This window comes from Rutilus rutilus (assembly GCF_951802725.1).
Source record: "Rutilus rutilus genome assembly, chromosome: 23".
Lineage (NCBI taxonomy): Eukaryota > Metazoa > Chordata > Actinopteri > Cypriniformes > Leuciscidae > Rutilus > Rutilus rutilus.
The window spans coordinates 8,083,823-8,223,952 of record NC_140233.1 but is presented as its reverse complement, the minus strand read 5'-3'; the positions used below and the strand labels follow the sequence as shown (position 1 = coordinate 8,223,952).

General features: G+C 37.8%; 10 protein-coding genes and 1 pseudogene across 23 annotated transcripts; 6 read left to right on the top strand and 5 right to left on the bottom strand.

The window, feature by feature from the left end:
• On the bottom strand, window positions 1-31,475 carry LOC311283222 (diacylglycerol kinase zeta-like). 2 transcript variants are annotated; one of them, XM_084397532.1, is made up of 33 exons: window positions 30,703-31,475; window positions 16,522-16,627; window positions 16,257-16,352; window positions 15,980-16,057; window positions 15,836-15,892; window positions 15,692-15,760; window positions 15,540-15,611; window positions 14,915-15,031; window positions 14,032-14,103; window positions 12,632-12,727; window positions 12,469-12,551; window positions 12,325-12,385; window positions 11,716-11,829; window positions 10,543-10,683; window positions 10,329-10,407; window positions 10,161-10,216; window positions 9,996-10,058; window positions 9,764-9,837; window positions 9,339-9,450; window positions 9,071-9,270; window positions 8,888-8,988; window positions 8,676-8,755; window positions 7,926-7,995; window positions 7,726-7,766; window positions 7,446-7,636; window positions 5,291-5,395; window positions 4,845-4,913; window positions 4,715-4,746; window positions 3,937-3,986; window positions 3,723-3,843; window positions 3,608-3,644; window positions 3,394-3,493; window positions 1-700 (listed from the first exon to the last, which is right to left on the bottom strand). In XM_084397532.1, exons 1-33 carry the CDS (start codon window positions 30,900-30,902, stop codon window positions 584-586), a joined length of 3,060 nt encoding a protein of 1,019 aa, XP_084253658.1. In that variant the 5' UTR covers window positions 30,903-31,475; the 3' UTR covers window positions 1-583. The 2 variants fall into 2 exon arrangements, with proteins under 2 accessions (XP_084253658.1, XP_084253659.1); XM_084397533.1 differs by lacking the exons at window positions 4,845-4,913; window positions 5,291-5,395.
• LOC311283223 (uncharacterized protein) lies at window positions 17,946-21,843 on the bottom strand. 2 transcript variants are annotated; one of them, XM_084397534.1, is made up of 2 exons: window positions 21,536-21,843; window positions 17,946-19,917 (listed from the first exon to the last, which is right to left on the bottom strand). In XM_084397534.1, the coding sequence occupies exon 2, from the start codon at window positions 19,850-19,852 to the stop codon at window positions 18,842-18,844; it is 1,011 nt and encodes a 336-aa protein (XP_084253660.1). In that variant the 5' UTR covers window positions 19,853-19,917; window positions 21,536-21,843; the 3' UTR covers window positions 17,946-18,841. The 2 variants fall into 2 exon arrangements, with proteins under 2 accessions (XP_084253660.1, XP_084253661.1); XM_084397535.1 differs by having other exon boundaries at window positions 17,946-19,897; window positions 21,536-21,606.
• An 8,308-nt stretch (window positions 31,476-39,783) lies between the features above and the next one.
• On the top strand, window positions 39,784-61,875 carry phf21ab (PHD finger protein 21Ab). Of its 7 annotated transcripts, none has more exons than XM_084396953.1 (18): window positions 39,784-40,035; window positions 44,244-44,286; window positions 44,875-44,977; window positions 46,510-46,542; window positions 46,794-46,859; window positions 51,417-51,584; window positions 53,370-53,621; window positions 53,961-54,053; window positions 56,471-56,758; window positions 56,904-57,014; window positions 57,092-57,143; window positions 57,251-57,330; window positions 57,438-57,498; window positions 58,717-58,904; window positions 59,517-59,672; window positions 60,101-60,176; window positions 60,323-60,426; window positions 61,009-61,875. In XM_084396953.1, exons 3-18 carry the CDS (start codon window positions 44,921-44,923, stop codon window positions 61,705-61,707), a joined length of 2,484 nt encoding a protein of 827 aa, XP_084253079.1. In that variant the 5' UTR covers window positions 39,784-40,035; window positions 44,244-44,286; window positions 44,875-44,920; the 3' UTR covers window positions 61,708-61,875. The 7 variants fall into 7 exon arrangements, with proteins under 7 accessions (XP_084253079.1, XP_084253076.1, XP_084253080.1 ...); XM_084396950.1 differs by having other exon boundaries at window positions 53,367-53,621; XM_084396951.1 differs by lacking the exon at window positions 39,784-40,035 and adding an exon at window positions 40,109-40,153 and having other exon boundaries at window positions 53,367-53,621.
• A 6,122-nt stretch (window positions 61,876-67,997) lies between these two features.
• On the top strand, window positions 67,998-76,707 carry prdm11 (PR domain containing 11). Of its 3 annotated transcripts, none has more exons than XM_084396945.1 (8): window positions 67,998-68,222; window positions 68,911-69,028; window positions 69,136-69,212; window positions 71,058-71,317; window positions 71,424-71,491; window positions 71,645-71,832; window positions 72,520-73,053; window positions 73,621-75,906. In XM_084396945.1, the coding sequence occupies exons 2-8, from the start codon at window positions 68,964-68,966 to the stop codon at window positions 75,774-75,776; spliced, it is 3,348 nt and encodes a 1,115-aa protein (XP_084253071.1). In that variant the 5' UTR covers window positions 67,998-68,222; window positions 68,911-68,963; the 3' UTR covers window positions 75,777-75,906. The 3 variants fall into 3 exon arrangements, with proteins under 3 accessions (XP_084253071.1, XP_084253070.1, XP_084253072.1); XM_084396944.1 differs by having other exon boundaries at window positions 67,999-68,222; window positions 68,906-69,028; window positions 73,621-76,707; XM_084396946.1 differs by lacking the exon at window positions 72,520-73,053 and having other exon boundaries at window positions 68,008-68,222; window positions 68,906-69,028.
• A 3,249-nt stretch (window positions 76,708-79,956) lies between these two features.
• cd59b (CD59 molecule (CD59 blood group) b) lies at window positions 79,957-83,707 on the top strand. Of its 3 annotated transcripts, XM_084396949.1 has the most exons (5): window positions 79,957-80,112; window positions 80,248-80,668; window positions 80,794-80,884; window positions 81,005-81,109; window positions 83,236-83,707. In XM_084396949.1, exons 3-5 carry the CDS (start codon window positions 80,830-80,832, stop codon window positions 83,439-83,441), a joined length of 366 nt encoding a protein of 121 aa, XP_084253075.1. In that variant the 5' UTR covers window positions 79,957-80,112; window positions 80,248-80,668; window positions 80,794-80,829; the 3' UTR covers window positions 83,442-83,707. The 3 variants fall into 3 exon arrangements, with proteins under 3 accessions (XP_084253075.1, XP_084253073.1, XP_084253074.1); XM_084396947.1 differs by lacking the exon at window positions 79,957-80,112 and having other exon boundaries at window positions 80,553-80,668; window positions 80,969-81,109; window positions 83,236-83,706; XM_084396948.1 differs by lacking the exon at window positions 79,957-80,112 and having other exon boundaries at window positions 80,582-80,668; window positions 80,772-80,884; window positions 80,969-81,109; window positions 83,236-83,580.
• A 553-nt stretch (window positions 83,708-84,260) lies between these two features.
• kcnj11l (potassium inwardly rectifying channel subfamily J member 11, like) lies at window positions 84,261-89,487 on the bottom strand. The gene is made up of 6 exons (XM_084396541.1): window positions 89,343-89,487; window positions 87,855-88,045; window positions 87,534-87,770; window positions 87,149-87,418; window positions 86,713-86,920; window positions 84,261-85,845 (listed from the first exon to the last, which is right to left on the bottom strand). Exons 2-6 carry the CDS (start codon window positions 88,011-88,013, stop codon window positions 85,418-85,420), a joined length of 1,302 nt encoding a protein of 433 aa, XP_084252667.1. The 5' UTR covers window positions 88,014-88,045; window positions 89,343-89,487; the 3' UTR covers window positions 84,261-85,417.
• On the top strand, window positions 89,449-90,898 carry bet1l (Bet1 golgi vesicular membrane trafficking protein-like). Its single transcript, XM_084396542.1, has 4 exons — window positions 89,449-89,763; window positions 90,005-90,090; window positions 90,179-90,235; window positions 90,324-90,898. The coding sequence occupies exons 1-4, from the start codon at window positions 89,742-89,744 to the stop codon at window positions 90,489-90,491; spliced, it is 333 nt and encodes a 110-aa protein (XP_084252668.1). The 5' UTR covers window positions 89,449-89,741; the 3' UTR covers window positions 90,492-90,898.
• Window positions 90,899-92,329: 1,431 nt separating this feature from the next.
• On the top strand, window positions 92,330-94,890 carry arpp19b (cAMP-regulated phosphoprotein 19b). Its single transcript, XM_084396288.1, has 3 exons — window positions 92,330-92,536; window positions 92,955-93,077; window positions 94,070-94,890. The coding sequence occupies exons 1-3, from the start codon at window positions 92,498-92,500 to the stop codon at window positions 94,238-94,240; spliced, it is 333 nt and encodes a 110-aa protein (XP_084252414.1). The 5' UTR covers window positions 92,330-92,497; the 3' UTR covers window positions 94,241-94,890.
• Window positions 94,891-96,239: 1,349 nt separating this feature from the next.
• myo5ab (myosin VAb) lies at window positions 96,240-116,804 on the top strand. Its single transcript, XM_084398057.1, has 40 exons — window positions 96,240-96,425; window positions 96,941-97,051; window positions 99,345-99,516; window positions 100,002-100,146; window positions 100,243-100,399; window positions 100,515-100,658; window positions 101,612-101,693; window positions 101,891-101,998; window positions 102,344-102,450; window positions 102,598-102,863; window positions 102,940-103,021; window positions 103,120-103,260; window positions 103,362-103,487; window positions 103,578-103,661; window positions 104,358-104,492; window positions 105,654-105,751; window positions 105,829-105,915; window positions 106,524-106,632; window positions 106,904-107,115; window positions 107,264-107,420; window positions 107,964-108,203; window positions 108,299-108,493; window positions 109,614-109,707; window positions 109,953-110,101; window positions 110,222-110,335; window positions 110,423-110,560; window positions 110,659-110,715; window positions 110,809-111,033; window positions 111,229-111,266; window positions 111,372-111,452; window positions 111,734-111,932; window positions 112,036-112,129; window positions 112,384-112,530; window positions 112,717-112,871; window positions 113,022-113,108; window positions 113,931-114,081; window positions 114,166-114,448; window positions 115,418-115,592; window positions 115,685-115,765; window positions 115,854-116,804. Exons 1-40 carry the CDS (start codon window positions 96,399-96,401, stop codon window positions 116,004-116,006), a joined length of 5,406 nt encoding a protein of 1,801 aa, XP_084254183.1. The 5' UTR covers window positions 96,240-96,398; the 3' UTR covers window positions 116,007-116,804.
• Window positions 116,805-119,532: 2,728 nt separating this feature from the next.
• LOC311282794 (uncharacterized protein) lies at window positions 119,533-134,826 on the bottom strand (the record flags this gene model as incomplete). The annotated part of the gene is made up of 9 exons (XM_084396802.1): window positions 134,728-134,826; window positions 132,522-133,226; window positions 130,661-131,365; window positions 128,786-129,490; window positions 126,952-127,656; window positions 125,075-125,779; window positions 123,207-123,911; window positions 121,370-122,074; window positions 119,533-120,194 (listed from the first exon to the last, which is right to left on the bottom strand). The coding sequence occupies exons 1-9, from the start codon at window positions 134,735-134,737 to the stop codon at window positions 119,533-119,535; spliced, it is 5,607 nt and encodes a 1,868-aa protein (XP_084252928.1). The 5' UTR covers window positions 134,738-134,826.
• A 1,580-nt stretch (window positions 134,827-136,406) lies between these two features.
• LOC311282793 (L-fucose kinase-like) lies at window positions 136,407-139,698 on the bottom strand (annotated as a pseudogene). Its single transcript, XR_014630347.1, has 8 exons — window positions 139,641-139,698; window positions 139,047-139,333; window positions 138,809-138,959; window positions 137,863-137,982; window positions 137,619-137,736; window positions 137,425-137,524; window positions 137,134-137,357; window positions 136,407-136,876 (listed from the first exon to the last, which is right to left on the bottom strand). The product of XR_014630347.1 is annotated as an L-fucose kinase-like (transcript).
• Between the last annotated feature and the right edge of the window lie 432 nt (window positions 139,699-140,130).

Here is a 140,130-nt window from a genome sequence, read left to right as displayed (position 1 = left end):
TTTTAGGAAATTCAAGCATTTACCACAAAGAGAGAAACTGTCCGTAAGCAACAGCTGAGGAAGCATTCTTAAACACAGGAGGTTATGAAAACAACGTCTATCTCCGATCAGAACAAACACGTGAAGTGGAAGCCAAGCTAAAGGAAGTTTCCAGTGGAAAATAAACTCTGTAAAACTATTAGATATGCGATTCAAATGTAAATGTAATCAGAAGCAGCAAAAAACCTCTGCAGTTAATCTCACATGAGGTTCATCTGGTTTTCTTTATAGTAGTTCAGTGAAAGCCACTTTTATACATGGTACTTCAGCCCTGAAATTCCCCAAATGTTGCACATTGTGTCTTAAGGAGCAGAACGGTGCAGCTTTGCACGGCCTGAAAGCTGGACGCGACGTAGCAAACTCATGCATTCTGAAACATGACACGAAACACTGTCTTTTTGGCATTACAATCAATACAGAGAGCGAACAAACTAATTTCCGCACACATGCTGCCCCATAGCTTCGCTGACATGTGGCCGTCCCGGATAAACCGGCCACGGGAGAGACGGGGATACGCCTCTGTTTGGTGGCGGTCGGAAGTCGGTCACACAGCCGTCTCATGGTCATCCCTCTGGATCATCTGGTGGTGCTGTCGGTTTTCCAGGTACTCGGCCAACTCGAGGTCTTGAGCTCTCTCCGCGTACATCTTTGGAGTGTCACCCTGCAGGATGAAGGAAAGACAGTTTTTAAAATGCAAATAATTTTTTTGCCAGTTTTTGTTTATTAAAATTCTTGCTGGGATGGATGGATTGATATAGATACATGGATGGATGGATGGATGGATGGGCAGATGAATATAGATACATGGATGGATGCCCAGATGGATATAAATAAATGAATGGATGGATGGATATATAGATAAATGGATGGATGGATGAATGAATATAGATACACGGATGATGGACGAATGGATATAGATACATGGATGGATGGATGGATATAGATAAATGGATGGATGGATATAGATAAATTGACGGATGGATGGATGGATAGATAGATAAATGGATGGATGGATGAATGGATGGATGGATGGATAAATAGATGGATGAATGGATGGATATAGATAAATGAATGGATGGATATTTAGATGGATGAATGGATGGATACATAGATAAATGGATGGATGGATATATAGATGATGGATGGATATAGATAAATGGATGGATGGATATATAGATGATGGATGGATATAGATAAATGGATGGATGGATGGATATATAGATAAATGGATGGATGGATATATAGATGGATGGATGGATGGATATAGATAAATGGATGGATGGATATTTAGATGGATGGATGGATGGATATATAGATAAATGGATGGATGGATATATAGATGATGGATGGATATAGATAAATGGATGGATGGATAGATGTAGATAAATAGATATATGGATGGATGGATGGATGGATGGATGGATATAGATAAATGGATGGATGGATATATAGATGATGGATGTATATATAGATAAATGGATGGATGGATATTTAGATGGATGGATGGATGGATATATAGATAAATGGATGGATGGATATATAGATGATGGATGGATATAGATAAATGGATGGATGGATAGATGTAGATAAATAGATATATGGATGGATGGATGGATGGATGGATGGATATATAGATAAATAAATAGATGGATGGATATATACAGGGCGTGCAGAATTATTAGGCACGTTGATTTTCTGATCATATTCTATTTCCAGGAATATTTTGCCAATTCCAAACCATATTAATCTTAATAACTACTATTAATTTTGTATTTAATCATTTATAAGTGATATATAATTGTTCATGAAGGCTGGAAATGAAAAATGTCTTATTTTCAGGTGTGCAGAATTATTAGGCAAGTTTTCTATTACAGATAAAATAAGCCAACAAAGAGATTTCACTCAGACTGAAAAGTCAAAAATGATTAAATGCCCATGAGAAGAATGCAATACTAATGCAATATTAGAAATTGCAGTTAAGGCATGACCATTGGACAGTGAAATGCTCATTGGGTCAGCAGGGTCAGACAAAAACAGGTGGAGAAGAAAAGACACATGTTAACTGCAAAACAATGAAGAATTAAGTGTGAAACCATCAGGAACCCTTTAAGCCCCTTTCACACAGAGATTCCGGAAAATACACGGATAAAGTGACCCGGGATTTGACCCGGGTTCGTTTGATTTTGGTTCATTCACACTGCCAGTGATTTTCCGGAATCAGAGAGCGCGTTCACACACAACCCGTGTATGTCCCGGAAAGACACGTGACATCGATGTGACTTGTAAATGTCTCAGCAGCGTCTTCAGTTTGCTTATGAGCTGCGATTTCTCTCTCGAGAAACCACGCTTGTGCATTTATTTCTCTGATTCGATCATAAACTTGCGCATTACGTACCGCTTCACAGCTGGCGAACGATCCCGCGCTTCAGCGTCATCACTGCGACACGGCATTATTACGGCTTTTGTTCACACAGCGCGCGTTCCGGGACTGAACACGGCAAAGTTACTAGGTCCCCAACCCGGCATCGATGCCGGCATCAATCCCGGGTCGTGTTTGCGTTCACACAGAAGGCGTTCCGGCAATTTGCCGGCAATTTCCCGGGTTCAATGCGCTGTGTGAAAGGGGCTATAGTCTCCAGCGCCACCATTTTCCAGAACTGCAACCTACCTGGAGTTTCCAGAAGTGCAAGGTGTCAGGATCTCAGAGACTTAGGTTAGGTAAAGAATACTAAAAAATGACCCCCACTTAATAAGAATCACAAGCTGAAGTGTAGTAAAATACATGAAGACTTTTATAGGCTTTATAGACAGACAGATTGAGAGTGACTCTTGAAGGACCAGCACCACATCCTCTTCTACCACTATTTGAAGAATTCATCTTCTAGAATACGTTTTAATACGTTTTGGGAGTTTATTTTTAGTCCATCTCCTACCCTGAAGTCCGTTTTGCAGAGATGGACTAAAAATGAACTCCCAAAACGTATTATTAAGATTAATATGGTTTGGAATTGGCAAAATGTTCCTGGAAATAAAATATGATCAGAAAATCAACGTGCTAATTCTGCACGCACTGTAGATGAATGGATATATGGATGGATGGATAGATGTAGATAAATAGATATATGGATGGATGGATGGATGGATGAATGGATGGATATAGATAAATGCATGGATGGATATAGATAAATGAATGGATCATAATGAAAATTTTGCAATTATAGATAAATAAAACAAATACAATAATATTTGTACTGTTTTGCAGTGGAGAATGGCCTCCCCCTCTGGAGTATCTGGAGAATTTAAAAAGGATCCAAGGAAATGAAATGAAATATAGTGAGGTATGCGTGTGGTCACCTGTAGATCCGTCTTCATGAGGGACGCTCCGGCCTCCACTAGATAACAGCAGATCGTCCTCTGACACAGAGCAGCAGCCTTGTGTAGAGCCGTCTCTCCTCTGAGGACAGCACACACACACACACACACACAGCTCGTGACCTTTGGCTGTTTCAAATCCAAACCACAAATGAAATGGAGTAAAAGAAGCCTAAGATGCTCCAGCACTACTTACGTTGATTTCTCTGTCACATCCAGGATGCAGGCAGGAGCTGTTCCCCAAAAACAGTCAGAGACAATTAGAAACGTGACCAGAGTCAAAGTCAAAGAATGAAGTCCAACCAACTCACCATTATCAGTGAGATACTTCACAATGTCTTTGCTGCCGGAGACGACGGCGTGATGGAGGAGGGTGCAGCCGAAACGGTCCTGGACCAAGAGACTGACGCCTTCTTCATGCATCTGGACCAGCTGAGAACATCATGAGCAGAGAGACAGTCCATCAGCTCTGGCAACGCACAGCACTAATGTATCATAATGCTTGAATACCTTATTTATGAATACCTTGTCAATGTTGTCACACTTCACGGCATCAAAGAGCAAATTTATTGATTCTGAAAAAAATGGGGGAAAAACATAAGCACTTTTATTGTACTAAATTAATTATAGAAAATGTGTGAATATATATATATTAAGATATATATTTTTATAACAATTTTATTTTTAACATTTTACTGTATTAATAATAAAAAATGTCCCATAAATAAATACAATTATAGTATATCTATAGAACATGTAATTATAGAAAATGTACGAATATGTGTATGTAATAATATATTATTAAATATATTTATTATGTATAGAATTATACTTTATAATATATTTTATATTTTTATAGTAAAATTATATTTGAATATTAGTGAAAGTTTATTAATATAAAAGACATTCTAATAAATAGATAAAATTCTATATATATTATATATATATATATATTTTTTTTTTTTGATATATTTTTTTATAACAATTATATTTTTAACATTTTACTGTATTAATAATAATATTTTTCCAATAAATAAATACAATTATAGTATATCTATAGAACATGTAATTATAGAAAATGTATGAATATGTGTATGTAATAATAATTATATTATTAAATTAAATATATTTATTATATATAGAATTATACTTTATAATATATTTTATATTTTTATAGTAAAATTATATTTGAATATTAGTGAAAGTTTATTGTAGTAGAATAAAGACATTCTAATAAATAGATACAATTCTATATATATATATATATATATATATATATATGTGTGTGTGTGTATGTATGTACCTTGATCACTGTCATTCCAGGCAGAATCTAACCTGTGAAATTAAAATTGAATATAAATACCCCGATTCATGAACAAAAACGACTACATTTGTGTGTCTCACCAGCGATAATGCTGAAATATTGTATGTACCTTGGCACATTCACTGAGTCCTCATCAAGTGTGTTTGAACGACTCATATTCATCATTTTTGCTCCTCTCCTTCAAGATGAAAGACATTGGGCAAAGACAAGCTTATGTAAGATATTCATTTAAAAATGGATATCTTATGCCCTCTCGCTAACAAAAAAATGACACTATTATGGTGCAATGCAGACATATGAATATGGTAGTCATTCAGTACCATAGTATATATCAAAGTACCATGGTATCATTGTACCGCCACAGTACTTTTCTGTAAGGGCTGGTGCAGATGGGCATTAGAGAGTCTCAACGAATCACATAGATCACATGGTTATCTTAGTAATGATGTTTGCTATAAAAACACCATGGTGTAATATATTACATATAGTGTCTATGGTTCTCATGGAAACAATCTAAACTGAATTAAAGCCCAAAGCCCGGGGTTTGAGCTGTACCTGCACAGGCCTTGCTTTGAGGGGTTCTCTGCATCGCTCTGCATGTGTTGGTCACTATCCGGGTTCACACTTTCCACTTGGCCTTCAGCATGCGTCTGATGAACCCTGCGAGAGCATGATGGGATGGACAGACAACAGTGAGGTCGATGTGTTTACAATGCTGTCCTCCCGCGTGGGGGGCGGGGAAACTCATTGTTTGTGAGATGTGTATAATTCACTGTAACAGAACAAGTGCTACAATGAGGTCTGACAGATGGGGTGTGTTTTCTCTGCAATCTGCTGTGTGTCAGGCAGGGGGAGGGGGAATGTAAACACGGATAAATGAGTGTTTAATAGCAGGGGCCTTTATGAGGGGCTGTCCTGTCCTGGATGGACTCACATTTTTGTAACACACTTTGGCACAAAAACGTCACCGTCTCTCACTCTCTCGGTCTCGCCATCAGATGCGCACGCAAATACACAGACTAAAAGACTTCCCCTGAGGGAATAGACTCGAGCTGAAGAGCAACTGTCATTTTTCATTTTCAAACAGGAAGGAACGCGTTCGGTTCAGTCTAGTGTTACACATTCACTGCAAACACTCAAGCTTCTCTATATATGCATGTATAGGTAAAACCTATTAAATAGTAAAACATTCTGAAATTCATGCCAGTTGAACATATTACTCAAATTGTTATACTAATGTTATTTTATACAGCTAAAAATAAAATAAAATAGATATAATAAAATATATTTAAATTTTTTAATAATTTATTATAATTATACATGTTTTAATATTAATAGTAGTAATAATATGAACATAGGTTTTCATATAAATAAATGAATATATATATATATATATATATATATATATATATGAAAAAAGTAATATTAATACAATAAACTAATACAAATATAATTATCATAAACATAATTATCAAATATATTCCATCATATAATGTCAGTTCAACTGTTTACTTAAATTGTTATACTCATATTATTTTATATATAAAATATATAATATAAAACAATATAATAAAATATATGTTAGTTTAAATAATTTAAAATAATGTATTATATTATTTTATATTTATAATAGTTTACAGTGTTAATATTAACATGATTTCATATATATATATATATATATATATATATACACACACAATAAACTATTACAAATATAAACATATAATTCAAATATATTCTGTAATATGTTTCATAAGGTCTCCTAAAATTGTTATGCTAAAAATATTTTACATACAAAATAGATCAAATAAAATATATTTTCATATGTAAAGAAATAAAAAATAAATTATTATATTTGTACATATTTTGTACAATAGTTTACTGTATTTATATAAACTTTTTTTTCTAATATAAATATGTATATAATAAATTTTATTATAATTATTAACATTTATATTTATCATTGCTTATTGTATTAATATTAAACATTTTCTAGTAAATAAATATTTAATTATAATTAAAATGTATTACATTAAAAATGTATGAAATTAAAAAAGAATGCCAAATTAATGATTATTTTTCTATTGGTCTCAGATATTTAGAACCTACTATAACCTACTATACATGTTATATTACTGTATATTATTATTGTCAAGGACTTCCTACACTTACAAGAAAGTATTATGATAGAACCACAGTGATGTAATATCATGGTAATGTAAAATCAGCATATTCATATACCATGCTTTTCCATTTCCATGGTCCAAAAACATAATAATAATACCATCATATTTTCTGGTACTTTTTTGTAAGTGCATTCACATCTGTTATTCATAATATAAGAAAATTATAACATAATATAAGATATTTATATACAATCATGCTAAATCTACAACACTTTTTGGCAAAATTAAAAAGAAATTCATAGCAAGACAGTTCTTTTTAGTTCCTTAATGAAGATTTGCCTTCACAAGGTGGTTTAGTGAGCCTTTGCTGTTCTTCTGGGGACATTTTTCAGAAATTTCATGCCCACAGGCGAAGCAAAACCTGCCCACGCATGTACTGTGCTAGACTACAGTGTTAAAATGATCTGTCAAAGTAAAAAGCAACATAAAACTGCATCTTGAGACAGTACAAAAGCTGTTTGCAACACGAATCGATCAAGTTTAACCACACATTTTGTCATCCGAAGTGTCTCGTTCCAATCTACCTGCACAGAGGAGAAGGCCCGGGAGAGCAGGCAGGGAAAGCAAACTGGTCTGAGCTGTTGGAACATCCCCCAACAGTTTCCATCGCCCCCGGCATTCCGGGCGACGTGCCCACCGTCTCCTTGGTGACCAGCTCCGGGTCCAGGATGAAAAGCTCATCCTGGGAGATCTCCGTCACATAGTTTAGATGCTCCTGCAGAGATATGCAATGCTGTAGGGTAAAAAGGAACAGTGTGACATGTAACACAGATGTAAAACGTCAAAGTTTTCTTTCGTAGGTACCTGACCGCGGTCTATTCTGTAGAAACGGTCTGCAGTCGTACCTGTAATCAAACCAGAGGGGAAAATCACACTTAAAAGTTTCGGAAAACGTCAAGATCAATGATTCTCACAAATATGATTTAACATATAAAGCCTAAGTTATATATCATCATCACACTAGACGAATTCTATATTCGTAAAGCTTGAAATGCACTACTTACAGTCAAGGAAGCACCATTTTGGTGAAAGTTTTGGCATGTGGAGTGTGTCTGGATTTATACCATCCCCCTCCTAAAGAGACAGAGAGAGGAAAAACAGAAAGTGCAAGTGAAAAATGGCTCCCGTCCAAACCGGCCTCACTGTGTGAGTTCAATTAGTCACAATGTGTTTTTCTGACTGTAATTGAACAGGAAGTCAACGTGCAATGGGTTTCACATGCACAATATCACATGGCCTGAATGGCTGTAATTAAAATGGAAACACATAATTTGTGTTTCAGAGACGTGTCAATGTCACCACAGGAAACAGCTTTCAAGCTAAATTTAATAAAAATTCATTTTCTTTCCAAGGAGTGGCACCAGCACAGAAGTGTTCTTATTTAGCCGAGTATGACTATGTTGAAGTTGCCATTGCAACTCATTTTACCAGAGTTGTTGAGTTATTACACTTCTAAATGAAGAAGTATTTTCAAGAACAAAAAAAACGGGAGGACAGGATTTGAATTGTGAAAGAAAAAAAGGCTGCTGAATGCCAAACGGGAGTTATAAAGTGGAACAGAACAGTCATTTTAGAGGTGGAGCAAGTTATCATATCTGAAAGCGAACGGACTCCGTTTTGATTTCATCTTGACTTGAAGCCAAACTTTGAGAGTTCCGATCCTCCCCTTTACTTTTGCAAACAAGGAAGGAGGTTGTTGCCAAATCTGCCTGTTGGCACATTTTCTAACCAGCATTCATCAAGCTGAAAAGCACCTCGTGTAGCTTCTCGATATGCAGCCGACATGTCTCCAAATCGCTGTTCCCGGGAACTGTAATTATCCCCATAGGAATCGCTGACAAGGTGAAAGAAAAGAGGAAAGATAAGTTAGGATTGATTTAAATTAAGTCGTGTTTTGAAAGCAGAAGCTTTTTCAGGAGTGCATGAGCTGTGAAAAAGAGAGAGGACAACAAGAAGAGATACTCACAGGCCTCCCTGAGCTGCTCCTTATCATAATGAAGAGCTTCATAATCACACATGCTGATGCGGTTCACCTGGATCTGCACTTTCTCTGGCATGGGCTGCTGACTATGAGGAGAAAAAACGGTCAGATTTCCTCTAGGATTGAACGCAGTTTAGATAGATAGATACGTGGTTGGGTTGTACTGACTCATACAGCTGTGGTAGAGAGATTCTTCTCTTGGTCTTCTGCAGCATGTTGGCCTGGTTCCTGAGAGTGATGTGTATGACGGACGGAGCCAGTCTACAGGGTTCTCCATCCACCTGCACAGGAATGGGTTTAAAGGTGGTCAGGATCACCTCCTGACACTGGTGAAGCCTCTCGCCGTGTCCTCCAACCTGCAGGGTCGCCTACAGAAAGAGCAGCAACATTTAGACGGATTCGTGGATTCATGCAGGACGAATGCAGTGACACTCACCAGAGAGGTCATGGTGAAGCCGATGACCTCGATGAGCCCGTCGTCGTGTCTCTGTGGCCCAAAGTCATTGTGCTCACTTGGGTTCCCCCATGGCATCGTCCCAGCACAATATCTACCGAACATAATGGCGAGCTCAGTCAGGATAATCTCATTTTAACGAACTCTGGTCTAGTTTCTCATGTCTAGATTATATTTTATCCTGGAATAAACATAATTTGGAACTTGGAATCTCTTTTATAATGAGGTTTCCTGTAATGGTTCAACGGTATGAAATTTGACGTCACTAGGATTTAAATTTCAAGACCAAACATGAACAAAATAAAGAGGATCTATATCAAATAGCACATGAATTAATACCAGGATGTTCATACGTTCTCTTATAGTTACATAATGTATTTGCACAGGTCCGTTTCAGGTCAGTTTACCTGGGGATGTTGAGGAACAGGAGGCACTGCAGTTTCATATCCTGCACTTTATTGGTTAGGTCAGTACCATCACACTGGACAGAAAATGAAAAACAAATCACCTTTGTATATTTTGAGTATTTTGACAAATGGTCTTGGTACCTAACACATTTAAATTAGACTCAACTGAGTCAGTTTCAAGCACTTGGGTCATATTACCCAAAAAGTGTGTATATAAATAAAGTCAACTCACCACGACCCTGATGTGTTTGGACAGATCTTTAGAGCTGCCCATTAGGAAGTCTGAGAAGGCTGTCTGCAGAGGAGCGTATGTATTTGAACAAATGCGTCACATTTTGCATATTACACAAAGAATAAAATTGAAATATCTACATGACTTTAATGGACAGACACTCACCCCTGCATAAAACATTTTATTGCGAAGTCGACTGTTGAATCGTTCTGGTTTAGCCTCTGAGAAAAACAAAACAATGTCTGTTTGAATCCTTTCACAAACCACTGATTTTATATATGCAAACTTTCGTTTTATAAACCATAGTCAAATTACACGAGTGAGTGGACACACCTCGGGATTCGTGAAACTCCAATGTCACGTGTGCATCAAATCCGAGGCTGAAATAATTGTTGAAGACGTCAATGGGAAGCTGAAACAGACACGGAGTAGTCATTAGCTCTACCTTACCATTCATTTGAACACAAAAACTGGATTTGTTGTGGAGAAGCTGGAAGGATGGTGTTCTTCTGCTGAAGCCTAGCGCCCTCTACTGGTGTCAGCTGACCTTGTCGGTCTGGTGTTCATCCCTCTCCTCCTCACTGGCCTCTAAATTGGGCTCCACGCTCAGGTTCCATCGGTCCAGCTGGACGATGTTGCCGTCTTCTACATGGGACAAGATCTTGGTCACCGGTTCATCTGTGTAGCCCTTGAAGTCAACAAATACACACATTTTCAGAAAACAATGAGAAAATTAATGGATAGTGGGGTCATTTTCTATTGTTCTACCACTTTAATCTGTCAGTATTTCCAGGTTTATGAGTTTAACCCTCCTGTTGTGTTATCCCTATTGGTTTCCATGCAATTTGCCTAAAGATTGACAGTATGAAAAACAGAAAAACTCTATTGAAGCTTGAGAGACCAGAGACTAAAAAACTATAAAATATGTGAGAAATGTCAAAATTCCCATCTATTTCTATTGTATATTTCTATTGTTTTAAAGGTCAACCTAACCCACATTTTTTTTTTTTTCAAAATTAGCTGCACAGAATTTTACTTGGATGATTCAGATTCGAGTCTTAAAATTCACAAATCCTCATGTATTTGATTGATTTTAGTGTTTGACGAGCTATAATCAATGTTTTGTGTTTTTACCTGACTCTACTGTTTTTCAAAGTGTTGATTTTTGGCAGATTGCATGGAAACCAATGTGATCCCAACACAAAATTTGTAACAGTATTTGATCAGCCTTTCCGAAACAAATCTGTGTTGAAACTTTGCATTCGCATTCATGAATCTAAATGAGAAATATTCTCACAATTTTAAAATGAAATAAATCGTTTAACCAGAGTTTCAAGCACATGCGAAACGAATAGGTGTCAAATTGACACCAACACAACAGGAGGATTAAACCACAAATCCTGCTTTTACATAGAAAAAGTGACCTTGTGTTGAAAACGTTTGTGTTGAAAAACGTTATATATAGGCACCTCCCACGCCCACAAAGAGGTGGGCGAGTAGGACCTGAGGGCTTACACTTGCCTCTCTGAAATTGCATATCATTACCTATAAAGTGTATAGGAGGACTTTCTAATATACATTTAAAGAGAGTGAAAACCTAAAATTGCATCTTGTATTTAAATTTTCAATCCTCAAAAAAAAAAAAAACAAAGAGGAAAAGTCCTAACTAACGCCAATACATTTAAGAGAACATTACAACCAAGAGGATTCAGGTTCATACCCCGCCCCAGTTAAGAGTCCTGGCCAGGTCGTTTCCCGTCCCGAGGGGCAGAACGGCCACGGCGGGTTGAGGGTTCAACTGGAGTTCATCCAGCACTGAGAGAATCCAGCCAACCTGTCCAAACAGAGCATATAGAGAACACAACACGTGATGGACCCCATGAGCTTCCTGACCAGGGTCAAGTCAATTCAACAGATGTGTCAGTCTGGGCAAAAATTGAAGGATTGGCTTGGATAAAGTGCAGGCAAAGTTAAATGACTTGATTTCTGCTTTGTTGAAAGGCAATATTCAAAAAAAGGATAATAGAGGCACTATTCATGAATTATGGCTGATAGTACGTCTGCTTCATTAGTCACACTGGGCATTGAAGGTACTTTTTAGTGCACTGCATTGTGGGAAATTTTGAATATTTTGACTTTGAGTCGAGTCAAGGCAGCATTTTATTGATATGTAAAAGCTGTAACGTTCTGAAATTTGAAGGCCATGTCGATAACACTGCAGTGTTAGAAAATTTGCATACTGTGCACACACTGTATAAACAGTATGAGCAGCAATAATATTATCCACAATCCAGTTTCACTTAGATAAGAGCACAGATATTTGACTGACCGTTCCATCTCCGCCACAAACAAGGATTCGCAGGTTGGGCACTTTGCTGTACATTTCTAACCTTAAAAAGAAGAAGAGAAACTGTAAGACGACAAGCTCAGAGCGAAGAAAGAATGAAAGAAAGTATGATGTATCATCTCTTACCCCTCTCTCGGACCTCCCTGAGTCAGGTCAAACACCTGCCGTGGGTTCAGGTACCACATGAAAGAGCGGATGATTTTGGTTCCCTACATAGAAAAGATAAAGTGCTGTTATGTGGCTGTAAAGTAACATTTCTAGGCAATACAAACTCTGTGTCGGTTCTGACCTGGTTTCCGCCACTCTTCGGATTGACAAACACCAGCAGAGGCTTCATGAGCTGAGAAGGAATCGGTCTCACGACAAAGTGCTTCCATTTGCCATCCTGCTCAGAGATAAATATTAAAATATCATCATATACTATATGACATATACACTCACCTAAAGGATTATTAGGAACACCATACTAATACTGTGTTTGACCCCCTTTCGCCTTCAGAACTGCCTTAATTCTACGTGGCATTGATTCAACAAGGTGCTGAAAGCATTCTTTAGAAATGTTGGCCCATATTGATAGGATAGCATCTTGCAGTTGATGGAGATTTGTGGGATGCACATCCAGGGCACGACGCTCCCGTTCCACCACATCCCAAAGATGCTCTATTGGGTTGAGATCTGGTGACTGTGGGGGCCATTTTAGTACAGTGAACTCATTGTCATGTTCAAGAAACCAATTTGAAATGATTCGAGCTTTGTGACATGGTGCATTATCCTGCTGGAAGTAGCCATCAGAGGATGGGTACATGGTGGTCATAAAGGGATGGACATGGTCAGAAACAATGCTCAGGTAGGCCGTGGCACTTAACAGTGCCCAATTGGCACTAAGGGGCCTAAAGTGTGCCAAGAAAACATCCCCCACACCATTACACCACCACCACCAGCCTGCACAGTGGTAACAAGCCATGATGGATTCATGTGTTCATTCTGTTTACGCCAAATTCTGACTCTACCATCTGAATGTCTCAACAGAAATCGAGACTCATCAGACCCGGCAAAATTTTTCCAGTCTTCAACTGTCCAATTTTGGTGAGCTAGTGCAAATTGTAGCCTCTTTTTCCTATTTGTAGTGGAGATGAGTGGTACCCGGTGGGGTCTTCTGCTGTTGTAGCCCATCCGCCTCAAGGTTGTGCGTGTTGTGGCTTCACAAATGCTTTGCTGCATACCTCGGTTGTAACGAGTGGTTATTTCAGTCAAAGTTGCTCTTCTATCAGCTTGAATCAGTCGGCCCATTCTCCTCTGACCTCTAGCATCAACAAGGCATTTTCGCCCACAGGACTGCCGCATACTGGATGTTTTTCCCTTTTCACACCATTCTTTGTAAACCCTAGAAATGGTTGTGCGTGAAAATCCCAGTAACTGAGCAGATTGTGAAATACTCAGACCGGCCCGTCTGGCACCAACAACCATGCCACGCTCGAAATTGCTTAAATCACCTTTCTTTCCCATTCTGACATTCATTTTGGAGTTCAGGAGATTGTCTTGACCAGGGCCACACCCCTAAATGCACTGAAGCAACTGCCATGTGATTGGTTGATTAGATAATTGCATTAATGAGAAATTGAACAGGTGTTCCTAATAATCGAGTGTACGTGTCACTTTTCTTCAAAGTAGTTCAATGGTGTTTGCTACCTCTGTGGCTTTCCTGCTGGGTTTGGCCTTCAGAGAGGTTTTCTTCTTTCTTTTACTGTTCTTTAATGACGCCTGTAAACAGGATGATGGAGACAGATTATACAGGTTTATAGGTACATATTCATTTTATGTGTTTACATTTGAGATGCAGATGACCTCTTTTTCACCTTGTTAAAAACACTGTCTGAAAGACTTTGTCAGTCGATGCATCATAATCACTATTAGTACTTTGGATCTTTATTTGAAGGATATATAATATATACCGTTAAAAAGTTTGAGGTTGGTACGATTTTTTACCGTTTTTTAAAAGTATTACTGTATCAAAAATACAGTAAAAACAGTAATACTGTGGAATATTATTATAAATTTAGAATATCTGTTTTCTATTTGAATAAGTTTTAAAATGTAATTTATTCCTGTGATAGAAGCTGAATTTTCAGCATCATTAATCCGATCTTCAGTGTCACATGATCCTTCAGAAATCATTCTAATATGATGATTTGACATTTCTTATGATTATCTATGTTGAGTCATGCTGCTTAGTATTTTTGTGAAAACTGTGATAATATTTTTCAGGATTCTTTGATGAATGGAAAGTTTAATGGAACAGCATTTCTTTAGTGTCACTTCTGACCAATTTAATGTAACCTTGCTGAAAAAAACCCTTTGAATTCAAACTAAACTTTTTGAATGGTAGTTTACGTGTACTTTTTATTGCTTCTGACAAATAACAGACAAATGATGTTAACATATCAGCAAACCAATTGGAACAATAAACTCAATATTGAAAATATTGAAAAAAGTAGACACTTCCAAACAAAATGGAGTCATGTGTCTTATGAACAGGTCAAATAAAGCCAGCTCTCTTCAGGTCAGATGGTACCTGCTGTCTGCGGACTCTGATGATCCAGGTTGGAGGGATGATGACAGCCGCGTGAGCGCCGAGGGAACACGTCTCATCGATTTTCTGCAGCATGAAGCAGGTCACCTTGTTGTGATACTGTAAGACACATATCAAAGTGCATTGATATATATTTTATTATACACTACCATTCAAACGTTTGAGTTGTAAGATTTTTTAATGGGTTTGGAAAAAGTTGATCATTTATTCAATCAAAAATATAGTGAAAAAGTAATATTGTGATTGTGAAATATTATTACAATTTAAAATAACTGTTTTCTATTTGAATATATTTTTAAATGTAATTTATTCCTGTGTTGCAAAGCTGAATTTTCCACAACTCCAGTCTTCAGTGTCACATGGTCCATCAAAAATTATTCTAATATGCTGATTTTGGTGCTCAAGAAACATTTTCTTATTATTATCATCAATGTTGAAAACAGTTGATTTTAACTGTCACGTTTGATCAATTTAATGCATCCTTGCTGAATTACACTATTCATTTATTTAAAAAAAAATTACTGACACCAAACTATTGAGTGGTAGTATACTTGTATATTGCAACCATTGTAGAAAACTGATTTCAGATCAGATGTGCAACACTTACCGCCTGCTTACACCATGAGCAGCTGATGGCCACAATATCTTTATTGTGGAAGGAGAATTTCTGCTGGAAACCCTGAGGAAGGAGAGTGAAATTAGGCCATAAATGCTTTCTGGATGATTACACGTTTCATATTTTATGAGTGTTGCACTGACCTTTCCGCATTGCCGGCATTTTCCTTCTTGCCGTCTCCTATGGACCCAGTGATGTCTCATGTTTGGAGTCTGAAACACAAATAATCACAGTTTTATAACAAAATTATACGATAATGCTTGTTTTTAAGGGACAAAAAGTCTTACCTCTCTGACATTTTTCATCCCTGGATCTTTAAATGATGCCTTACACCTGAAGTTAATCTGTTAAAAAGAATTTCATTTGTTGAGATAAAAAGTTGAATGCATCCTAATTTCTATTCAGTTTTCAGTTTAACCTAAATGTCTAACCTTCTCCAGCTGATCCATGCAAACAGTGTGAACAGCTATTTTGCAGGATGCACATTTGTGGCGAGGAAGAGATTTTTGCTGAGAAAAGAAAATTAAACTATTGGCATCTGTTTACACAACCAGATTGAAACAGGCGTTAGTCATGCATCTGAATATGTGCATACAACATCTGACCAGTAGAGAGAGCTCTTGTGCAAGATTTTTAATAAATAGAGGCACACTACTACAAACTACTCCTTATGCTGTATGTTTAAGAATAAAAAGATGGGTCATCTACCAGGGACTTTGCAAAACAATACGTCTCCCCCACGTAACAGAAATCTCCAGATGGACTGTGGTCAAACCACACATGTTGGCCAAACTGGGCGTTTTCCTGTGGAAGACAATTAACCGGTAAGAAGTTACAAAAGATTATTGAAAGATTACTGTGATATGAGTTAGAGATGGGAGTTTACTGCCAGCTGCCACACAGATGAATGAGAATGCTAAAGGATTGCCTTCTACAGGACCTTGTGTTGTTAAAATACAGATGTGTAACTCACAGTCCAATCCACGGTGTTGCAGATTTCTTTGCTGGGTTCACATTTGGCAGGTATGGAGCCGGATTGGGCAGCGTTATCCTGAACACCAGCCTTGGCAATGGCTTTCCTGAGAAAAACACCATGACAGTGACATTAAAGACTAAACACACTGCCTGTGCCCATCACATCTTCACCAAGTTAAGCACTGATCAAAAACAATCAAATTAGAAGCATTTACCCTGAAAAGCTGGCATCTTATTTTATGCAGCGTTCCACCCATAAAGCCTTGGGGGTCTCTTTAAATTGCATCTGTTTAACTCTGTATCAATCAATAAGACTATTTTCACCAGCCACCCACAAAGAGCATTATGGAGCATGGCTTGGAAAGCTATAGGTTTTTTTTTGCCTCCAATCTGTTTTCTATATGACCACATTACACTGTGGATAGATCATTCTCAGCCTATATTATTTAGCTCACCAAATTTGCAAGATGCAGCACGCATATTTATACTAATAAACTCAATGTAACTGTTTTATACACATCTATATAGAATCTGAGCATGCTATCAATGCATCAACTTTATGCTAAATGCTAACAAGATAAGAGCAGAAACATCAACGTTCATGCTAAATGATAACACAATAGACAAGAGCAGAACAGATGTTGCCTCTCCTTGTACAGGAACTCTGATGCAAGTAGTATGGCTAAACAAGAAGGTTTTCAAGAACGTTTATGCAAAGGAAACAGGAAATGCATTTATGAAGGCAAATATCCAACTTTAGCTTTAGGTGGGGCATTTCCAAGGTTTTTTGTAATCCTTTTGTAATCAAAACCTTGCCTGCCCTGACCTTTGTGTCCTAATCCCTACAGAGCGATTCGGTGAAGCTTAGCAACCTGTTGATTAGAAGCCCACTGGGTGATCAGTAGTGATGATGAGTCACATTACCTCGCTATGGTAGTAGCTGTGCTAATGAGCGAGCACCATGGAGCTCGTATCCACGGGATGGAGAATGAGAAGGTCAATGCATTGAAAAGCTGCATTGGAACTACCTGCTCTTGCATGCATTCAATCTAAATGTTTGAATGCTTGAAAAATTACTAAAGATATTGCCTTGAAAGTAAGTGGAGATTCAGATGCATCTAATCAACAAGCCTGTACATTGTGTTACATTTACTTGGTCTTCTCTCATTTACTAGGTGCATTCACACTGACAGCAATTTGCAGTGGCAAACTGGCTTGATGTCATTCATCTCTAATATTAGTGCAAAAAGAAAGTCGGGCAGAGTTCAACTTCATGCATTTGTGCAATGGCATGATGCAGCAACTGTCGAGCAACTTCTTGACCTTCAGCGATATAGTCACAGTCATTGTGAATGCACCTTTAATGTTAGCCTAAAGAAACCAACCAACAAGTATTTAGAACTTTCCTTTTCTTTTGAGTTCACAAAACTTACGCATTTTAAGTAATCTGAAATGATTGTTTTGAGTTTTACGAACTTGTTTCTTTTCATTTAGACAAACTTAAATTGAACTGAAACTGGGATTTCTATTTCCCTGCATGCTTTGCCATGACACTTGAAAGGGAGAGTAAATGCTAAAAAATTTAGTTTTTTGTGCAAGATTAATGTTAAGTGGGAGATTTTGTAGTGTTTAATGTTTTGCTATGCTAATTTAGAAGAGTTTCTGTTATGTTGGGTTTTTTGGGGGGTTACCATCATGGTGATAAGTGGAAGTGGAGCATGAATTTGGTTTGAGAACAGATATATGTTAATTGTTCTGTATTGCTTTATTTATTCAGCAATACTATGCTAATGCTATCAAAGCATTGTGTTACCAACCAGCCAAATTTCCACTACTAAAAATGTTTAAGTTGAGATTACATGGTAATTGTAAGTTAAATGTATGAATTAGCTTTCTCAAATAGTTCAGGTTAAGGGCAATTCATATGTATGAGTAAAAAAGAAAAATCTGTTCCAGTTGTGCTAATTTAAACTTTGAATCTCTAACTTTGAATTTGATGTAACTGATCACCTACATTTTTTTGAGTTTTGCCAAATTATTCCGTAATGTAGTGTAGTGAGAAATTTGTATTTTGGTAATTCAAAATTCACTTAGTTCAGCCACTCTATATTTTGTTGTAGAGCACTAGACCATTATGCTGGAGCCCGTCCGAAATCAATTTCGTGAAGTACCTTTGAATGCAAACGCTGCCTGCAAAGTCATTTGACAGATAGGGCGGCAAGGCAACAAGTCAGCTGCCTTCTTTTTAGGATACAGCCTTTGTGTTTTATGGATGTTTTTTGTTCTTGTAAGAACATTTTATGAAATCCTACGAAATCCTATGAATTGTAAGCACAACATGATATAATATAAATGACAATTAGACCCAACAACAGAAAATAATTTACATACGACAAGAATCCAGTCCAAGACTCCAGACTGGGATCGTAATAAGCACCCAGGAGAGGATTGAGAGTCGCCTGAGCCCTGTTGCAGGTGGAGCTTCTTCGGTTAGGTAGCGGCAGGCCTCTTCCTGGCCAGGGGCTTCCTGCTTTCGAGATGGTGGAGACCCGACGACGGCGCCTCCTCTGGTTGCCGCGGCAGAAGCGAACATGCGTGCCCATCTCCGCGTGGCCATAATGGGACGAGTTCCTCCTGAGGCAGCGGGGAACTCTGATCAACGGGTGGGCCTGGACACGCTCTGCCACCACAGCCAGAGGAAGGCAGTCCTGCTGGCATAAGACAGAGGACTCTTTGATTTCCCAGTCTGACACACTGGCCTCCTCCAGGTGCCCCTTGCGCAGCCCTGAGTGGCGACTCTCATCCGAGTGCCCGCTGGACTCATCGCTGTCACTCTCGCCCTCTAAAAACAGCACATCCGTGTGACTCCTGAACTTCGGGCAGCTTCCCTTAAGTTCCACCTGCCCTGGCAATGGACTACGGCTCTCCTCGTCCTCTTCCTCCTCTTCGGTCATCTGAATGAGGCTGGCCAGCAGCATGGAAGGGCCCAGGAGGTGTGTGTCTATATTGCGGAGCTTGCCTACCTTCTTCCGGCGTACGGCAAAGCGAGGATTGGCTTTCGGGGTGGTGGTGCTGGACCGCCGTCTTCCACTGCTTCTCTGTACCGGTTGACTGGTAGTGATTCGGGGTAATGCCTGGAGTTGGACACTGGATCGGCGTCGCTGGGCCAATGCAGTGGACGGAAGGCCAACGCTGGAGCGCCGACGGGCACGGCTGGTTGGCACCGCAATGCTCGGCCTCCTGTGTCGACAGGGTTCAGGCACATGGCCGTCGTGCACGGCTTCTCCTGCCTCCTTCCTCTTAAAATGTCGTCTGAAAAAAGTGTCCATGGTGGCTGGAAGGATACAGTTCCCTTTCTAATGTTCCCCCTGAGGCTGTTGATTGAAAATGTAGCCTGTCAACATAGATTTAGCATTTTAGCACTACGTTCAGAATCTACTGAAAGCTTGTCACACTGACCTCCATTGAGCAAGATTTAAAGCTAATCCTTGAAATCGAGATAATCTAGATCGTCCCAATACAAGCCAATGCTTCCCGACATCATCAAACTTAGGAAATTATTTTACGAAAACACCTCGTCAACAACAGACTAGCATGAATAGCAGCGAGTGAATCTGGTCTACCAAGAATGTCTTTTGGGTTAGCTTAGTTAAAAACCCTGATGGCGACTCCAGCATCCACAAAACAACATACAGTACGCTGGTACTTTCAGAAGGAAAGACTAGACATGAGAGTTCATACTGGTCATTAACATTGTTATGAAAGCAAACTCCGCCTGTCCTAGCACAGATTTTCCAGGGGTTTACGACGGGACAATTTGCCTTCCAAATCGTGTTAATACTAGCAAAGCCAGTTGCCTACAAAGGCGCATTGTGAATCCACAGGTGATGACATCATGCCATCATGACGTGAAAGGCACTCAAGGAAATGAAGCTCTGCTTCAGCGTCCTGATTATCACACGGGGATGTCCGGGGCAGATTATAAGGGCTTTCTGTAGTGACTGCCTGGACTAATTATAGTAACGTAACTAGTCTCATCTCATTAAGAGATGATATGACCTAGACAAAACTCTCAGGGTAAGGAATGATACTTATTGATGATTTTGTCAAGTATTGTATAGGCAATCTGTTACTAAACATGGTATTGCACTACAGTAGGAGTGACAGTACATTACATTGAAAAATCACTGAAAATTGTCCTAAAAAGAATGTGTGTCCGCACCAAACACTTTTCCATCTTGCACATCACGCAGGGTATGGAAATGAGACTCAATCAAGACTAATTACTGTCAGGGTCATATCTAGTGTAATTAATGAAGAGGGTTTTCTTTGGTACCAAAAGATGCACTTAAACCCAAAGTCTGAGTTTGGAGTGATTAGCTCCATCTAAATCTTTTAAAAAAAGTGGGACAGTAAAATCACGATTGTTTGTCACTGATTACATAATGATTAGTGGTTCTGTTTGTTTACATCGTGACAGATTTAATTCAAAGCACAGCCTTCGACTATTTTAAATATTTAATATTTAAATTACTTTAAAATGTCCTAACTTAAAATGTTAAAATGTCTTAAAATGTATATATATATTGTAAGGTCATTATACATAATTATATAATTTACATATAAAAATAATTCATTTTTAAATATAATATTCTTTTCAATATAAAAAAAAAAATTATTATTATATTTCAATTGCTTCTTCTTAATAGCATTCATAATTATATTTGTAAAATGAAAATAATATTTCTCAATATAATTAAGAATTTGCACTACTAAGCTGTCCATATCATTTGTTATTATACCTGCTACATTTATATTGATTTTATAATACACAAAGCCTATGTAAAAAAAAAAGTACTCAATATAAAAATAACTGGTCCAAACTCACTGCTAAATGTCCACATAGAGTACAAACCTCTCTAAACACTAAGTTCTAAAGCTTAACTCTGCATTTCTCTCCAGAAATTAGTCAACATACAACAACAAAAACAACAAAAAAGATATTATACGACCTGAGAGTTTAGCTCCTGTCTCCTTCCCTGACCGTCTCCTCACAGTGAACTGACAGAGAAAGTCCAAGAGATGAACAGGTGAGACAGCCTCCCCCAACACGCACACACACACACACACACACACACACACACACACACACCAACAACAACAACAACACAGCACACAGACAGAGATGAACAACACAACTCAAGCCTACAGGAAGAGAAACAACCACCCACAAACAACACGGCTCACTGGGAAGCAGCAGCACACATCACATAGGAAAGAGCCATCGACTAGGCAGGAGGTAGCCGGTAGGAGGGAATGCAGGGTGCATCGAAACCTCCGGTTTAAAATAATGACCAATTATCAGCTTAACCCTGGGAGTTTGTGCAAGACGTACACGAGCACAAACCGTCGCTATCACTTTCTAGACTCCTAGATCACGTTATGCAGTCTTCCTGGCACATATGTGTGGCAGACACCAAGTGCATTACAGGAAAACAATGAATGGTTTTATGATAATTATCCCCCTCATGAGCATTTTGCAAAGCTGCTTCCGCTTTTAAACAGACCTTTATGCATATTGCTTAAGAAAAAGAGGACATAGCACCAATTCTGGCACAAAATAACCCGCGACATGCAACACCCACAGCTGTGAAGATGATCTATGAGGTTTAACCCACGAGAGCGCTATCAGGTTTAAACAGCGTGTCGTTTTTTTAACCATTGTAAAGCTAATCGTAAAGATGATGGCTTTAGTGAGGACACCTTGTGTCTATTCAGGTCCTCTAATAGGACGACACGGCGATGCCACTCCACCCCAAAAGCACAATGACTGTCATTTCCATTTCAAGGCCCTTGTGCTGTTGCATTATGGATCAGCGCAAGAGAACACCGGTGAGTGGTGAATGCGCTTGAATATCAATTCGACAACGTATAACAAACATCGCAGTTTTGTTACGCAGGGGGTTCGTTTACTATCGGTCTTACTTTAGACACTGAGTGTCAATACGAGCCACTTGATTGTGTTCCTTGTTGTTGGGTGCACTTCTGTGCGTGACGGATGCTCACAGAGCTGGCGAATCGGTGTGGAAGTAATTACTGTCTTTTAAGTGATGGAGGCGAGAGATCTGCTGGCTGTTACCATGGAGTGGGACATCATGGCAACCAAAACCTGCTTAGCTGTCCCTTAGTCACTGTGAACTTCACTTGATATAGAAGCCCACCCCATTGACATTTTATTACAAAACAAATTATAGGGAACACCCTGTGGTTAAAGTCAACATGATATCAAAGTTAAACCCATTTACAACACTTTCTTACTGCGTGTTAATGGTCTTAAATAATCAGTGCGCATCAATGACAATGACATCAAGTTTGTCCTCGTAATCTTTTATTCTAGGCCACAATGTCCTCTAGTATACCATTTAAATGTTTGGGGTCAGTCATTTTTTGAAAGACAAAAATAAATTAACACTTTCATTCAGCAAGGATGCATTAAATTGATCAAAAGTGACAGTTAAGACATTTTATTGTCATAAAACATTTAAATTTCAAATAAATTATGTTCTTTTGAACTTTCTATTCATCAAATAATAATAAGACATGTTTCCTGAGCAGCAAATCAGCATGTTATAATGATTTCTGAAGGATCATGTGACACTGAAGATGGAGTAATGATGCTGAAAATTCAGCTTTGATCACAGGAATAAATTACATTTTAAATTATATTCAAATAGAAAACACTTATTTTACATTGTACACTTCTAAAAAAATATGATTAATAAGTTATGACAACGTGTTTTTATATTGCTTTCACTCATCAAAATAAGTTAAGCAATTTTCAACTTTTTTATGTTGTACAAGATTCAACAATTTTTTTTTAAATCAGTCAAATGTAATTTAAGTTGAGGTGACTTAAAGGGATACTCCACTTTTTTCGGAAATAAGCTCATTTTACAACTCCCCCAGAGTTAAACAGTTGAGTTTTACCGTTTTAGAATCCATTCAGCCGAACTCCGGGTCTGACGGTACCACTTTTAGCATAGCTTAGCATAGATCATTGATTCTGATGAGTCCAGTAGCATTTCTTTCAAAATGACCAAAGAGTTTCAATATTTTTCCTATTTAAAACTTGACTCTTCTGTAGTTAAACCGTGTACTAAGATCGACGGAAAATGAAAAGTTGCGATTTTCTAAGCCTATATGGCTAGGAACTACTCTCATTCCGGCGTAATAATCAAGGAACTGTGCGGCTGTACCATGAGTGCAGCAGGCGTAATGATATGACGCAGCGCCTGAAAATAGGTCTAATAGGTTAGACAAACTTAGTCCCGGTCACGTTGGAAGTTACAGAGCTGGGGACTATTTTCAGGCGCTGCGTCATATCACTACGCCTGCTGCACCCATGGTACAGCCGCACAGTTCCTTGATTATTACGCTGGAATGAGAGTAGTTCCTAGCCATATAGGCTTAGAAAATCGCAACTTTTCATTTTCCGTCGATCTTAGTACACGGTTTAACTACAGAAGAGTCAAGTTTTAAATAGGAAAAATATTGAAACTCTTTGGTCATTTTGAAAGAAATGCTACTGGACTCATCAGAATCAATGATCTATGCTAAGCTATGCTAAAAGTGGTACCGTCAGACCCGGAGTTCGGCTGAATGGATTCTAAAACGGTAAAACTCAACTGTTTAACTCTGGGGGAGTTGTAAAATGAGCTTATTTCCGAAAAAAGTGGAGTATCCCAAACATCCAAGTTGATTGTACTTACAAATTTAAAGCTACACTGTGTAATATTTTAAGTTGATTTTTAGCAAAAAACACGTTATTTCAAAATGATACGGTCTCGTTAATGTGTAATCACTTCAACCAACTAATTAAGTATTCTAGTAAGTGTATAATCTGCCATTTAGAATACATACGAGCGAGTCGCTCGAATGGCGGAAGCCATGTTGCGCATCCATCTTGAAAATACATTAGACAAAGAGGGACATACAAGCTTCGCCTTTCGCGTTTTTACACGCAGTGGCACCGTGACGAATGCGAGAGGGAGATTTGCTCGCGTTTGCCGGCAGATTTGAAATAATACGTCCACCGTAGGAGTTAAAACGGCGAATGGGAGGAGCTAGAAAGTAATATTCAGTTGGTAGTCATATACAATTTCACCGCTAGATGGGAGTAAATCCTACACAGTGTAGCTTTAATGCAAATAAATGCAGCCTTGGTGAGCATAAGAGACTTCTTTCCAAAAAAAAAATATTACCAAACAGCAATGTACATCTATTTGTTTTCCAAAAGTACTATTAATTTATTAGCAGCAAGAAATGAACAGTGGAAAAAATACATGTGTGTCAAATGGAGATAACTAATGGATCAATCCATATGGATTTGAATTTACCAGCTCAAAGTCTGTAACAACTACGCTACAGTCCACCACCTCTATTATTATTATGATTATTATTAGAGTTACATTTAGCATATAATAGAAAACCAACTTTAGTCGACGTGAAAACAAAACTGACCCCATTTACTTGCACATTAATGGTCTCATTGCGTCCGATTTATCAGTGTAAATTATTTCAAGCAAATCCCTCTTCCTTTTTTCCATGTTTCTGAGCAATCCCTCTGATGTTGCAGGAAAGGTGAATGTTGGATTGAAGGGGAAAAGGATGGCAATGCCACCACCTGCTGGATAGGAAACACTGAGACCACCATTTAAACAAAAGATGCTCCATCCACATAAACACTTCTCAGTCTCAATCATCTATCTATATAATCCTTGCAGAATCTGAATTAAAAAGAGAGATTATAGAAATTGCATTTTGTTTTATATTTAGTAGGCTACTATTTAGCTGCCCTGATACATAACTCACAAGACAAAATGATATTTTTGAAGTTTACACACCCTTTGTTTCCTAATATTTTGTATCGCCACCTCATGCCCAATGACCGTTTGTGGATTTTTTTGATTTGTGCACATTTTATAATTATTTTATCTTGTGATTTTTGTTAAAATAGATAACATCTTAAAGATTCTGCAGGAGTAATGTGAATATGATCACAGTTGTACTGTATGTGAATAAAGGTATCAGTGGCCACACAAAAGAATGAGAAATGGTATTTATACACATCATCTGCTTTTGCGACATACTAGAAATATTTGTATTACATTACACAAAATGTAAATGTCAACAAATCGTGCCACTGATGATCAGAGTCTTGTTCATTTCCATCTTTGTTCTGCAAAATCGATCAGTTCCTATGATTGCACTTCCTCCACCACAACGGTCAGACCGCAGACACAACACAACATTTGTATCTCTCTCACGACAGAGCGCTTCACGAGCAACAAGACAGCATTTACTGTATGAGCTGAATGTTTGTTTTTTTCCTATTTCTTGGCATAGCAACATAATGGTGGTTATTTTTAGAGCCTATTTCAAATTCCAGACTCATTCCAGGAGTACGACGTCATTTCCTGTCAGTTTCTCATAGGGCTACTTGATTATGGCAAAAATCATAATCACGTCTATTTTTATCACGGTGAATGTTTATATGGTTGTCAGTGAATGGGACACCAAATATAAATATTTTCCCAACAAATAGCAAGAATAAACCTGGTTTCCTCCATGCTTCCTGTTCTTTCCGTCAACAAAGCACTTTGAATGCGAGGAGCTCGTAATCACCGACTTCAAAAGTGGGAAGTCGGAAATATCCAATAGCGCTTGCAATACACACGCGTTCACTTTCCCACACACATTCAATCACCCACAAAGGCCTACAGATCTTCATAAACCTGAGACTCTGACCCTGATCCATACTTAGCTCCAGCATAAAACGAAACGTTAAAGATAGCTGCAGAAATGGGCCTGTTCCTCCAAGGGGCGGAACAGCGCAGCCATGCAAATGAAGTCGTGCGAGACGGGCGCGAGTGTGTTCAAGCAAACCTGTGTCTACCTATGACCTGAAAAAAAGCAGTTGTTTGATGCAATCTGCACTTTTAACCGGCCGTTTAGATGCACAGAACTTCCTGGCCCTAGGAATCCGGTCAGAACTCTCTGTACCGCAGTGATACACAACCTGTGTCCCTCAGGTGTCCTAGCTGTGCATGGCATTATCAGATTACACACATCAACACAGCCGTGAACAGGTGCCTCATCAGCACACAGAACAGGTGGAGTACAGACACACACACACACACTTCGATGGACGGAGGAAATGGAGAAATGGTCATTTATTTTGAAATATTGACAGAATAAAGTCAATTTCTATGTTTGTAGTCATTTCAAAAATATTTACTAAAACATAATTATTAATTAGGCTAACACTAACAGGATTAATATGATTTGACTACAAGTAAAAACAAAAATATGTTTTATATTTTTTTATGCTTGCCTGTGCAAAATTCATCCCCAGTGCTGCGAGATTGTAGGTGGTTGCTAGGATGTTAGTATATGCTATATATTAACATCCGTTAGTTGCTAGGATGTTGGTTGCTAGGATGTTCTGGGTGGTTTTCCGGGTGATTGCTAATTAAACCAACCCTAAAGGAGTCTAACAAGTCTTAATTATATTTTTGACTGAAGATATGGCTTGGGTCCCTCGTTCAATTCATGCGTCAAATGTCTTTTTTTTTATTTATGCAGCACAAACATACCAAAAAAAAAAAGTTATGTGCCAAATTTTAATACTTAAAGGCAGTGCTCATCCAGAAATTAAGGTACTGTCATCATTTACTCACCCTCATGTCATTCCAAACCTGCATTTCTTTGTTGTGTGGAACACAAAAGAAGACATTTTGTACATATAATACTGTTTTTGTCCATGCAATAAATGTAAATGGGGTCCAAAACAACATTGGCCCCCATTGACTTTCATTGAATGGATGAGAAAGAAAGTCAAACCGGTTTGGAACAACATACAAGTGACAGAACTTTCTGTCTGAACCTTCCCTTTAAGGTTAGAGGGTTCATCAAATATGAACAATACAGCAGTATGAGAAATATCTAGTGATGCTTGACTTAAGAAAATGCCATTATCAATAAAGGCGAATCAAAAAAACTAAACTGCCTGCGTGAGTGACTGAAGCCCTCATGAAACCAGACTGGGTGAATTCTTCTCAAACTCTCACTTGGAAAAACTGGTTTTTCATGCTCAAAAATGAAGCAAGGGAACTTCCATTGTATGTAGTGAAATAAAAGCCAACTGCAAACCCTGCAAACACATTCCAGAGTCACACTTGCAGAGTTGCATTATGTGTCTGATTGGACTCTTGTCTAATCGGATACTTGTCTAATCAGGTTTTGTTTGTGCAAGTTTTTCACAGTGGAGACTGCTATTGTTTTCAACACTGAATTAGGCAGTCCATAAAATAAAATACAAATAGCATTTAAATAAACTTCCATTGCCTGAAGTGCATTTAAAAAGAGAACTGCAAAACCTGCAAAAACAGCTTCCGGCTGATTACGTTATGTGTCTGGTGGGATACTTTACTTGTCTAACCAAGTTTTGTTTGTGAAAGGTTTTCGTAGTGGAAAGCAGAAAAGCAGGATCTGCAAAAAGCTTCATTTAGACTTAGTTAGAAAATTCTAGTAGGGCTTGCAGGTCAAGAAGTTTATAAAGAACTGATTTGACTGGAGAGAGTGATTAAACAGCAAATTACACAAGGATCCGGATAACTTTTCTCTGCCGCCAACACAAAATTACATCCAACTTTGAAAAATTCTAAGGTTCCTTATTGGCAGCTATGGTTCCATAAAGAACCTTTAAAGCTTTCCATTGGACAAAAGATTCTTTATAGTGGAAAAATGTTCTTTCAATTGTTAAAATGTTCTTAACATTAACAAAAAAATCATCTTTTAAGAACTATTTACTGAAAGATGCTTTGGGGAACCCTAAATGATGCCTCTATTGCATCACTGCAAAAATCCTTTTTGGCACTTTTATTTTTAAGGGTGTAAAGATGAAGGTATTAAACAGCATTAAGTTGTGAAACAGGAGGAGTCTTAAGAGTGTGTTCACACTTGTAGTTCAGTTCGCTTGGTTCGCCTGGTCAGGACAAAAATAAAATGAAAAAGGAATAGCATTCACATTGCCATTTTTAACACTAAACCTAAAAATACCAAACCTAAAGACATAGGGATATGTTCCCAACCTGATTGGTCGGCTTTTATTACGTATATTTTGTGACCGAACATCCAAAACTATACTGTGTTCTGGGCTAAATGCACTTGTTGTATGTGCATAGCCTACATATGATGCTATTTTGACCAGCTGAGAACTTGTGAAGAGCTTATAAAATGTGTAAAGGAGTGGCAGGAATCCCTCCATCACACACATAAACTAAGATCTGCTGCAAGGAGACGCGGTTCTGGTGCCTGTACCGTACTGTTATGGGCAACATCACGACTATGATGAGGAAAATGACTATTCCTGTAGCTCAAACAGTAGAGCGTTGGTGCTTGCAACGCCAAAGTCATGGGTTCAATTCCCATGGAAAGCAAGAATTGATAAGAATGTAAATGTGTACCTTGAAATACAATTGGATTAAAGCATCTGCCAAATGCATAAATGTAAATCATGTCCCATTTTTGGTTCGTTTGCATGTCTTTGGTCGGTGTTGCGTTCATATTTCATTCGCACCGCATCAGAGTTTGTTTGGAAGCGGACTGAGACCCGGTGTCAGTCTACTTCGGATGGCAGAGTTCACACTTCAGAATGAACCGCATTAACAGAGCAATCGCACATGCCACCCTTAATTTAGGTCAAGGACTTTGAAAGAAGAACAGAATCCAACCAATCAACAACAAAACCTGTCCATTCAGAGATCAATGCAGGTCATGTACTAAGGGTGGCCAGTTCAAAACCCACTATAGGCTGACTTTAACCCTAAAAGAAACCTTTTGCAGTTTTTTAGATTACAAAAATATGTAGCCTACTTTTTACCCTTCAGGGGACAATTTTGAACCATGCAAAAATTAACCATGACAAGATAGTAGTGAGCGGAGAAGATACAAAAAGAAACACGTACTTCTGCTTTCTCTGCTATCTCACATCCTCATGTTATTAATGCCTTGTCTCAGTTTTTCACAGGTACACGCACAAGGTAAAACGGGTTAAAATCACACAGATCTAAGTCAACTCAAGGTGCACGAGGTCAAGAGTGAAGAGCACAGGTATCCGCTGTTCTCCCAACAGGTCGGACAATTATAGTGCGTAATTAATTGCTTCTCCAATCCATTAAAGGCATCTATTTCCAGATAACCACAGGAGATCGGAGGATTAATTTAGACGCCTGATGAAATTTCCAAAGCGCACATCACCTGAGGTGATGTCATGGGAGTTACTAGTTAATTTTTTTTAAGTAGAAATAGTTACATTGAAGGTTTGGAAAGGTGTTTTACAAAGCGTTTCCTAGAAAGATGAAGCAGGTGGTGCCTTTTACCACAGGGCTGGTCCAAGCAAAACACAAGTTTAAATTGCAAATAGACATCAGACGTGCTGTTCCAGTCACGAACGTTCAGTGTAAAGAAAGGGAAGAGACACCACAAGTTTCAAATATGTATAATATTTGTCTTTAAAGTTGGGGGAAAAATCCTATTATGTTAAATTCAACATTGAAGTTTAGAGTCCATTAAATAAAATAATAAAGCCTATAATTCAAATAAAATAAACTAGCCCATTTTGGCGTTTTTAGTTGCTCAAAAAAGATTTTTTTTTGGTAACACTTCAGTTTAGGGTCTAATTCTCACTATTAACTACTTGCTTATTAGCATGGGATATTGGCTGTTTATTAGTACTTATAAAGCACATATTAATGCCTAATCTACATCCTTTAATCCTGCCAATACCTAAACATAACTACCTTATTAACTACTAATAAGCAGTAATCAGGAGTTTATTGAGGCAAAAGTCATAGTTAATAATGAGAATTTGACCCTAAACTAAAGTAGGACCGTATTTTTTAATTTACATTGAAATTGAGAGTCAAAAAAATTAAAATAAAAATAACCTACAAATAAAATAAAACAGCTTATAATTCAATAATAAAAAAATAAAAAAGGTTCAATTTAAAACATACTGTTCCAATCACGAATGTTTGGAGTAAAAGGGAAATAAAAAACCCCGCAATATTTCCTTTTGAACAACACTTAAGTTATTCAAGATCTCAAACTCACCCACCTTCTACCAAAGATCCGCAGTCCAGAGAAGCTCTTGGTGTTGTTGGGACAAGGTTGAGCTGCAGGGGTTGTGATGGACAGGTCAGAACACGACGAGGAGGCGGAATCAGGACCTCCGGGCTCTTCGCCGTCCAGGAGAGCCTCCAGGGGTCGGGACAGCCCCTCCACCTCTCCCTCTGGGTGAGGGTTTGACTGCTCCATCTCAGATGTGCAACCTGACTCCTCCTGTCACAACTTCAGACAGGAACACAGGAACCCAGTCCATCAAAGTCTCCATAGCAGATGAAAAAAAAAGAAAAAAAGGTTCAGAGGTGGTGTGGGTGGACGTGAACTCCACTGACAGTACGGCTTAGTCAGACAATCACGCAGAAAAGCACGGCACAGCACCAGGAAGTAGATCTTGTGTTGCGGGTACAGTTTTGACAGTTAACGTCCCTTCTTTTATCGTCCATGGGCAACAGCCAGTCGACTTCCTCCTCCTCCTCCTCCTCCTCCTTCACGGCTCACCTACTGCAACTCAGCTGCTTGTTTGGCAAGAAGCTTCCCTCTCAGCAAACTCTCTCTCTTTCACTTTCTACACATGAACCAGGCATGTGTGCGCAATCCAGGAAGTGTCAGACAGGTGTAGGACTCTTAGACGTGTGGCTACCTGCCCGTGTCCTGCTGTGCAGCCTGACTGGCTCGTTGACGTTCGAACACACACTTTTATCAGGTCTTCTCTCTCTTAACACCTCCCCCGCACCACGTTCTCCCTTCACTGGTCCAGATTAGGACAGGAGTGTGTCACCATCTATTGGTAGATCAAGAGAATTGGTGAAAACTTCAGTGGTAAACCATCACAGGAAGCAGTCGACAATGCACACAAATTGAAATCACACTTTGCATGATGGTATTACATAATGCGTTTCTATTAGGGGAAGAGGGTCGCTTCTTCAAATCTAAAGGGTCAAAGTGCAAAAGAAGAGTACGACAGGAGTTTTTCTGCATTATATCGTCAAAGTGGGTGGTTTTGTTCACATCTGATTAAGTCATCACTGTATTTCTGCAGTACTGTTCTAACTTTGGAACAGAAGAGCGGATCAGGCCTCCCTCCCACTCAGACTTTACATAAAGACGTTTGGAGCGAGGCCCACGGTTCATATACGAGCGTGTTACACACACACACACGTCTTGAGCTGCAACTGCATTTCTGTTTCAACCTCAGTTCTATTGTCTAAGGAGGACGAAGTTTTTATTGGATTGGCGGCTCAGTTAGCAATGCTAACCTCAACTGTGATGTCTAAATCTGTTGGCAGATTCTAATTTGATACAAATATCTAATATGATGTACATACTGGAATAGAGTGGCAAAGTGAAAGTGCAAGAAAACACATTATTAAAACCACATAGAATCAGAATTTTATTTTAGTATTGTTTTTGTAAACTAAATATATAAAAAAATGTTTTCCGTAATTGAAATAAATATTAGATGGAAAAACAAAAAAATTTAAATTAGGCCAACTGAAGTACTAAAATGACTAACTAAAACTGAAATAAAATAAATTAAAGCTATATGTAAATATAGAAAATGACATAAAATGGCACATAAAAAAATTAACTAAAATTAAAATGGAAACTGAGAATATATAAACATAAAAGCTCATTCAAAATATAATTAAATACTATATAAATAATACTAAAATAACAGTCATATTTCATATTTCACTTAAATTTATTAAATAAAAATTACCATAATAAAAAAAAAAAATACAAAGAATTTGCGTAAAAATATATTTCTGGATAAAGATATATTTTTGCATTGTGGCATTATATGACAGTTAAACACATATCCGAAAATATTCTCATTCTTATCTCTTTCCAATTACAAATTTTTTTTTTATAATACATTATTATAATATAATACATTATCCATCCATTATATATTATTTATAATTTTTTAGGTATTTAAGCATTTGTTTTACTTCAGTTTATATATTTATATTTATTTAATTATAATTTATGCCCAAAAGATTGTTTCCAGACAGACTATTTTACAATAAAGGAGAATTCCAACTCAAAATAAAACATCTGGATAAATACGAAAGAGTTTTTTACTAGGGTGAAATATGACTCTTTTTGTAAGATTCACTTTAACTGAAGAAAGTAGTGCTGACAGAGCCGCTGATATATTCCTGTGGAATTTTGAGTGAGGACACAGTAGTGTTAACTTTGTCCTAGTTCCTGTGAGGTTAAAGTTCAGCGCATTTCACACGTGTTCCGATCTCCCCCGGCAGCAGAGGACAAGAGAAGAGCTCTTCTGCTATGCACCATCCACAGAGATGATATTCATATAAGCACATGGATATAATCCCCTCCTACACACTGGGTTCAGTTAGATAACATACTGGGTTGCTCAGGTAGGGAAAAATAGACAAAAAGTGGGAGGAGAAAGAAAGAAAGAAAGAAAGAAAGAAAGAAAGAAAGAAAGAAAGAAAGAAAGAAAGAAAGAAAGAAAGAAAGAAAGAAAGAAAGAAAGAAAGAAAGAAAGAGACGCCAAAAAAGGAAAATTTCAGAAAGGAAGGATAAAATGGAAATAAAAATATATAAATGCATTATATAATAAATGTACAGAAACTTTTTCTTGCAATCTCAGGCCCCTGACTGGTGAACGTGATTTCACCGAGTGCAAAATGTTCCTGGATCAACATTGTAGATCCTGGAACAACATTTCAATCAACCAATCAGATTTGAGGGACAAGTTTACTATGTTTACTTTACTATGTCAAGTTTAGGCTTACAACCAGGGTTAGGTGCTTCTACATCAGTGTTATTCATCTATCATTTTTCGCTGATTTTAGGGATAAGTTATAGGTAGGGTTAGGTTTAGGGGTATGATTAGGACTACATTTCCAGACAGGAATGTTGTTCCAGGAAATCATTGATGTCTCATATAATATAATATAATATAATATAATATAATATAATATAATATAATATAATATAATATAATATAATATAATATAATATAATATAATATAATATAAAATAGTGCTAAAAACAATTAGAACACCTAAGCAATTGCATGGCAACACCCTAGCAACCAGCCAGAACACCCAGGTAATCACATTACTGTGCAAAAAAAACTAAAAAAAAGAACACCTCAAGGCAGATGTAGACCAGAGGCAGAGTTATGTTAGAAATGTTTGTTGATCCTGGAACAACATTCCTGTCCAGAAATATTAGCACTAACTCTATCCCTAAACCTAACCCTACCCATAACTTCTCCCTAAAATCAGAGAGAAATGATAGATGAATAACACTGATGTAGAAGCACCTAACCCTGGTTGTAAGCCTAAACTTGACATAAACTGTAAACTTGTCCCTCAAATCTGATTGGTAGATTGGAATGTTGTTCCAGGATCAACAAAGATGTTGTTCTAGAATCATGTTGTATCACTTCCACCCCAGAGGTATGTATCTGAATGCTCATTTGAACAACAGAAACAACACATCATGTGAAGAAATCCTTGTCAGTTAATGTGATTGCAGCTGTTTTAGCCTAAATCTGAGACTAAAACCCTGGTGACACCTGAAACACACCCGCACTTCCTGAAACACACCCGCACTTTCACCAAACAACTTTGTCAGTGTGTTATTTTTAAACTGCTATTGATACCTAACAATAACGGATGACTGATGTCGGGGAGCAATACGTTACAGACCGTGACACATATGTTATATTTACATAATATGACATTTAAAATAGCTCAAGGGAATTTCAGAGCATCATTCGTCATAAAGGGGACTCGAAGCACGGCGAGTCACATGATATGCATGACACAATGCATTCCAATGTGTATTTGTGATTACAAGGAACTAACTTAAACCTAAAATTAAACCATTAAACCATTTAAACCAAAAATCACTGCAGATGAATATCAATCTTATTAGAGATATTAGGTAGCACATAAATGTAAATAATTGTAAAAATGTATGTAACATAAAATACCCCAAGGTACATAACTGATACAAAAAATATAATAATAATAAATATCAATAAAATATAATCAAATGTGATGCTATAAAACTTTTAAGGTGAGTCCTTGCATACAAAAAACATAATTTTATAAATATCTTATTGTAAAAGTATTACCTCTTGAATATAATATAGACTAACTGCCTTGCATCTAACATTCATACACCTTCTGCTACAGCGCTAGAGACGATGATATATTTATGGTCAAAATGTTCTCGTCTGTCACAAGCTGTTTCAGGCCGGTGGAGAGATGTGCAGATTTGATTCTAAAAGTAACTATAGATTGCCCAACCTTAATATGTTACCTTCATCTATGCTTGTGTGTGTAATAGTAGCAGTAGTAAAAGGTTTAATCGTGACTTGAATCGTGAAACTAACTACTGTCCACAAAGCTGAGTCCATGAGCCACAGCTCATTTCCTTTTATGCTTCAGCTTTTATGTCAGTCCGCTTTGAGGTTCGGCTGAGCCAGGACACTAACCCAATCCTGCCTGATGAATTCAAAGTTATTTAGAGACGCAGGTTTTGATGTAGAAGAACAGGTGTTGCTGGAAAACCCTTTGTTCTGACAAAACATCCTCCCTACACACAAGCAGACCACCCGCTCCGAAACGACATATGGGAAGTGAGTGACATGACTGTGACCACATTATGCTCAAGGATACACTTTCCGTTTTTTCTTTCTTTCTTTCTTTCTTTCTTTCTTTCTTTCTTTCTTTCTTTCTTTCTTTCTTTCTATCTATCAGACTCAGAGCTCTGCTCAATGTCAGCTATTGTGTCACATACAACAAAATTATACTACAAAGCAGGAACTATGGGATCTCATTTAGCCTGAAAGGCTGGTTTAATGTCATTTGATGCTTTTGATTGTGTGCTGATTACTGTGACCTGTTTAGATTCATCAAAAACATCAAGAGGCGAGAGAGAGAAAGAGAAAAGCTGTTTGATTGTGTGTCCATTACAATTAAACCACAGAAACAACAGATGGGCACAAAACAGACATCAGCAGATCATTCAAGCTAGATCTGAAACAAATGTTTGCAAATCCGTTTTAGGCCGGATTAGTTTTAGGCCTTTAAATACAGACTATTTCGATACAATACAACTGGTTGGCAATGTATTACTATATGTTTTATTATTCTTTTCTTTCATACACTTGATGAAAACGTTAAGTGTCGCTTAGGCCTAATGCTGGATCAGCCCAAAATCAATGTGAAGTTTCAGGCAGGTTAGGTTAGCTACTTCTATGTAAAGACAGCTTGAGATATGCTTTTTACCACAAAAGTAAGCCTACAAAGTAAATATCTGGCTTTCAATACTTTAAGCAGCTGTTATCTTTATAAAAGCCCCAATTATGATGAAGATATCTTCATCCTTTGACAGTCGTGAAATGTCACAAATCAATGCTTTAGCAGAGACATCCATATGACTATAGATTTCCATAAGAGTACATCGCTTTAGATAAAGACAAAGTATCACAGTCGCCATACTGATGCTGAATGTGTTTTATTAGACTACAGTTAAAGGTCGCCTGCAGTTTTTGTTAAGTAGTTTTTGTTTAGTAGTTTTAGTAGCTTAGTAGTTTTCAACTGGTCACGTGATTGCATGGCCGCGATCTATGGACTCTCCATTTTAAATATGCATTCATACATATATATTTTGGGGGGAGGGGTGCTATTCATTTATTAAGGTTTAAAATAGTTTATTTAGACCAAAAAAACTGAGTGCATCGTTAAATTCTCAATATCTGTCACATGGAGATTGACTGTTGCACAATAGCGCCCCCGTTGGTCACTCTAGGACACCGGGCAGATCTACGGTAGGAATCCTACAGCAACATCCTCCTACACTACCGTTTTGCAGTGCACGAAGCCTACACGTAACCTTGACACTGGTTACGACAGTATACGAGTGCAAACAGTGTGTAAGTGAAAGAGCAATGTATATCACTGTTGTTTAAAAAAAGTACAAAGAGTAGGCTACATTACAATAGTCACCTGTACTTTTTCCCCATCCGAGAGCATCAGTTTCTTCTGGCTGTAAAAATGCGCCACACATGAGCAAGTGGAGCACCCTGTCTGGAAAAAAAAAGAAGAGCAAGAAAACACTTTGATCAGATCAGATCAAGTTTAGGCTCTCCTCAGTGCAGTTTTTTTAGCTTTCGCTAGTGTCAAGTTTTAGTCAGTACAATGGCTCCATCTACTGTTCACAACAGGCAAAACGCTTTACACAGGCAGAAAAGGCCAAGATATCCTATTCATCATATTATGAATATATGCCAAAACATTCAAGCCAGGCTGTAAAGTAGACTTCATTTCACAGCATCTCCATATTTAAGTGGAATATAAATGACTGCAGAAATGTGACAGACTGAATAATGATGTAGCAAAGCAGTTCAGCAGAAGGTTTTAAAGAAAAGAAAAAAGCCATGATGGATGAAAACACAATAGCCTACACTGCTGTTTTGTGTAAGACATTACATGAGAATACTAATGAATTCTTGATTTTTTTTTCTTTGTGGAGTTTATAGAGGGGAAATTATAAATGTGTCACACTACTTACCGTGGACTGAAGTTCCCAAATACTTTTGAAGATTGATTTTAGGCTTTAGAGTCTATATGTGATGTTAAAGTCATGGTGGCATTTAGAGCTTTGCAGGAGAACATTATTAAATTGGGCGTCTTGAGACTAGTGAAAGGTGGCAGCAATAAATGACAGAACAGAGTGGAGAATAAAAGGGTCATGATGATTCGATAAGCCGGTTATTTTATTTAATATTTTATCTTTCTGATCATCAGTGATGGAGAGTTTTGTGGCAACAACCTGTCTTTAAAATTTGTTAGATTTTTTTAATTCTAATTTTAATTTAAGATTTTAATTTATTTGTTTTATTTAAAATGTACAGATGATTATTTATTTTCGTGTATGTTTATTTAATTTAGAGATATAAACCATGTTTTTTTTCGACACATTTAAACGTTTTTATTTTTATTGTAATTTGTATTTATTGTATTGTATTTATTTTTTAAATTATATACAGTTATAATTAATATATTCTTAGGCTAATTTTCAATGTTTTTAATTAATATAAAAATACATTTTAGGTAGAAATATTTTCGAAAGATTTAAACTTTTTTTATTTTTTATATTGATTTTTAAAATTAGATAAAGTTATAATCAACATATTTTAAAGCTAATTTTCAATGTTTTTAAATAATTTAAAAGTACATTTTAGGTAGGGATATTTTCTTCTATGCCTTGTTTACTTTAAAAAAACAGCATCGTTCGATTTATCCACTTTAGCTAATCAACACATGTTTGCTTATTTCTCGCGAGATTTGCGAGCAATAGTTTTAAACGCGTGTAAAACCTCAAACTGAGAGTTAAGTTCAGATAAAAGCTCGATTTGAGCATTTGAAGCAATTTCTACCGCTCATATATTTTACAGACACCTGCCACGTTGCGAAATCCTTTTGATTCTCGGTGTGTCGATTCAGCAAAAAAAATCTGCAAAAAAAAGCCTATTCCGAGCAGCCGCCTCAAAAATATGTCATGGCGGCCCAGAAAAAACAGTTAACTCCTGACAATTTCATTGGTTAACGGAGCGGCCATCTCTTTTATAACATGGTAGGAGAGATTCGTTTGCATAGATTATTGTGTAAATATATTTCTGACGCTCTTTAACAGACATAAAGCGTCGTGGTGACGGTGCACGTGCGCTCGGTTTGATCAAAGAACCGCTGTAAAACACTGAGCCGTGTGTGTGACAGAGGCATTTACTTTGGCTGTAGGGGGAGTGAGTGAAGTGTCAGGCAGACATGGTGGTCTGGATGGGGGGATATGCAGTCACTTCTTTTGCTGACTCTTTATCCTGTGAAACCTGTAGTACTGGGACGTTTAGTTGAATATAGATTAGCTACTCCTGTGATTTCTGTTGTAATGAAAATGAAACGAGTTTAAATTGATATAGGCTGTTCATTGCATGTATGCAAATATGTTTTGGACTGACATTAATGCTCATAAAGAAGAATTGAAACTGGGTCGAAGTGACATAATAAAATATCTCAATGTGCAAAACATAGGCTACTATACAATTGTTAGTAGGCTATATTTGGGGTAGTCCTATACATAAAAATAATAATAATAATAATAAAAAAAGATATATCCAATTTATAAATTCCTTCAAACAATATTGTTTTGTATAATTTGTCATTGATAAATAGGTTGCAGTGACTGATTTGGCAGACAGAGTTTTTACACAAAGTGTAAATAATATCACAAAAAGTGTGTCACATCATTAACACATATGCAAAGAAATTTATCTGGCATGTTATATAAATATATATGTGTGTGTGTGTGTGTGCATTTACATAAAATGAAATTCTCTAGCTCCAACTCAGTTTTTCCCCCCATTATTTTATGACTTTCAACAATAGCTACTGTAGGCATTGTGCTGTGTATAAACGTAAAAGCAGAAAGTCTGTTAGAGCATGTAAAACTGTTGTTATTAAATAGCCTATGATGTTTGTTGACAAGTAAAGCAGCATCTTTCCCCATTTGTTTTTGTTACAGTCTAGCACTTTTTAAATTGGCCATTTTGTTGACATCATTTAAACAGTTAGCCTATACTTTGTAAAATGAATTCAACATTTCTCTCTGTATTTCTTTATGGTAATATGCACGTATAAACATTCCACTAATAAAACACTTATTGTGTTGTCTTTGAGAGCATATGCACGAGTTCGAGTGAGTTGACTGCCACTTCTCTTCTCCAGATGAGTTTCGCCGAGTTTACATCCGGGTTTTTCCCTAGGCAATGGGAGACGCACTACCGCTGTTCCTTAGGCAAAGTGAAATAAATTCGCCGCACCGTCACAAAAAGTAGTCCTCTTCACAAACACGTTTCGAGGAAACTTCACGGCCACTTTTACACCAAGCACGCGCACTTTTACAGTAATCGCGATGTCTCTGAATCGTTTGAATAGATGTTTAAAGTATTTGTGCTTTTTGACGGCTACTTTTCCTGCCCCCTTCGTCTCCCTCTTCCTGCGCGGATGGATATTCGGGTGCTGCGGCTGTGGTGAATGAGATTGAAGAAGAGTTCTTGTTTTGTATCTCAGTTTCTCTCTTTTTTACACACACAAATTAAAATTAAACAAACAAAAAATAAGGTCGTTAACCTAGCTAAATTCAGCCCAGATGACCGCGACAGCTATGTGAGCGATCGGATCGGACTGAGAGCTCGGATTGTTTGTAAATATTTATTTAAATAATTTGTGGGGAGAGAGAGAGGCACTACTGCTCAAGTGAGTAGAGGAGGGTAAGTGCACCTTGGGATCTTTTTTTTATTATTGCAACTTTTATGCGCCTCGTTTTTGGACTTTAATCGTTCGTAGACTCTTCGTCGCTTTTCCAAATCCAAACCCCGTCTCGATCGGGTAGGTAGAGAAGTCGGGATCCCGATGATTTTGGAGCAAAATTGCCGCTTATTTCTAGGAGTTGAGTGGTGTATTTCTAAGTGCAGCGCGTGAACCGAACGTTCCGCGCGTTTTGTTATTTTGTAACATTTTAAACTTCGCTGGATACATTGTTGCCGCAACGGTTGTTTCCAGCTCAGTGGAAACAATGTATCCGATGGCAGCGTGGGGATGAAAGGGGGAAGAATGAAGATCTTTTGCCTCATGCATGGCTTGAATTAGTGGTTGCGGCTCAGTCGAGTCCATCTAACTGTAATTTGTGCTGTTGGCCTGTTAGCTTTAGCAGAGTTAGCCGTAGCACAATATGAAAGCTCCTTATATCCAGCAGCAGGTTTGTAAAAAAAATGTACTCCTATTTTGGTAGTTTTCACCGCTTTTAGTAGCTGGACTTTTCGTGGGTGAGTGATAAAGTGACGCTTTTTATAACGCTGCGGGTTTTTTGCTTGTTTAGAAAGTGATTTTCTTTTATGTTGCTTTTTTTTTTTTTTTTTTTTGGGTTGGATGGTGGAGGTTGAGTTATTGGAGCTGGTGTGTTTTAGCTTGCGCCAACTACAGCCAGATTCTTTTAGAGAGAGGAAAATAAACGCAAAACGCTTATTGTAGTGGATGAAACATGCATGACCACCTCCTGTATGAATATTTGTTGAAGTATGCTGTGGGTAAACACTGTGTATCATCTTCCGTGTTTCCCTGAGGTTTATAATAGTGGCCTAATCAAAGTGCTGCTCAACTTTTCCTGTCATTTGCACAACCCTGATCAGATGGACTGAACTAAAGCCGGGTTTTATGTATAGATCGGGATCATTTTGGATCAAACTGTACCTTAACTGCCTGTCAGACTGTGTTGCACATTATTGTAGTTTTGCAGGTGGCATATTAAAGCTTACTTAGGATATCTGTCATGTATGAATATTTCGTATTCAGTCTTTGTTGGATAATTTTGTGATAACTTTAAATACTTTTTAGCACAGGTTTAGTGTCAGTTTACTAGTTTACAACGGGTCGGTGATGTTTGTAAAACTCTAGTAACGTGTTTACCTTTTTGTTATTGTTTAACTGTTTTTATCTACTTCGCTTTTCTGCTCATGTTTGGCTTTCGTCATGCTTATGTTTTGAACTGATTGTTGATATTTGACATGTTTGTAAAACTTTACACTGTTTCCACCCTCACCTGACATGTTCAGCTGTTTCTTTAGGTTTTGCTTTCCTTATCCATATAGTTTCACTTTGAACGTTTTCATACTGTGGTAATCACATCTTTTAGGCCTCTATGATTCCATGTAGCGATGTATGTACGTTAATGCGTTTAATACTCACAAATTTGCACAGGAGTTTTATTGTTCATGCTATTCTTGAATATCAAGCAATTATGCAAAACAAAACGTTGCTGGCTTATGTAACATGACACTGGAAGTATTTTAGTCCTATAGCTTGTGTCTTGTCAGGTGTAGTTGTGATATTGTGTTACCTTATCCAAAACTGGATACTATTTAGAAAGGACAATAATTCACATTACCCTTATTGTGCCTATTTTTAGCCATCTTCTATCAGTTTGTTTAAGTAAAGTTTAATTTCAGCACTCAAATGAATCAGTTGTCTGTAGGTCAATTAAAACAAGATTGCCATTTGTTACATGTATAGGTATTCGTGGAAAACAAAGTACTAATATTTATTAAAATGTATTACAAGAATATGTTGTTCTGACTTATTCTCACTTTTATGTAATTCAGATTGCTGTGTTTTACTTTTTGAAACATGTAGTATTGGTTATATATTTGCCAAAGCACAACCAAAAGTTTTATTCTTCTAGATTTAGGAGTTTAGATTTGACCTTGGTTGGTTGTATAGTTTTACAAAGAACATTTCAACAGGTCACTGAAAACTTTACAGAGACAAGAAAAACCTTACTGTTACTGTACTGTATAGCTGTCATATCGCAAATCAGAACCTAGTTTGAATTGCAAACTCAAATATATATAAATTTTTCATTACTGATGCAAATTTTGTCTGCTCATTTTATTTTTAATATGCAGGGTTTATAGTCACCCTTTTTAAGACGTTAGCTGGTGCTTACTAAAAGCCAGTCAGTATTATGATTCAACGTAAATCCATATTGCATCATTGACAAGATAAAATTTTCCGGTCTAGTTCAGAAGGATTTACCTCTAACTAACCAAATTTTCATGAGTTGAATGGTGATATCTAGCCTACTATTATATTATTACTGTTGTTGTTATCAGTATTATTATACCTAGTCTTATTACTATAACAAATGTTTACTATTGAATAATAATAAGGTGACTTTATTATTACAGAGACTTAAGGTCTGTTCACACAAAGCACGATAAAGATATAGTTCTAAATACAAACGAATAGCATATTGGTCCACAATATAACTTAGAGAAACGTTATCATTGGAATCACTTTTTTTTTTTTTTTTGCTGAAAAACAATAAAATCACTGACAGCCAATCAGAATCCACAGAATGATAGCACACAAAAGAGACCAGCAGACGACAAAACTGCTGCGCATTCTTAGAATAAACAGAACGATATCGTGCGTTGGTGTGTACGCTAAAATAGTTATTGTTATAGTTATCTTTAGTTATCGTTAACAGGCCTTTTATTTTGGGTTTGTTGGGTTTCTTTCATATAGTGTTGTTTCCTGGTAGTTGGCAGCAGAGATGATAACCGCTGATCCACCTCAGCTTGTATCTTTCTGCTTGTTAGTATTCGTTTTCAAGAATATTGGTGCTGGGTCAGGCTTTTTATTTATCATATTATAAATATATGGACTGTGTGCTTTTAAAATACATTTTAGAATGAAAGCTTCCTGGAAAAAGGTACTTAATATCAACTTTTGTGAGCACCCAAGTTGACATGGTTCCCTTTTTAAAGATGAAGTGATTGTAATATTTACTTGTGTGTTATTATAGACTTTATTTGATCAAAGACTTGCATGGTGACTCACAGACTTGTTGATTTGAGATGCTGTCGTTTCCTGTGCATTGTAGGCTGAAGGTCCTGAGACACCTGACTTCCGTTAGGTCATGACAGATGTCATCGCTGGCGAGTATAGGCTTTGCTAAAAGGGTTAGTTGTCATCAATCTTCAGAACACAAATGAAGATCCTTTTGATGAAATCGGAGAGCTTTCTGTCCCTTTATTGACAGCTACGCAACTACCACTTTGACGCTTCAAAGACTAATCCATATGACTTGAGCGGTTTAGTCGTAGAAACTCGATCGCTATATGATGAACAGATTGAATTTAGGCTTTTATTCATATATAAAAATTGATCAGCGAACATAAACAGAAGCTCAACCGAACCTGCTTGACGCGTGAGACCAAACCTCATTGGTTCTTTTGGAAGCTCAAACGTGATGCGTAACACGAGAATGAACCTCATTGGTTCTCACACGTCAAGCAAACATGCTTGAGCTTCTGTTTACCACAACTGATGTGTGTGTTGATGAATGTTCATTTGTAAATAAAAGCCTAAATTCAATCTGTTCGTCATATAAAGCGATCGAGTCTCTTAAGAAAATTTGGACTAAACCGGTCAATAATATTGATTAGTTTTACGATCTCTTTCTGAACTTCATGAAGCATCAAAGTGGTAGTCGCGTAGCTGTCAATGGAGGGACCGAAACGAAAGCTCTCAGATTTCATTTAAAAGATCTTCATTTGTGTTCCGAAGATAAATCAGAGTAATTAATGACCGACTTTTCATTTTGGGGGGAACTAGCCTTTTAATATCACCGAATTCCATGTGTCAGGACTACGCAAAGAACAAATCCAATGCTTGAGTTTTGAGGAAGATATTTTTAGATCCGCGAAGATGCCGGGAGATGCACAGGGATGCAGGACTTTTTGTCGTGGGGTTCATAGACGGGATGAGCAATTAGAAGCCTGCTGAATGCTGCGCTTGCAATGTTGCCCCTTTTTTCACAGACTGTATAAGAGAGAGAGAGGGAATTGGAGTGTCTCTCCCCAATCTAATAGGCTCTGTTTGTGTGTGTGTGTGTGTGTGTGTGTTTCATCTTGTGCAGGGAGTTGGAGAGAGCGCGTGAACACCAGTCTCAGTGCCAGCTGGTAAGTCCTCTAATAGCCTCTGTTATAATTGTCCTCTTGGCACAGGGCCGCACACCAAAATCAATGAGAGTGAATGAATGTCTGTAACACTGCCTCCGATCCACCCACTGTTACTCTAAAGTCTTTGCGTCGAGGTTGTTCCGTTTTATCCGACGGGCAAAACAGTCCTGCCCATCTTCTCGATCGTCACGAGTTTTGAATCCTCCGCCAACCCAGAAAACTGCTTTCCAACAAGAACATCTATTGAGGTTTTTCCTTCTTTTAGTCCCATTTGCTCAAGATACTTTTTGAACTTAAACAAGAGGTTCTTGCAGTGCGGTGGTGTTGCGGAATCGCTCTGGGAATACGACCCGAATAAAGCGTGTCTGTTTACCCACCACCTGAGACATCATGAATCATGCCTCGGTTTAGAGAAGTGCGTTTTCCCCTCAAATCGCATTAGATACCGACTTGTGTTCCCCCTTGTGGTGCTGTTGGTGGATTAAGTCAACCTCAGAGCATCTCGCAAAATAAAGGTTAAATATATAACATCAAAGAAAGAAAAAAAATCCAATAAGTCTCTGAAATGTCTTTGTGTGATTTCTCTAGACAGGCTGAAAGTTTCCTGGGACTCTCTTTCTGGCGAACTGGATCAATGATGGAATTGCAAACATTACAGGAGGCCCTGAAAGTGGAAATACAAGTCCATCAGGTAGGAGATCTCGCAAATGGGCTTCTAATCAGTTAAACCGTGTGGGGAAAACAATTCTGAAGTTTCACTATACTCTCATTACAAGAGTTAAAGTCGCAAGCCAATGCCGGAAAGCTCCTCCGTTGCTGTAAGGACAGAAAGCAGATGCTTTTCCGGGAGAACAGGTCTTCGGGTCCACCGTTGCACTTGAGCATTAGAGTTAAATGAAGATATGTTTCTCTCCTCGTCCCTCGCAGTCAGAGACGGCGTGTCCCAGCAGGCAGAAAATTAGTCGAGCTGTCTGAGTGGGGTAAGAGAAAGAAAAAAGACTGGGAGGGAGGGACGGAGAGAAAGAAAGAGGAGGAGAATCAGGGTCACACTGGGCTGATAAAGCGTTAGCCATTACTTCAGTTGTAACGAATCATCTTAAGCAGGTGTTCTTTTACATACCGCCGTCTGGTTTCGTCTTCATATCGCTTGGAATATTTGACAGGCAGGTGGAAGAGGGATTTGTTGCCTCATCCGGGGCAGCTGAACGGGTTGTTTTGTGGTCTCGCATGACTCACTGTTGCCTACTGGTGGACTGAGAAAACTTTGAAGAAACATAAAATCACTCTTGGGTTTTTTATATTAAATTGGGACGAGATGCGTCATGATTTGTCCATTTATTTCGAAAGAGCCCATGATTTATGATGTGCTTGTGGTTGTGAAATGTACATGAGAAACATTACGATTTTTTTAACATATATTATGTCGCCAATGTATAAAATCAAGCTAAAAACTAAAGAAAAATCATTCTAATGATTAATCATGAGTTAATAAATGATATATTAACTTGTTATTAAATAATAAAAGTGGTCTTTAGGCCTTAAGCTTTACTTCTGAATTTGTTTCACTGCATTTTACAACTGCTTTATGAAAATGTGAATTTAATATTTTTAAGAGGCTATTTCAATGTATTCTAGTTTCAGTTGATAGCAGACTTCCTGAATATAACTATGGGACAGATTTAACAACTTGGCACCGCTTACCCCACTCTCCCCTATCTTTTTCACCTTTTTAAATGCATAGTTCACGCCATTTACTCATAAACCTCCATGAAGTTATTTCTTCTGTTTATCATTACATAAAGGAAGAATACTATGGAAGTTAATGGGGACCAGAAACTGTTTAGTTACCAACATTCTTCAAAATATCTTCTTTTGTGTTCAGCAGCAGAAGACAGAACTTCTAAATGATGACTGAATCTAAAAGCTGTCAGTCAAAGATTGATTTCACTCCAACTAACTGGAGTTCACAATTTTCATATAAATTCCATTTGTTCATTGCAAATGGAAAATGTTTGTTTGAAATGAACACATTAAACGGCGTCTCCACTAACCGTTGTTAACTGGAAGACCGTTGGCAGGCTGCCTGCTGCTCTGCTTTTGTTTGAATGTGAGGCTGTAGTTCCCCATGTGACCTGTAGATGCCACACCATGTCTGCAACTCCCTCCAAAACTGTTGGCATAAGTTTTGACTGCAAATTCTTGTCTTCTCTTCTGTTGCCATAGAAACTTGTCGCCCAAATGAAGCAGGATCCACAGGTAAATATTCGTTTATGATGTTGCTTTTCAGAAATAATCCTGCGGTTTGTTTGAGAACTTTAACATGATTGACAGCTGAGCATTTATATTTTGCATTTTAATAAGACAGCTTGGTGTTGTTTAAGGGTTTTATGAAACAAAGGTTCAGCAATTCTTAATTATTATTATTATTATTATTATTATTATTATTGAATATGTCATTGTTGTTCAAAATAAGTGATTCTTACTCTTATCTTTGGTGTTTTTAATAGAACGCAGATCTGAAGAAACAACTTCACGAGCTCCAAGCGAAAATCACGGCTCTGAGTGAGAAACAGGTAAGAACTTTCACAGTTGTTGTGACGTCATTCACTGCTGCAAGTGCTGGAAAAAAAGGAAAATGTTTTTGAACAGTGAAACATGATTCAAATGCTTTATTGTCTATGTGTCAATGAGCAAAGTTTGAGTGATTGTGATTTTTGGTTGTAAATGTAAAAAAAGACAATGGGTGACTAGGCTTTATCTCTTTTACATTTACTTGAACACATGGACTAATGCAGTCCAAAGGATATGCACTTAATTTATAATGTGTAAATGTATGTACAGACCCTTTCCAAAAAATTAGAATATCATGGAAAAGTTTATTTATTTCCATAATTCCATTCAAAACGTTAAACTTCCATAGATTATAGATTCAGGGCCCACAACTTAAACGATTTCAAGTATTTAGTTGTTTATTTGTACATAATTTGGGCTTCCAGCTCATAAAACCCACGAAAACAGGATTTCAAAAAATTTGAATATTACATGAAATCACACAGTAATTAGACAGTGATACCATGCTCATTGAACCAGGTTTTGGTTATTTTGGCAGTGTGGGCAGGTGCAAATCCTGCTGGAAAATGAAGGAAGCATGAAGCGCTCTGAAAATGTCCTGGTAGACGGCTGCGTTGACTCTGGATTTAATAAAGCACAGTGGACCAAAGTCCTCTTTTCTGATGAGAGCAAATTTTGCATCTCATTTGGAAAGCAAGGTCCCAGAGTCTGGAGGAAGAATGGAGAGGCACACAATCCAAGATGCTTGAAGTCCAGTGTGAAGTTTCCACAGTCTGTGTTGGTCATCGGCTGGTGTTGGTCCACTGTGCTGTCCACTCAACGCAGCCGTCTACCAGGACATTTTCAGAGCACTTCATGCTTCCTTCAGCAGACAAGCTTTATGGAGATGCTTCCTTCATTTTCCAGCAGGATTTGCACCTGCCCACACTGCCAAAAGAACCAAAACCTGGTTCAATGACCATGGTATCACTGTGTAATTACTGTGTGATTTCATGTAATATTCGAATTTTTTGAAATCCTGTTTTCGTGGGTTTTATGAGCTGGAAGCCCAAATTATGTACAAATAAACAACTAAATACTTGAAATCGTTTAAGTTGTGGGCCCTGAATCTATAATCTATGGAAGTTTAACATTTTGAATGGAATTATGGAAATAAATAAACTTTTCCATGATATTCAAATTTTTTGGAAAGGGTCTGTATATGTTTGCATTTTATCCTGCTGTTGTTCCTAAAGGGATTGATGAGAAATGTAAGTTTTTAGTTAAATATGATTGTTTCTGAAGGCATATTGTCCTGATGTCAAGCAGTGACTTGTCTGTTTTGTGCATGTTGAAGCCAGTGTTATTTTAGTATTATTTATATATTATTATAGTTTTTATTAAGATTTTCAATAAGCTGTTTTTTGCATATTTTTTAAAACTATTTATTTCTATTTTAGTTCAGTTTTAGTGTATATTTATTTCCAGCGTTATTTTTGTGCTTCTACACTTAGTTGCCAAGGCAATTTTAGTGTTGTTTTTCATATATGTATATATATTGTGAATTCAATTAACAAAATGTTTTTAATAGTTTTATATTAGTAAAACTTTATTTATTATATTATATTATATTATTATTTATATTGTATAAAAAAAGCGTATTGCTCATATATGTTCAGGAAGTCTTCAGTTTTGTGGAATTGCACACACAGTCCGGCCACTAGTCAGGCGACTGTAATTCTATGGAAAATTGTGAGGTTACACAGCATAAACAAATGAAATATTTCATCTTTTTGTCAGGTAATGTTTTAATTTGATAGATTGTAAGATTTAAATAATTAGCTTTTTATCAATTCTACCCAAACCCTAGTATGGGAAACCCTGACGGAACTTTGTTGTTTAAGTTAGGTAAAAAGTAATCTAAAAGTAATTAAAATGTTGTCCGATTTACAACTGAGTAAAATTTTTATCATGTAATTTGTATTCAGTAATAGGCTACAATTTCGAAGTAATCTATCCAGCACTGGCGATAATAGCCCGGGTTACTTTTACTTTTCAAGCAACATCAGAAGAACACCAGTGTGATTCAGCAGATCTGCGTGTCCAGTGAATTTTGATTTGTTTACTTGAAAGTTGATTTCCTGAAGTGTCAGGTAGACCTTGTGGGAATTTTAGTTTATAATGATAAAACATATTGAATTATCTTTTTGCGGTAGAGATGAAAAGAGCAGCCAGCAGGAGAGGCCTGCGTCTGCGTGTTTAAGAACCGTGGCAGAAGAGCTAAAGCATGCAGCCTGCTGTGTGTGTGTGTGTGTGTGTGTGTGTGTGTGTGTGTGTGTGTGTGTGTGTGTGTGTGTGTTGGGGCTTGTCTCGTCTCCTGCTGGTGAAAACACTCCAAAATTGTCAGAGAGTTTGAGATTTCACTTATTCAGTCACTTCTTAAAGTCTGCACAAGTCAGCACAGTAGTTTTGGGGCAATGTTTCTCTCTCTCTCTCTCTGTCTGTCTCTCTCTCTCTCTCTCTCTCTCTGTGTGTCTGTCTCTCTCTGTCTGTCTCTCTATCTCTGTCTCTCTCTCTTTCTTTCTCTTCCTACTCTTGAAATTGTCCAGTTAGTTGCATCAAAGAATCGTCCCAGTTTACTGATTCGCAGATCATTGGCTTAGCTTTGAGCGGTTATCCTTCGAAAGATAGAGCGAAAGAATAGATCAGTATAAGTACACATGATTTGAATTTTTTTTTTTTTTTTTACTCTGTACTCAAATGTGGAGGGCAAATATTGTATAGCTTTAGTCAAGCCAGATGAGGATTATAGAATGAGATGATGAAACAGTTCAGTGAATGCTAATTCAGTTCTCTCACGAAACCTGTCAAGAACCTGTCTGGTTCACATTTCATCCTTAAAATGTATATTAAATTACCATTATATTATATTAAAGGTGTTGTATGTAGTATTATTATTATTATTATTTATTTTTTTTTATTTTTTTTTACTGTGCGAAAGCATTAAAATACCATATCTTTGCAGATATTTAGAGAAAATGTGCAAGTGCACTGGTAAAAAAAACTTTTTTTGTTTTGGTCTCTGTGATCCCGCCCACTGATAATTTACCCAATAGTATATCATTACTACTCCAGGTTGCCAGTTGGTGAAAAACGCTGAGTATTGTAGCCATGAGCCATGAAAGCCAGCAAACAAACTAGATCAGAGATCGCAGATTCTACCCAACCTAAAAAGCCTCTGCATCCATCTAAAAAGGTCTATGAACAGAGGCATAAATCAGCTCATAAAATTACTCATCGCGTTCCTTTGTCAATTGCGCTCGAAACGGCTCTCTCCAATATTTTGAATTTGGACTGCAGTACCCATTTCAACCGCTAGCTGTCAATTTTACACACTGCAACTTTAAAGTCACACACACACACACACACATATTCAGATATTGTTCAGTCTCAGACTTTAACCCAGATTGTATTTCAATCTAAATATTTATACATAATGTATTTAGTATTTGCTGATTAAAAAGTTTACATTATATTAGAATAGGGCTTTTTTTTTTTTTACTGGTGAAATATACTAATGAATTTCAATGATGAGATTCTTTTTGGAGGAGAAATGTGATGTAATTGTCATGAAAATGTCACAGTACAACAAATCCTAGTAGTCCTAAATGTAAGCTTTATTTTTATTTTGGGGGGAAATTCCTGTTGACCTGCACAGGTTTTCGTAAGATTCATCTAATTGATCCATAAGGTGCGCCGTGTGCCGGTGTGCATGCATTGTGTCAGGTCGAAAGGTTGACGCTTCCTCAGACTCTTTTTCAATTCTGTCGGCTGTGAATACAGTTTGTCTGCCTTTAAATCTCAGTTCCATTCATATGAATTCTAAACTCTTTCCGCATCATGAATTTTTATTTAAGTGATTTTAGGCTCGATGTGAGGCCCACAGCTGGCACGGCAGTCTGTTACATATGTAAACTTTCTGCTTGTGAGTCTAAGGCTGCGACTATGTGATTGATCGTCCGCTTAAAGAGAAAAATAGTTTTGTCAAAATTCATTTTGAGGAAGAGACTTTCATTTGATGTTGTGCTTAGCGCAGGGGCTTTGTTGAGGAATGTGTGTGTATGTGTGTGTGTTTCCACTCTCAGAGGTGCGCTTTGGCTCCAGAGGACTCTGAGGCAGCAGAGTGTGTGAGATGAATTTCAATCACGTTTTTCCCTGTGTGTGTGTATAGGGCTCAGTGGGCCTTTATAAAAGCATTTCCAGTGTTGTTAAGATGGTCTCGCACCTGAAGGGTCTTTAAAGGCACAGCTTAGCTTCACACCCAGAACAAAGAAAACCAGGGAATTTGGTGACTAATGATCTATTATTAGAAACTATTGCGGCTGGATATAAACAGAACATTGAAAAGATGAGGGGGGGGTGGTCTTTTCATTTTTATTTCCAAGAAAAAAGTGTGTATGTGTGTTTCAGAACAATTTGACATGTTCTGGTTGTTCTCTGTAATCACCATTTCCTCTAACACGCAATCGAAATGTGAATGCGAATGGCTGTATAATTTCCCAGTAATTTCTCTCTCTCAGAAAAAAGTGGTGGAGCAGTTGCGGAAGGAGTTGCTGGTCAAACAGGAGCCCGAACTGAAGCCACAGACGTTCCCAGCAACCGCAGATGGTAAAACCGTGCTGCTGACGCCCGCCTGTTCCCCTTCACAGCCGCCCACAGGGCCTCCACACAACCAGGGGGCGCCACAGGTACCGCTTTACACTCCAAACACCAATCAGTTTCTAGACACACGTGTAGAACGACTCTACACTCAAAGGTAGTTTGCAGTGGTATATTTACCCAGTACCGATGAGACGTGAATTCGGTTCCTCTAGCGCAGCACAAAATTAGCCGATTAGCTAGTTTACCCAAAAGGTTTATTGAAAAACGATTGTCCTGAGTCATCTGTGCTACTCTGTTCTAAAGGTGCACTCTGTAATTGCAGACTCACTTACCGTTGTCCCTGAAATAAGCTTTGAGTTTGTATAAAAAAAAAAAAGGGCAGAGTGACCTTAGAAGCTTATAAGAATGGTATTGATTTTATATAGTTAATAAATAATGAATGACCTCAAACTTCTTTTGTATAGTTTTTTTTCTGTGCTGAGGTTAGAAGACCAACTACTGTGACTGCTTTTTAACAAAGTATTTTTAAACCATTGAACTTTTAATATCTTTAAAATCCACATGAAATGGCATTTACAAACCGTTTCATTTCTGTAATGTGGAGTACTTGGTGAAACAGAATATTCAACAGAAATAATTATTGGGGTGGCACTTTTTATAGGATGCTTCCAAGTGAATATTTAACATGAAAAAAAAAAAGTGGGACTATTGAAAAGTTGGGTTACGCTTTATTTGAAGGTGTGCGTGTTACAATGTAATTATACATTTAATCTAACAAAAATAGATTACATTGGCTGTAATACTAATTATGTCCTTAAGAGGAGGCCACAGGATAAGAAAGTGCAGATTCACTATTAGTAGAGAAACGCTGCACAGACAATTCACACACTCAATCGCTCTTTCACAAATGCTTTCAAAATGTAATCTTACTGTACGTTCACACCGCCGCCGGCGAGAGCGGCAAAATTCGCTCTTGCCGCCCTGCCACCGACGCCGTAGAAAGATTCGGGCACGCTCTGACGTAGATTAGAATGCGTGATTTTTTTTATTTTATTTTTTTCTCTCAGGCGGAGGACTTCTACATTCCGATTGGTTGCCGCTGGTTGCCGCCGAACCGCGTCATAGCTTATTACCATAAAGTTGACTTGATTTCAACTGCTCTCGCCGCTCCAAGACGCGCCGCGCCGCCCTCGCCGCAGTTACTGTGCTACTTTATCTATATCTGATTTAGAACTAGCAGAAAACTGTAAGAAATATAACGACCCATAGACAAAATAATTGATAAAAATTAGCTGTTATGTAGGAGCAATAGCCTTGTGGGCAGCGTTCTTTGAAATGCCGCAGCTCTGCACAAGGCAACCCAAGTTTGAGTCTCGGCTCAAGGTTCAGGCTTCTCAAACCAAACATCACAAACTTTAGCCTCTAGTTGCAAATTGTGCCGTGTTGCATAGCATTCCCATTTCTTCTGTTTTTATTAATGATGTCATCACTGACTCGACTTTAATCACATAACAGTCGACTTATAAAAATCTGAGGTCGTTCAACCCCTTGTACTTATTATAATGTTAGGATTAGGGTTTGGTTTAAGGTTCGTTGCATGTAATTATGCACAATTTATAGTAATTACTACTATATTAACTACATGTAACAAGTACACTAAAATAAACCAAAAGTTGTTGCTACCAAAAGTTGTTACATTTTGATTAAAGGCAAAGACAAAAAATGTTCCCTATGCCCTGATAATAAGTCTAAGAATGTCTATAGCATACTTTTTTATTTCATGCTGACTTTAATGCCATCTTTTGTGTCTCCTCGACCTCATTCATTGCTTCCCTCAATCAAAACCTACCCCCCACCTCCTCAACTAGAAGACTCTCACCATGACGCCGGTCATAACTGCAAAGACTCTACCTCTCGTGCTGAAAGCTGCCACCTCCACCATGCCTGCTTCCATGGCAACACAACGCCCCACAGTCGCCATGGTCACTGCCATCAGCAACCCCCCGAGACCCGGCGCCAATTCCGACTCCCAGAGCACACCAATCAACCTTCAGGTGGCCAGCAAGCTACCCAATCAGGACATAGACGCCGGCACACGGATTGTGTCCAAGAATGTTATTGTCGTGAGTGTGAATCGCTGCTAAGGTTTCTTCCTCTTCACATAGTGTTTCCATATAACTTAATTATAACCATTTTAAATTGAAAATCTGTTTTTGCATAGTTTGCTGTAGACTTAGTACTAGTCGGACCCAATTTGCTCTGATGTGTTTTGAACAATATGTGTATGTCTCCAGTTAGTATGAATATTTGAAAATGACTGCCTTTCTGACAATGATGTGCTTGGCAGGGGTGTATGGTGACTGCAACCAGAAAGAGGCTAATTTCCTCTAAAAGCAGACAATGTTATGAATTTCTCTCATTTCAATTGCTGAGTGCCCAATGAACGGCTGGTTTTGTCACAGGTGCAGGCCACCACCACCTCTGCCCAGCCTATCAAAGTTCCCCAGTTTGTCCCTCCTCCTAGATTGACGCCTCGACCCACCTTTCAGCCACAGGTGCGTCTCTGTTAGACCTGCCCCCTCCCCTTATGTATATGCAGTTCCACATTGACGCCACCAGAGGGACACACAATCTAGTAAAGGCTCTGTGTCTGTAAAGCCTTTGTTTACGGAGACAATCCAATTAAAGTAAACTTCTCATCTTGAAACAGTGTTTTTAAGATGGGAACTGAAATCGCTCGAACACTGTCACCCAAACTTCTAAAGAATTACTGTTCCACACCTAGAGACTCAAATTCTGCTTTTTTCCTCACAATAAAACTGACTCTCACCTTCTCCTTCCTAGCACTGGCTGTTGCTGTGATACTGTCTGCTCAAGTTTTTTTTTTTTTCTTTGCTTTAGGATGCTTACACACTAGAGTTTATGCTGTCATAGATTGCTACAAATCTGTTGATTTCAATGGGGTTTTGTGTTGCAAAATATAAGAAAAAAAAGGTTCGAAAAAGTGACACTCTCATGCGACCTAAAGAAATCATATAGCTGCACTCTGACCTAAGCATCTGTTCACTGCACTCTGACCTAAGCATCTGTTAACCAATGAAAATTCAATTAAGTCTACTGTATTACTGCTGACCTGCTTATTTCCACACGCTCTACATGCATTCCTGTTTGTTAAACACTCCGCCAGAGCTTTCTCAAGTGTGTAAGCTTCCTTAGCATCGTGTCTACACTGGACGTGACCCAGAAGTGCAGCTACAGCTTGGTTCTTACTACACTGAAAGTGTCCAAGCTACACAGCATCTTCAACAACATTTGTATTAACATTTAGTTGAATAACTTTTCAACAGATATCTGTAGGTAATGTATGAAAATGTACTTGCTGTATGCAAGTTGCTGATCACATCTGGTGTAGACAATGTTTAAGAGTGAGACAGTGTTTTGCTGTTTGTTCCTTTATAAAAATGTTGTTGCTTCAGTTTTTCTGCTTTTGTTCTTTTAATATTGCTTTGGCTGACCCTATCACTAACCCCACCCCCTTAAAGAGTGACCGTATATAACCTTATACCTCAAAAAGCTACATAATGCTGAAGTGAGCACAGATGAATCCACTTGAACCCATCATTTATTTACCCACAAGTTGTTCCAAACCTGTGTGCCCTACTTTCTTCTGTGGGACACAAAAGAGGATATTTTGAAGAAGAAAAAAAAAGTCAGTGATGCAATGTTTCAAATGTCTTCCTTTGTGTCCCACAGAAGAAAGTCAATATACAGGTTTAGATTGACATGAGGGTGAGTAAATGGGGCTTTCGCACCAGAGGAAACTTTTCATAGTTCCTAGAACTAATGGCGGAAGTACACGCTTTTTGCCGTGTTCACACCGCAGGAACTGGGAACAATTTTAGTTTGTTTGTCCCTTTTGAGGGAACTAAATTACCAACTACTTCAGAGTCTAACCCCGCACAATAGGAACTACCAATGACGTAGGTGTATGTTGATTGGCCGAATGCACGCGAAACACCAGGCAGCACCCACCATTTTTTTAAAAAGCTGTGTGTACACAGATTATAGCCTATACATTTACTACACGGACATGGAAAACAGTGATAGATGGACCTTTCAACCATTTTGCTAAGGAACAAATCCAATGTGACTTTGAGGGGACCAATCAAAACATTGTGTTTCTGCTCAGTTAGCGACTTTGGGCATCAACCACACGGCAAACGCTAATACTTTTTAATTTACTGTTTACTTTCTTTGTATACCAGTTCTGTCTGATAACCTATTAGACAGGACTGTTAAACAGATCGTAAACTAATGAAAACAGAGAATGTGAGCGCTGTGTGCTCAGGCTCTGGCGTTCTCAGTGCCGTCGAAATAAATGTCACAACAAGTGCGGCTTATATAACTTCAGAGTTCCTACTGGCGGTGTGAATGCAACCAGGAAAATGGCCCTAGGGAAACATTTAGTTCTCTAGTTCCTATAACTACAGGTTCCTATAACTACCGGTGCGAAAGCCCCTACTAATGGCAGAATTTGGGGGGTGAACAATCCCTTCAGGGGCCCTCAAAGTCCACTGTCTTGCAGAGTTCAGATCCAACCCTAATCAAACATACCTGAAAGAAGCTAATCAATGTCTTCAGGATTATTAGAAAGTTACAGGCAGGCGAGTTTGATCAGGGTTGGAGATAAACTGTGCAGGAAAGTGTACTTCGAGGGCTAGAGTTGCCCACCTCTACTTTAAGGGATTGTTTTGGTGTTTCTAAATTTAGCTCTGCACATAATGGGACATTTTCATCCACTTTAAAGCTAGTCACTGTGAGTGAACGAGAGCTCAGTGTTGGCATTACTTGGTCTCTTAACCCAAAACAGCATGCATATTAAGGGCATGGCAACGGAGTGGCTGTCATAATCGATTGGTTTGACAAGACTGTATCTGCTTAATAACCCAGCACCCTTTTCTCCATTACATAGGTTCGACCAAAACCCCCCATGCCCATCAATGTGCCCATCGCTCCCGCTCCTCCTCCAATGGTGGCGGCTCCTCTAATCCAGCGGCCCCTGATGCTCACTACAAAGCTGACGTCATCGCTGCCTGCCTCCACTGGGCCCATCCACCAGGTGCGCATTGTGAACGGACAGCAATGCGCCACCATTGACAAGACCACGGCCACAGTCACGGGCGGCACCACGCATGTCACAGGCATTGTCATCAGTCCAGCCCAGGCACTTCAGATCAGCAACCTTAACTCAGACTTGAAGGTAAGATCACATTTTTAATTATCCTGCTTGTTTGCTCCAGACATGCAAAGTTATCCAGGATAATGTTTTATCTATTGTTCTTGCTCTAAGAATCAAACATTCAACTGAATGGAGTGCATTCCTTGTGTCTTGTTCTCTACATCAGACTGTGAAACCACAGGGAGGACCAGAACGGGTGGTCACAAAAACACCACCCTCATCCTCTCCTCCTCTTCCTCCTCCTCCAGCTAAGGTCAAACGAGAGGAAAGCCCACAGGTACTGTGCACCTTCACAGTTAACAAAACCATTCTGTCTCAAGCCGAAATAAAAAAGTATATATTTTCTTCCTTCAGAAACTTGCCTTTATGGTGTCTCTTGGGTTGGTCACACATGACCATCTTGAAGGTAAGTCCCATTGGTATCAATGATATGCTGTGGGTTTCCACTAAATTAAAATTACCAGGACAGGATGTTTTGTAACCAGATGTGCATGGAATGTCCTTTCTCTCCAGAGATTCAGAGCAGAAGACAGGAACGCAAGAGGAGAACAACAGCCAACCCAGTGTATAGTGGAGCAGTGTTTGAACCCGAGGTACAAAAAATGTTCTGTAGTTCGCTCCTCCATCTGGTCTGATTTTGAGAACTTAGAATGTACTTCCACCTCTTCTAATATATTCTGACTTCTCTCGAATGTCTCAGAGGAAAAAGAGTGCTGTCACTTACTTGAACACTCCACTGCATCAAGGCACCAGGAAGAGAGGTCTGTACTTGCCTGTCTTAGTTGCTTAAGTTGATGTATTGTAGCCCTGCTGCTTATATGTACCGCCTAACAGACACCTAATAGATACCTATCTGCTTTCTTCTGCAATTCTGCTTTGTTGTCTTTGCTAGAGCTTGATCTTTCTCTGCAGTCCTACATCTGTCCAGTTGACCTAAGATGACATTTATGATGTTTTATAGGATAAAGTTGGTGGTTAAGGAACTGCTCCCTCAGTTTTGTGTAGTTTCCAGAGATGGAGACTTTTGGTTTGTCTTGGACTTGTTAACGTTTGATTTAAGACTACAAAATCAGAGACATGATTTGTACAGTGTCAGTAGAGTCAGTACAGGGAGAAAAATGTCCTCCCAGTCTTGCTCTACTTTAGATTTGAGTCTCTTGTGTGCTCTTTGCACACTTTTCTTCTTTGAAAATACCCTTTTATTTGCTCTTGAATTTCAGAGCGGTGTTTCAACATGATTGATGTAGCTGGATTTGGCCTTGAAAGACTTGACTTGGTCTTCACACCAAATACTAGAACATTGACTTGAACTTTCACCTTGGACCAACTTGGGCTTGGTCTTGCAAGACCTCACCTCAAAGGCTTGACCTATGATACTACCTTAAGTACTTTATAAACATGTCTGTTTCCAATAATAAGTATAGACAAGAAAACTTCTAATATTCAATAAAAATTTCAAAGGGGGGCAGATATTCTTCTGTGGTGAATCCAGAGACAATGTTGTTGATCCTATCCTGATTTACGACATCTTATTGAGTTTGTGAAAAACTTGTTACTTGTTCCTGTAGGCAACATCTGCAGAGAAATAAATTGAGATTTGAGATTAGATGTCTATCTGTTTGTGGCTTAGGCTTACTCTTTCACACTCTCTCTTTTTACTCTTTCCCTCCTTTTACTCTTTCTTTCGCTCATTGCTTTACAAATTCCCTGCATGCTGCTGTGGTCGTCTGTTGCACTAACTGCTTTTTGTGACCATCCCTTCCATTTCTCCTTCGCTCTCTTCCTCCTTTTCCTGTTTCCATGCTAGCCAATGAGGATCCCCTCTCTAAGGTATGTTGCAACTAGAAAATGCCATTATTTTATTTCATCTTTGTGTTTTTTTTTTCTTTCTTTTCCCTTTTTCCTCCTCCATTTTTCTGTTCCTTTTGGTTTTGTTTTTTTGTTTGTTTTTCTTTTCTTGTCTGTCTCATTTCACTCAGGTCGCCCTCCCAAATACAGCACCACCATCACCAGCAGCACGGCGGTGCCGGAGCTGGGCTGCAACCCCCTGCTCTCCCCCACCAGCAGCCTTCCCGCCTCCCCAGCCCCTGAGCGGCCTGACACGGGGGGCTTTCCCCTCTCTGTCCACCCTCATTCTGTCCCCCAGCCCAGCCCCAGCTCCGGGGATGTAAGTAGCCACCTGCCAAGTCTGGGCGACCATGTTGTTGACAGCCCCCAGTTTTATTATTGTTCTAGTAGAGTTCTCTACTTCACAAGCTGCCCCTACCCCCGCCCCCCAAACCCTCCACTGCATTCATCCTGTACACCTCAATGTGTACCGGAGCAAGGTAACTCCTGTTTGTTAGAGTCCAGCATCCACCCTGGAAAGAGAAAGACTGACCTACCAGCACTGTCATTCATGTGTTTATTTGTTGTATTTGTTGAAATGGAGCCAGCAGTCTTACAAAGTGAACAGTCTTTCTCTACTTTCCACACAAATATCAGGCCTGAAGTAATTAATTATAGTATACAATTTTTAAAAGCCAAAATACCCAATACTGATAAATATGATACATTTTAATAGTGATTAACATAGGTCCCAATAATAATACTAGTAATAAAACACTAGCTAAATATTTAGTGCCCTGACTAAGTAAACGATCCAGTCACCAGTGAGCCACTAGACAAATAAATCCAAACAGCAGTCAGTTTCTCTCCTCCCCACCCTTCCCGCTATCATCTGATTGGTCCAGACCAGAAGGGGGGCGGTGGTACTGACGCCTGCCGTTCTTCCCGACAGGGAGACATCCATGAGGATTTCTGCACTGTGTGCAGACGCAGTGGACAGTTGCTCATGTGTGACACATGTTCGCGCGTCTACCACCTCGACTGCTTGGACCCACCCCTCAAAAACATTCCCAAAGGCATGTGGATCTGTCCTAAATGTCAAGACCAGGTAAATAATAGCAGCACAATGAGCCCTTGGTCTCTCCCAGGCTAGTCAGTGATGTCTTCTTTTAACTGGAATTCGGTCCTTTAAAGCACATACAATGTTATATAATTAGAAATGGGAGATCGACTGAGAGGTCAAACTCCCCTTTCCCAGCCAAAATAAAGTGTACATTTCCCCCCCCCCTTACACAAATTGAGTTTCTTCAGGCGTTAAGGCTGTTTCGTCCTTTGTAAGCTCTTCACATGGTTCGGTATTGATTGTGCCTTTTTTTTCCACCCATCATGTAAGTGTAAGACAGCATCCAGCACTCCCATTGAAGTTCTGTTGTTCATCACTGTTGCCATATACAATTGATCTCAGTTTCTCTCATGGCTTTCCAAAGGTCAAGTGTGCATAGCACTGGTCTGTTATTGAGAGAATTTCTTTTGCAGATTCTGAAGAAAGAAGAGGCCATTCCATGGCCAGGAACCCTGGCAATTGTCCATTCCTACATTGCTTACAAAGAAGGTATTGATATTTAGATTTTCGAGTGTAGAAATCTGTAAGTGGTAGCATCTAATATATTTCTAACAATTTTGGATAAAAGTGACTGTCATGTATAAATCTATGTTGGAGGCCATTCAATTTATGGCTGTTTTGTCCCTGTCCAACAGCAAAGGAAGAAGAGAAGCAGAAGTTAATGAAATGGAGTGCCGAACTAAAGCTGGAACGAGAGCAACTAGAACAGAGAGTGAAACAGCTCAGCAATTCTATAACAGTGAGTTATTTAATTATTTTCCTCTTTCAGTTTTTCCAGATTCAAGATTAATTATACTGCTGTACTACGTCTCTTTGAAGGGATGTTTGCCTCTGAAAAACGATTTTAAGGCAAACATTCAGCTTTATTTTCTGGCTTGTCACACACTACACTGTAGTTCTTTTGCAGTTTTATTTAATGATTGTTAGTTGTATTCCTAATGTTAAAGGGCTAGTTTACCCAAAAATTTTAATTCTCACCCTCAAGTTGTTCCAAACCTGTATAAGTTTCTTCCTTCTGCTGAACACAAAATATATTTTGAATAATGTTGGTAACCAAACAGTTGATGGGCCACATTGACTTCCATAGTATAGAAAAAAAATACAATGGAAGTAATGTGGCCCATCAACTGTTTGGTTACCGACATTCTTCGAAATATCTTCTTTTATGTTCAGCAGAAGGAAGAAATTCATACAGGTTTGAAACATCTTGAGGGTGAGTAAATGATGGCAGAATTTTCATTTTTGGGTAAACTATTCCTTTAATGTAATTTTATAATATGCTGTGTGCCATATGTAATGCCGAATTCCTGTTCTTTAACAGAAATGCATGGAGACTAAGAACAGCATACTGGCCCGTCAGAAGGAGATGCAGTCCTCTCTGGAGAAGGTGAAACATCTGGTCCGCCTAATCCAGAGCTTTAACTTGACTCAGCCCATGGAGACAGACATCCTACTGGATTCCAAACAGGACTGCACAGAGTCAGGGAGCATCAAAGACTCAAAGGATGCTACGCAAGTGTGTGTGCAGGAGAGTCCCACCGAGCCTAGCGTGCAAGTACCAGTCGCCGTAGCAGTCCCTGAAGTGAAGGCAGAACCAGAGGTGGGTGAAATGGCAGAGCCAGCGGCCGCAGTCACACCTGAAGCTGCGTCAGGTGAATCGGGAATTTGTGTTCCGGAAGTGCCCAAAACCACAGTCGGTGATGATATGATGGATACGGCGAAAACAGTGGAGGCTGCAGAATTGCCTCAGGTCAGGGACGTAAAGACTAATGGAGGAACAGACTGTGATTGTACCGGCTTGAACCCGGAAGAAGAGGAGGGTACCGTCGATGCCGCAGATTCAGTCGACTCCGAGAACATCCCTCCCATTGACAGTAGTTGTGCAGAGGATGCTGGGAAGATGGAAGTGGAGCTGCAGGAAGATGGAAGTCATAGCGTGAACACCAACAACGGCAAAACCTCAGAACCTTCTCAACAGGCTTTGCCAGCCCCTCTAAGCAGCGTGGACAACCCCAAATAGTTCTCAGCCTCACCCTAAACACACTTACATCACCAAAACATTTAAACAGATTTCCTATTGCACCTTGGACTGGTGCACAAAGTTGCCAATCTATACGTATATATTATACATATATATATTATCTATATCCAAATAAATGTCGTTTTTTATTTTCTTTTTCTTTTTTTAATGCATATACTGTGTCAACAGTACTTCTACATCCAAGGAGAACTAATCTTGGTTCTTGTAGACCAATAGAGCCCAAACTTGTGGGAGAAAGGGTGACTTAAGAAAGAGTGTCATGCCAATTATTAGATAAAAAAAAAAAAGTTGTTTAATAATATTAATAATAATAAGGATGTTGATGTAGGATGAGGGTGATGGTGATAAAGATGATGATTTATCAGATCAGACCAGTGTGTGCCTCCAACATGGGGTTTGTTTCATAGGTTGTCTTAGTTGTCTTCTCTCCGGGAGGAGAAAGGCAGGGCAGACATGTCCAAAGACTGCATGAATATGCCCACACCCTGTGCACCTCCAGCCAGGCCTGAGTGGACTGGCAAAACCAAATGCTTCTCTTTCCAAACATGACAAAAATCAACGCATCAGTATTCGCCAGTGACAAGGCAGAGGCATAGAATCCTGTTGCTGGCGTAGGTTAGACTAAATCAGGACTTGGCCAGGACTGCCTATAGCAGCCCCTCTAATTTCTCTCCTCTACCCGACAACTTCTTGTCCGCATTTCCCAGTTAGCAGTAAAAAAAAAAGTGTCCCATCTCCAAGTCATCTCAGGCTAATTAGCGGTAGAGTGCTCTGCAAAGCCTCCGAAGATCTTTGACAAAGGGCTGGAAGAGAAAGCTACGCCAGAAGTCACATCTCAGAAACTGCAACAAATCATGCGTGGTAGATTAGTCTGAAAAGCAATGGTGGTTCTGTGTATTGAATGAGTCTTGTTCTAAAGTCAGTGTGTGTGTGTGTGTGTGTGTACTTGATGCTGTATGTGGATTTGTTTTTTTGTTTTGTTTAAGAAAATATATTCAGGTCTTCCTAGTCTTCATTGAAAATAAGTGCTTTTCTGTTTCATGAAACAGTTGTTTGTTATCAATGGTGTTTAAAAATGGCATGAATTATGCAAGCAGCTTTCTCAATCTCAGAGAGGCATATTGCATAATGAGTGTCTGTTTTTGAATTCTGAACTGCCAAATGCTTTAGTTTTTTTAGTTTTTATTCCAAAATAATGGAAATATCCTCTTACTGTGTTTAGTCTAGAATAATGGACTAGTCCCATCCCCATTTTTCCAAAATCTTTTCTTTTTTTTTTTCTTGGAAAACAATGACTAAGTCACAATTTGCTGTCTTAAACTTAAGGGTTTGATGTATGAGCCAAATTGAGTAATAAGGAAATGACAGAAAACCCTTATTTAAAGCACAAGCATTATTGCAGATAACTAAAGCAAACGCACTAATAACCTCTTAAGAGACTTTCCGAGCAAAATTTTCAAAAGCGCTTAACTTTTCTGTTGGTTTTTAAAATGTTTGCCAACGTAACGTCCTGTAAGATGGAAAACAGTGGTCAGTTGCTGACGTACAAAGTGGGAAGCACTGTTTAGGACAGTCTTCTGCTGGTTTTTGCTGGCTTTTCTTTGTGTTGTGTAGTATCTTAACCTGTCCCAGGTAATGTTAAGTCTTAACAGTGATGCACGGCTGGCACCTTTTTTATGTTTATGTCAGGCCCATTCCAAAACAGCATATCCCTTTTACCTTTGAGATGACAGCCACTCAGGCTAGGATTGAACAATTTAAGCATATCAAATTCCAAGTATCCGTTTAGGACATTGTTGTTAGTGCTAATTTTCACTATACCATGTATACAGTGCTTATTTATTTGTGGATTTCAAAAGGACGACGCATTGCTAATTCTGACTGTTTAACCATGAGAGATAACTTACACAATATGGATTCTGTGCTTGGGATGATGTTTACTGTTTTGTCTTTTTTTTTTTTTTTTTATGATGGATTTGTCTTGTGTAGTCAGGATTTCATGGCTTTAAACCCCAATTTGTGGTTCTTAGTGGATGGGGTCTTGGTTATATCGACAATGTGCTGCAATTTCTCACAATCTACTGTGAAAATTCACATACTTATCCTTAATACATTCCCATAATGCCCTCTTACCCTTTGAGCCAGGATTGGGTAATGATGGATAAACATTCATATCATGGCAACCATTATTGTGGCATACCGACATGAATATTTAAGGCCTTCCAGAAGTCACCATTGTCAGTCTAGAGAATATTTAAAGAAAACTACTTTTACTCCTTCCTGTACAGGTGCCCAGAGTGCCTTCAACCTTTTACATACAGAATTTAATCTCACCTACATGTCTTTCCCTAGAAATATCGAATGAAACTGGTCCCATTTCCCTCTCTCTGCAAAATGTCACTCATTTAACCTCTATTAGAAGCACATTTGTTGTAATTTCATTGGTTAAAGTGAACTGGTTGTAGTGATGTGCTTGTGTTGGTCTGGTCCTGTCTGTCTGTTTACTAAACCTACTTATCTGCTGTGAAGTTAAAGAGCCCCTCTAGTGTCGGCAATATTTTAAGGAGTTGCCTTGAGTTTTTTAACACTCTGAACAAAAGTATATCTTAGTGTTGCACAAAATTGGTCAAAAGAAAAAAAGAGAGAAAAAGTTCCATATAATGTTTTAAAATGATTCATTGGTTTATCGGAGCGCTCTGTGCCACCAAAATATTAAGTGTGTGAAAGTTGTGACGAAAAAGGCATTTCTGGATTGACATTCATTGGAAAAGAAGTTCTGGAAGTCATGGTTTCCTGTCTTTATGCACTTTTTATAGGAATCTTCTAAGTATTACTCTGTTTTGTTTTCCAAAACACATAATTGTCTGCTCATTTTAAGTTCTCTTTTAGTGTAAAAATCAGGAGATTTTTTTTTTTTTTTTTGTATCACAAAACAGGACTGTTCAGGCCAGTGACTACAACTTAACGTCATACATAACATAATGTGCACCCTTTCTTATTCACTTCATCTCTCCTTCAGTCACTGAGTTAGAATACTGGACTTGTACCTGAATCAGGTATTTAGATTTCAGCCTTGACTATTAGCAAGGCTGAACGGATCAAAGAAAACCTGCAGTCTGATTGGATAGACTCAAACGCCCAGAACACCACCTGTCCAATCAGTTCAACAAAAAGCATGCCTTCTTATGCAACTTTTTTATATAAGTTTTGTCAGACTTTTTTAATATGCATTTAGTTCTGAGTTTATTTTGTAAAGATTTTTATGTGAACTTTGTGTCACTTTCCTTTTTACATGTCTGGCGAAGATGATGCCAAAACGAAACAGTATACATATGTACATCTCTTAAATACACATGCATTTTTTTTTGTTGTTGGTGTTGTTTAAATTATGAACAATATACACTTTCACAATGGCATCTGTAGAAAATAGTTAATTCATGTACAGTTACAGATGGGAATTATTTGCTGGCCACAATTCTGGGCTCTTTGGAACATGGAAATGTGGCATTTCAGCTGTGTATGAATCTCATGGACCGGTACTTTCATTCAAGTCTGCCTTTGCTAGCACACCATGCTGAATGTTATTGTTATCTTGGGGCGCTGGGTGGGCAGGGTTTGGGGGGGTTCCAGTGGTTTTGAGAAGATATTTATGGTCTTACATGGCTTATATTGCAGAGTGCATGTAATCTGTTGTGGGTGGGGGTATTTAGAAAGAAAGGGGAGGGAACTTCAGAAAGCCACGCATTCAAAGCATTCAAGTTCTGTATACCCAAAGAGACTGCAAACATGCATTTTGCTATTAGGAAGCCTTTTTATATGCATTCGAGATACATATCATTGAGATTTTTTTTTTTTTTTTACATCACGGTTGATTTCTGCTTTAGCTAATGGCTCTGGCGCGTGGGAAACGCTTTCCGCCAGCTTTCTGAGTTGTCTGTATGGCTTTGCAATTTTGGTTTTAGAACTTTTAAAAGGCGAAAGGTTGCGGTGTACATTTTATGCATAAAATCTTAACATTTTGGACCCATTTCAGCTGTTCATCCTGTCACCTTGATCTTAATAGTTTGTAGATCATCCATATTCTTTATGGTGCGTTATAATTCCACAGTGACAAAGAAGTCATTGTAGTTTCAATGTAGTTTCTGTTCACTTTTCATACTACGTCATGATTGTGGCCTTGTACTGTTGATGCATTTCATTTCTATTGTCGTGACTTCCCTGATGTTGTGCAGTGTGTGTGTGTGAGCGAGCGTGTTTGAGCAGGTATGTGTGTGTGAGTGATACCTCATCTACAGTCAACTGTCAAATTGGAAAACATTTTTGTTTACGCGTGCAAAAAAAAAAAAATCAAAAAAAAAAAATCTTCCACTTGATGAAACACAAAACAGGATACATTGTAGCGACATGTTATAAAAAAAAAAAAAAAAAGTTCACCTGGTGTGCTGAACTAAGTGTAAATGGTTTTACACAATATGAATATTTGTAAAATTGTTTGTATTTTTTCATAATGATTTTAAAAAGGAGTGTGTTTATTTTTTGACTTTTTTCTGTTACAGAGCTCTCTCTCTCTCTCTCTCTGGTCTTTTTTCTCCTCGTTTGTTCGCCTGACATTGTGAGTGAGTCAGTTGGTTTTTACCTCTCCTGTATTGAGCCTGTGATGAGTCCTTTGTATGCAGTGTTTTGAAAATACTGTAGGGAACATGGGAAGAAATTGATATTAGGAGCATTTGATCAATTTGTATTTATTTATTTTATCATTTTGTTAATAAATTGACAAAGAATATTTGCCTCCCGTTTGTCTTGAATTAAATTTGGCCTTTGCAGAAAAGCGATTTTAAATGTCAGGGTGGCGGTTGAGCTCAAGTGCAGGTGAATTAAGGACTGTTAAGGACCTCCAACCCTTGTAACACACATTTCCAAAGATTTTTTTGATGAAATCTTGAGCGCTTTCTGTCCCTCCATTGACAGCTACGCAACTACCACTTTGACACATCGAAAAGTTTCATAAAACGAATTCATATGAATTGAGCAGTTTGGTCAATTTCCTGAAGAGACTCGATCGCTTTATGATGAACAGATTTAATTTAGGCTTTTATGCACATATAAACATTGATCAGCGAACACAAACAGAAGCTGAACCGAACCTGCTTGACACGTGAGAACAAACCTCATTGGTTCTTTTGGAAGCTCAAACGTGATGCGTAACATGAGAATGAATGAACCTTATTGGTTCTTTTGGAAGTTCAAACGTGATGCGTAACATGAGAATGAATGAACCTTATTGGTTCTTTTGGAAGTTCAAACGTGATGCGTAACACGAGAATGAACCTTATTGGTACTTGCATGTCAAGCGAACATGCTTGAGCTTCCATTTACATGTTTAGATTGTTTACATGTGAATAAAAGCCTAAATTCAATCTGTTCATCATATAAAGCGATTGTGTCTCTTGGACTAAACTGCTGGATTCATATGGATTAGTTTAAGTATGTCTTTATGAACTTTTTGAAGCTTCAAAGTGGTAGTTGTGTGGATGTCAATGGAGGGACAGAAAGCTCTCAGATTTTGATAAAATTAAAAAGATCATTTTTGTTCCGAAGATGAACGAAAGTCTTACGGGTTTTTTGAACGACGTGGGTGAGTAATTGACATAATTAAAAAAATTGGGTGAACTTAACGTTTTAAGGTATACAACTACCACAAGGATGTCCTCCAAATGCACGATTGTTATATAAAGCAACCCGTTTCGTTTTCAAATACCAGCTTCACAGTTTGTAGTAATTGAAGACATTTACTTCTAAAAGCAAAAACGTATGTCCTGCTCTACAGTCCTGTAGGATATTCCTGAAGCAATTCATGGCAAATTAAATACTAGACAAACCCGTTGAATATTGTATGAAAATTGCTCCTGTTCTTCCACTTCATTGCTGCGACCTCATATCAACCAAAACAGCAGCAATTTCAGTAGTAAAATATAGATGGGTGGGTAGTTTCTCCAATTGCAACATTCAATTTATTTGTGCCATTTTAAACTGATTGAATTGCAGAGACCTGTGCGTTGAACAATTAAAAGTTTTTATTTTATTTTTAAAAAAGGTGAACACTTGGCGCGCAACCGTTGCGTATCGTTTCGAGAGACGCGTTCAGAAAACGAACGCACATGAAACGCGCGTGAACCGCTGCCTCATACAACTTCACGCACAATCTAACTTTCCCTTTCCTGAAATTTCGTGCCCGGTCTGCACAAACGCCGCTTTCTTCCGTTTTCCATGTCATTTCCTGTAATAAAAAGATGGTGGTCATAGCAGAGAGAAGCAGCTGACTGTGGTACAAACATTTGGAGATGATAAACTTTGCATCGCCCGGGACTAGTGAAATCCCCCCGTGCTGTTGCGTCACCGCCGCGTTTCTCTTAGCGGCCAAAGACGAGACGCGCCACGTCTGAAGAAGACCACCAAAGACCCCACGACGCACTGCGTATATTCTCTACTAGACGGTGAGTTACACTCACTAGCCAATGTGGCCAATGAAAATGGCTTCCGAAAGCGTTAGGCAAATTGCCAGTCGTTAAAAGGAGACCGAGCGTGCAGAAGCGTTGCGTACCGTTATTGTCATCTCTCGCACTTGATCGTGTGTGCAACGTTTACCTCACAATGTTTAGAAGAACACAACTTTGCAGCAGTTTTGTCTTTCAAGAGAGTGTTGTTGCCCTATTTGTTTTCCTGCACTCGTCTCTCTCACACAGTTCTTGTAGTTTATGAGTGATGGACGGTTCGGCCAATCAGAGCGCTGCTCTCTGACTGAAATATTTTGGAAGTACATTTAGGAAAGGAAACGTCAGCAGAAGAGTTTACTCAGCGTGCGTTGTGGTTATCGCGTTATGCATGTTTTCATGAAAGCAACAAATGCAAATGAGATGACAAGGTAAATCCAGCAGGACGTCACGGTGCCCAACTGTAATTGGGTAAAAACATTGGCATAAACTTCTTTCTTTCTTTTTTTTTACTCCCACAGTATCAGGATTTTAGATTACAAATTATATACAATTGGCAAAATTTGAGATTAGTGGCTAGTAAAAATGTATTATTTTTAAATACATTATTTTATATTTATAAAAATATTACAAATTATATTATCAGCATAAAAATGTGAGTTAAAAGTTTAACTGATGAATTTCAGAACAGAAGAACATGTCAAAGTGAAACGGGGCACACAGGAGTTTCTCCTTCCTGCCCAGATGGCAGATTCCTGTGCTGTTCCAGACCATTCTCCCATGGAGGCAGAGGTCGAATGCAGCACCAGGTCAGTCTTACAAAGTGTGAACAATAGGAAACTTTTAAAGAGCAATTCCTGTGCATAAAAGTAGAAAATCTGTAGTAATAAGCCGTTTTTCTACCCATTTACCCTAGTGCCTCAAATGAGAAGTCAACTGAAGAGCCAAACAAAAAACTAAAAGTTGACCATGAGCACTGTACCAATTTTTATTGTAAGTATAATTTACTGTAATTCATATTTACCCATCATTTACTCACCCTTAAGCCTTCCTAGGTGTATATGTCTGTCTTCTTTCAGCCAAACACAATCTGAGTTGTATTAAAGTGCTCCTATTATGCTATTTTAAAGTTTCCTAATTTTGTTTTGGAGTCTCCTACAACAGGTTTACATGCATCAAAGGTCAAAAAACTGTTTAATTTTCTCATAATACACATTTGCACATCACCACACATTTTCAATGATTCTCAAACGACTCGTCAGATGAATCAATCTTTCTAAATCCCTCCTTTCCATGAGCTACTCTGCTCTGATTGGCCAGGCAGCTCAGTCTGTTGTGATTGGTCTACCGTGTACAGCGTGGTCAAAAACAAAAACAGCCATTGCCATAACAACGTCAGCTGTCCTGAGGCTTCCTAAACTGTAAACTAAACACAGTAACAAACAATGACGTCGATTTTACCATATCAATCCGAGTGCGAGTGCGATGATGAAACATTGGAAGAACTAGTCATTCAACCCGAACCTCCATCGCAAGAACGACTCGAGCAGGACTCAGTGTTTCTCAGTGATACTCTACTCAGTTTGAGGTACATTATGAGATGTTGCAACTGTAATTCCTCACCATCAGCATTAACAAGTAAATGTCCATCAACAAACCAATTATTTTACTTGTACTTATTTATTTACCGAGTATTTTCCGAGTAAATCTGCATTAATAGACACAGTTTTAGGCCCACAACTGATTAGCAGTAGTATTTCAGTAAGACAGTAATAACGTGAGTTAGCCAGCTAGCAGGAAACCTACACAATATAAAACAGTATTTTGAACACCATCTTTCAAGAGCAAACAGTTTGCGAATCCTGCGTTGAACTCCGAGATTTGAGAAGTAGTCGTCAGTAAAATAAAGGGAACACAGCAAAAGTTTAGGATTATACTGCTGTGATATCGTGGTAAAGATGAATTTTAACCACTGATTCTTCACATGCTCGTCCTTGGGCAGTGAAAAAAAAAAAAAAAACTGGCTTTACCTTCACGTTATAGAGCACAGCGCCGTCTTCTCGACATGATGCTATCCAGTATCCACAGGAATCAGCTGCTGGTTTGAGGTTCAAGTGCGCAATAAGTGGGCGGGCAATATGCTAATGTTTCGTCTTGACGTCACAACGAAACGGCTTAAGGCTCGTTTGAAAAACGATTCATTTCATTGACTCAGAGTCGACTCTTACTTTAGAAAGACAATAACTGTTTATACTTTCAGATTTAAAACTTTGCAGGATGTTTTCATTCACTTAGAGCCATGTTACACACTACATAAAAGGTCATTTTCAAAAATCCATAATAGGGGCTCTTTAAATAATATTATGGCTCTTCCCAGCTTTGTGATGGCATTGAATAGAGCCAGAGTTTTTGAAGCCCCAAAAAAGCATGTCCATCCCTAATAAAAGTAATCCATATGATTCCAGTGGGTTAATTAATGCCTTCTGAAACGAAGTGATTGGTTTCTGTAAGAAAAATATCCATGTTTTTATTGCCATTTATCAACCCACTGGAGTAGATGCGCTTTTTGGGCTTCAAAACTCGGGCACTATTCAATGCCATTACAAAGCTGAGAAGAGCCAGGATATTATTTAATATAACTCCGATTGTGTTTGGCTGAAAAAAGAAAGTCACATACACCTAGGATGGCTTGAGGGGGAGTAAATTATGGGATAATTTTCATTTTTGAGTGAACTATTCCTTTAAACTTATATAGAAGTATTGTGTCGGTCTTTGGAAATTTGATATCAGATGAGAATTTTATATAATTATGCTGTTTTTACATTGCTTATTATACAGTCTGTGAAGAGTGCAAGAAGTATTTCTTGGAGGAGTGCCCTACGCATGGGCCGCCTGTCTTTGTGCCGGACACTCCTGTGGCATCAGGGGTGCCCAATCGGGCAGCTCTCACCGTACCCTCAGGCATCGAGGTCCGCCGAGATGGTGATAAGGTGGATGTCTGCTGCATGAATGAAAATATACCAAAGGGAGTGCTGTTTGGTCCTTATCAAGGCCAAATAATGACCTCAGATAAACCTTCAGGGCCATACTCTTGGATGGTAGGTTATGTTGTATGTTTAATCACCAATTTGCATAGTTGTATGTATTTGTATTCATATTTAATGCAGGTAAATAGTATTTTAATGTCAAATGTATTTATTACAGATTGTTGATAAGGACAACAAATATAAATTCATTGATGGGAGTGATGAATCTACAGCTAACTGGATGAGGTAATATTATGCCACTTTAAATCCTCTTTTCTTTTTGATTTCTAAGAAAATAGTTCTATTGTAGTAACCAAGTGTTCAAAATGCTGTTCTTTTAATCACTTTGTTTGTATTCATATGATTGTTCTCAGTGCTAATTTTGTTTATTCCTCTCAGGTTTATTCAGATTTCTTCGGAAGAGAGTGAAAAGAACTTGAGTGCATTTCAACATGGCAATCAAATCTACTTCCGAGTGTGTCAGAGACTGACGGTGGGCGAGAAACTTTGTGTGTGGTACAGCAGCGAGTACATGAGGCGACTGCAGAGTGTGTCTCGGGACAGCATTGACCGCAATTTAGACACAGGTGAGACACTGCTTGGTGATGCTTGAGAAAAAAAGTAAGGATTTTGAATTAGGTCAGAGGTTAAGGAATATCCAAATGCTTTTTAAGAGGCTGCTAGTACAGTGCAGAGCTGAATGCAGGTTAAATAAAAAAAATACTTGGTTCTTTCAATATAAAATGTGTGTTGTTGAACACTAGGTGACAAGACTGAAAACTCACAAGATTTCACAAAAATGTAAACTGTAGTTCAGCCAAAAATGTGTACTACATACACATTCTTATGTTGTTCCTTTATGACATTCTTCTCTGAAATACAAAAAGGAGAAATAATTATACTGGTCGTGCTTTCATTTTCAATAACAATTAATGTGGGCTAGGCATCATAAAAGTATCGTAAATATGCTCTATATTTCAAGTCTTCTGATAGAAGGTGTGAGGAACAGACCAAAATATAACTTATTTCATATTGAACATTTTTGATCAACAAAAAAAGTACCCAGACGAGATGTTCCGGGCCAGCAATGGTTTAACAGGTAAGTGAAATGGGATTATATTTTACATACAAAATCTTTTTACTCATCCTGGTTTAGCCATCATACTTTTTTCCAGTTTTATATTTTACCACACAGTTTTTTTTTTCTTGTTTATTTTTTTTATATGCTGATAGTGTTAATTTCCCTTATCAACCATTGTGGTATTGTATTGCAGGAGTGAAATTAGAAGAGCACGATGAGCCCAAAGGTCCAGTGTTGAGATCTGCAATGCACGGTAGAAGGACCCTAAGTAAGCATGGAAGTGATGAGGCAGAAAACCAGCCCCAGGCCAAGAAAAAGAAGATTGACCTCATTTTCAAAGATGTTCTGGAAGCATCTCTGGAGGCTAATCAAAGTCAGAGCAACCCCCTGAACAGCACCTTGTCTTTTCAAAGAGCAAGAACAAATGTCTGTCAGGTTTTCAGCCAGCCTGACGGTGAGTGTAAAGTGTCAGTCTTCGCCTCTGGATTGGCTTCCATGGATCACCACGAGAGTGGCTTTGATGCGAAATGTATTAAAATGGAAGACACGGAAGAAGATGCGACCCTGACCGGTGAAGGACCATCGACATCTTTCTGCCCGAACTGTGTGAAGCTAAAACGACGAATCCGTGAGCTGGAGGCTGAACTGCTCCGTCTCAGAGGACAGGGGCATGTTGAAATTAAGCCTGTACCACCATCTGAGCCCCTTCCTAGTGAGGACCTCAGAGGTAGGTTTGCAGCTGGGATGAAACGCTACCATGGATGAGAGCCTTTCTGCAATACATTTTAACATTGATGTTTTTTTTAAATATATGTCTGTATAGACCATTTTGTCTCTTAATCCATCAACTAAAGTTTGAGTTCTTTTGTTGTTTTTTGACTTTTTGCCATTGATTGTGTGATTGACGTATTTGTTAAAATGTTTCAAATGGAAGTGCACTCCTAATTAAAAGTTTTAATAAAATTATTTTATTTACTTTTTGAAACCTGCCACTAAAGTTTAATTCTCTGCTTGTGTTTGGTTTGTTGTTTTTCAGAAACAAAAATTTATTGAATTTTTTATATTTTAGAATCATATTTAAAAAAAATAAAAATAAAAATCACTGTATTGGTTGATGTAGAACTTGAGATAAATGTGAGCTATATTGAGAAGGTGTGCTTATAATAGGTATGGAAACTCTGAAACCTTCTATTCACTCCAAATCTAATCAGTAAAGAACTGTTTCTTGAATTTTAATTCTGCGTTATATTTGTGTTCGGTTTAATGTTATGCTCTGTTTGCTCATCTGTTGTAGACTCCATGACGCCAATCCCAGCGGCGCTTGAAGAGGATGACCAGGATGTTGATTCTGCTGATGAATCCATTTCTGCTGACCTCATGGTGGCTGCGGATGAGTCTTCAAAACTCTCGGTGGGCTCAGGTCGTCGGATTCGCCGCTTCAAACAGGAGTGGCTGAAGAAGTTCTGGTTTCTCCGTTATTCACCCACACTGAATGAGATGTGGTGCCACGTGTGCAGACAATACACCGTCCAGTCCTCCCGTACCTCTGCTTTTATAATCGGCTCCAAGCAATTCAAGATCCACACCATTAAACTGCACAGCCAGAGCAATCTGCACAAGAAGTGTTTGCAGCTTTACAAACTTCGCATGCACCCGGAGAAAACTGAGGAGATGTGTCGTAATATGATAACACTCTTCAACGCTGCCTACCATCTGGCTTTGGAAGGACGGTCATTTTCCGATCTGCGACCCTTGGCAGAGCTCCTCAAGAAGTGCGACCTCAAAGTGGTGGATCAGTACATGAATGAAAATGACTGTCAGATTCTCATCCAACACATCGCTCGAGCATTCAAAGAGGATCTGGCTGAGAAGATTCGCCTTTCGCCCTTTTTAAGCATCATCATGGATGGACAGCATGACGATCTCCTGGCTGACACTGTTGCCGTTTACGTCCAGTTCACCACCACTGATGGTCTTCCTGCCACCGAGTTCCTCTCCCTACAAAGGCTTTGCGGAGGCAACGTGGAAGGCTACCTTCAGGCCGTGGATCGTGCCTTTGGTGTCCTTGGGCTAAGACTCCAGGACATGCTGGTTGTTGGCTTGGGAATAGATGGCTCAAACATCTCCACTAGTCTGAGGGCAAATCTTTACATAGCCATACAAAAGACAATCCCTTGGTTGTTGTGTCTGCCTGTGATGATCCATCGCCCCCATTTAGAGGTTCTGGATGCCATCAGTGGTAAGGAACTGTCTTGCTTGGAGGATTTGGAGAACAATTTGAAGCAACTGCTTAGTTTCTACCGGTATTCTCCACGTATGATGGCTGAGCTAAGGTCAACAGCACCAACTCTGTCCGAGGAAGCCGAATTTCTTGGGGATATAAGGGCTGTTCGTTGGATCATAGGGGAACCTAATGTTCTCAATGCCCTAATTAAGGACTATCTGGAGGTGGTTGCTCACTTGAAGAGCATAAGCAGCCAAACCCAGAGAGGTGATGCTGCTGCCATCGCTCTGTCTCTTCTACAGTTCCTGTTGGACTATCAGTCCATGAAGCTGATCTATTTTCTGTTGGACATCATTGCTGTCTTTTCACGACTTGCTTTCATCTTTCAGGGGGACTATTTGTTGGTGTCACAGGTGGACGCAAAAATTGAGGATGCCATTCATGAGATTGGTCAATTGGTGGATTCCCCAGGGGAGTACCTACAGGAGTTTGAAGACAACTTTCGAGAGAGTTTCAATGGTGTGGACCTCAAGAACTTGCGGGTTGCAGAGTCCAAGTTTCAGTCCATTCGAGAGAAGATCTGTCAGCGAAGTCAAGGCATCCTGGCCCAACGTTTTGATCCACGCAGTCGCACGGTGGTCCAGGCTTGTCAGGTGCTTGACCTGGCCTCGTGGCCTCTTAACAGGGATGTTCTTGGCGCATACGGAGAGGAGGAGATCCTTGTAATTTTTGACCACCTGGAGACTCTCCCTTCATCCGGACGCGAACTCTCTCGAGAAAGAATAGATGCCAGAGGAAGTCTTGTGGTTGAATGGAGGGATCTGAAAGCTGATTATTGTAGTGTGAATGGTTTCAAAGAAGTAGTCAGCCACATCTTCAGATACAAGCAACGTTTTCCGCTTCTCAATCACATCCTGCAGGTTGTCAGGGTCTTGCCAACGTCAACGACCTGCTGCGACAAAGGAAGAGGTTCATTGCAAAAAGTGCGCCGAAATAGCCGTTCCAGACTGACTCTGGATCAGATCAATGATCTGCTCACCTTGGCCATTAACGGACCGCCTATCGGTAGCTTTGATGGAAAGCGAGCATTGGACAGCTGGTTTGAAGAGAAATCTGGGAACAGCTATTCGCTCTCAGCAGAGGTGCTGAGCAGAATGTCCACCGCCGAACAAAAGTCTGTGTTGCACAATATGGATATAAATGCAGAGTATTACCCTGATATTTGACTGATCAGAGCCAATTCCTCAGCCAACATGATTCCAAAAAAGCCATCTCATTGGAAAAGGGCTGATCGGGACTATAATGTGATTGGCCAAGTAGTTTGACACTGGCCCTGCTGCTAATGGCCTAGATCAGCGTCTTCTCTAAGAGTCGGTATGAATGCCTTTGCAGGTCGCAGGCACATGAAACACTTTAAAATGTTCATGTAAATGGTTGTGATGTGTTGATATGTGTTTTTGTTCCAAAGAGAAACTATTTTCTAGTCGTGAGGATTGTTGCCGTTAAGTGAATGTTCGACTGAGCACCATTTCATCAGGCGTTGGTGAGTGAAGCCTCCTTACAGTCTTTTGTAATCTCTGAAAATGTCACCACCTTGCAAAAGCTGATTTAGCTGAAATCTTTCTGGAAAAACTGTTTTATTATTCTGTCTGCAATATAATTCAAGCAATCATTCTGTATTTGTATGTAGACTTGTGTGTATGGAAATTATCTAACAAAAAGTGCTTAATTTTTTAGCATGTTCTTTATGCTGGTTATCGCTAATTGGAATGGAAATAGCCACTATTTTGCCATGCAGTATATTCCTAACATTTTTGTATCTTTTTTTTTTTTATTCTTTTTTTTAAAGATACTCTTTAAATCAGGGTTCCTCAAAATCTGGTCCTGGAGGGCCACTGCCCTGCAGAGTTTAGTTCCAGCCGTGATCAAACACACTTGAACAAGCTTGTCTTCAGATTTACTAGAAGATTACAGGTAGGTGTGTTTGAGCTAAAGTCTGCAGGACAGTTTTGAAGGAGCCCTGCCATTACTCTTAAGATTACATGTAAAAATGATGTGCCATAATACTTTATGCAATCAGGCACCTGTAATGTGCAGTTTACACCCAATCTGATTTAAAGTATATAGCCTAAATATGCAAGGTTTGAATTCCTTACCAATAGAAAAAAATGTCATGTGCTGGTGTTTGATTTCTGGTACATGTTTTATGTATAGTTACAGACAGCCACTTCAGGTCTCCTTACAAGCCAGTTCAAATTATAATATAGTTAAATTTTCATTTTGGTTTTACTAGATTTTTCTCTGATGCTGTATCAAAGCAACAAATATATAATATGTTTACTTTTTAATGCTGCATATAGGCAGCCTAAATAGTCAAATGTTTACTGGAAATTTAAAATGATGAATATTTCAGTAATAATAGCCCCAAATATGATCACTCTCTGTCTTCATACGTTTCATCTGATTTAAATGCTTGTGCATGACGTCACCACTAGTAGGCGACACTGTACAACAATTTACCTTTGGCAATTTTTAAGTACCTGAAAGAATCTCTTTTTGATTTAACGTCATACAAGAACAAATCTTTTGTATTTTTGATTGTTATTTTGTGCATTCATGTAATTTACCAGTGTGCATGTCTTATGGTCAGCAGCATATATTTCTTTCACTGACTTTTAATCAGTTATTTTTGCCGTACCTTGCCTTGCCACTAAATTCCATCGATTATACCTGTGCAATATATATTTTACAATTAAATTGTATGTTCTTAAATACAAGCAAGTTTAAAACTTACTTATAATGTTAATTTAAGCAAAACTCTTTAGAGGTTTCCAAAGTGATCAAGCATGTTTTATAAAATGCCTATGGATTTGCCCTTTTTATTTTGTTCTAGAAATTGCCATATTTTTCATTCATAACTATTTTTAAATGTAATTTCTCAAAGTTTCTGACCAGTTGAGATCTATTATTAAAATTAAGGCTTTTAAAGTCATGTTGTAGTTAAAATTAAACATGAGTTATCATGTCAGTTTTATTCATATAACTGTTATTATCCATTAAGAAAATATTGTAATCTGTGGTATCTCCATCTATCAAGCTCAAAAAAATACATGCAGTATAATATGCTGCATTCACGCCATGTCTAAAGTACAGTGGTCACATGGTACAAGTAGGAGTTCCCAGCTTACAAGTTGTAATTACGAGCTTTACGAGGACGTGAACGCTTTTTACAAGTTGAAATCTCGTAATAGGTAATTAAGACATGGTGTGAACGTACCTATATTAAATAGTATTGATTGCTCTCACTTTATAGTGCGAAATGGTGCAGTTAAATGCAGTGTTCTCTAAAGTTACGTTAACCTTTAACTATCCACATGCACAGTTAAGACTTGACTACCTTCCATGTGCTGCAATGTTTTACATTGATCAAATTTTCTAGAGTAATTAAAACGGCTCGTCTTCATTTTAAAATAGATTTAGATTTTGCACGTCTGAAAATTCAGCATGTTTAAAGCTTTAGCAAGCTTGTTTTTTAGGGAAAACATTTTGATAAATCCATTTTTTATTCTGTTTTAATGAATGTACATTTTAAAAACTGTGCTACGCAAAAGATCATTATGTTTATAACTATAAGTAGTTAGCATTTTTGTTAGCATTTCTCGTCCCAGTGAGCAATTGATGTCAAAGCATACCCACATCTGAACTCATTTGGAGTAGCAATAGGATTGTGTAAAGGATCAATAAGTGCGCTGCCAAAAATCTAAACGTTTTGTTTCATTTATGCATGTATGTGAATGCTTTTGAATGTTAGACTGTTACCTCACAGTGAGGTATGCCATCGAGTGAATCTTCTCTTATTGTGTTGGGAGTTAGCTGTGTCAAAGCTAGCGTTTGCTCGTCTTCAATGGTGAATTCTGATCAAATGAGCCAAAGTCAAGCCTGATTTCCTTTCATCAAATACTACGCGTACCAAATGTAAATGTTACGTCTAGATTCATAATTTTGTACTTCTTGATTTACTTGTCATGTAATCACAGTAATGTTCATTGTCCATATTATGAAATGTTTTTCAAACAATTATTGATGATCTGTTTTTATGTGGGAGACATTAGGTTTAAGGCCTAAAGAACAAAGTTACTTCTGATTTCAAGTTTATTTTCTAACGGAATGAAATTAAATAAGTGAATGGTAGCTCTATATTCTCATTCAGTTTCTTTTTGTAGAGAAATATGTCATTTGCTTGGATTTATACATCATACACACCTTATTTCTGAAAACATAACACTGGAAACTCAAGAATATGAACTACATGTGAAATGTATACCTAGAGAATGTGTACATGTATTATAGAAACCCACTTAAAATGACAGCATATGGAATCTATATTCAACAAATAATGGTTTAATAAAGTTTTCTATGTTATTTTCATTGTCATGGTCATTTTTTTCACTGGTTTCTTAATTGTCTCACTATTCATAGATAAAGATACGATAAGATGACCTTAGGTTTAAAGGAGTCATAACATGAGAAATTAAATTTGCCTTGATCTTTGGACATATAAGAGGTCTTTGTACCATTAAAACATCCTGCAAGTTTCATAGCTTAAAACGTTCTCCTCATTATAAACAGAGCATTTATTTTAATCAAGCTCCAAAAACGACTTGTTTGGATATTGTGAGATCTGTGACGTCACACGGGCAAAACGTTTGCATATGCCTGCCTCCGGAGCAAGACATTGACGAATAGTTTTACATCATTGCTTGACGGCTGACATTTGAGTGTCACGTCGTGTCGAAAGCAAACAGAACCCATTATAATCACAGACGCTGTCTACACTGGATACAGTTTCTGACACTTGAGTCTGTCGACAAATGGAAGAGTGAAAGAACGTTCGCTTTGACGTTTCCGGTTTAAACAACTCGTTTGCAAATTTAAAATGTAGTGTAATTAACTTCACAGGATAAAAAAAAAAATCTGGAAAAGCACTTGCCAAAATGGACTCTTTTTCCATTTTTGAGCTGGATTAGCTAGACACACACACACAAACATCATTTAAAATGCTGCACTGAACGCCACAGCCCAAACAAAGATCAAGTGCTCTTTGTTGCTTGTCTGACCACAGCTTCATTGTTCATCTGTGCCTAGTTTTTGGTCCTATAAACACAGTCCCATTCCGGCATTGTGGAAAAAGCCAATCATCACGCCTTCTCCTTGATATTACCATTCTGACGCTTTTCTGTTCCCTTCGGTAACGTAGGAAAAAAAGCTACAACATGAGTATTTGTGTGGGCTGCCACACCAACGGCGCCACTTCACTGTTTAAATACCAACAAATCTATTAGCTTAACACCGATTGTTCTGCTGTCGCCAGATACAGATTCACAGTTGTATTTTGTGTCTTTTCAGATTCAGACTAAAATAAGGGCGCCATTGAGATGACATTTGAATTGAGTGCTTCCATGACTGCAGAAAGGCTCTGGGAAATGTGACACAGGCCTTATTGTTACCACCAGCTGCATCGTTGGGAAACGTAGCAGAAAGGATTGGGTTTTAATTCCCGTGGTCAGTGGCTACGCTGTACAGATAGAGAGACGATTAGATTCAACTAAAGTTCAGAACATTGAGAAAGATCTTTTGTTTTAAGATTCTGTACACTATATCTTTGTAAAGGCAAATTCTGATTGTGCTCCATTTTAGGTCAAGATATAACCCTCTTCTGGCTGTGCAAGATAAGATAAGCGAAACGCAAATTATTTTTGAGATGCATTAAGATATGAACACATTTCTGACATCTAAACAATTGAATGTGTTGAATTTGAGCTTTTTTAGCTGGAAAAACTCACTGACTACATTGAAACCATGTTTTGTTTCTCATTTGACACATTTTTTAAGGAACACCACTGACATCATAACAATAATGACCATGTCTAATTTTTCGGGTCCGTTTAATCTGACTTGGCATCTAGGAGAAACTCCATATCAATGACATCATTCATGCAGGGCAAGGGTGAGGTTGGGCCAGAGCTCGAGCAGGGAAGAGGTGGCACGAGGAATTCTTTTGGTTCGGTGAAAAGCACAAGCTTGGACGTTTGTAACATCTGAATACTTTTGAGCAAGGGTAAGTGATATTTAACACAATTCTAATGCTGCGGATGTTTTTCATACAGCTTCCATACAAGTAAATACATAAGAAATCAGATTTGCCTTTTCATTCCCACCAGTTTTCGTTCTGTTTAATTTCAGTTTATCAGTCTCTTCGGTCAGGAAGGTCTTTTCACGATGAAGTGCTCTCTTGGACTTTTTCTGCTGGTCTGTTGTGTCTCTCTTAGCTTCGGTAAGTTAAATGCATATGGTACTTGTTGTCGGGATGGTTTTGTGTGGCTTTGGTCATGACCTCAATGCTTTTTATTCGAAACAGGCGTTAAGCATTATGGAATGCGATTCTCCTCTGCAGGCTCGTCTCTTCAATGCTACAAGTGTGAGGATTACTCTGGGGCTCACTGCTCAGTGCAGCAAGTTTGTTCTTACGAGGACGCGTGTTTATATCTTCATGAGAAAGGTTGGTGGATAAAGTTTTAGTATGCAGTACATATCCTTTATATTTTTATTTTTTGTTATTTTATAGTGTAGTGTAGACATTTTAAATGCAAATATTATTGTTACATTCTTTTGTATATTATATTATATTTTATTATATTATTATCCAAAATTTACTTAAAATATATTTGCTTTACATCATTTACAATCTACAAACAAGTGACATTGTAGAATTTTTTTTATTTTAATTTTTATTGAGATTCAACATTAGATAAAATCAGGCCAATGGGGTGTTACGTAATTAACCAATTTTTCCCATTGCAATGTAAATTGTTCCAGTTCACTATTAACAAATGCTATTAACCTTTCCATTTTGTAAGTGTCTATTGTAATTTCCATCCATGCAACTAGACATTTTCTAAGAACTAACTTCACTTTTCTGAATCACCCTTGCAATGAGTTCTAACCAAATGATGTTGGGCAGTGTTGGGTAAGTAAATTAGTTACTTTTTAAACCGGTACTTTATTAATTAATCTAAAATATAATCACTTACTTAATGTTACTTAATTAGTCAATTAAATGGCCATTGTGGTAGAAATTCCCCTACACACCTGACTCTTAAGTTCATCTGGGACGTCCAAAGCGTCTACTGACCAGTTTATCCTCTGGCACATCTCCTAATCAACATCAACTAAGTCGAACGATGTCTCGCCCCTTATGAACAATATCACTTGGGAATAAGGTCTCTAGTGTTCCACTATCCTGCAGTAACCAGACAGATTCCAGACAGTGCCTATGCTTTAATCACGGTCGGGAGGACCTCGTATCAATCACAGAGAATCCCCTCGACAAAGAGAGTATAGAATCGGAGCATTGCAGAGGTGACATGATTCATTACATAATTGTTCTACAATATGATTGGTTCGTCATATGTATAATTCAGCCAGCCCTTCTGTTACTTGGTAAAAGCAAATCTGGATTTCTTGATTGCTTCACCTTGTTCCTCAAAGTCATGAGTTTATATATTTAGACAACTGTCTAGTTTTGTTTCCCCTTTTTTATTATCAGACAGGACTCAGACACACTTTGGCCCAAGTGTTGGGGACATTTAGTTTTCCAAAATATATAAATGTTAATCCTGCAAGAAAAGTAAATGTTTGTTATGATTATTAAAAAAAATTCCTTAACACCATCAAAATGTTTTGTTTCTTCTTCAAATAAATTGAATAAGATCAGATAACTCTCTTAAATTAAGTCACTTAAGTTGAATAAATAGTTTAGTTAACAGTAAAAAGTTTAGTTTTAGAGTTCAAGGGTTTAAGGGTTTATGTTTACATGACAACGATGTACTAAAAATGGAAAAGTATTTTCCGTTCACACGGATCTGCGAATACGATTAAAACGCTGTATTATTCATGCCAGGCCAGTAGATGGAGATGTCACTTTGTAAAGAAACACCATGAACCTATAGACTGAACAGTAATACTTAAAGGCATGACGTTTTTGTAGTTTACACGGAGAGTAATCAAACAGTATCAAACGGTGTCGTGTAAACAGTCCCTTCAATTTCTTATTAATGAAATCATCAAAATACTGAGATACTTAAAGGAAAGAAAATTAAGAAGTGCTCCAAACACTGAGCATTCTTCTCAGTTTCTAATGTTTCTAACTAATAAAGTTAAGAATATTTAATATTCACAAAACCTTTTCTTAATATTCTTATCTTTTTTTTTTCTTAAATTGTTCTAAAGGTAAATCTTAAGTAGAACTTGAATTCCTGAAAAGAATCTTCTTAAAAATCATCACAAATAACCTCTTAAAGGGAGGATAACCTTCAACTTTCACAGCGATCCCATAGAAGAAGAATTTTGGGTTGCCCAAAGAACAGCTTTAATGATCAGGTCTTAAAAATATATTTTTTTCCCTAGTTTGAAAATCATTAAAAAAATTCTTTATTTTCCAATATGCAATATATCTTTTGTGCAGCTGAAAGGTTCCATGGATGTTAAAGGTTCTTCAGGAAACCATAGATGCAACCTTTAATTTTAAGAGTCTATTCTATTCTATTCTATTCTATTCTATTCTATTCTATTCTATTCTATTCTATTCTATTCTATTCACTAATTAAGACATTTCTCATTTTCCAGGTGGGAAGACCATTCGCCGGTGCATTCGATACACTGACTGTGAAAACTCTCGTCTGTCCCAGCAGTTCCCGTCGATATCAGAATACACTTACAGATGTTGCAACACTGACCTGTGTAACAGCGGGCCAGTGACCGCTGCAAGCACGTCGTTCTTATACCTGCTAGCGGTGCTCAGCGGCCTCTGGTCCTGCTGCATCACTGCATGATTTCACAATAGAGCTTCTTCAGAAGTTTGTTTTGTTGCCATACCTCTTATGGATATCTATATATTTACTATGTACCATTATTTAGCAATTGCTCGTTTTTTTACTAACCACTTATAAACCACAAAGTACTGTTTGTTGTAAATTATTTGTATTCTAATACCATTGTATTTTTATTTGGCTGATATTTAAAAAAAAAAAAAATAACGCTGTAAAATGTTTGATCTTTTCATATATGACCTTTGTATGTGGTATACCTTTACATGAGTAAAATAATAATAAAAAAAAAACTTGATTTTCTACGTTTTAAACATTTTTAAAGAAATACTGACGTTTGGGTGTTTTAAGCGTTGCCTTACTCCTTACCAACTTAAATGTTCAGTTTCAAACCTGCAACAGTTCAAGTGTCCATTCAGCACCGCGGACAGCTCCACTTCAACTAGCCATTCTCATTCACAACCTATAGCTGTGTTCAAGCCATGTCGTAATTACTGTAAATAAAGCTCTGTGTGCTCTCCAATCGGTCTGTAATTAATTTCTACAAGCATGTGAAGGCTTATTACAGTAATAACAGCATGGTGTGAACGCACCTTAACACTGAGTAAAAAGAGGAATATATGTATTCAGTCCTAGACTGCTGAGTGGATTTGAAACAGCTGATTTTAAAATCTCCACCATCTGAACGCAGATGGACCAGCTTCCCTCTGAAAACCAATCGCTGCAAAGTCTCTAAAAGTAAACTCTGCCCAGCTGTTGATCCCTAATCCTGTGATATAACACGCACGTTTTCCCAAAGTAAAGAAAACTCCTTCAGTCAGATGTATAAAACGTCATTTGCTTTATTACTTACATGAAATACATCAAATAAATTAACCCGCTGTTGTGTAAACAGTTAAATCAACACGGAATGTATTCTCTAATGGTCATTTAAATAGAGCGGGGGGGGGGGGGGGGCACTAACATGATGTGTTCAATCAGGTCCTCTAGTTCACACACAATTGCACAAGGCCACACAATGTAAACACACAATATGTCAACATTTACAGTCACAGTAAAAACGAAAAAAGTCACGTAAACACGATCACATCTCATAAAACAAGATGAGAACACAAAAAGGCAAAGGACTGAATTGGTATATTTTTTAAAAAGGGTTTATGGTATAAAAAACCCAATATACAAACATATACAGCTGCCTCATGTTTGCTTCAACAGCAGCAGCAATATTTTTTTAGTCAGGGTAGATGCCATATTTAATTTGACATGAATGAAAACAAAGCTGTGGAGTATAGACCAAGAGTCTGTCAATCCATTTGAGCCACACAAATGCGGTTTTGTATTTCACCGCTGCTTTTCCATTGTTTTTCTATATAAACATGCGCTAGATGGATGCAGTTGCGCTCGCAGCGTGAAGTTAAAAGTAGTTCAAGTTTTACAAAATGCATTTTTTTCCATGTTACTGGCCTACGTCATGGTTTTTGTGGTTAAAAATGCTGTAAAAGCCGCGCAACGCAATGGTCAAACACATCAGTTCAGCGCATGTTTACATAGTAGCACAGTGGAGCACAAACAAGCATTCTGTGTGAATTAAGGTCTTTGGTAATGTTTATTTTCACAACCTGGAAGTTTTGAATTGACTGTATTTACTGTACTTCTATGCCCCACAGCCTCCCTTTTTTATTCTCATCAAACTATGTATGGTGTCTACCCTAACCAGGCTCCATGCCTTGACTACTACATTTTTCTGTCAAAACAATCCTAAAATTCATTATATTGCTGGCAGTACAGGACAAAATCTACAAGACATTCTCAGTTGTCCATGTTTTGACAGTTTACAAAACATGTGTAGTATAAAACCTATTTGAGACCTATTTGTTATTTATAATATGCTTGACTATTAACTGAACTAGTGTCACTAGTAACTGCTAGATCACTTCTACTTCCATGTCTAAAAACAAAACAAAAAAAGTTTTGGTTGTTCGCTAATCGCTCATGTCCTCTATTGTCTCTTCTTCAATCTCTCTGCCTATCTCCTCAAGTTTCACCGTTTTCTTCTGACCCTTCTTCTCGTCCTCTTTCTCCGCCGTTACGTACCACGGCTTGGCTGCCGCATCATCGCAGGCCCTGCCGCCCCCCCTCCTGTACCCGCCCCGTCCCGCCCTCACCAGCCCCCAGCCCTGAGGTTTACCCTCATGGGGTCCGCTGTCCTGAACACCCCTGGTCTGGTCCAGCTCCTTGGCACTGAGGGCCGGCATCCGGACGGGAACAGTGTTCCCAAATTTGGAGTAGTCGACCGAGTAGCGGGCATCCTCCTCCGTCATAATGGAGACGAAACGCCGACCCCACAAGATCTCCTCCGGTGTGTAGGATGTGCGGGCCTGCATTGTGATGCCGGTGGTCTCCACAACACCTGGAAGAACAGATACATATGAGCTATATAGGCAGCAACCTTGAAAAATAGTTTTATCTATCATTTTAGGTTTTTTAGGTTTTTTTTTAGTTTTCAAGTTTCAGTTTATTTAGTTTTTTATTTTAGTTTTAGCATTTTAGGGCCGCCAATGTTGATTATGAAAATGTTTTCATTCAGTTTTCATTTCATTAACGACTGCCTTGACATTGATTTGACATTAGCATGTTGCTAAGCTAATGGTGCAATACGCTAAAAAGCTTTAAAAAAGTAAATAAATATGGGTAAAACTGCCCATTTTTTATTATATTAAAATATTTTTTGTCTTTTCAATGTAGTGTAGTTTCAGATTAGTGTTAGTTTCCTCTCTTTTATGGCTCCTTTTAGTTTTTAGTTTCAGTTTATGTAGTTTTTATTTCAGCTTTAGTATTTTAGGGCTGCCAAAGTTAATGGGCTAACTTCAGTGATATCTATACTTGCATTTTCATAATTAATTCAGGTGGGTTGTGAAGGTTTCAAGTTTTATAATATAACCATATATCAAAAACTACTACTAAAATCTATTTGTGGCTGTATTTAATGTGTGGTTTTTTTAGCTATTTTATAAATAATGGGTTAAATATGGGGTAAAACAGTCCAAATTGAATTATATTCAAATATTTTTATCAATACTTTCTAGTATTGAATGAAAAAATAAGCTTCGTCCTTGCTTCAGCCAGCTTGTGTTTATTTTTCATCAAATTCAATGCAAGGCAATGAGTTTATAATAGGGGTTCCTTTAGAAATAAGCTTCTATGATTCATCAAAAGGTTAACCTCAATGGGTTGTGAATCAAAAAGATTACAATAAAGAGAAATGCACTTCATTCACCTTCCAAAATGACAATGATCTCCAGGTCTTCGGTAGCCAGCGACTGTGCCGAGACCTCGTACAGCGGACTTCCTCTGTCAATAGTGTGACTGATTATAAGCGGAGAGACGAGGAATATGCCGTTGCTCCTGAGAGGGTTTTCCACCTGGATATCGAGCTGACAAACAGGAATCACCTCCCCCTCCGCTGTCACTGTCCGCCGAATCACCTGAGCGACAAAAGGTGGAATTCAACTCAAGAAGTTCTGGACAGAAATTATGCCATAGAAGAACCATTTTGGGTTCCCCAAAGAACTTTTACATTTTAATAACCTAAAGTACCGTTTTCCACTATAAAGAACCTTCTGTCCAATGGAAATGTTTCATTGATGTAAAAGGTTTTTCATGGAAACCAATAAAGAACCTTTATTTTTAAAAGAGTAGAAGATGTTTGTCACCTGCAGCTGAATGGTGGCCGAGATGATCATGCTCTTCCTCAGATCCCCGACGCGGAACATAAGCGTCGGTCTGCCGTTGCGCGGGGCAATGACAGCGTTTCGCGAGAAGATGAGGGTTTCTGCTCGCCGGTTGGCTTGAGCCGTCTTCATGAACACACAGCCCAGCATGATGGCGTTGATGATCAGGCCAAGAATGTTCTGGATGATGAGGACTATGATGGCCAGCGGACATTCCTCCGTCACCATTCGTCCTCCAAAACCAATAGTGACCTGATATTACAGACACATAATAGTTTTCGTAATCTTACAACCCTTTTAACCTCAATTTAGGTGCACTAAGCTCAGCTGATACTGTTCTAGATAAGGTCAGCAATGGGTCAGTTACCTGAACCTCAATGGAGAAGAGAAAAGCAGATGTGAAGGAGTGAATGGAAGTGACACACGGCACAGGCCCGGGATCGTTGGGATCTCGAGGCTCCAGATCACCGTGAGCGAACGCCAAGAGCCACCAAACCATGGCAAAGAGCATCCAAGAGCAGAGGAATGCTGAAGTGAAGATGAGGAGGGAATGCTGCCATTTCAGATCCACCATTGTGGTGAACACATCTTGGAGAAACCGGCCCTGAGAAGCAATAAAGTCATCATTTCATCTGTTGTGTAATAACATGTTATACAACAAAATACTTGGACCAGAGTTGATCTGCACCTGTTCTCGTATATTCTTGTGGGCAACATTGCACGAGCCGCTCTTGGTGATGAAACGCGCTCTCTGTGACTTTGGCCGGATGCGACTGGGTTGTGTGGCGTCTTCAGCGAGTCGTGTCAACAGGAACCCATCAGGCATAAGGCCTTTACGGGCCAACATTATGATAATCTGTGGCTGATTGGTGCTCCACACTACAAAAAGGACAATCAAACGGATATATAAATTAAAATGAAATTTAAATATACATGGGCAATAAGAGTTTGACTCTTTAAAACATTTTTAAGGTTTCACATACACTCAAAAAAATATTTAGGCCTATATTTAAGGTGAATGTAATTTAATTGCATAAACATTTTCATCCAGTTGAATTTCAGTTTCAATGAACTAGGCTAATAAATTTAACATGATGTATAATTTGTCAGTCATGCATAAATGAAACAAGGAGAGTTATGTAATAGTACAAATGTCACTGAATATGTTTTTAAATGCGCAATAACCAGATTTCTATATTCAATTTATTATTCGTAAACCATATCTCATACTAACTGAATCTTGCTTGTTCCACAGCTAGCCATTTTTAAACTATGTTCATATTTTTACATTTATTTTTCACTTAGATTAACACTTAATAGATTTATGCTGATTATTATCAATTTAAATAAATACACTTCGAAAATATGATCAATTAAAATCAAATAAATACAAATACTTAATAAGCTATGACAAAATATTTTTTTCTTTTATATTATTATATTTGTTTGTTTATTTATTGTGTGTGTGTGTTTGTGTGTGTGTGTGTGTGTGTGTGTGTGTGTGTGTGTGTGTGTGTGTAGAGATTACATGAAAGAGATCACACTAGTGAAAATGGTTATATTATACATTATTTTATAATTCAATACAAAAATCACTATAATGTAATTTCACTACAAATTATATTATATTTTGTTCAAATATATATTTTAAATAGTTATTTTATAATATATATTGCATTTAAGTGAGTTTAACCGGAACATTACATGCATTTTAAAAAGGGTTGTGCTTGGAATAATTACAATTAAACGTCGCATGTTTTCCTAATTTAAATGTAAATTAAATCTATGTAGTTCGTGTTCTGTATAAATATATAACGTTAAAGATCGTACATTAAATGGATTCCAAGGACAGTGGTGTTTATAATCATTCAACACAAACACTGAAATATCACAAATATCACTTCTGTTAAAACATCAACAATATCACAGTTAATTATATATTTTTAAATCTATTTTTGCCGCTTTATGTTGTGTATCTGGAAATACATCGTCTTCATTAGATAGCCTATGTAACGTTATTATATAGGCTATTTAATTGAATGCATCTTCGTTACAAAACGCACACGAGCAGTTGGACAAGCAAATATTATCGGATTTAATCATGCTATTGTTTTTGCATTTTTGCGATTCGTCGGTATGATAGCATAATAAAGGTTATTATTTTAAAGATGCTTACCAGCACAACAGTGACACGCGCTGTTTATTTCATATCGATGTCGTTTAAAAAAAAAAATTTACCCGAACAAAATGTTTAAAGAGCGAACGCAAGCAGATGGCTGGCTAGGAAGATTATGCAATCAGATAGTGTCCTTATGATAGAAAAATGAATGACTGGCGGACAAACATATCCCACAATCCTCTCGCGGCTGCTTCGCTACAGTGAACGCTGCGCTGCTCAGCGGGTCGATAACTGTGATAACTGTGCGCTGTTTTACAGTTGTCAACAATTTTACTGAACTCATATTTCTTGGTATTTATTTTAGACGTCATTTACAGTTAAAACGAACAGTTTTTGTTAGTGTGCGGCGTGTTTTAGAGTGTTTTGGGTGGTTGTTAGCTTATTAGCTCTTTAAAAATGGCTGATCCGTGGAATCGAGGTAAGTGACACGTAGCAGCAGTTTTCTTTGAATATACAGTTATATTTTCATTTCGACTATTTTATTAGTCTATACACAAAATATTTAAATTTTATGACGCTTCTCTGGTCTAAAACCAACATTTATTGTTGCTGTTGCCAGTACAGGTAAACTTGAATCTGAAAGTGGTCAGATATAAAGTCATATTGGTGTAACTTATGTCAAAATGATTTAATAACTGTGAATTTTGTTGAACTGTCAGGACATGGTGCTGTGGATGACATGCTGGACGCTGAAAACAAGCTGATGGCAGACAATCTGGCCAGTAAAGTCTCTAGACTCAAGTCTGTAAGTTAGCTTTTATATAAACACTGAATGTGATTTTAAAATAAGCTGTCATGTTGTTGCATTTAAATGTCTTTGGTCTCATCCACAGCTGGCATACGACATTGACAAAGAGGCTGAGGAACAGAATTCCTACTTGGATGGCATGGTGTGTGTGTGTTATCAGTGTTGATGTTGTATTTGCAGTGTTGGCACATGGGTGTAACTCATCATGTTTTACATCCTTGTTTACTCAGGACTCTAACTTTCTCAGTGCAACTGGCCTGTTGACTGGAAGCGTGAAGAGGTTTTCCACAATGGTACGATCCGGCCGAGACAACAGAAAAATCCTGTGTTACGTGTCCATCGGCCTGGTTGTGGTCTTCTTCCTGCTGTACTATCTAGTGACACGGATCCAGAACTAATGGGTCATTTGCTAATGTTTTAGGACCGGTTTCTCAGTTCTATGAGAATTATTTTTTTTGGGATTGTCTGTTTGATCCTATTATGAGGAGATTTCAGTGAACTGTACAGCGGATGTCTTTCCATTAATATTAAAAAGAATGACTGCAGTTTGAGGGTGATTTATCACATTTAACTCTAAGCAAACCCTTTGTTTACACTCTCAAAAGCGGTCTATTCAGTGTATATTTTTATTCATGATCGAAAGAAACATGCCACGGACCAATATTTGTTGTTTCATTTCAAATGAATTAAAAACATATTTTTTTCAAATTCCATGATTTATATTTTTATCATTGTAGAATATGTAAGAAAATTGAACTAACAGTTGTTTTCTAAAATTATGAAAATTAAAATGAGTTTTATTGCCTCCATTGTGTTATTTTTTTTATTGTGCTTTTTTATCCAGGTTAGATAAAGACCTTGCATGATGTCCGTTTACAACTATTGGGTATATCTGACCCTCAAAATCAGTTATGACATAACATTTATTTGTTGAAATCTGCAAATATTTGAAGAAGCTTCAGGGGTTGGACAATGAAACTGAAACACCTGGTTTTAGACAACAATCAATTAATAGTATGGTGTAGGGCCTCTTTTTGCAGCCAATACAGCATCAATTTGTCTTGGGAAAGACAGATACAAGTCCCTCACAGAGGTCAGAGGGATTTTGATTGAGCATTTTAACCTTATAAAACCTCCTGGTCATATCTTATTTGATACATGAATTTTTAAGGCCCCTACATTTTCAACATGATCAAACATTTGATGGAAAACCTGTCTACTACACGCTGAGGTGGACAAAGTACACAACTTCCTTACTTGAGTGAAAGTACAGATACTATAGTCAAATATTACTTACAAGTAAAAGTTGTAAAGACCTATTTTTACTTAAGTAAAAGTACAGAAGTATCAAAAGTAAATGTTGCATATGCATGTTATACTTACTGTACCTTATGCCTCTGAATCTATATCTGCCTACCCTCATATCAATAGCACATGTATTTCTAGAACACAGTTCCAGTAGTGGGATTGAATGTGAGATTGAATAAGTCACTCAATAACGTACACATTGGTTTCGGACACCCAAATGGCTGTTCCCTCAAAAAGTACCCTATTTAAAGTTTTTTTGGGGGCTTTTAGGATGAATATGTTAGCCTAACTGTTATCTATAAGCTAGTGTGCTCCAAAACAATCACAAATGTGCATTTAGAAGACCAAACTCAACGTTGAAAATGAAAATCAGGTTGATGTCAGAATCCAACGTCAGATTGATGTTAATCTCCAACGTTGGACAGACGTTGTATTGTGGTTGAAAATGAAAATCGGGTTGACGTCAGAAACCAACATCAGTCGGGTTCTGACGTCAACCCGACTTTCATTTCCAACCAAAATCATCCCCTGACTGACATTACTACTTTCTTCTCAAGGACCTTGACAGAAATGTAGTGGAGTAAAAAGTACGATATTTGTCTTTCAAATGTAGTGAAGTTAAAGTAAAAAGTTTCCAGAAGAAAATAATACTCAAGTAAAGTACAGATACTCAAAATGTGTACTTCAGTTCAAGTAAGTGTACTTTGTTATTGTCCACCTCTGACTACATACCTTCTGCAATGTGATTGATAGTTCATACTTTTCAAACAAGTAAAACTCCTTTTAACATAATTCTAAAGTGAACGTACGAATAACTTTTATATTATGAGTATTATTTCAAGAAATGATACAAAACACAAATGCCGCTGTTCTCCTCCAGTCCGCGAGGCGGCGCCGCGGCGCACAGTGTCTGTGTGAGTCGCTCTCTGTTTCTCGCGAAGAAGAACATTTAGGATTTTCAAGACCGCAGTAGCAGCAGCAGACGGCCAGTTAACAATATCTCTTGACGGCTCTCCGAGAGCGAAGCAAAGCCAAGTGTTCCGGTTTTTTTGTGTTTTGTTTTCTTTCGTTTTTTTTTTGCATTTCATTTGTCCAGATGTCCGGTGAAGTGGAGGCGAGCACAGAGGAGCAGCAGGTTCGCTCATTTAAACACGTTTTGTAAGAGGCCGGAGCGCATCCGACAATGTGATCGTGCTGATGCAGTAATGAAAGCCTCATTGTTGAAATAATAATATAGAAGTAAATCTATCGGGTGTATTAAAGTCAGAGCTATTGGACCATATAAAACTACATTGTTTTTACTAGTCTTTTAAACCGTCTATTATGTGTTTTGTAGAATTGTTTTAATATTTAGAATAATTGTCCATTTTTATATATATATATATATATATAAGTGGTAAACTTTACTTTTTAGGGAGGCAAATAAGTTGTCAAATTGACTAACCAGTGCTGTTTCTCTGTTTATGCTGCTGTTTAATGCTGTTTTAATCAGTAATATGTTTCCTGTGGTTTATGAAATTTAGTTTGTGTTTTTGTTCTCACATCTAATGTAGGAGATGCAGGACACTGTTGTAAGTCCAGAAAAATCTGAGGAGGTCAAACTGAAGGCTCGATACCCTCATCTCGGGACCAGGCCTGGCGGGTCGGATATGTTACGAAAAAGACTGCAAAAGGGGGTACGGTTTCGAAATGGATTTTAAGGGATAGTTCACCCAAAAATGGAAATTCTTTCATCTCCAGCCGCGTTTCCATTACACTTCAAATTGCGCAAATTGAAAATACGCCCAATGGAAACACGTCAATTTCGCAAAAACTCCCATTTATCACAAAAAAGTTTTTACGCTCGCATGAGGTGGTTTTTCAGGCAATTCGAAAAAGAAATATTTCGCAAAACTGCAATGGAAACTGTTTTTGCGCATTTACAGTCACCTGACTAAGAAGGCGTGGTGTGTTTGGACAGAATACGAGACAGAGTTCTTTATTAAATTCATATAAGACAAAAGAATTACAGGAATAATGGATTCTAAACCTCAAATAAATGCCACAATCAAGACCTCGCAGCAGATCTGAGGGAGAAACACCCAGAAACTCCTCATATGAGCCTCTCTCAAGTATAATAAGGGTCGTTCCTTACCATTAATGCTTGGAAAACACTCACACATCTCCTTCGATTAATAATAATGGCCAGTGCAGTGGCTGGGATATAGTACATGATTATAAGTAATGATTTTACTTATCGCGAGAGGAAAAAATGAAGTTTTAGTCGCATAACATCGTTCAATGGAAGCGCTGTCATTTCGCAATCGTTTTTTGTCGACATTTAAAAAAAAACGCTAAATTTTTGCGCAAATCTGTAATGGAAACGCGCCTTCATCTCGTTAGAAACGCATAAGACTCCTGTTCATCTTCAGAACACCAATGAAGATCTTTTTGACGACATCCGAGAGATTTCTGTCCCTCCATTGACAGCTACGCAACTACCACTTTGATGCTTCATAAAGAGATTGTAAAACTAATCCACAGTAATTGAGTGGTTTAGATCTTCATTTGTGTTCCGAAGATGAACGAAAGTCTTCCGTGTATGCAATGAGTAAACAAGAACATTTTTGGGATGAACTTTGAAAGTGTCAGAATTCATGCAAATAACGGACTTGTTTTTTCCTTGCAGCAAAAATACTTTGACTCGGGTGACTATAACATGGCCAAAGCCAAGATGAAGAACAAGCAGCTCCCGACTGCAACGGCGGAGAAGACCGAGGTCACCGGAGACCACATTCCCACTCCTCAGGACCTTCCCCAGCGGAAACAGTCTCTGGTGGCCAGCAAACTCGCCGTCTGACGCCTGCTCTTTCCATCTCTGTGTTCCCTCAACCGTCATTGTTTGTCTTTCTTTTGCTCTTTTCTTACTCTTTTTGTCTTTGGCCGTAGAAACGCTCTCAATATAAAATTTTGACAAGGAAATCTGTAGATTGCTGCTACCAATGTACTTGGATTTAACCGTACAGTTAAATGCATTGCTTGAATGCCAAGGTTTAAAGGTAATCTGACCGATTGAGTCGGATCGGCATTATTTTAGGGTTTTACACTGTTTTTTTCCATCTTTTCAACCACTATTTTTGTGCATGTCTTGAAAAAAGACCTGTGTGAACAGATATGGACTTGACTTGAAATAATCACATCCACCTCTTCTGCCAAAACTGTGCCTGTTTGAAGAAAGAAAAGGCCTCGTAGACGTTAGATGGTTGAGCTGAAAAGAAATCTACACGCTCTTAAAGTTCGTTCGTTGAGATTTGCGGTTTGCCTCCTTGTTGATGATGAAAATGGCCTTAAAACGGTCATTCACCCACATTGAAGAGCGTGTTGACCTCTTAACTGTCTCGTCTAGGTTGTGTTGCCAGAACAACTGAAATGATTTATCTGAGCTGTACAAAAGTTTACTGTCACAACTGTGCCATTTGTTTTGTAAATAAAATAGTTTTGGACATGTGATTTGTGACCAAGTAGTTGTTTTTGAACAGTATTTCTTGTCTTTTAAAGGGAGTAGAATTGCTGTTAAATTCAAATAAAATATACCTAGACAAATTTAAACTAGCCACAAGCATTGTGCTGTCATTTAGCATAATAGAAGTTAAAGACTAGGTCTAGTCAAACCCTGATGAATAAATGTAAAGAAGTGATTTAAAACTAATGCACTCCGGCCTTCCTTTTTAATTTGATCCATATTTTAAGTTAATTTATAGTTAGCAAATGCTTTATTAAGCTTGATCTGGTTTCTGACAGAATTTCAAGAAATACAAAGAACCAGCTAACATTTGAGTTATGCATGGTTTTTCTACCTGCCTGGGTGGAGTGCAGTAACTCATAATCGCCACAAAGCGGCACTATTCTTAAGACTTTTATATATATATATATATATATTTTTTCGAACGATTATATTGCCAAAGCCAAGATGATGAACAAATAGCTTCTGGTAGCATCAGAGAAGACATGGATATTATACACATAATCACCTCTCGTTTGGTGTATGCATTGCTTTAATACCTATTCCTGAGCGGGGTGCAGTAACTCACAATCGCCACACGGCGGCACTGTTTTCACGTCGGTCATTGCCACGGCGACTTTTTTTTCTTTCTTTTTTTTTACGGGTCACACAACTATGGTCACAACGTGTAAAATAAAACAGAAAAAGGAAATATATTGTACAAAAGTATTGGAAATAATAAATATCAAATGAAAAATAATGGCTCGTTCCTATACACGGCATGCTTAAAAGAAACGGGCAAGGATGATTGTCACACAGAAATAGAACAAGCGGGAAGAAGAACACGTTGAATATGTAATGGGCGTGGTTTGGCTCACCGGAAGATCTTTCTAATTGGTGACATGCGCTAAGTATAAATAATATTTACTTAATAATAAATAATATTGAATAAGGTTGCAAGATTTTACAATCTATTCAGATTTCATTGATTATCGAAGTTTTTCAGCGTCTTTATTCTGATAAAGCAACTCTAACCCTAACCCTAACTGATAAAGTCAAGTGGTATCTGTTACTTTTCTCAGCGATGTCAGGATGGACCAATTATAGGTGGTCGCGATTATAAGGAGATTTGTTTTTATTATTCATTTAATAAAAGTTCCCATTGGTATGCCAGATATTTGTATATTCATAATTAATATAATAAAAAGATTACACTATTTTGTGTACACACAATGAGACAACCCCCCTGAGATTTGAATGCAGCCCAATGGAGGAATCAGCGTTTTGAGCCGCCAAGCGCCCCCTGGTGGAATAATACATCATGACCCATAAGAACAGCTGTTAGTTATTAAACTGTGCCACTCAATGTATTTCCCCGGCGGCTGTCACACTTCTTCCACAACTCCAGCCAAGAGATTGCAAAAACTTTGGCGTTTCTCAATGTCTGTTTTCTAAATCGTAGCAGAAGCAGAGTGTTGTGATGTTTCTGGAGTAACGGGACTTCAGGCGGAGCTCAATGGCAGCGCCGGAGCTTTACTCGAAGGTATGAGTTTAAACCCCGTTAATTTCACATGAGTAATGGAAACATTTGAGAAATTGTATCATCCAGACAGTTTATCATACAGCACTTTTCCTGGTTTGGGGAAACTTTAAAGGGGCTACTGGAATTTAAGTTTTTTATTTTATTATTGTAATTACATTAATTTACATTAATTAGATTGTATCCTAAACAAACTCTGAACAACGGAACACATCAGTTATATTTAATTGTTTTAAATATTAATTAATTCATAAAACAATCTGATGGTTAATTACAGTTGAAAGAAAAGCAAACAATAATAATAATAATATTTTATATTAATAATTATATATTAATCTGAGTTGCCACTCTAACTGTAGGTAAATCAATCTATTTTTACAAAATTTAAAATTCCATTTTTTGTTTTAAATATGAATGCATTGATACAACAATTATATGCTTATTTGAAGATGCATCAGCTTTGAATTGCATTAAATAAATGCTGTTATTCTTACTAACTTGGTGTTCACCTCCTGCAGTTTGCTCGAGTCTGGATCCCAGACACCACTGAGGTGTGGAGATCAGCAGAGCTGACCAGAGACTACAGGCCCGGAGACACCGTCCTACATCTGCGGCTGGAGGATGAGACGGTGAGAGCATCAAACACTAACCCCTGCTCTCACAGACAAGGGTGAAGTCTAGCCCTAGATTAAAATGCATGTTTGAGCTGTTTTACCTGAAAGCAATTTAAATATCTTAAAATATGTCAGTGCCATTGGTTTGTCTCAAGATGCACACCAGTAATGTTTTTTTTTTTTCTAAGGCACATTTATAAAAGCTACTTAAATGTCCTTATTAACTAAGGCTTTATTCTGGTTTAATCTAAGCCTTGTCTGTGAAACCAGGCCTTGGTCTTCAAAAAGTTTTCCACATGCACCCTGTCCAACATGGGTATTATGAAGGGAAAGTATACAAATTAGACCAGATTAGGTGGTTTACAGCTTTTAGTGCTGCTTGAGTCAGCATTGAGTCAAGTTTGAGGCAAAGATGAGTCAGACTGGTGGTGAACAAGACGTGGTGTGGAAAAATATTGGGTGTGGAGTTCCAATTCCAACATATTTCAGTAACTACACCCATTGCTGTTCCCACAATTTATTTCAATGGTGGCAACTGGTGACGTTATCACTGGTGGCAACTGGTGACGTTATCATTGGTGTAAAGTCACTAGGGTAAAGAAAATGATCTGTGAAACCTAGCTTGTGGTTTTCCTGAGGTAGGCTAAATGTATATCCTGTCTGCAAGTGTGTCACTGATAGCAAAAGCTTTTGCATGTTTTATCCTGCTGTTTAAGCTACATGTGTGTACAAGATGACCTGATGAACTTCAGTTTAATTAAAGACTTCGCTCTACTGATAACATGCTGTTGATTATGACGAAAGAGAACAAAAATCTCATTCACAGCAATGCATGTACAGTGGAAGTAAAGTATTTAAGTAAATAAATGTAATTAGTTACTGTACCTAAAAATCTTTTTGGCTACTTTGTAGTTTGACTATCAAAGATATTAGCAACTTTTACTCTCTACTTGACTACATTTTTGAATAAGTATATGAACTCTTGTCTTTAGTCCAATACATTTGTCATGAGTAATGCAATTACTCCTTACCAGTGTTGCCAGATTGGAAATGTCCAAGTATCGTACCAGACGCTCAAAATTATCGTATTTGGAATAAAATTATCGTACACGAGTCAAACACACTAGCACACACATGCAAGGTCTCTCGCTCCCTCTCTCTTCACGTTCTTCTCCTGGTAGACGTAGAATCCACAGCTAGATCAATGAGTATAGAAGCCCTATGATTACAACGAACGACCATCATTTGAAGTGTCACACAGTTCTGAAATTATTGTACATTATATGATTTTTTGTCATTATTGATCGTACATCGTACAGAGGTCAAAATTATCGTACAAATACGATAATTATCGTACGTCTGGCAACACTGCTCCTTACATTTTGCATGGCAACTAACTTTTTCTGCAGCAGTTTATTTCTGCTACAAAAGTGATATTGCCATCTATAGGGCATTGATGGTACTACATTTTGTGGTACTACGTTTTGCCTTTACACACCCAAAGTAGGCAACAATACTATTTACAGTACTCTTTGCACCAATGAAAGGCAATAGATTTATTTATTTTTTTTATTTTTTTCAAGCACACAATGAAAAAGTGTACAGTGTGTACAACATAAGACAATAATCGAAAAACACTGATGATTTCACTGATTTTCATTTTAAAGGGGTGGTATAATGCCCTTTTTCACAAGATATAAAATCTCTGATATCCCCAGAGTGTGTATGTGAAGTTTTAGCTCAAAATACCCCACAGATATTTGTATATAGCATGTTAAAGTTGTCACTTTTTGAGGGTAAGCAAAAACACACCGTTTTTGTGTCTGTCCCTTTAAATGCAAATGAGCTGCTGCTCCCAGCACAGGGGGCGGAGCTACAACAACTTGTGTCACTCAAGAAGAAGTGAAAACATGTAGACAACATTTCTGAATGGTTTATTGATGAGTTTATGTAGCTTATGTGTAGTTATCTTCTTTTCATTGATTAGCATAATCTGTTTTGATAATCTATAAATGTGTTCTCGGGGGCGGGGTTTATGTAAATTTTAGGGTTGGTGATGTCACAAACCCCAGAGGAATGTCGTGTAGTCCCTACCAGCCGTTTGTTGTAGTCCTTAAAAAGCAATTTCTTTCAAATAAAATATCTCCCTTTGCTTTGAACTTTGAGCATCGTAACTTTACAGATGTAGTTTATGCTCAAACAGCAACATTACACACTAACTAAAAGTGAAATCATAATCAACCACCCCTTTAAGAGCATTTATAGTTCTCCTGATGAGCTTCAGCTGAACTGTAGTGTCTTTTCATAGGAGTGCGAGTACAAGCTGGACCCGAAGAGTGGCGTTCTGCCTCATCTTCGTAACCCGGACATCCTGGTGGGCGAGAACGACCTCACGGCTCTCAGTTACCTCCATGAACCGGCCGTGCTGCTCAACCTGCGGGTCCGATTCACTGACTCAAAGCTTATCTACACCTACTGCGGTAATGAAAAATGACACCTCACCTGGCCATGACATTGCTTTCTAGATATATTAAACTCAGACTTTCCTATTTAATGTCTGTTTGAAATATGTATGTCTCAGGATGGTCTGTTCAATATATAGTATGATAGTTTCACATTAAAAATAATGTATTTTAGATTTTTTTGTATTTTTATGTATTTTTAATTTTATGTTGTTTAAATGACCTGTAGACTTTGGAACTTCCATGAGCAGCAGATGTGAATATGAACCATAAAACATGACTTAGCAAAGCTTGTCATATACACTGCACAGCTCATTAGACTTTGAGTTATGGACTCCTGGTCTTAGATTAGACTGTTTTGCATACAGTATGCAAAGTAAAAAAAAAAAAAAAAAAAGTTTTGCAAAAATTGCACAAAAAAAGCATTAGAATTCAGTTTGACCTTTGACCCAGAACTAAAAAAGTTTTACAAATCAAGTTATTTGTTTTTAAAATTATAACAGGGATCATCCTGGTTGCCATCAATCCATATGAAAGTCTTCCGATCTATGGATCAGACATCATCAATGCTTACAGTGGGCAGAACATGGGTGATATGGACCCTCACATCTTCGCTGTATCAGAAGAGGCCTATAAACAGATGGCCAGGTATGTGCACACACCTTATTGCAATAGAAATAGCATGTCTAAGAATATGTCCATAGGCAGTGACGATGCTATCTCTCCTCCACGTCCTCCTGTAAGAGACGAGAAGAATCAGTCCATCATCGTGAGTGGAGAATCGGGTGCAGGGAAGACCGTGTCTGCCAAATATGCCATGCGTTACTTTGCTACAGTCAGTGGATCCTATGATGAGTCCAGCGTGGAGAAAAAAGTGCTGGCGTCCAGTCCTATCATGGAGGTATGAGTGCGGTTAGACACCTAACTTTAACTAGCTAGCCTGTAAAAACTCACTAGACATCAAACAGATCTATTCCAAGAAACTGTGTCATATCGAGGTTTTCATCTGCGTGTAGGCTATAGGAAATGCCAAGACGACGAGAAACGACAACAGTAGTCGCTTTGGGAAGTACATTGAGATTGGATTTGACAGAAAGCACAACATCATAGGAGCCAACATGAGGACGTACCTTCTGGAAAAGTCTAGAGTGGTGTTCCAGGTTAGTTTTATATTCATTCGCCTCTACTATATACGGATTTAAAGAGTTTGAATGACCCATAAGTCATCAGTAATTTCAGTAATATAAAACTTGGTAGCTTTAAAGTGCCATTATTATGTTTTTTTGAATATCACCTTTCATGTAGTGTGTAATATAGCTGTTTGTGAAAGATTCAAGATCAAAGTGCAGATAAATGGAGTTATTATCTCCCAAAATAAAGAAGCTATTCTGAACTGCCTGAAATGAGATGTCTGTGATTCCAGTCTTATTTCCAGCAAGAACCTATGTAGGTTCATAACTAATTTGCATAATGCTAGCCTATGGTCTTCATTGGCTGCATGTGATCAACGTCTACTTTGCTCCGCCCTCAAACACTGTAGTTGTAGCTGATGCCTTGAAGAGTTTGGTTCATGTTGTCGACATGTCGAGAAGACGCTGTTTTCTGCGCTGCGAATCCACTTTGCTGCACTTCCAAAGGACGAGGACTCAAGCTTGAATTGATACGATAAAACTGACGGCATCATTACTGTTCATATCACTGTCCACAAGTGCCGAGGAAGATCCGGAGCTGAAGTTCAGATATGCTTATGGCCGTTTAGTTTCCGACACGCGGTGTAAGCTGTTGGCCAATCACAATGGACTGGGCCATCTGACCAATCAGAGAGTAGACTCTGGGAATGGAGGGGTTTAGAGAGACTGAATCCTTGATCGAACCCTTTCAGACACTGTAGATAATGAGAAAATTAATATATATATATTTTTTTACCTTGGATGCATGTAAACCTTTTGCAGGAGAATCCAAAACACTATTAGAAACCCTAAGAATGGCATAATAGAGCCGCTTTAATATCAAATTAATATGATATATACCCAATAAACAAATGTTTAATGCATTTATGTGGGAATGTCACTTGACTTACACTAAAGGGATCAGTTTCTGTTTCCTGTTTTAGGCGAGTGAGGAGAGAAACTATCACATCTTCTATCAGCTTTGTGCCTGCGCCCATTTACCTGAGTTTGAACCTCTAAAGTTAGGTAATGTGATACCCATTCTGGATTGTCTTTATAAGTAACAGTCAAGTAAAGTATAGTATCTTCATTTGACTGGGCTATGTAGCCTTTAAGTCAACCGACAGCTGATATTTTGTAGTAAGAAAGTTAATAATTTCATCTGTTCATCACTTCCCCTCAGGGTGGACTTCTTTTCTTCAGTAACCAGTCTTTCTCTTAAGGTAGCGCTGATGACTTTCCCTACACTAACCAAGGCAGAAGTCCCGTCATCGAGGGAGTGAATGACCTGAAGGAGATGCAGGACACAAGGAAAGCCTTTTCACTGTTGGGTATGAATATTTTACCTTTCCATGTGCCATATGGTGTTTGGTACACCAGGATCCCATATGTCTCACTTTTATTGTTTTAACTTATTATTAGAATGATAAAAAGGATCACATCTTTTATTTAAATGTTTTACTTTTTCATTTTTTTTTTTCATTTACAGCTTAGTTTAACGTCTTTTTGGACTAGGGAGAAAATTACAGTACGTTTTCATAGTACATAAAGCTTTTTTACCTGAAAAGATCAAAAAGACAATTAGATTCCTCATGATATGAGCCTGTTTAAGGGTTCTTCACATACCCTTAGTCTAGTCATTCATCCACAAACGTGCCAGTATCTGCTGATTCCAGGAATTTCTGAGGCACACCAAATGGGTCTGTTCCAAATCCTGTCAGCCATTCTTCATCTGGGAAATGTAGAAGTGAAGGAGAAAGGATCTTCTAGCTGTGGCATTTCTGTGAGTCACAGTGAGAATGCAAGAATAAATGATTGCTTTAATTCACATTTCGCAAAGTTGCTTTGGACAAAAGCGTCTGCCTAATGATTAAATGCAAATGCATTTTCACGCATCGATTCCACACTATTTTGTTTGCATTGTGTCCAGGATGAAAACGGCCACCTGGCAGTGTTTTGTGACCTCACTGAGGTTTCATATGAGTCCATGGCTCACTGGTTGTGCCATAAAAAACTCAAGACCGCCACAGAAACCCTAAACAAGCCTGTTACACGCTTGGAGGCCGCGAACGGCCGTGACGCTCTCTCGAAACACATTTACGCCAAGCTCTTCTCCTGGATCGTGAGCCAGGTCAACAAAGCCCTGAGCACTTCCTCCAAACCGCATTCGTTCATCGGTGTCCTAGACATCTACGGGTGGGTGAGCTGCTGCTTCTTACTTTATTGATGATAAAAATACAGTTCCAGGAAAATGATGTTGTGTTGTGCCCAGGTTTGAGACGTTCGAGGTGAACAGCTTCGAGCAGTTCTGCATCAATTACGCCAATGAGAAGCTCCAGCAGCAGTTTAACATGGTCAGCATTTTCAAACATGCGTCAGCTGCTCCAGCATTCACGAAATAATCAGTCATGTCCAAGCACATCACGACTCACAGAAAGCATTTCCCCTCCAGCACGTGTTCAAACTGGAGCAGGAGGAGTACATGAAGGAGCAGATACCATGGACACTCATCGATTTCTACGACAACCAGCCCTGCATCAACCTGATCGAGGCCAAGATGGGCTTGCTGGATCTTCTAGATGAAGAATGCACTGTAAAAACCATTATTAAACCACAATTGTTATATAATTATTTTTATTTTTTTTGTGTGTGTGTGTGATGAACTTCTCAAATTCCTTAATTTGATGCATCCAGATGCCAAAAGGTTCAGATGAATCGTGGGCGCAAAAGCTGTACAACACTCACCTAAAGAAAAGCCCTCACTTTGAGAAGCCGCGCATGTCTAACACAGCTTTCATCATTCTGCACTTTGCAGACAAGGTACATGAAGAAAAATATGTAGCTATTATGTGTTCATTTAGGAATTCCTAGGAGTCTATCTCATTTTATCTCTCTCTATATCACTTTTAGGTTGAATACCAGTGTGATGGATTTCTGGAGAAAAATAAAGACACAGTCAATGAAGAACAAATTAATGTGCTGAAGGCTAGCAAGGTGTGTTTATCTCAACATAGCTCACCAAGCAATTATCTGGCTCAGAAATTCAGCTTCTAGTGCTCCACAGGAACATGTTTCTGCTTGCGAAATGTTATTCAGTGGCTTAAAAATAGAGTTATGATTCAACATGTCTTTGGAGAAGTATCGCCACCTGCTGTTCGGTTCATGAACACCGTTTTTGGATTCCTAGATCTGTGGTTCTCAACTGGAGGGTTGCAACCCAACACGGGTGATTTAAGAGTGTTAAAGGGATAGTTCACCCAAAAATGAAAATTCTGTCATCATTTACTCACCCTCAAGTTGTTCCAAACCTGTATGAGTTTCTTTGTTCTGCTGAACACAAAAGAAGATATTTGGAAGAATGTGACCAAACAGATCTCGGTCCCCATTGACTACCATAGTATATATTTTTTCCTACTATGGAAGTCAGTGGGGACCGAGATCTGTTGATTACAAACATTCTTCCAAATATCTTCCTTTGTTTTCAGCAGAACAAAGAAACTCATACAGATTTGGAACAACTTGAGGGTGAGTAAATGATGACAGAATTTTCATTTTTGGGTGAACTATCCCTTTAAATGCAAATAAGCCATTGAGAACTACTAATCTAGAGTGTAAATGTCACAAGTAGCATACAAGTAAGGTGTTATGCATATCGGTCTTTGTTATAAAGGCTCTCTGGTTTCCTCACAGGTCGCCTTGCTGGTCGAGCTCTTCCAGGACGAGGAAACACCTGCAGCTCAGAGCACCACAGCACCATCTGGTCGAGCAAAGATTGGACGGTCCACTCAGTCTTTTAGGGAGAACAAGAAATCGGTTGGACTGCAGGTTAGAGTTGACCAACAAAGCCATGATCCATCACTATTATTCATTAAGGCATCATTCATATTAATTCACTTAGATATACAGTATATTACCCTTCAAAAGTTTGGGGTCAGTATGATTTTTTAATTTTTTAAAGAAGTTAATATTTTTATTCAGCAAGGATTCATTAAAGGGGTAGTTCACCCAAAAATGAAAATGTATATAAACCTGCATAAATGTCTTTGTTCTGTTGAACACAAAAGAAGTTATTTTGAAGAATGTTGGTATCCAAACAGTTGATGGGCACCATTGACTTCCAAATTCCAAACACTTTGGAAGTTAATGGGGACCAGCAACTGTTTGGTTACAAACATTCTTTAAAATATCTTCCTTTCTATTTAGCAGAACAAAGAAATTTATACAGGTTTGGAACAATTTTAAGGGTGAGTAAATGATGACAGAATTTTCACTTTAAATCAATCAAAAGTGACAGCAAAAACTTTTTATTCATCAAAGAGTCCAAAAAAATTTATCATGGTTTCCACAAAAAGAATGATTAAAATGATTTCTGAAGGATCATGTGACACTGAAGACTGGAGTAATGATGCTGAAAATTCAGCTTTGTTTCACAGGAATAAATTACATTTCAAAATATATTCAAGTAGAAATATTTCACAGTATTATACTGTTTTTACTGTATTCTTGATCAAATAAATACAGTTTTGGAGAGCATAAGTGACTTCTTTCAAAAACATAAAAATAGACCCATACATTTTGAAAGTATTCTTGGTATTATTCTTGGTGCCACTGTTGCCTTTGGCTTGCTCAGTTGGGGATATTATGGGGATATTTAATTTGATTTTATCAATCAATAAATTCCACTAGAAACAAACCTTGTTGTATTATTTTAATTTAATACTGTGAAGCTGCTTTGATACAATCTGTATTGTGAAAAGCGCTATACAAATATACTTGACTTGACTTGACTTGACTATTAAAAGTATTGTTGTAGTTCATTGTCTCATAAAAGATGTCTTGTGCCTTTGTCCTTTTCACCATTCATAAAGAACATGTATGGGAAAATTACTTCCAGAACCAAGGCTGCTGAAAAAGCACTGTTATGCTCTATTGGAACAAATCTTATCCACCCACAGAAAATAAGTCTCATTTGTTTGATGCTTTCAGTTCCGGAACTCTCTGCACCTGCTCATGGACACGCTGAACGCCACCACCCCACACTACGTGCGCTGCATCAAGCCGAATGACCTTAAAGCCCCCTTCATGTCAGTGAGCTGAGTTCAGAGATAATCCACCATTGTGTAACACGGGTCATTAGAGTTTCTTCTCTTTCTGTCTCTAGAATGGACCCTCATCGAGCCGTTCAGCAGCTCAGAGCGTGTGGAGTCCTCGAGACCATTCGTATCTCCGCCAAAGGCTTCCCTTCCAGGTGCTAATTCAATGACTGACATGTCTTACAAGGGTAAACGTGATTTCACCAAGTACAACGTGTTCCTGGATCCACATCTTTATTGATCCTGGAACAACATTCCAATCAACCAATCAGATTTGAGGGACCAGTTTATGTCAAGTTTAGGCTTACAACCAGGGTTAGGTGCTTCTACATCAGTGTTATTCATCTATCATTTCTCTCTGATTTTAGGGAGAAGTTATGGGTAGGGTTAGGTTTAGGGATAGGGTTAGTGCTTAATTTTCAGACAGGAATGTTGTTCCAGGATCAACAAAACATGGTAATTTCAGGAGCATGTCTTTCTTGGACACTTCTTATTAGTGTCCATTCTGCTTGGAATCTGATTTGTTGTGATTAACTCAAGGGAACCAATCAGATGTGACTAACTCAGAAGCACCAATCTTGAAAGTTTTTGAAATGGTGAACTAATAGCAAAATTGTAAATCAGTAAAAAAAGTATTGTGTTTAAGTTTTAAACTGCTTTAGATTTACATAAACTGTAATTCTACTAACCCAGCTTTAAATATTCTTATGCCTTAACTGATCTGTGTTTGTGTTTTAATACTGTTTTAACTCCCTCTGGTCAGGTGGACTTATCAAGAGTTCTTCAGTCGCTATCGTGTTCTAATGAGGAAGAAAGATATCCTCTCAGACAGGAAGTTGACCTGCCAGAATGTCCTAGAACGGCTTGTGCAGGTATTACACTTGTCTTTGTAAACATAAGTATCATTCTTACTTCTTTCTCTACACAAAGAGCACGTATCATGCTAAAAAACAACAACTTAGGCTGGTTTAAGATGGCCTAAGCTGGTTTAAGCTGATCTCCCATCCAAACAGTGCCAAAACCCATCTAAAACCAGAGAAAGGACAATTCTGACGCTGCTCAGACATCTACAAACCAGCTTAGATTGGTTTAAGATGTTTTTATTTTTGAACAGTCTAATGTTACTCCATTCCCTCTCTACAGAACAAAGATAAATACCAGTTCGGAAAAACAAAGATCTTCTTCCGGGCCGGACAGGTGGCTTACCTGGAAAAGCTGAGGGCGGACAAACTCCGTACGGCCTGCATCCAAATCCAGAAAACCATCCGCTGCTGGCTGGCCCGCAAGAAATACCTGCGTATTCGCCAGGCGACCATTACCTTGCAGAGATACACGAGAGGACACCAGGCTAGATGGTGGGGGACGCTTGCAAATTTTGTCAGATTTACTTTGTGAAATGAGTCAAGTGTAAATGAAGACTATTTATTTATTACTGAAGACTTGTCTATCAGTTGCTGGTTGGAAACTAAACCAACAGTGTGTGTTTTATCTGCCCTCGATTAGCCTGTGCAATAACCTGAGAAGGACACGGGCCGCAGTGATCTTTCAGAAAAACACACGCATGTGGGCGGCGAGACGACAGTACCTGCGACAGAAAACAGCAGCGGTTCTCATTCAGAGGTTACTGCGCGGATATACAGCCAGACTGGAATACAAACGGGTACGAGGCCAATAACATTTTATTGAGGTGTAGCACAGCAGAGGAAAAAGAAAACTGCTTTCAGGAATGAGTAACAGTTATTTCTTAGTACAGAGAGTTGCTTATTCTCATTCATTGAAAGGTGCGGTCACACTCAAAATATGTACACACAACACATATGCAACAGGATATGATGTCATGCACCAGGGATTCTGTTTCAGAATAAATAATATTATATTTACAACATTTTGAATTTATTATCTACCAGTTTTCCTTCAACACTACTTGAATTGATGTGAAACTGCCAAAAGTGAATTTGATTTCCAGGCAAGACATTTTCTGTTTATCTAATTATTAGTCTTTTTGCGGTACAAAAGTTGACATGGAATCCATTGACCTTATTTATAACCAGCACCATTCTAGCACTGTCTCTCAATCAAGATCATCCTACATTTTCTGCTGTTTCAATCACGAATATGTTACATTACGGAAGTAAAACGGGTTGTGAATGCCGTTTCGTGTTGGATTGGGGATGAAACCTTGTAATCTTGTTTTCTTGCACAGTTGGTGTTTGAGCGCAAGGCTTTACTGATCCAGCGCTGGGTGCGTGGCTTCCTGGCCCGCTGGCGTTTCCGTCGCATCAAGCGTGCCGTGGTGTATCTGCAGTGTTGCGTGCGCAGGATGCTGGCCCGTCGAGAGCTCAAGAAACTCAAGATTGAGGCCAGATCGGTCGAGCACTTCAAGAAGCTCAATGTCGGCATGGAGAACAAGATCATGCAGCTGCAGAGGAAACTGGATGAGCAGGTGTCCTTCATCGTTGTTTTATTCTCAGGACATTTGCACTGATATCCACGGAGGAATCCATGTTTGATTAGCAATGTGTTTTCATGTGTTTTCAGCATAAGGAGAACCGAGAGCTTTCTGAGCGAATAAGTGCGCAGGAGAGCCACAGTGCTGCTGATATAGAGAAGTTACACATGAAGCTCAAGACTCTTCAGGAGGTGGAAGAGGAGGCCCGTCACCGTGGGGACCTGGTGACATCGTTACAGGAGGAGCTGGCATTGGTCCGTCAGGAGCTGGAGAAGAACAAAGAGGTAAAAAGGAGATGTTTATTTGTTCTCAAAATGATTGTTTTCAGTGAAAAAAAAAAAATTATTTAGACAAAATAGTATTTTAATAGTAAATTTTTTATATTGTCATTTATCAACCATGACGTATAATATGAATATATATGAAGAGTTCAGATGCAAAAGCCTCTAACTGCCATCTGAAATTTTCTTCTAGAATGGTCATTTTTATCAGGCTCGCATATTTAAGTTCAGTAATTTCACTTAAATGACAGTTAATAGGTAATTTTCATTGCCATTTAAGTGAAATTACTGAACTTAAATATACGAGCTTGATGGAAATTTCAGATGGCACTTAGAGGATTTTGCATCTGAACTCTTCATATATACACTACTGTTCAAAAGTTTGGGGTCACTAAGTTTTTAAAGAAAAAGAAATGAATAATTTTATTCCGCGAGGACACATTAAATTGATCAAATTTAACAATAAACACATTTATAATGTTACAAATTTATTCTAGTTTAAATAAATGCTGTTTTTTGTGTCAGGGTTTTCACAAAAATATTCTGCAGCACAACTGTTTTCAACATAAATGTTTCCTGAGCAAATCATCACATTAGAATGATTTCTGAAGGATCATGTGACACTGAAGACTGGAGTAATGATGCTGTAGGAATAAATATATTTTTTAAATATATTACAATAGAAAACACTTATTTTAAATTGTAATAATATTTCAAAATATTTCTGTTTTTACTGTATTTTTTAATCAAGAAAATGCAGTATTTGTAAGCTTAAGAGACTTTCAAACTAATTAAAAAAAATCTAACTGACCCTAAACTTTTGAACAGTAGTGTATATACTGTATGTAACATGTCCACAAATATGGTAATTTCGTGGTATTACAGTGATGGTATCAGATGGTAATACCATGAGATTCTGATTTACCATGGTACTGAATGATTATCATGTTCATATACTATTGTATTTTACAATGAATAGCATGATACATGTACAAAAAATTTGTAATACAATATTACCATGGTACATAATGAAAGCTGAATTTCAAACACCACTTTTAAAGGTCAAAAAAGGTTATATTTTGTATAAAAAGTATGCATATTTAGCCATATATGATATCTGCAGATGGTCGCTGATCTCAATGAGAAGAACACACTACTGAAGAGTGAGAAAGAGGAGATGAACAGACTGATCCAGGAGCAGGAGCAGCAGATAAGAGGTGAGTTGAGTTCATGTTGTTTTGGCTCTTAGTACTTTTGTATTTTAATGACTATAATATTGTCTATAATATCTGGAGAAAATTGCCATTGAGATGAAAATGAATGCTAATGGTTAGTTACTCTACAGAATAAGTTGGCAGATGCACTAGTCACGGTTAACAAAGTACAGTAGGTGGATTTACATGTCAGGAAAGCAGTTTAACAAACAAATAATTTTTCATTTCTTTGCTTTTATCTTGAACAGAAATTCCAGAGTCGACCCAACAGGAGTCCACTGAGCACCTGCAAGCACAGCTGAACGAGGAACGATTCCGTTACCAGAACCTTCTGACCGAACACCTGAAACTGGAGGAGCGCTACGCTGATCTGAGATCAGAAAAAGAGGCGGCTGTGGTAAGATATTTCATGCTACTTAAACAAACATGAGATCACAATAGTGACATTAAATAATGATATAGTTGGTAACATTTTCAATATTATAAACCATTTTGTGTTCCCAATCATTTTAAACAGGATCTCTCCAAACTCAGTCATAACAGAGCCGACTCTGGCTACAGCTGCAGCCAATCAGAGAGCCTCCACAGCTCTGTGCTCACAGGGTCAGAGGTCAGCTCTCTGGAAAGAGAGGTCAGTTTCGAACAGCTGTATGGCTCTTGAGTTCCTCTAGATTTCTTCTGTCAGGATAGAATATAATGGATGTGTTTGATGCGTTAGGACGCTGTGCAGACGGCAGCTGATGTGTCTCTCCTGATGAAGCTGCAGAGGAGAGTCACTGAACTGGAGAAGGAGAACATGGACCTGCAGAGCGAGATGGACACCAAAGAAGAGCAACTACAACTGGAGCGAACTAAAGTAATTAGTGTTGTATATTTCAGAATGGCCCAATTCATCACACATGTGGAAACCATGACACAAACCAAGTTATGCATGCTCTTTCTCTGCATTTTAAGGAACTGGAAGATTGTCAGAGAGTATTAGGGGCGGAGAGAGACTACGAGGCTCTGAAGGTACAAAAACACACTTTGGCTCACCAAATAAACTCTTGGTTTCTCTTTCATGCATTCGGAGAAATATACAAGTGTGTGTTCTGGTCTTCACAGCGTCAGGAGCTGGAGTCTGACAATAAGAAGCTCAAGAAAGATCTGCAGGATCTCCGTCAGTCTCTCAGTAAGGGGAAGGGGTCAAAGGTGGCGTCCCCTGGAGGTCAGGCGTATAACGTGGTCCTCGAGCAGCTCAACTCCACCAATGAAGAGCTGGAGGTGCGAAAGGAGGAGGTGCTTATCCTGAGATCTCAGCTGGTCAATCAGGAGGCATTTAAACATAAGGTAGGGTGAAGACTTTTTTATTTTGGCCATTTCACATGATTCCATATGTGAAAATCTAAGAGATAATATGTGAGATGATTAAAATAAAAAGTAATACAAAATAATAAATTGCATATTTCATTATTAAATATTATATTTTTGTATATCGAAATACAAGACAAATAAATCTGGTTAGTAAATTCTTTCTCTTTTCAGGAAACAGGAAGTGAAGGAGATTCAGGTGACTCAAGCAGGTAAATCAGCTTTTATTTTTCATACATTTTTATTTACCTTATGTTCACACTGTAACATAAAGGATTCCTTATAATGGAAGTCACTCATGACTCTTTCGCTCTCAGATCCCCGACTTTGGATCTTCATGAGCTGAATGAGGATGGAGAGCTCTGGATGGCTTATGAGAGCCTGAAGGAAACTAACAGGTGAAAAAAATAGATTTAATATTCAAAGACACACTAGCACACTACATGCTGCACACCATCTTTTTTTAGTTTTATATTGCTTTTAATATTGAAGAAACAAAGGGGCTAAATACCCCCCATTAAGGAATAATGTATAAACTATGCATGACAGTTAAAAACAATTATTTTTGTTAAATATTGATGGAAACATAATTTGTGTAAAAGGAAATGGTAAAAATGTAACTGTTTTGTATTTTAGTGTATATCTTTTGAGTAATGTTTAAATACATCTTTCACTGCAGGATTCTGGCATCACAGTTGCAGACTCAGGGACAGTCCCATGAGAAGGAGGTGGAGGGTTTGAGGGCGGAGCTTCAGCGGTTAAAGGCGGAGCTTGGCCAGCAGCAGCAGATGATATCAGACAGCTTACAGCTTCCGCACGACGCTCGAATACAAGCAAGCCTGCAGCACGAGATCAGTCGCCTCACGCAACAAAACATGGTGTGCACACACTCACACTGACACATATACATGTACTGATAACAATTAATGATCATAATAAATATTCTTCTGTATTAAATTAAATTATTTCTGTCAATTATAGGAAATCTTGGAGCAGACGGGAAAACAGGACAAAATGATCCGCAAACTAAAGAAACACCTGAAAATATATATGAAAAAGTTTGGGGAGCCTGAGGGTAAAGATTTTTTATTTTGAATACATAAAATCAATACTACTATCAGTCAAGATTAGACTGAAGACTAGACTAGTTTTATAGACAGATTGTGCATACATATGAATTACTGTTGGGGTATCCCAGGATGATTTTTATGTGGAAAATATATATATATATATATATATATATATATATATATATATATATATATATATATATATATTTTTTTTTTTTTTTTTTTTTTTTTTTTTTTTTTTTTTTTTTGGTGGCTACAGGTGTTCGTTTCGAGCAGTCCTCTCCAGGGAACGTGGTCGGCGAGAGTGGTCGCACGGTCAGTATCGTTCGAAAAGAGAGGGATTTCCAGGGCATGCTGGAGTACAGGAGAGAAGACGAGAACAAACTGTTCAAGATACTCATCACAGGTGATATGAACATCATAAACATGTAGAATATCACTAAAAAACACAAACGTGTTTAGATTTTTTACTTTGCTTCATCAGTGCAAAGATAAAAGGAAAGAAGAACCCTTCTTTTGACTGTATAGTTTGTAATCCATTGGACAGAGAAACTTTCAAAACTGTCTTTTGATCATGCTGTTTATCTACCAGAGCTCAAACCCCGAGGTGTGGCGGTGAATCTGATCCCAGGCCTGCCTGCTTATATTCTCTTCATGTGTCTGCGACACGCCGACTACGCCAACGATGACCAGCGGGTCTCCACCCTCATGAACTCCTCCATCAACGCCATCAAGAGCGTACTGAAGGTGAGACTCTCACAGACAGAAAATGCAGGAATATCCATAGAGATGACTGTGAAACATCTTTACATGAAAAACATTGTCCAGATTCTTTTAACAACATATCTGATAAATAATACTGTGATCATTTAAATAATTAACTGACTGTTTTTACAGAAACGGGGAGATTTTGAGACCATTTCATTCTGGTTGGCAAACACCTGTCGCTTCTTACATTGTCTGAAGCAGTACAGCGGAGAAGAGGTAGGCATGATGTCTGGCTGTGTTTCATATCGAGTGTGCTGTCTACCTAGAAAGTGTTTTAGCCAGTATCACACGACTGGCATGAAGATTGTTTCTAAAAGTCAGCAGCAGTTTTTTAGGTATAACCCCAGCTAACAAAAATACCCTATATGCTATGAACGTTTTACTAACTTTCCCATTAAGTTGTGAAAACTTTATTTCTGAATGATCCCTGTTTGTTAACGTTAAGGGAATATTCAATTTTATAATTTTGCAGACATTATGGGAATATTACTTTTGAATGTTCTGAAATAGTAATTAGTAACATTAAAAAACTAAATCCTTTCAGAAAACGATGTTTAATGTTAACATTTTGAGAACATTATTAAATACCAGATACCTTTAAACAAATGTTTGTTTGTATTTGAGAGAACCTTGCCAGAATGTTAGCTGGGACTATAGTTCTGTCTGTATTCTGATAAGTCTAATATTTGTGTGTATTTTTGTGCTTTATTAGAGTGAGTTGTTAGCGTAGCAACATGCTAACATCAGACTCTATTGGAATTAACTATAGCTGTCACTTTTAGTTTGGCACAGTGTTGTTTCTTGTACATTTTTACTTCAGTTTTTCACTTTTAGGATACAGCTTCTAATGCAAACACTATATAAATAGATAAAGCTAAAAGTTTTGTAAAACATTTAGCTTTCTCTGTTGAAGCTAGCTGCAAATATTAGGAGTAAAGGTTTGGAACCGTGCCTTTCACATACATGTGATATAAATGTAATTATTCACTGCTCTATGAATGCTGACCTAATATTTAATTTCTTCCTGACATGTTTTAGGGCTACACAAAGCACAACACTCTTCGTCAAAACGAACACTGCCTGTCAAACTTTGACCTGTCGGAGTACTGCCAGGTTCTGAGCGATCTAGCCATCCAGATCTACCAGCAGCTCATCAGGGTCATAGTAAACATTATTCACCCCATGATTGGTAACTCTGCATGCTCTGGTTATACAGATCTCAATATTTATTATATGTTCTCTTCTTGATCATTCCCTCTTTTCCTCATCCCAGCACCAGCCATGTTGGAGCAGGAGACCATTCAGGGAGTGATGGGTGTGAAGCCCACAGGAATGAGGAAGCGCACATCCAGTTTCCCCGAGGACAGCGGTCACTCGCTGGAGTCCATTTTGAAACAGCTGGATGTTTTCTATTACACGCTGCTCCAGCACGGCAACGACACCGAGCTGGTCCGACAGGTCATCAAACAGCAGTTCTACCTCATCTGCTGCGTCACACTGAACAACTTACTGCTTCGCAAGGACATGTGCTCCTGGAGTAAAGGCCTGCAGATCAGGTACTGATGGGTGATGAGGAGACGATTCTTCGACTCTTAATAACCCTAGTGTTGGAGTTGACTCCAGCACAGGAATCAGCTCTCGTTGTCGACTCCGTTGCTGTGTCTAAAATCGCTCACTCGTGTGTAAGAGAGCTGTTGCAGAAACAACGTCACAGTCATATAGTTTTATCCTACATGTTGCTTATTTACAATTAAAATAACAGCTAGTTGCGTTGTAATTATATACCTCCATGCCAGCTTTGTGGTTTCATCGGTTTAAATTAATTTGGTTTGCCATGATATCCTAATTCTCTCTTTCAAATGCATGCGTGCACACACACACACACACACACACACACACACACACCACACTATCTTTCATATCTGCCGGCAGTCGCGAGCTCGCGAGTAATCTCCCCCTCGCAATCGTCACGGTGTCACTGAGTGAAAAACGCAAAAGGCGAAGCTTGAATTTACAGTTATGTCCCTCTTTGGCTAATGTAGTTTCAAGATGGAGGGGCAACATGGCGACCAGCATTCTAACCCCTCACCCGTATGTAATTTCAATGGCAGATTATAAACTTACGAGAATACTTTATTACTTGAAAGAAGTAAATATACATTAATGAGCACATATATTTTTGAAAGAACTAAGTGTTTTTAAAAAAAATTACACAGTGTAGCTTTAAGATTTAACAAACCAACCTTAGATTATGCTGGGATAACAAAATTAAAGGTTTTTTTTTTTTTTACAGTTTTTAATTTAAACAATTATTAATGAAATGCTGGAATATCATTTAGTTGTTTTCTATATTTTTTTCATTTCTGTCATTTGTTTATAATAATTTGATTGTAGACTGTAATTTGATGGTAAAAATATTTTTTATATACAATTTTAAAAAATGCAACCGCATTTCTCTGGTGTATTTATATATTTATTTAATATGTCAAACATTTTTGAATGTATTATTTACCCCTTCACATCAGGTATAATGTGTGTCAGCTGGAGGAGTGGTTGCTGGATAAAGATCTTCAGGGCAGTGGAGCTCGTGAGTCTCTGGAGCCTCTGATTCAGGCGGCTCAGCTTCTGCAGATCAAGAAGAAGAGCCAGGACGACGCAGACGCCATCTGCACCATGTGCACGGCTCTCACCACCCAACAGGTGTGTGTGTGTGTGTGTCTGTGTGTGGTGAATGGAGCCTTCCAAATGAAACCGTGAGTTGAGTTCTGATGCGCTGTGTCTCTCTGGGACAGATTGTGAAAATCCTCAGCTTGTACACACCAGTGAATGAGTTTGAGGAGAGAGTGTCTATATCATTCATAAAGTCTGTACAGGTGAGTCATTGCTCAATGTTTTTAAATGTATTTTAAAGCAGATATTGTTTGATTTTCATGGTTAAACACTTCTCCCTCCACTCCACAGAATTTATTAAAGGATCGTAAGGAGTCTTCTCAGTTACTGATGGACGCTAAGATCATTTTCTCAGTCACTTTCCCCTTCAACCCTTCATCTGTGGCCCTCGAGACCATCCAGCTCCCCAGCAGCCTCAATCTGAGCTTCCTGACGCGAGTGTAAAACACACCAGTGATGTCATCACGGATCCTACGGGATAGATACTGGAGAATCAATTTCGTAATAAAGACTTGGATTGTATTTATTTGGTCACGTTTTCTGGGATTATTGTTTAACACTTCTTGTATCACTGTAAAGGATTTCACTCAAGAGATGAATGTTAAACACATTTCACTCTATTTTCAAGTTTATTGCATTGGGTTTTGGGGCTAAAGTGGGTTTGTAATGTTAAGGACCTCAGTTGTTCTATATCTTGAATGCTACCTTTACAGTGTTTGAATGAAATATTGATGTAATGCATATTAATAAGGCTTTTTGTATGGTTGAAAATGGATGGGAACTTTTTTCTTGATCTTTTGGACGATCTTAAATATTTTATATGCAGTAGTTTGTTGTAAAGACTGTTAATCAGTGTTGTCATTTGAAATATATTGAATATTATAAAAAGAGCTTTCATATATTAATATACAGTGTACAGTACTGATTTGCCATTTTATGAATGTTGCATACTGACCCAAGTTTTGGTGAGTTTGAAGTCTTGGCACAGTAATGACAGAGAAATCAGACACAATTGTTTTTCAAATTTAACCATAGAATGAATTAGGGAAGCATTCTCTCTTTATAAAAAGGATTTCTTTCATTAATTCATAGGAAAGCCAGCTATGAATATCTCCAGGACATTGTGTGTATGATTATTACGTTTTTGTATAGTGTCTTTTGTATGGTATACCATTTTATACATGCTTTATGATAGAACCAGTTAATAATGTAAGCTCAAATATACCCTTTTTGGCATCTACTAATTTGTATTTTGAGTATATTATGTGTTAATACCTATTTAACATAGTATTACAAGAATCTTTAATAGTTTCGGCATCAACACCCATCAATTACAAACAGAATACCATCTAGTAATTACTGTAACAATTCTTAACTGTAAAAAGCCTTCACATGCTTGTAGAACTCGTAATTACAATGTGTAAACTCGTAATTTTCTGAGCGCTACGACAGATTTAAGGTGTGTTCGACTTGAAGCAGTGCTGTGCAGAGCGATCGGTGTATGAAATCAAAGTACAGCGAGAGCGATTCAATTTCAAAAGCATACAGAGCTTTATATATGGTAATTACGACATGACGGAACAGCATCACCAACATGATTCATTCTCCCAACATTCAACACAAAAATATGATGCCATGTAAGTTTTCTCATTTTTATCCAATTCTGAGACAGTGAATCATGCACCCTTCAGAGGTAATGCAATCCCAGAATGCATTATGACATATTGATTTTAAACAGATTCGTCTGAATACAAATGCTATATCACTCAATATTTGTGTTCAATGTATTTTTGTGCTTTATTAGGAGGAGTAAATAGTTCCAACTCTATTGGAATTAACTGTAAGAATTAGCCAAGTCTTATGATCTCTTGAGGAGCAATTCTAGATGTTTAAGATGTTGCATTAGAAGCTCCTAATGACATACAATGCATAAACAGCTGCTTTCTATAAAAAAATTGTCCAAAAAAACATTTAGACTGCACTATTTCTCTTATGTTGATTCTATAAATTTAAATGTAGATAAAATTAATATAAACATCACTTAAAGGCTTCATGAACTGCATTGTTTTACTGTTTCATAATGTTCCCTGGGCTGCACTTATAATGTTAGTATGATTTTTACTTTAAAAATTTTCATAATTTAGAAATGAAAGGCATTTTTCCAAGCCTGATTTTAGCCTCTGATTTGCTTAGTTTGAAGGGCCGTGTCTGTGTGAGGCTTTAATGTAAACGCCCACTGCTGTGATTGGTCCAGATCGGTGTGATTTAGTCCAGTGGCAGTGAGTGACCCTGTGCTCTTCTCTCTTCCTCATCTCACTAACGCCAGTGGGCGGGGCCTAAGTTTATCTTCTTATGCAGAGGTGGTCTTTCACTACATTATTACTCTAGTATTATCTCACTACAGGATTTTCTTATAATATGATGACCTCTGTGATGATGATGATATGTCAAAACAATTCATGACCCCTTTAAGGTTAAAACAACTGCACATTCCTTATAGTTTAATATTTATAGTTAAATATTATGATGCCAATGTCATAAATGTCCACATTATAAAGACAATTTATCTTTCATTAATTCAATCGTATTCACGTCTTCTTAGTATCTTCTACATGCTTATCATGCTTCTTTAATCTTCTTGGGAAAAGTGTTGAGATCTTGGGTAAAGCAAGTGTTCGTCTGGTTCCTGAATGTTCCACAGACTCCGGGATGGATCTCAAAGACCCGAATCCTGAGCTGTGAGAGGAGACTTTAGAGCGTAATGAGCTAAAAACTGAATCACTGTCTGCTCCTGATCGTGATCTGAATGAACTGTAAGCAGAACTGTAACCAGAACTTCCCACAGACCGTGTGTCCGATCGCTCATCTCCACTCACTGGGAAAAACAGTGAAATCAGTAAAAGGTTGAAAACTGTTACAGAACTAAATTCTGACATTTAACACTTTCAATGTTCATAAAAATAATATAGCCTATTGGTAATCATTATCTTGTGCTCTTTAAAATATTATATCAATTCTTAATTAATCAGAGGTGATTTCAAAGTTTTGTTGCTGTTTTATCAATGAAATATCTTTATTATAAGACTGAACACCATTTATTGCACTTATTTAAAGTGACCATATAGATTTAAATTTGAAGAACTAATGAGCAGTAAAAACTGGTCTTAACTTTTAAAAATGTTGATCATCAAACTCAGGAGGTCAAGCTAAATACTGTGTTTTTCCTAAATAAATGCAAACATTTTACCAAATGTTTTTACAAGTAAATTCAAAAACAGCAACAACAAGAACACGATAAGGGAAAACTGCGGCAAATTTATCCGTCACAATATTCACAAAACATTCAGGAAAAGGTAAAGGGTCCAAATGGGGAAAATGTGGTAACTAATGTAGGATAATGTAGGATAAGCATAAATAATTTCTCAACAAAACAGATCTCTTGCTGTAATGATTAAATAAATAAAAAGTCACAGGAGACAAAAGTGGAAGAAGAAGAAAAAACAAATAAACAAAAGACACTCACTGTTTGGTGGTGGTAATTCCATGCTGTTATATCGTTTTATGGCCCCTGGCTCATAACTTGTGTGAGATGAATCTCTGGATCGTGATGAACTGAAAACTGGTTCTGCTCCTGATCCTGATCTGAATGAAGCGTAACCAGAACTTCCTACAGACCGTGTGTCCGATCGTTCATCTCCACTCACTATAATAATGAAAGCAGAGAGCAGATCAGTCATACATTTGACAGACACTGGTTTCCTAATGAAGATAAACAGGGTTGAACCTGGTCAGTATCAGGGTGGGAAATTAAAGAAAATGAAGACTGTTTTCCGTTAGAGGTGTTATTGAATGTTAGCGTTGGTCCTGAACACTATAAACTGTTGAAAACTACATCTGGAGAACTGTAGAACATTGAGGAGGAAACACATCTGAGTCTGTGTGTAGATAATATTGATACAATTTTATGATTTCACTCACTAGTCTGTAATCTGATGTCTTCTCTCCATTTGTCCCATCGTTCTGCTTCCTTTCTACCATCTATTTCAAAATGGCGGCCGTTGTTTAGTGCCACTGTCTCCTCAATCTTCTCCAGCAGCTCCTTGATCTGAGTGTCATCACTCCTGTTGAGATTGTTGAGAACATGAAACCTGTTCCCACATTTGTCCAGCAGCCGCTGGAGATCCTGTCCTTCACTCTCAATGTGCTGCTCTATAGATGTGTCTGACAGAGAGTCTCCATGAGTGAACAGCACTATAGTGTGACTCCAGACTCTCTCACTGAGAAGATCCAGATGATCCTGCAATGCTTTTCTCTTTTTTTCTTTAAATCTAGTGTCCACACGTATGATCAGTAGTACAGCGTGTGGTCCTGGAGGACACAGAGACACACTGAGCACAATCTCCTGTTTCAGTATCGCAGGACTGTCCTCTAAAGTGTATTCACTCCACCATCCTGGAGCTTCAATGACAGTGATGTGTCTGTCTGCTACTTCTCCATGTCTCCTCACACACTGAGCAGATGTCTTCAAGTCAAACTCCTCTCTGCCCAGGATGGTGTTTCCTGATGAACTCTTACCAGCATCTCTATTTCCCATCAACACAATCCTCAGCTCTGAGAGATGTTGAGCGTCACCTGAAACAAATAGAGAACAAAACACACTTATCCTGTTTGTGCTTTCTGAACAGTTAACAAGAAAGCTGTACAAAAAATATGCTAATCATAATAATACAAATGCCACATTAATGGACTTAAGTTAATCATCACCCATGGTTAACTAAATTATGAAGAAATGAGAATCGTTTAATTTTCTCAATCAGGAGAAAACAAAAACACAGATTACATAAAACTCAGGACTAAATTGCAATTCTTTGCAAAAATAATGTTTTCAGTGATTATATATCCTTAATTATATATGCAACATGTAAAACTGCTGAACTAAATTAAAATTAAGGCAAGACACTCCAGGTGAATAGGGTAAAATTGTAACTAATAGATATCATCATACTTCCTCAGTTGACTGATTACATTAAGAATTGCAAAAAAACTTTTTTTATTACAAATTCTCTGAAATTTTATGTTCAAATATGCAAATAAAGCGTTATCAAATTAAATATGCACTAATTTGCATAGATTTCCAGAACAAAAATTGGAACAAGTCTAAAGTGGCAAAAACAGATCCAACATCTTTTCTATATTGACCAACATGAAAACAGTAAAAGTGTCTCACAAAAACTAAAACATGTTGACAGTTTTTCTTTCATAAAAATAGCTTCTATAACGAGTGAAAATTTTACTGATGTCCATTTTACTTCACATATTTTTGCCTTAGTTGAGGCTTCAAATGAAATATAGTTCCACCAGCAGTCTCGTAGTTTTTACTTGTAATGTACTTTTAAAGTGTGTTTGACGGGATTCACTTCCTGGAGCTTCAGAACAGCGACAAACAAGAGGCGTTTCTATATGTGTAAAGCTGATGTTTAAGGTTATATTTAATACAAGCTGTTTGCAGTTGTTTATTGATGTTTTTTGTATTGTTTTCTATGGATTAGGTAAAGGGATTTCTGTTCTCAAAAGCAAACTCTATGAAGAACGGGATTGTTAAAGAAATAAAAGTGCTTATTTACTTCAATAACAGGTTTTATGGGCCGTCACTGTGAGCTGCTTTGAACACATCTATTGTGAATGCCTCGACAAATAGCGGTTAATGACAAGAAGTTTCATGTTATTATTGCTGTGACTGTTACATTTTCATGATTTACTTGATATACTCAGTGTGAATATCTGCATTATAAAGTATGTGGACTCACTCATCTGTGATCTGATGTTTTCTCTCTGTTTTATCATCCTCTTCATTCGTTCTTTTGCTCTCTCTTCCTCTGCTCTTCTTCTCTCTTCCACCTTCTTTAAAATCTTTCTGTCTATTTCAAAATGGCGGCCGTTGTTTAGTGCCACTGTCTCCTCAATCTTCTCCAGCAGCTCCTTGATCTGAGTGTCGTCACTCCTGTTGAGATTGTTGAGAACATGAAACCTGTTCCCACATTTGTCCAGCAGCCGCTGGAGATCCTGTCCTTCACTCTCAATGTGCTGCTCTATAGATGTGTCTAACAGAGAGTCTCCACAAGTGAACAGCACTATAGTGTGACTCCAGACTCTCTTACTGAGAAGATCCAGATGATCCTGCAATGCTTTTCTCTTTTCTTCTTTAAATCCAGTGTTCACACGTATGATCAGTAGTACAGCGTGTGGTCCTGGAGGACACAGAGACACACTGAGCACAATCTCCTGTTTCAGTATCTCAGAACTCTCCTCTACAGTGTAATTACTCCACCATCCTGGAGCTTCAATGACAGTGATGTGTCTGTCTGCTACTTCTCCATGTCTCCTCACACACTGAGCAGATCTCTTCAAGTCAAACTCCTCTCTGCCCAGGATGGTGTTTCCTGATGAACTCTTACCAGCTTTTCTGTTTCCCATCAACACAATCCTCAGCTCTGAGAGATGTTGAGCGTCACCTGAAACAAATAGAGAACAAAACACACTTATCCTGTTTGTGCTTTCTGAACAGTTAACAAGAAAGCTGTACAAAAAATATGCTAATCATAATAATACAAATGCCACATTAATGGACTTAAGTTAATCATCACCCATGGTTAACTAAATTATGAAGAAATGAGAATCGTTTAATTTTCTCAATCAGGAGAAAACAAAAACACAGATTACATAAAACTCAGGGCTAAAATGCAATTCTTTGCAAAAATAATGTTTTCAGTGATTATATATCCTTAATTATATACGCAACATGTAAAACTGCTGAACTAAATTAAAATTAAAGCAAGACACTCCAGGTGAATAGGGTAAAAATGTAACTAATAGATATCACCATACTTCCTCAGTTGATTGATTACATTAAGAATTGCAAAAAAACATTTTTTATTACAAATTCTCTGAAATTTTATGTTCAAATATGCAAATAAAGCGTTATCAAATTAAATATGTACTAATTTGCATAGATTTCTAGAACAAAAATTGGAACAAGTCTAAAGTGGCAAAAACAGATCCAAAATCTTTTCTATATTGACCAACATGAAAACAGTAAAAGTGTCTTGCAAAAACTAAAACATGTTGACAGTTTTTCTTTCATGAAAATAGCTTCTATCACGAGTTTAAATCTTACTGATGTCCAATAAAGTTCCACCAGCAGTCTCGTAGTTTTTACTTGTAATGTACTTTTAAAGTGTGTTTGACGGGATTCACTTCCTGGAGCTTCAGAACAGTGACAAACAAGAGGCGTTTCTATATGTGTAAAGCTGATGTTTAAGGTTATATTTAATACAAGCTGTTTGCAGTTGTTTATTGTTGTTTTTTGTATTGTTGTCTATGGATTAGATAAAGGGATTTCTGTTTTCAAAAGCAAACTCTATGAAGAACGGGATTGTTTAAGAAATAAAAGTGCTTATTTCCTTTAGTAAAAGGTTTTATGGGCCGTCACTGTGAGCTGTTTTGAACACATCTATTGTGAATGCCTCGACAAATAGCGGTTAATGACAAGAAGTTTCATGTTATTATTGCTGTAACTGTTACATTTTCATGATTTACTTAATATACTCAGTGTGAATATCTGCATTATAAAGTATGTGGACTCACTCATCTGTGATCTGATGTTTTCTCTCTGTTTTATCATCCTCTTCATTCGTTCTTTTGCTCTCTCTTCCTCTGCTCTTCTTCTCTCTTCCACCTTCTTTAAAATCTTTCTGTCTATTTCAAAATGGCGGCCGTTGTTTAGTGCCACTGTCTCCTCAATCTTCTCCAGCAGCTCCTTGATCTGAGTGTCATCACTCCTGTTGAGATTGTTGAGAACATGAAACCTGTTCCCACATTTGTCCAGCAGCCGCTGGAGATCCTGTCCTTCACTCTCAATGTGCTGCTCTATAGATGTGTCTAACAGAGAGTCTCCATTAGTGAACAGCACTATAGTGTGACTCCAGACTCTCTCACTGAGAAGATCCAGATGATCCTGCAATGCTTTTCTGTGAGTCTCTTTAAATCTAGTGTCCACATCTATGATCACTAGTACAGCGTGTGGTCCTGGAGGACACAGAGACACACTGAGCACAATCTCCTGTTTCAGTATCTCAGGACTCTCCTCTACAGTGTAATTACTCCACCATCCTGGAGCTTCAATGACAGTGATGTGTCTGTCTGCTACTTCTCCATGTCTCCTCACACACTGAGCAGATGTCTTCAAGTCAAACTCCTCTCTGCCCAGGATGGTGTTTCCTGATGAACTCTTACCAGCATCTCTATTACCCATCAACACAATCCTCAGCTCTGAGAGATGTTGAGCGTCACCTGAAACAAATAGAGAACAAAACACACTTCTCCTGTTTGTGCTTTCTGAACAGTTAACAAGAAAGCTGTACAAAAAATATGCTAATCATAATAATACAAATGCCACATTAATGGACTTAAGTTAATCATCACCCATGGTTAACTAAATTATGAAGAAATGAGAATCGTTTCATTTTCTCAATCAGGAGAAAACAAAAACACAGATTACATAAAACTCAGGACTAAATTGCAATTCTTTGCAAAAATAATGTTTTCAGTGATTATATATCCTTAATTATATATGCAACATGTAAAACTGCTGAACTAAATTAAAATTAAGGCAAGACACTCCAGGTGAATAGGGTAAAATTGTAACTAATAGATATCACCATACTTCCTCAGTTGATTGATAACATTAAGAATTGCAAAAAAAACATTTTTTATTACAAATTCTCTGAAATTTTATGTTCAAATATGCAAATAAAGCGTTATCAAATTAAATATGCACTAATTTGCATAGATTTCTAGAACAAAAATTGGAACAAGTCTAAAGTGGCAAAAACAGATCCAAAATCTTTTCTGTATTGACCAACATGAAAACAGTAAAAGTGTCTCAAAAACTAAAACATGTTGACAGTTTTTCTTTCATAAAAATAGCTTCTATAACGAGTGAAAATTTTACTGATGTCCATTTTACTTCACATATTTTTGCCTTAGTTGAGGCTTCAAATGAAATATAGTTCCACCAGCAGTCTCGTAGTTTTTACTTGTAATGTACTTTTAAAGTGTGTTTGACGGGATTCACTTCCTGGAGCTTCAGAACAGCGACAAACATGAGGCGTTTCTATATGTGTAAAGCTGATGTTTAAGGTTATATTTAATACAAGATGTTTGCAGTTGTTTATTGTTGTTTTTTGTATTGTTTTCTATGGATTAGGTAAAGGGATTTCTGCTCTCAAAAGCAGAACAGGATTGTTAAAGAAATAAAAGTGCTTATTTACTTCAATAACAGCTTTTATGGGCCGTCACTGTGAGCTGCTTTGAACACATCTATTGCGAATGCCTCGACAAATATCAGTTAATGACAAGAAGTTTCATGTTATTATTGCTGTAACTGTTACATTTTCATGATTTACTTAATATACTCAGTGTGAATATCTGCATTATAAAGTATGTGGACTCACTCATCTGTGATCTGATGATTTCTCTCTGTTTTTTCATCCTCTTCATTCGTTCTTCTGCTCTCTCTTCCTCTGCTCTTCTTCTCTCTTTCATCTTTTGTAAAATCTTTCTGTCTATTTCAAAATGGCGGCCGTTGTTTAGTGCCACTGTCTCCTCAATCTTCTCCAGCAGCTCCTTGATCTGAGTGTCGTCTCTCCTGTTGAGATTGTTGAGAACATGAAACCTGTTCCCACATTTGTCCAGCAGCCGCTGGAGATCCTGTCCTTCACTCTCAATGTGCTGCTCTATAGATGTGTCTAACAGAGAGTCTCCACGAGTGAACAGCACTATAGTGTGACTCCAGACTCTCTCACTGAGAAGATCCAGATGATCCTGCAATGCTTTTCTGTGAGTCTCTTTAAATCTAGTGCTCACAGGTATGATCACTAGTACAGCGTGTGGTCCTGGAGGACACAGAGACACACTGAGCACAATCTCCTGTTTCAGTATCTCAGAACTCTCCTCTACAGTGAGATTACTGAACCATCCTGGAGCTTCAATGACAGTGATGTGTCTGTCTGCTACTTCTCCATGTCTCCTCACACACTGAGCAGATGTCTTCAAGTCAAACTCCTCTCTGCCCAGGATGGTGTTTCCTGATGAACTCTTACCAGCTTTTCTGTTTCCCATCAACACAATCCTCAGCTCTGAGAGATGTTGAGCGTCACCTGAAACAAATAGAGAACAAAACACACTTATCCTGTTTGTGCTTTCTGAACAGTTAACAAGAAAGCTGTACAAAAAATATGCTAATCATAATAATACAAATGCCACATTAATGGACTTAAGTTAATCATCACCCATGGTTAACTAAATTATGAAGAAATGAGAATCGTTTAATTTTCTCAATCAGGAGAAAACAAAAACACAGATTACATAAAACTCAGGACTAAATTGCAATTCTTTGCAAAAATAATGTTTTCAGTGATTATATATCCTTAATTATATACGCAACATGTAAAACTGCTGAACTAAATTAAAATTAAGGCAAGACACTCCAGGTGAATAGGGTAAAATTGTAACTAATAGATATCACCATACTTCCTCAGTTGACTGATTACATTAAGAATTGAAAAAAAAAAAAAAAATTATTACAAATTCTCTGAAATTTTATGTTCAAATAAGCAAATAAAGCGTTATCAAATTAAATATGCACTAATTTGCATAGATTTCTAGAACAAAAATTGGAACAAGTCTAAAGTGGCAAAAACAGATCCAAAATCTTTTCTGTATTGACCAATATGAAAACAGTAAAAGTGTCTCACAAAAACTAAAACATGTTGACAGTTTTTCTTTCATAAAAATAGCTTCTATAACGAGTGAAAATTTTACTGATGTCCATTTTACTTCACATGTTTTTGCCTTAGTTGAGGCTTCAAATGAAATATAGTTCCACCAGCAGTCTAGTAGTTTTTACTTGTAATGTACTTTTAAAGTGTGTTTGACGGGATTCACTTCCTGGAGCTTCAGCAACAAACAAGAGGCGTTTCTATATGTGTAAAGCTGATGTTTAAGGTTATATTTAATACAAGCTGTTTGCAGTTGTTTATTGTTGTTATTTGTATTGTTTTCTATGGATTAGATAAAGGGATTTCTGTTTTCAAAAGCAAACTCTATGAAGAACAGGATTGTTAAAGAAATAAAAGTGCTTATTTACTTCAATAACAGCTTTTATGGGCCGTCACTGTGAGCTGCTTTGAACACATCTATTGCGAATGCCTCGACAAATAGCGGTTAATGACAAGAAGTTTCATGTTATTATTGCTGTAACTGTTACATTTTCATGATTTACTTAATATACTCAGTGTGAATATCTGCATTATAAAGTATGTGGACTCACTCATCTGTGATCTGATGTTTTCTCTCTGTTTTTTCATTCTCTTCATTCGTTCTTTTGCTCTCTCTTCCTCTGCTCTTCTTCTCTCTTTCATCTTTTGTAAAATATTTCTGTCTATTTCAAAATGGCGGCCGTTGTTTAGTGCCACTGTCTCCTCAATCTTCTCCAGCAGCTCCTTGATCTGAGTGTCGTCACTCCTGTTGAGATTGTTGAGAACATGAAACCTGTTCCCACATTTGTCCACCAGCCGCTGGAGATCCTGTCCTTCACTCTCAATGTGCTGCTCTATAGATGTGTCTAACAGAGAGTCTCCATTAGTGAACAGCACTATAGTGTGACTCCAGACTCTCTCACTGAGAAGATCCAGATGATCCTGCAATGCTTTTCTGTGAGTCTCTTTAAATCCAGTGTCCACACGTATGATCAGTAGTACAGCGTGTGGTCCTGGAGGACACAGAGACACACTGAGCACAATCTCCTGTTTCAGTGACTCAGGACTCTTCTCTACAGTGTGATTCTTCCACCATCCTGGAGCTTCAATGACAGTGATGTGTCTGTCTGCTACTTCTCCATGTCTCCTCACACACTGAGCAGATCTCTTCAAGTCAAACTCCTCTCTGCCCAGGATGGTGTTTCCTGATGAACTCTTACCAGCATCTCTATTACCCATCAACACAATCCTCAGCTCTGAGAGATGTTGAGCGTCACCTGAAACAAATAGAGAACCAAACACACTTATCCTGTTTGTGCTTTCTGAACAGTTAACAAGAAAGCTGTACAAAAAATATGCTAATCATAATAATACAAATGCCACATTAATGGACTTAAGTTAATCATCACCCATGGTTAACTAAATTATGAAGAAATGAGAATCGTTTAATTTTCTCAATCAGGAGAAAACAAAAATACAGATTACATAAAACTCAGGACTAAATTGCAATTCTTTGCAAAAATAATGTTTTCAGTGATTATATATCCTTAATTATATACGCAACATGTAAAACTGCTGAACTAAATTAAAATTAAAGCAAGACACTCCAGGTGAATAGGGTAAAAAATTGTAACTAATAGATATCACCATACTTCCTCAGTTGATTGATTACATTAAGAATTGCAAAAAAACATTTTTTATTACAAATTCTCTGAAATTTTATGTTCAAATATGCAAATAAAGCGTTATCAAATTAAATATGTACTAATTTGCATAGATTTCTAGAACAAAAATTGGAACAAGTCTAAAGTGGCAAAAACAGATCCAAAATCTTTTCTATATTGACCAACATGAAAACAGTAAAAGTGTCTTGCAAAAACTAAAACATGTTGACAGTTTTTCTTTCATGAAAATAGCTTCTATAACGAGTTTAAATCTTACTGATGTCCAATAAAGTTCCACCAGCAGTCTCGTAGTTTTTACTTGTAATGTACTTTTAAAGTGTGTTTGACGGGATTCACTTCCTGGAGCTTCAGTGACAAACAAGAGGCGTTTCTATATGTGTAAAGCTGATGTTTAAGGTTATATTTAATACAAGCTGTTTGCAGTTGTTTATTGTTGTTTTTTGTATTGTTGTCTATGGATTAGATAAAGGGATTTCTGTTTTCAAAAGCAAACTCTATGAAGAACGGGATTGTTTAAGAAATAAAAGTGCTTATTTCCTTTAGTAAAAGGTTTTATGGGCCGTCACTGTGAGCTGTTTTGAACACATCTATTGTGAATGCCTCGACAAATAGCGGTTAATGACAAGAAGTTTCATGTTATTATTGCTGTAACTGTTACATTTTCATGATTTACTTAATATACTCAGTGTGAATATCTGCATTATAAAGTATGTGGACTCACTCATCTGTGATCTGATGTTTTCTCTCTGTTTTATCATCCTCTTCATTCGTTCTTTTGCTCTCTCTTCCTCTGCTCTTCTTCTCTCTTCCACCTTCTTTAAAATCTTTCTGTCTATTTCAAAATGGCGGCCGTTGTTTTGTGCCACTGTCTCCTCAATCTTCTCCAGCAGCTCCTTGATCTGAGTGTCGTCACTCCTGTTGAGATTGTTGAGAACATGAAACCTGTTCCCACATTTGTCCACCAGCCGCTGGAGATCCTGTCCTTCACTCTCAATGTGCTGCTCTATAGATGTGTCTAACAGAGAGTCTCCACAAGTGAACAGCACTATAGTGTGACTCCAGACTCTCTCACTGAGAAGATCCAGATGATCCTGCAATGCTTTTCTGTGAGTCTCTTTAATTCTAGTGTCCACATCTATGATCACTAGTACAGCGTGTGGTCCTGGAGGACACAGAGACACACTGAGCACAATCTCCTGTTTCAGTATCTCAGGACTCTTCTCTACAGTGTCATTAATGAACCATCCTGGAGCTTCAATGACAGTGATGTGTCTGTCTGCTACTTCTCCATGTCTCCTCACACACTGAGCAGATCTCTTCAAGTCAAACTCCTCTCTGCCCAGGATGGTGTTTCCTGATGAACTCTTACCAGCATCTCTATTACCCATCAACACAATCCTCAGCTCTGAGAGATGTTGAGCGTCACCTGAAACAAATAGAGAACCAAACACACTTCTCCTGTTTGTGCTTTCTGAACAGTTAACAAGAAAGCTGTACAAAAAATATGCTAATCATAATAATACAAATGCCACATTAATGGACTTAAGTTAATCATCACCCATGGTTAACTAAATTATGAAGAAATGAGAATCGTTTAATTTTCTCAATCAGGAGAAAACAAAAACACAGATTACATAAAACTCAGGACTAAATTGCAATTCTTTGCAAAAATAATGTTTTCAGTGATTATATATCCTTAATTATATACGCAACATGTAAAACTGCTGAACTAAATTAAAATTAAAGCAAGACACTCCAGGTGAATAGGGTAAAAAATTGTAACTAATAGATATCACCATACTTCCTCAGTTGATTGATTACATTTAGAATTGCAAAAAAACTTTTTTTATTACAAATTCTCTGAAATTTTATGTTCAAATATGCAAATAAAGCGTTATCAAATTAAATATGCACTAATTTGCATAGATTTCTAGAACAAAAATTGGAACAAGTCTAAAGTGGCAAAAACAGATCCAAAATCTAATCTGTATTGACCAATATGAAAACAGTAAAAGTGTCTCAAAAACTAAAACATGTTGACAGTTTTTCTTTCATGAAAACAGCTTCTATAACGAGTGAAAATTTTACTGATGTCCATTTTACTTCACATGTTTTTGCCTTAGTTGAGGCTTCAAATGAATTATAGTTCCACCAGCAGTCTCGTAGTTTTTACTTGTAATGTACTTTTAAAGTGTGTTTGACGGGATTCACTTCCTGGAGCTTCAGCGACAAACATGAGGCGTTTCTATATGTGTAAAGCTGATGTTTAAGGTTATATTTAATACAAGCTGTTTGCAGTTGTTTATTGATGTTTTTTGTATTGTTTTCTATGGATCAGGTAAAGGGATTTCTGTTCTCAAAAGCAAACTCTATGAAGAACAGGATTGTTAAAGAAATAAAAGTGCTTATTTACTTCAATAACAGCTTTTATGGGCCGTCACTGTGAGCTGCTTTGAACACATCTATTGTGAATGCCTCGACAAATAGCGGTTAATGACAAGAAGTTTCATGTTATTATTGCTGTAACTGTTACATTTTCATGATTTACTTAATATACTCAGTGTGAATATCTGCATTATAAAGTATGTGGACTCACTCATCTGTGATCTGATGTTTTCTCTCTGTTTTATCATCCTCTTCATTCGTTCTTCTGCTCTCTCTTCCTCTGCTCTTCTTCTCTCTTCCACCTTCTTTAAAATCTTTCTGTCTATTTCAAAATGGCAGCCGTAGTTTAGTGCCACTGTCTCCTCAATCTTCTCCAGCAGCTCCTTGATCTGAGTGTCATCACTCCTGCTGAGATTGTTGAGAACATGAAACCTGTTCCCACATTTGTCCAGCAGCCGCTGGAGATCCTGTCCTTCACTCTCAATGTGCTGCTCTATAGATGTGTCTGACAGAGAGTCTCCACAAGTGAACAGCACTATAGTGTGACTCCAGACTCTCTCACTGAGAAGATCCAGATGATCCTGCAATGCTTTTCTGTGAGTCTCTTTAAATCTAGTGCTCACAGGTATGATCAGTAGTACAGCGTGTGGTCCTGGAGGACACAGAGACACACTGAGCACAATCTCCTGTTTCAGTATCTCAGAACTCTCCTCTACAGTGTAATTACTCCACCATCCTGGAGCTTCAATGACAGTGATGTGTCTGTCTGCTACTTCTCCATGTCTCCTCACACACTGAGCAGATGTCTTCAAGTCAAACTCCTCTCTGCCCAGGATGGTGTTTCCTGATGAACTCTTACCAGCATCTCTATTACCCATCAACACAATCCTCAGCTCTGAGAGATGTTGAGCGTCACCTGAAACAAATAGAGAACAAAACACACTTCTCCTGTTTGTGCTTTCTGAACAGTTAACAAGAAAGCTGTACAAAAAATATGCTAATCATAATAATACAAATGCCACATTAATGGACTTAAGTTAATCATCACCCATGGTTAACTAAATTATGAAGAAATGAGAATCGTTTCATTTTCTCAATCAGGAGAAAACAAAAACACAGATTACATAAAACTCAGGACTAAATTGCAATTCTTTGCAAAAATAATGTTTTCAGTGATTATATATCCTTAATTATATATGCAACATGTAAAACTGCTGAACTAAATTAAAATTAAGGCAAGACACTCCAGGTGAATAGGGTAAAATTGTAACTAATAGATATCACCATACTTCCTCAGTTGATTGATAACATTAAGAATTGCAAAAAAAACATTTTTTATTACAAATTCTCTGAAATTTTATGTTCAAATATGCAAATAAAGCGTTATCAAATTAAATATGCACTAATTTGCATAGATTTCTAGAACAAAAATTGGAACAAGTCTAAAGTGGCAAAAACAGATCCAAAATCTTTTCTGTATTGACCAATATGAAAACAGTAAAAGTGTCTCAAAAACTAAAACATGTTGACAGTTTTTCTTTCATGAAAATAGCTTCTATAACGAGTGAAAATTTTACTGATGTCCATTTTACTTCACATGTTTTTGCCTTAGTTGAGGCTTCAAATGAAATATAGTTCCACCAGCAGTCTCGTAGTTTTTACTTGTAATGTACTTTTAAAGTGTGTTTGACGGGATTCACTTCCTGGAGCTTCAGCGACAAACATGAGGCGTTTCTATATGTGTAAAGCTGATGTTTAAGGTTATATTTAATACAAGATGTTTGCAGTTGTTTATTGATGTTTTTTGTATTGTTTTCTATGGATTAGGTAAAGGGATTTCTGCTCTCAAAAGCAGAACAGGATTGTTAAAGAAATAAAAGTGCTTATTTACTTCAATAACAGCTTTTATGGGCCGTCACTGTGAGCTGCTTTGAACACATCTATTGCGAATGCCTCGACAAATAGCGGTTAATGACAAGAAGTTTCGTGTTATTATTGCCGTGACTGTTACATTTTCATGATTTACTTAATACTCAGTGTGAATATCTGCATTATAAAGTATGTGGACTCACTCATCTGTGATCTGATGTTTTCTCTCTGTTTTTTCATCCTCTTCATTCGTTCTTTTGCTCTCTCTTCCTCTGCTCTTCTTCTCTCTTTCACCTCCTGTAAAATCTTTCTGTCTATTTCAAAATGGCGGCCGTAGTTTAGTGCCACTGTCTCCTCAATCTTCTCCAGCAGCTCCTTGATCTGAGTGTCGTCTCTCCTGTTGAGATTGTTGAGAACATGAAACCTGTTCCCACATTTGTCCAGCAGCCGCTGGAGATCCTGTCCTTCACTCTCAATGTGCTGCTCTATAGATGTGTCTAACAGAGAGTCTCCATGAGTGAACAGCACTATAGTGTGACTCCAGACTCTCTCACTGAGGAGATCCAGATGATCCTGCAATACTTTTCTCTTTTCTTCTTTAAATCTAGTGTCCACACGTATGATCAGTAGTACAGCGTGTGGTCCTGGAGGACACAGAGACACACTGAGCACAATCTCCTGTTTCAGTCTCTCAGGACTCTTCTCTACAGTGTCATTACTGAACCATCCTGGAGCTTCAATGACAGTGATGTGTCTGTCTGCTACTTCCCCATGTCTCCTCACACACTGAGCAGAACTCTTCAAGTCAAACTCCTCTCTGCCCAGGATGGTGTTTCCTGATGAACTCTTACCAGCATCTCTATTACCCATCAACACAATCCTCAGCTCTGAGAGATGTTGAGCGTCACCTGAAACAAATAGAAAACAAAATACACTTCTTAAGATGGGTGACATCTTAAATATTTTTGAGTAATCTCTATCTGTGTGAAAAATGGGTTACTGAAATAAAGTTTACTGTATCTGTATGAGTGTCAATCTACACATCATTGATTAAAAATGGCATAAGTGTATCTCACATTAATATAACTCTTAAATCAGAGTTGAACAAAAGTGATTGATGGAAAATAATTATGAATTATGGAGAAAATAAAATTGCTTAATTTCAATGATCTGCACACAAAACATAAGATATCTCAGAACACACAGAGTAAGAAGAGTGGTGCTGGATACTAAAGGGTTCCTGATGGTTTCACACTTAATTCTTCACCTTAATTCCTAATTCTTTTGCAGTTAACATGTGTCTTTTCTTCTCCACCTGTATTTGTCTGACCCTGCTGACCTAATGAGCATTTCACTGTCCAATGGTCATGCCTTAACTGCAATTTCTAGTTTTGCATTAGTATTGCATTCTTCTCATGGGCATTTAATAATGTTTGACTTTTCAGTCTGAGTGAAATCTCTTTGTTGGCTTATTTTATCTGTAAAAGAAAACTTGCCTAATAATTCTGCACACCTGAAAATAAGACATTTTTCATTTCCAGCCTTCATGAACAATTATATATCACTTATAAATGATTAAATACAAAATTAATTGTAGTTATTACGATTAATGTCGTTTGGAATTGGTCAAATGTGCCTGGAAAAAAATATATGATCAGAAAATCAACGTGCCTAATAATTCTGCACGCACTGTAAATTAGAAGCCAGAAAAAAAAATCACATTTTTTTTGGTATAAAATGTAGCCTATAAATTCAGGCAAATTGTATTTGAGCAAACCCCTCTGTCAAAACCTTCAGAATAAAGATAGGAATAAAAAACAGATTTTGAGAAAACGACCTTTAAAGATCTGTAGGCTACAGAAATATACAAAAAGAAATAGACAAAGTGCTATAAAATAGGCTATATACTTTTTAAGTGTATTTTGGATGTTTTCTTTTCACTAATCTGACAGAACACTTTATAAAAAGTCAAAAGACCAAAATCTCAAAATTGACAGATGCATAAAAAACGGTTTTTGCCTGTAGTGTCTCGCCTTAATAAATAAATATTTCTTACGCGCGCGCGCACAACACTGGCACAGGAATAGCTGCACAGTCACGCACTTAAAAACAAACAAACAAACAAACAAACATACAAACAAACAAACAAAAACATGACTACCGTATATTCTTCAAATCAACCTAAAACATAATCCATGACGATATTTATAAGTATAAGCGACTTTATGGAGAACAAAAAGCAAGCCCTAAGTGGCTTATAATTTTTTTTAGCTGAATCGACCAACATGAAAGTGAAAGCAGCAACAATGTCTCACAGAAACAGCAAACACGTCGAGTTTGATTAAAAGTAATTTTAACTATGTATTTACAAGGAAAGGACGATTAGTTTTTAAAATAATAAATGCTTACTTGAGTCCATTTTACTTCACACGGTCTCAGTCGGAGTTCCGGAGTAAATGTATGTTTACCATCAGTCAGTGGTGTTCATCTTTCAATGTAAGTTTGACTGGACTCTTATACAGGTGCTTCAGAACAGTCACGCGCATGGGCGGGTCTACAGGTGTATGGAGGTGTGCAAAGGTGATCTTCGAATTTATTTAAACATAAGCCTGCACAAAAAATAATATGTTAACAAATGTTTAAAAAGTGATAATATCTTTAAATCCAGACACACTTCAAAAAGTAACTTCACCTGGCAAACATAAACATAAAGTAGCCCTACTTTAATCCCACAATGAATAGATAGCCTATCATATAATTATTTTTTTTAATACTATACAGCCTACAGTTGCAAGTTATTTAGTCTTCTTGCAGTCAATAATTTTATCTATTAAGACTCATATTTGATCATCAAAATGACCTTTAAAAGTTGTGAAAATAATTTCTTCATGGCCTTAAATAGCTTGAATTACTCTACAATAACTCAACACCCAATCACATCAACTAACGACTAACATTACCTTTTCCACTCGTCAACTTAATGCCACACAAGGCAAGCGGAAATACTGGTTTAATTCAGCCACATATTTGAACCAGAAACTGATACACAAGAAGATAAATAACTAATTATAGAGTGTCGATGTGCCAGTCGATGTGTTTTAAAGGGCTGGTATAATGCCCTTTTCACAAGATGTAAAATAAGTCTCTGATGTCCCCAGAGTGTGTATGTGAAGTTTTAGCTCAAAATACCCAACAGATATTTATAATATAGCATGTTAAAATTGTAAATTTGTGAGGGTGAGCAAAAATACGCTGTTTTGTTTTTGTTCCTTTAAATGCAAATGAGCTGCTGCTCCCGGCACAGAGGGCGGAGCTTCAAGAGCTTGCACACACAGACATGCACTGAACATTTCAAAAACTTTTTGCCTTTTGTGTTCAAACCAGATTCAGACAATAATGGATAGATTCAAGAAGAAGTGACAACATGTAGAAGCAACAGCCTGTTTCTGAATGGTTAGTTGATGAATTTATGTAGCTTATGTGTAGTTATCTTCTAGTCATCGATTAGCATATTCTGTCTTGATAATCTATAAATCATGTTCCGGGGGAGGGGATTATGTAAATTTCAGGGTTGGTGATGTCACTAACCCGGGAGGAATGTGGTGTAGTCCCAACCAGCCATTTGTTGTAGTCCTTAAAAAGTGATTTCTTTAAAAGAAAATATCTTCCTTTGCTTTGAACTTTGAGCATTGTAACTTTGCAGATGTTGTTTATGTTCAAACAGTAACATTACACACTAAAGTTAAAAAAGTGAAATCATAATCAACCACCCCTTTAAATCGCTCTCTGCAACGTCGGACACATAATGGTAATCGATATGATTAGCCTTTGCCTTGACTTTATTATCAAACAGCTAGGCTAATAATGTGTTGCTAAAGTTACACAAACCATGTTCCCGTTCGCCATCAGAGTCTCAGCTGCTCTAAAACTCAGCATCCGAACGCTTTGAACATCATAGAAAGTCAGTGGGGATTTGTTATATGTTTGTGCTGGTAACAAACAGGGGCGTTTCAAACCGCGTTTCTGAGACTGTCTTTGGTTCACTGCAGTTTTAAGGAGAAAATACTCAGCAATGGTGTGGACTGATTAATTTGCACAAGGTTTATTAAGCATATTAAAACACCACATACATAACTTGATTTACACCTCGGGGGTTCTTAAATGATTGAATCTTAATGTGAGAAGGCTACTTTTGATACAGTACAATAGAAAAAGTAAAAGATCCAAGCATGAACATGGCATTATAACATTTTCTTTCACATTTAGTAAAGAAAATAAGCCAAAATGTAATTTAGTAGTTAAAATGTTTTGATACATTCCATATTTAAAAAAAATCCTTTCATTCATCATCAGGATTAACAAATATTAAAACATGGAGGGAATCTATATGAAACAAATGTTTATAAATGTTATATTTACAGAAATAATATCAGTTTAGTTGTGAAGGCACTCATATTTTTGTCATCTGCTGTTGTTCAGGATGTTCAGAGCTCTTCTGAATGACTGAGATCCCGTCCATATCCAGCTCCACTGAATGAACACTGAAGGAACCAATGCCCTGTCAAAACAACAGCAGGACCAACACTATTTATAAAATACATTTTACTTTCACCATTTATGTTCTTATGTTTTTACTAGGACACTAAAACACACTGTATATGCTTTCAGCAACCAGTTTAAATTGAATATACAGTATACTGAATCATTCTGAGAGAAGTGCTTCTACATTTATCAGTTTAGAAAGGGTTAAAAACAACCATTCTTCTTCACATGTTCTCATTCTGTAGCGGTTGAACCAGTTTCTCTGACTCTCACCTGTATGTTTGAGAGAATCTCTGTCACTGGTTTCTTCTGCTGAGGTTCACGGGTGAGTAAGAACAGGAATCCTCCTCCTCCTGCTCCTGCCAGACTCTGTCCTAAACTCAGCGGCTGAAGAGCGTTCATCATGGATCTCACCGCCGCCGGCTCACAGCCTGGAGCCATCAGCTTCTTCTGCTGCCAGTATGTGTCCATACACTCCCCCAACCTGAGGAGAGATCCTGAGAGACAGAAATCAGAGAGTCCATCTGAATCTGGCCTATGTGTGTGTGTGTGTCTCTCTCTCACCCTCTCTGCAGGCTTCAGCACACTCCTCTGCATTGGTCACCAGCTGCTCTGCGTTCTGTACGATGGAGGGTAAACGCGCATACCAGCTCCGCACCACGTCCTGCACACACACACACACACACACACACACAGTGATCCAGTGACACACAACACAGCGTTCATCAAGTCTGACCGTCACCATCAGCCGCTCGTACCTGCAGCAGGTTCCGTGCTAAACGCGTCTTTCCAGTGTGTGTGTGTGTGTGTGTGCTGCAGATCGAGCCAGCTTCACTCCTCCAAACAGCCCGCCAACCTGATCCTGCCATCCACCACCTAAAACAGCAGCAAATATAACAGCATCTGCCTGATCGAGCTTGACAGCTCAGTGAAACCCTATATTACTCTAGAAAGAAAGTGATGCATCCCGTTATAATAAAAGAATGAAAGCGTCTCTCGTACCGGTGGTGAGGATCTGCTCCAGGTAAAGAACATCATGAATGAGAGAGTTTGTGTCGAAGCTTCGTCCCGTACATCTGTAAACTGCTGCAAGAGCTGCACCTGCCAGAATACTGCTGGTGCCTACACACACACACACACACACACACATATATACACTTTCATTTTAAATTAATTAATTATTTACATTTTGTGAGATCCAACATAAAACTTCATCTATTAAAACAAAAATATTAATATATAATAAAGTAAAATGGATATACAATTGTTATACAAATAAATATTTCAATAGTTATTATAAAATTAAAATACATGACCTTTTCAACGTAATTGCGTATTACGTGATGTCACGAACGCGCATCACAGAACAGAGCAAGGCGAACATTTGTGCTTATAAAACTTAAACTTTTTTATTTATTTTTGAAATGACCGATCGTTTCGCTAGATAAGACCCTTATTCATCGTCTGGTATCGTTTAAAGCCATTTGCAGCTGCACTGAAACTGTCATTTGGACCTTGAACCGTTTGGGTCCCATTGGAATCCATAATATGGGGAAAAATCCTGGAATGTTTTCATCAAAAACCTTAATTTCTTTTCGACTGAAGAAAGAAAGACATGGACATCTTGGATGACATGGGGGTGAGTAAATTATCAGCAAAAGTTTTTTTTAAAGTGAACTTCTCCTTTAAATAATATATAAATTATTATTATTTGTGTATATATATATATATATATATATATATATAGTTTTTTTATCTCATATTAATATTATTTTTTCTTATTAATTAAGATTTTATTAATAAATTATCTATTATTACATTTGATCTTTCTTATGCACATTTTTTTCCCATTTGTACAAAATATATTTTATGTGTTTATTCCAAAAAAACAAGCATTACTGCACATTTAAACAGTGAGGTGATTCAATCAAAAGTAATTCCCATTCACCGAGACCAGAACCATGTGGCAGTGAAGACCAGCTGTGGATCTCCAGTCCGCCTCCCCAGCGCTGCAGCCTGCAACAACTGCTCTTTCAGAGAGACAGGAGACGATACACACACCAGCCCACTGCACACACACACGGCTTTCAGCAGGGCACCTATACAATAAAATAAAACATTCTCAAGAACAGAAATGTTTTATATTGCACCTTACAGTATATGACGACACATGAATGTTCTCTGACCTGGAGCGTGAGGTTGGCAATAGTCCTCCAGGTCAGTAAGATCCTCACAGAGTGTTTCTGTGGAGAAGCTGCAGGACGGTTCACCGCTGGCGCTGACCAACAGCAGATGAGGCTTTGGAACGCGTCGAACTCGAGCTCCAATCGGACGTTTTCCATCCACCTTGACGGCCACATTGACCAAAGACATCATATAATATCTATGACATTGACCGCCAGTCTACCATGTTCAAACCATAGACAGTATATAAACGGTTCAAAAGCAATAGGAGGAGTGTCACTCCAGCCGCCTGGTGACGTATTCAAACACACACTTTCAGCAGTGTGAAAGACACTATGAAAAGCTGCTTAATATTTTTGTGGAAACCTTGATATATTTTTTAAGGATTCTGAATAGAAAGTTCAAAACAACGGCATTTATTTGACATTAAAAAGTATTAAAAAAATCAAATAAACTTTTCAATAGTTCTATCTATAGTTTAAAATTCAAAGGTTTTTTAAACAATTTTTCCAAACTTCCCGTCACACAGCACCGTCAAACATAAACTCTGATCAGATTTCCTGCTGTACTGTTGAACTCAAGAATGCTGTTCTCACCTGACAGATCCAGTCGAGCGGGACACTCCACTTCCTGCCACTCGCCCATCGGCGGCATCTCTCTAGGCTTCTAAATCTAGCATAAATTATTTTATTTTGTGCTTCAGAACAAATATACAGAACTTATTTGTAAGTGGCTTTGGATAAAAGCATCTGTTAAATGAACGGGTAAAAACAGACTCTAAACTCTAAATGATCATGAGCTCCAAAAGCTGATGTACACAGTTAACTTTAACTCTCCAAGCATCACTCGATGACCCTGAACGATGATGTCACTGGACAAAGGTAGACGTTGAATGCAAATCAAGCCCTGACAGCAGGCACCCAGAATGCACCTGGACTGGACCCTTTAATTGATATTGACACATTTTGATTATTGTATTATAACTTGCAAGATTTACTTTAAACATTCATAAGCAATTTCGCTTCCATAATGTGGCATATATATTTCAAAGTGAAACAGGATAATCTGTTAGAAAAACAGAAGGGT

Excerpts from the sequence above, each read along its gene's own strand:
- arpp19b (XM_084396288.1), top strand. The coding sequence starts at position 92,498 with ATGTCCGGTGAAGTGGAGGCGAGCACAGAGGAGCAGCAG. Across the intron at positions 92,537-92,954 it reads CGAGCACAGAGGAGCAGCAG|GAGATGCAGGACACTGTTGT; the intron begins GTTCGCTCATTT and ends CATCTAATGTAG. Across the intron at positions 93,078-94,069 it reads GAAAAAGACTGCAAAAGGGG|CAAAAATACTTTGACTCGGG; the intron begins GTACGGTTTCGA and ends TTTTCCTTGCAG.
- cd59b (XM_084396947.1), top strand. The coding sequence starts at position 80,830 with ATGAAGTGCTCTCTTGGACTTTTTCTGCTGGTCTGTTGTGTCTCTCTT. Across the intron at positions 80,885-80,968 it reads TTGTGTCTCTCTTAGCTTCG|GCGTTAAGCATTATGGAATG; the intron begins GTAAGTTAAATG and ends TATTCGAAACAG. Across the intron at positions 81,110-83,235 it reads TTTATATCTTCATGAGAAAG|GTGGGAAGACCATTCGCCGG; the intron begins GTTGGTGGATAA and ends CTCATTTTCCAG.
- kcnj11l (XM_084396541.1), bottom strand. The coding sequence starts at position 88,013 with ATGTTGGCCCGTAAAGGCCTTATGCCTGATGGGTTCCTGTTGACACGA. Across the intron at positions 87,771-87,854 it reads ACAAGAATATACGAGAACAG|GGCCGGTTTCTCCAAGATGT; the intron begins GTGCAGATCAAC and ends ATTGCTTCTCAG. Across the intron at positions 87,419-87,533 it reads TCTTCTCCATTGAGGTTCAG|GTCACTATTGGTTTTGGAGG; the intron begins GTAACTGACCCA and ends CTGTAATATCAG.
- LOC311283222 (XM_084397532.1), bottom strand. The coding sequence starts at position 30,902 with ATGGAGCAGTCAAACCCTCACCCAGAGGGAGAGGTGGAGGGGCTGTCC. Across the intron at positions 10,684-11,715 it reads GGACTCTTAACTGGGGCGGG|GGCTACACAGATGAACCGGT; the intron begins GTATGAACCTGA and ends GTTGACTTCAAG. Across the intron at positions 9,451-9,763 it reads CTGTTCCTCAACATCCCCAG|ATATTGTGCTGGGACGATGC; the intron begins GTAAACTGACCT and ends TATGTTCGGTAG.
- LOC311283223 (XM_084397534.1), bottom strand. The coding sequence starts at position 19,852 with ATGGACACTTTTTTCAGACGACATTTTAAGAGGAAGGAGGCAGGAGAA.
- myo5ab (XM_084398057.1), top strand. The coding sequence starts at position 96,399 with ATGGCAGCGCCGGAGCTTTACTCGAAG. Across the intron at positions 104,493-105,653 it reads AGAAATCGGTTGGACTGCAG|TTCCGGAACTCTCTGCACCT; the intron begins GTTAGAGTTGAC and ends TGATGCTTTCAG. Across the intron at positions 108,204-108,298 it reads AGAGGAAACTGGATGAGCAG|CATAAGGAGAACCGAGAGCT; the intron begins GTGTCCTTCATC and ends ATGTGTTTTCAG.
- prdm11 (XM_084396944.1), top strand. The coding sequence starts at position 68,964 with ATGGCAGATTCCTGTGCTGTTCCAGACCATTCTCCCATGGAGGCAGAG. Across the intron at positions 69,213-71,057 it reads GCACTGTACCAATTTTTATT|TCTGTGAAGAGTGCAAGAAG; the intron begins GTAAGTATAATT and ends CTTATTATACAG. Across the intron at positions 73,054-73,620 it reads TCCTAGTGAGGACCTCAGAG|ACTCCATGACGCCAATCCCA; the intron begins GTAGGTTTGCAG and ends CATCTGTTGTAG.
- phf21ab (XM_084396950.1), top strand. The coding sequence starts at position 44,921 with ATGATGGAATTGCAAACATTACAGGAGGCCCTGAAAGTGGAAATACAA. Across the intron at positions 44,978-46,509 it reads TGGAAATACAAGTCCATCAG|AAACTTGTCGCCCAAATGAA; the intron begins GTAGGAGATCTC and ends CTGTTGCCATAG. Across the intron at positions 51,585-53,366 it reads ACAACCAGGGGGCGCCACAG|AAGACTCTCACCATGACGCC; the intron begins GTACCGCTTTAC and ends CTCCTCAACTAG.
- bet1l (XM_084396542.1), top strand. The coding sequence starts at position 89,742 with ATGGCTGATCCGTGGAATCGAG. Across the intron at positions 89,764-90,004 it reads GGCTGATCCGTGGAATCGAG|GACATGGTGCTGTGGATGAC; the intron begins GTAAGTGACACG and ends TTGAACTGTCAG. Across the intron at positions 90,236-90,323 it reads ATTCCTACTTGGATGGCATG|GACTCTAACTTTCTCAGTGC; the intron begins GTGTGTGTGTGT and ends TTGTTTACTCAG.